This window comes from Electrophorus electricus, chromosome 26 (genome assembly GCF_013358815.1).
Source record: "Electrophorus electricus isolate fEleEle1 chromosome 26, fEleEle1.pri, whole genome shotgun sequence".
Classification (NCBI taxonomy): Eukaryota; Metazoa; Chordata; class Actinopteri; order Gymnotiformes; family Gymnotidae; genus Electrophorus; species Electrophorus electricus.
Genome location: NC_049560.1, coordinates 3,351,601 through 3,490,382, shown reverse-complemented (window position 1 = coordinate 3,490,382; position 138,782 = coordinate 3,351,601). Strand labels below are relative to the sequence as shown.

The window sequence follows — 138,782 nt, the reverse complement described above, 5'->3', positions numbered from 1 at the left end:
TGTCAGCACCCTGCAGAGGTCACGCTCAGGTAAACCACAGCGTAAACGTTCCAAACAAACCCGTCTTTCATTTTCTAATTCAACCCCATTTTCTACCTCAAGGTTCGCAGGTTCCCACCAGTTCTCCAGCAAACAGCCCCATCTGCCTGGGTTATCCACCCAGGACATTTCACGATAGGCAGGAAACGATCTTTTCACTGACACTGCCCCAACACAAAAATAATGATTTTAGCCACTACGTATTACGAATGACAAAAATACTTTAATCTAGGGCACATACGCAGCACACAACTTCCTATATAGCGCCCCTCAGGGAAACCTTTCCAACAATAGTTCCACTCTAGACCACGGCTTGGCTGGTTTAAGTTGAATGGTAATGCCCATAAGTGCAGCACTTTAGCCCCTGTCAGCTATGACACCCCCCCCCCCCGCCCCATCACACACACACCCCTCGCTCCCAGCAGCCTGGAGCTCATTTCACTATCTTTCCCCCACAGCTCATTTGAATGAGCTGTAGAGGGGAACGGCGGAATGGTCAGGAGTAGTGGACGAACGCCTGTCAAGCTGCGGGCTCGCGCCCGGCTGGAGGCTCGTGCCCGGGCCCACCTCCCGATCTGCACGAGAGCCTGGGACAGGGGTAAGCGGCACGAGGAGAGGAGCCAGGTTTACAGGAGCGGCAGACGCCCAGGGAAGGGACGTCAGGAGACGAGCTCCTGCGCTCGGGCTGGCAGGTGACGCCCGTGTCCCAGAATAAACCCGGGCTAGGCTGACAGAGAGGAAACACCGCAAACAAACCTGATCCTCACACCTTCTCATGGCTCCAAACATTCCTCATCACTAATTCATGGCTGCCGGTGAAGGGGGCGGGGCCTGGCGTCTCTCCGGCTGGGGCCGCGGCCGCTCGCACGCATTCGTGGCTGTGACGCTGCTTTGCAAGGCAAAGCGCCGCATGCTCCGATCGTCCATCCCTCCCACCTCAGCTGAGCCTGCCTGTCCCGGCTGAAGCAGAGCGAGATTACCGGGGCTTCCTAGCCTAGTTCTCTTCCCAACCAGTCCTCGACACCGAGTTTCGGACTATCCGTATATGTTTTTGAGAGGCTTACTGAAAGTAAAACTCGTTGAAAGTAAACACTCTTAATTACTTACCTGTAACTATATACCCGAGTACTCATATGATAGTTACTGTACAAAATGTTTTGTTTCAGCAAACAATGTAATACCTTCTTAAATTATGCTTAATTACTATAAAGGAGGAGGTGTATATTCATCTAACCTTGTGCAACACCAGACATCGCACTGTTGTTACAAACGAACCTGTCCGAATAGTGTAAGCAACCCTTCCAGAGATAACTAAGTGCAGCGCTAGCTTCTGTGAAGGGAAAAAAGGCAACGTCTTTTGAACGTGTTAAAGGAGTAGGTTCCTCTTCACCTCAAATGACTCTGAAACGAGCACAGTTCAGCATGGCATGCGAACTGGATTGGATCATAAATTTCTATCAAGTGTAAATGGACACCTCAAATTGAAACATCTTAGCTGAGCACATGCCACACATTCCAGAAACACACACAGAGTTATGACACAAACCAAAACAATCCGAGGTGTTTTTCAGCGCAAAGCACACCAGTATTTTATATTAGGGTGTGTTTTAACCCACCACGCCCACCATGATTGCCCCCATTATCTCAGTGTACCTTGCCCCAGTCACATTTTATGGTGAATTTACTGATGAGATCAAAACACAGCATTCATCTGCCATGCACGAGGATTCCCATGCTGGAAGATTACTCCCACGCACACGAGCTGACACACTCCGCGTGCCGTAGGTCCAGTACCTTGGCGGAGGGCAGAGAAAAGTGGAGTGGACAAGCTCCCCCCGACCTCCATGTCCACTCAGTGTGTGTGTGATTAGTGGCGTTGCCTCGGAGACAGAGAGGGAGGGGAATTCACAGCCTGCAGGTCGGCAGGGTTCAAGGTCAGAGCCGAGAGGATATTAGCGGATAATCGGAAACACTACGGAGAGGGGGGTGTCTCATTCCAAGAAGAACAGGATTTTGAGCAAGGCCTTGGATATGAGTCACTCCTGCCAGCCGTGGTTAGAGAAGCCTGATTGGCCACACGAGTGCAAGCAGGAAGTGGGCGAATGACTGATAAAACTGGAGTTGTGGGGTTGGGCCATTTCGCTGGAGATATGTCAGTAGCCTGCCAAAAATCCAGGCTTGTGTTCACAATGCCCCCTGAAAGGTAGTGGGCGAGGCCACTTACCAACCAACGTACACAACACACGAGTTGACTCAAGTCTGTCTCAGCCATGTCAGAGGCTGTTCGCTTTCTCTAGAAGTACAAAACCAGCATCCGACCCCACATAACCCCGGGCTTGTGCTCCACCGGACAGTTAATGCAACTTATGTCGTCTGGCTCAATAAATGTTTTAGTGCAAGGAACTTGCGTTGTTTTTGTGGAGAAGTCTCAAAGTTCCAGCAGAGCCTTTCCGTCAGAACGGAATAAAACGTCCAGAGGCTTCCGAATGAGCGGTGGCGTGCCGGCATTCCCCCCCCCGGATCAGACGGGAGGTTAGACCTGAGTGCGAAAATGTCCTGCGGCCCCCTCATAGTTTGACCAAAGTTTTCCAGGCCCGATTCCCTGCATCTGGCAGTGGGCTGGCCGCAGCTCCGGCGAGGCTGCGGGACACTGCGGCCGAGCTTACAGGAAACCCGTGGGGAAGAGAGAGACCGCCCGACACGAGCCCCTCCCCCGGAAAACCGTGGCCGCGGCGGCTCTCGCGTTTCCAGTGCCCTTGCGTCGGGCCTGTGGCTCCTCTCTCTCTCTCCCTCTCTCTCTCTGTCTGTCTCTCTGTCTGTCTCTCTATCTGTCTGTCTCTCTCTCTCTTTCGTGCTCCCTCTCCCTCAGTCTCTGCTGCAGAGGGCCTGGCAGGATGGACGGAAGATGACTTCCTGCGTGAATCCGGCGGCGGTGTAACAGAACCTGCTCTGTTATCAGATGTCCAGCTCCCCCAGATGCTACGCCGTGACCCTTTCTGCTGCTGCTCCCACTTCCTCCTGCGCGCCTTCGCCGAAGAGGTGAACAGGCTCCTCACGTGTCCCCGCCTCACCCAACGCGCCCTCCTCCCCCACCACCTTGTCTCGCCCATGTCTCTCGACGACGGCGTGTAGGTAAGTGTGTCAAGGACTCCTCTGCATGCTGGGGGCCACAGCGCCGTCACAGTGAGCGGAGTTGATCGAGGGAATGACCTTCCAGGTAAGTAAGGCAAGCAGGGGCCCCGGGCCCCGGGCCCCCAACCTCCCCGCGCACAAGGCCAATAAGTGGACAGAGGCCCTTTAAAGAGCGCAATGAGAGCATAATGAGATGAGCTCTCTGATTACCGATAGGAAGGTCGGCATGCTGATGTCCAGCTCCCAGTGTTCGGGCCTTTCGTTCGACCATTTTAAAAAGTGCTTCACAAAAACCCACTCAAGCTGTCGCCCTGCTCAGCTGCCCGCGACTACAGCTCCATGTCCAGAAGCGTTCGCCACCAGTCTGACAGCTCCTCCAAGGTGCGTCGGTTTAAAAACACACCAACACACCCAGCTGCCCCGAGTGATGTTTTATGTATACAGTAGTCTGAACTTTCTGAATATGAAAGAATGGTAAATCTTAACAAGAAACATATGTTTAGTTTTAACTTCCAATCAAAGGAGAGGGATCTCATGGCACATGTAACTCAGTACATTCAAAGTAACAAGCGTGAAGTATTAAATCTACACAACAGCACTGAGGGTGTGTGTATAGTGACTATGCATAAAAATTGCTGCGTGAAAAGGAATTATGCACAGTCAAAACAAAAACAAATCTCCATCTGCAAATCTAGTCTAGTGACAGGTGACACTTTCTTTTTACATACATGAATATTTTAGTGAGAAATTAGTCCTGCCAATTTTGGTTTTACGTTAAGGAAGACCGACGTTAGTGTTTACTGCATGGGTGGTGCTTCTGAAGCGCTCTCACACACACATACACACACACACACACACACACACACACACACACACACACACACACCAAGGTTCTCTGGTGGCCTCATAACATTCCTACGTAGGTGTCGCGACCCAAAGCGACCCCGCGGTAGATTTACCAGTATACAAAGTCCAATCAAGTGGGCATAGATATGTGTGTCATTCATGCAACAAGTAAGAGACAATGAAGATTGGCCTCACCCCTGACAAGACAAGGAGCCAGTTCTGTGTATTGTTCAGACACAGGGCGTCATCTGCGAATAAAAATACCCCTCGCGCCCTCCCTGTACCCGCACCAGTGAAAACGAGTCGAGCAAGTATGGGTTGGAAATCATCCGCATACATCCTTGAATAAAAAAAAAAAGAGAGAGAAAGAGACGAGAGAGAGAGAGAGAGAGAGAGAGAAAGAGAGAATGTGTGTGTGTGTGTGTGTGTGTGCGCGCATGTTTCCAGCCTTGGCTCCATATGCAGGACACCCATGCAGTGTTGCTCTGACTGAAGTCATGAGACACTACCGAAGCCCCTCAGTTAGAGAACAGTGAGGGGGATGTGCACCGAGACTGAACTATATAAAGTATGAGGAAGGGGTTAGAAACACACCAACCACATCTGCCAGCGGAAGGGACTGAACGCCTGCAGGTCCAGGGTTCGGTGATTTCGCTTTGTGGCATAAATAAACGGCACTTTTTCATCACACGTTAGCAGTGAGCTTGAGGTGAGCACAGTTCTTCTACACACAGCAGATGTGTCAAAACTCAAGGACCAGCAAAGTCACGAAATGCCGTCCAACTCTGCGATTCAGACTTCTTTTTTTTTTTTCTTTTTTTTTTTTTTTAAAGAACTTGCCTACAGCCAGCTTGTGCCTACCGGTTAAAGTAATATTTATGAACAATGAAGCACATTTTTAATGGGTCACATTCTAGACTTATTGGCAGCACATTAGAAAAAGTCATTCCCCCAAAAGTTAAAGTTAGCGGGACGTGACCTCTCCGGGCCGTACCTTAGAGCTGCGAGCCCCTGTCTCCCATCTCCGCCTGCAACTGGGTCAAGCACTCTGCTCAGCCAAGCCTAGTGCCTCTCTCCCTCTGTCCTCTCACTAGTCCTCCACTCGCCTGTCTTCTCCACTCCGGGCAGTGGAGAGAGAGAGAGAGAGGGAGAGAGAGAGAGAGAGAGAGAGAGAGAGAGAGAGAGAGAGAGAGTGTGGTGGGAGTGCTTACCGGCCAGGCAGAAATGTGTCTCTTTCCGTGGGCCGGCAGTCTGCCCTGCCTGCCTCCGTGTCTGGGCAGGAACCTGCTCTGGAGCAACTGCAGACGGGAAACTTCCAAGTGGCCCGATCCACAGGCAAGCCCTTGCCTGATCCCACACAGGCAGACACCTACTAACTCTCCCTTGTGCTCCCCACCCCTCTATTTTCAGCCCACTGCTCTGGCTTCACTTCCCCCTCTGCGATTGGCCTGACAGCTGCTTACTCACCACACCTCCCCACAGGGATAGGCTGCTGGCTGTTCCCTTTCCTGTATGGCCAAAGGCAAGGTACTCTGGGATGTGGAGTTCTTGAAAGCTACTTCATCTGTTTCTGGGCCACTGCTGTGAACTACAAGTCCCAAGAAGTCCACTCTCATCAACCCCCACACCTCGGAGCCCTGGTTCAACGTAAGCACTCAAAGCTGAATTATACACTACGGTGTGTTGCCAGCAGGATGCCAGGTATTAAGAGTACGGACCAGCCATCAAGCAGGGACAGGACACGGGACAAAATGAAAAACTCCCAGCACTCCCAGTCAAAACCACGCAACACAATGCTAACATGTCGCTAGCCTGAATAAATAACGTAAGCACTCTTGACCTAAATAAGACTTTTAAGCCAGCCTGACATTTCCCAAAACAGCAGGAAAAGGACAGCAAAAATAAAAATAAAAGTCCAGGAGATACGGGGCGCTGAAAGCTCCGACACCAGGTGTTTGTTGCAGCCGGTTCTCTGCGACGACAACAAACCCAAAAGCGAAGGCTGTGACACACCACTTTACCTTGTCCCGTGGTGTTAATGTTGGTTCGTCCTTCCTCGCATACTGCCTCACTCCTTTACTTTCAACTCCAACTCCCCCGCCACGCTGAAGTGCTAATACCCCGAAGTTCAGCAAAGCAATACCTACACATGCAAGGTGAGTCGAATGAGTTAGGCTGCACACAGACGAGGAACTCAACTACTCAACACTTAGCAGCCCCCTCCCAACCCCCCTTGCTCTCTCGCTCTCTCTCTCTCTCTCCCTCTTTCTCTCCGTTCCCCTCCCTCACTCCTTGCTCCCTCTGGTCGACGGGCCCTGGCCAGACAGTAGGGTGACGGGTGGGAGGTGTTGGGCTGAGCTCACCTGCGATGGCCGTGGTGCTGCTTGTTGTGGCTCCTCTCCTCTCCTCCTCTGTGGAGCGCTCTCTCTCTCTCTCTCTCTCTCTCCCTCTCTCCCCCTCACACACACACACACACACAGTCTCTCTCTTTAGCTGTCCCTGCTCCTCAGAGCTCCGTATGCGCTAAACAGGCAGCAGCAGATCAACTCAATTCCCTTCCTGGTTTCTGGAGGGCAAAGAGGTCCCTCCCTTTCTCTGTCTCTCTCTCTCTCTCTCCCTCTCTCTCTCCCTCTCTCTCTCCCTCTCCCTCTCTTAAAGAAACAGCATTCTCCTCACCGGTCTCCTCCACACCTCTCTGGGGAATACAGTAAAATTATATTACCATGTGACAGTGTTAACAATCTTTTGTCATAAAAGCAGGTTGCAGAGTGCAAGCGAGGTTTCCCATAAGCTCTGGCTGTGTTTTCACAAAGTTATTCAGCCAGGCATGACATTTACAGTGAGCGAGAGTGTGTGCTAAAATTATGATTGTAACCGTCCTTTTCTTTCTGAAGTGGCTCTGTGGAACAGAGTCACACCCACCCATCCCACAGCCTGAGGTCATGGAGTCCCACCCCAGAAACAAGCCTTGGCACATTCCGAAACACTCAGGGTCTGCCAGCAACACCCCCCACCACACACACACACACACACACACACACACAATGCTGTCTCACTTACGCGGCTCAATGCACTGCCTCTCAAGGGTCTTCAGTGTGAGGTGCCACTCCTCCCATTTATACCTCAGGCACAAATTTTAAACTATTTTCCAGATTAACAATTCGACACATTGCTTACTTTGAAAGTGATTCATAAAGATGTGCAAACAAGATTCCAACAATTTGCACTGTGACCACGCCAACCCTCTGAATGCCTACCTGGACAGAGGGTGACCTCTCCCACCACCGCTCGCCCACAATCTGAGCAAGAAATCAGACAATCGGGGGCACAGCATTTTACCGCACCTTCTTAATCTTACGCAGATTAGGCATAACACGGACTCCACCTTTAAGAAGCTTTGAGGCAGAGTACTGCTCGTGTCCTTGGGGAAGGGGACCCCAAAATGCAAACTCACACACTGCCCACAGAGGGAGCTGTGCACAGGTCAGCGACATGGCAGACGCACGGTAACAATAACGTTAATGACCATCCAGACGGAGCCTTTGGAATAGAGGACTTCTTTTATTTGCTTTTACATTTCTTTCAAATGTTAGAATTTTAAAACACTATTCAGATAAAGTGGCATTAATATTAATGTCAAACGGTGGAACTGGCTAAAGCTGTGCTTCATTTAGTTTCTGATTTGAAAAAAAAAAAAAAAAAAAATGCGTGATAGTAGTACATTTCAAATGATGTAAAATATCCCTGGAAAGTTTTATGTTTAGCAACTGAAATAGATGAAGGCAGACATGTGAACTGTAAAGTCACCCTTGTATTGGGTATAAAATATATTTTCCTGGTTCCTAAAAACCCACAAGTCTAGCTGTGGCTTCTCTGGGGTATAATGTGGTTTTGAACCAAGTAACACAGAGAAGGAAATAAACGCTCAAAATCAAGGTTGGCCAACTCCAGTTATGGAGGCCTGGAGATTTTCTTGCTCTGTCACCATGGTCATTACCTGGTCATTACCTAATGAGCTGAATCAGGTAGGTGTGTGTGTGTGTGTGTGTGTGTGTGTGTGTGTGCGCGCGTGCGTGCGCAGGGATACTACCAGGCTGCGCCGTGTGCTGGACTGTGGGTCTCATTGACTGCCCCTGCTGAAAACAGTCAGGGTTTCCTAACCCATTCCTGAAGGAGTCCCAGCCAGTGCACGTTTGTGTTACTCCATCAGGTTGGGATTACTCCATCAGGAGTTTTCCTGATGCTGAACTGGAACAATCATGTGGATGGGCTGTAAAACTTCCTTTACACAGTACACTCTCATAAATGAATTATGACACAATGCCGTAACAAAAAAAAAAACATTTGTTTTTAAAAAGCAGCTAAAATGTCAACTGACTATAATCATAACAAGAATCAGGAGTGAAACTATGTAAACTTTCATTCACAAATAAGTTTTATTCTTCTATGAGAACTGTATTCAGCACATTTCAAATGATAAAATGACTTCCTTTTTTCTCTATACCTCTCAACAAACAAACAAAAACAAACAAACAAACAAAAACAGAAGAAAGCTATTTTTAAGACCGCAAAACAGTACCAGAGGTACTGTACAAAAAAATTCACACACACGTCTGGCAATGGATTCATTTTGGTCAGTGATGAATGCCAGTGTGTAGTAGCAATACATTGTTGTTTTTCAAAAGCATCACGCGGGATTTAAGATCATCGCGGCTACAGTTAAGACAGTTCAGAAGGATACTGGACCACTTGGGGATGCTCTTTGCTCTCAGAATTTTTTGGAGAAACCCTGAACATTGAAGAAGAAGCAGAAGAAAAAACAACCAGCCAAGCACCGTCTCCGGTCTGAGCCCCAGAGGCATACAGCGAACTGCTACACCCGCTTTACCACACCCACCCACTGGCTTGGGCCAAGTCTACATCCTCCTTTACTCCAGCCATCACGCCTTGCAAGTACATGTCACTTCTGAAAGAACTTGGTAAGTTATGTACTCTGCAAATGGCTTATTAGTTCATATTAAACAGAACTTACGGTTCATATTCCAATGCAAAGGACAGCTGTAACGTAGAGTGCAATTCTGGTTTGACTTCAGTCTTTATGTGGGGTCAGAAAATAAAACTACATCAAAGCACAAAACAAAAAACAAAAAAAACCCAAAACCTTCATTCTAAAACAACAATAGTTACAGCGTGAAAAGAGAACTTTCAGATGATGAACATAACTCAAGCAGCAGACACAGCTGTGAATAAAACACCTTAATTAAAAAAAAAAAAAAAATGTAATGGCCTTCTGAAGAAAGTACACCATGCCTGACTAGCATTAGTGTTACAGCTCTTGCTGCAGATTTAAGAACCAGTTCCTTCCTTCAGCTGATGAAAGGTTAATACACCAGGAAGTTCATCCATATTTCATTACTGATATTCAAATCAAATTGCTTTTTTTCTGAAGGAAGGGTTCATTACCACGCTTTACGGCAGAGGGCACAGGAAGCTGTGAATGCTTAACGAATGCTTAATGAACGCTTAATGAACGCTTAACGAAGGCTTAACGAACGCCACGTGACATAACGTAGAACAGAGCCATCGTCTGGCAATGTCTCGGGTTGGGGATTAGCTGAAGATCTGTGCACATGCAGCAGAGAGCAAGCATGCTGACGTCATGGACTCACTCTGCTCTGCTCATGGACACTTCCAACTCTGCCCAAACTCCAGGATGAAGCGTAGTGTGATCCACAGTAACCCTCTTTGGTCTAGACCATTCAGACGCAAATGAGACCAGAATAGGCGTACATCTTCTGAAATGGAACGTTCCCTATTTGACCAAACTGACGTTTTGGTTTTACAGCGCAAGAGTTTTCACCACGTAGCAGATATAGTCGTGAATTATCAAAGGACTTCATGGATGTATCTGAAAATTTGAGTGGAAATATGCATTTTACAGTATACACCCATGTGCTGTACGCCACACCTGAAACTCCCCCAAGAACTTAGGTGACCCGCTGTAGCGAAGCGTAAAGTGTTTAAAGTAAAATTCGGATGGACAGGCAAACCAACAACAGAGAGGAAAAACACACCACCCATAATCCAGTGCCTGCAGTATGTACTGAGGCACGGAGAGAGAGCGGAATGGAGAGGAGAGGAGTGGAGGGGAGAGGAGAAGGGAGGAGTGGAGGGGAGTGGAGAGGGGAGTGGAGAGGAGGGGAGAGGAGAGAAGAGGAGAGGAGGGGAGAGGAGATGAGAGGAGAGGAGTGAAGAGGAGAGGAGGGGAGAGGAGAAGGGAGGAGTGGAGGGGAGTGGAGAGGGGAGTGGAGAGGAGGGGAGAGGAGAGAAGAGGAGTGGAGAGGAGAGGAGGGGAGAGGAGATGAGAGGAGAGGAGTGAAGAGGAGAGGGGAGGAGAGGAGCGGGGGGGGGGGGGGGGGAGCGGCTCCGCCTTTACTCGGCGTTGCGCGTGGGGGTGCTCGGCTGGTTCAGACCCATGGTTCTGCACAGCCACCCGGCAAAGTCCACATCCTCCAGCTCCGCACGCTTGATAAATGTGTGAGCCTGGAACAGAGGAGGAGTGGCTTAGAAACACCGCACGCACGTTTAAAACGGAGTCCTACCGTTACTAACCCAACAGTGTTCGCTATATGGATGGCAATGGGTTGGGCTATAAATGAAGATTGTAAGCGTGTTTGCTACAGTCACAAGAGAAGGACAATAAATAACAAGTACCATCAACATCTTCAGGTCAGCTCTGTCCGCAGGGTTCTTGATGAGGCTGTGGGGGGAAACAAAAAAAAACAAGAAAAAACAAAACAAAGAGCTAAAAACAAAGTCAACCTGAAAATCCCGTTGGACAGTGAGGAACGTGACCCCAAACCTACATCCTTTTATCATTTAAAGCAGGTGACACATAATAACGTCTTTTTTTTTAATACAAGTATGAGTTTTCAGGCCAACATGCGACATTAAGACAATACGAAAAGGGAAAAGAAAACACTTCTGGCTCTAGCAGCTAGCCGACCTGTGCAACATCGTCTGTGGAGAGCGGCCGCCATGCGAGATGAAGCTATAAGAATATGGGACTCACCATTTGGTCACAAAGTCCTGGAAGTCTGGGGTAAACAAACCATGCGGCAACTTGGGTGGGGGCTGTGAAAAATGGAGGGACAGAGGAGAGAAAAAAAAAACAAAACAAAAAACTAGGGGTGAGATCGAGGAGCCTTTGAGAGAGAGAAAAAAATATTAAAATATGAGACAAAGTTGTGTACTAAGCAGTTTCTCTGACCTCATTGACAATGTAGTCCAGTAGCTCAAATATAGCCATGGCTGGCCTGCTGTCCACACCATGGCCTTTGGGGAAAATAATTTCACATGAGTCAACTAAACCAGCTTATATTTTATAGCCCCAGTCTCTATAACAGTCTCTAAGATAGGAAGGTCTCTGTGGGGTACCCTATAGAGAGCACCACTGGTGTTTTACCTTGAATGAGAAAAGATCGTAATCATGACAATCACAGGGACGCAGCGGACACAAATATGTTCATGCCAAGATCCACTAACCCTACCGCTGAGAGTTTACATTTGTTTCAAATGAATCAGTTTTGCTGTGAAAATGTGAAAGAGGCAGACTAATACACCTGAATGTTGCTTAAATCAAAACGGAATGTTCAATAGTTGATCGAGATTGGAATATTGGCAATCACTAATCACCAATATGGTCACGATAAGACCATTTCTCTGTGATAAATGGACTCAACTTTACACCTAATTCAGTGTGGAAACCAGAGAAGCTATGAAGGACGGCAAGGCGTCCTCACCGCTAATGGGCCGTCCAGGGGGGCGGGGCCTCGGCGACGTGCTGTGGGCCTCCATGCCTGCTCCGTCCAGCACGGGCCGCCCGAAGATGGCCTCCAGCTCCTTAGCGTCCGGCGGGGGGATGGGGTAACGGCCAATGGCCAGCTCCACCAGCGACAGGCCCATGCTCCACACGTCTGACTGCACCGAGTAGTGGGTGCCCTGGAGTCTCTCCGGCTGTCGAGGGAGGGATGGAGGGATGGAGGGAGAAGCCAGCAGAAAGCATGTGAGTGGCCGGGCCTGGGAGGAGCGTCGCGCTCGGCGCAGAGGAGTGGGCAGAGCTGTCGGTGCCCGCCTCCGCGGGCTCAGGGATGGGCAGCGGCAGAGCGGGCGAGGCGAGGGGAGGGCTGACTCACCGACATGTACGAGCGCGTTCCCACGAAGGAGTTGGCCATGGAGTCGATGAGCTGGCCGCTCACGCCGAAGTCACACAGCTTGATCTCGCCGCGCGAGTTCACCAGGATGTTGGAGGGCTTGACGTCTGCAGGGGCCAAGGATCACGAGAGAGACAGAGAGAAAAAAAGAGGGGGGGGGACAGAAAAGAGAAAAGGAGAGGGGGAGGGGGAGAGAGAGAGAGAGAGAGAGAGACCAGGTGAGACAGAGGGATGAAGAGGGATAAGGGAGAGTAAGAGTGCCAGAGCCCAAATCCCACCACCTGGCTCCTTCCTCCAGGCCTGCTCCTCCTTGCCAAGTATTCAAGCAGAAAAACATTTCACAAGAAGCCCTGCGTTCAGCAGCCATGCGCAGCTCCCAGGATGCAGGGCTGCCCGTGATGGCGCACACGCACGCCTGTATTTGCACCTCCCCAGAAAGTGGCAAAGAACCAGAGGAGCTACACAGCTATTGGCCCCAGTACCACAAGTGAAGTGGTAGTGCAGGTATCGGCAGTGCCGATATGATACATAATATATTAATTTCATCTCATGTTGCAGGTATGTTGGAAAGCTTGATTATATAAATGCACAAGAATGATACAAAGCTTACCACTCCCATATGCAAGACCAGTATACAAACTCAGGTTTTGGAATCAGAAGAACCAGTGCGTCCATACAGATACCGTGACCTTGCGCGGTGCTGCACACAACCTGACAACTTTGAAAGGAAGTTCCAGAACGAGCCATCAATTCCAACCAGGAACTCTTTCGGGGCGAAGTTAGCAAAGTCCTTCGCCAGGCTAGAAGCTTCCCGTGAGTTCTGCAACATAAGCTTCTGCTCCCAGCATTGCCTCCCACTGGGAGAGCTAAGAGAAACTGAGTGGGCAAGAGACAATGGGGAAGAGGGAGAGAGAGAGAGAGAGAGAGAGAGAGAGAGAGAGAAGGGGCTGCAGAGAGCGGCTGCCTTATAATCACATCCGAGAGGCCATAATTACCGGCCGCGCTCCGAGGCAGCATGTTCACTGGTTCTCCCTGCCACCGTAGCGCAACTACAGCGCCGAGTCTCCCACAGCACTGAGCCTGGCTCCCTTAGACCGTCACACAGCCTCCATGACATCCAGGCAGCCATTTTGGGCTCGCCCTTAGTTTCATAATGTCCCTGTCGCGGAGGCCAAAATGGCAGCCGAGTGACGACGACGTCAGACCACCCGTTGGACTTCGCATTCGTTTTGTACTTACTGATATTAATTTTCTCTAATGCATGTCCTTTGGAACGCGGTACACATAATAGCTCGACAATAACGTGAGTCACATAATTAGCATTGTTATTTCGCCGCGGTTTGTCTCTAGCAGATGAGTTTACGTATGTTGACTGACAGTACAGGCATGCAGGCTCTGTTACAACGAGACAAGTAACAAAGACTGTGAGGAAGAAGACAAAGTTGTTTCGCCTGGCTCGTTTTAGCGCAGTTTAACTGCTTGCTGAATAAAGGGTATTAAGTGACCGGGCAGGAAGTACAACACACCTTGAAAATTTTAAATGAAATATTGGAAGGCTAAGACGGTGGGCGGGGTGGGGCAGAAGTCAAGAACATGATGTGGAGTTGTGGAGTATGGACACAGCGCACATCAACAACTGGTTGGGAACGAAGGCCGAAGGAATGGTCGTGAACAGGTGAGGATGGATGAAAGTCCAAAAAGGACAAAAGAGGGATAAGTCCAAATCAAGCTGGAAAATGGCTTCCGTTTCTGCTACTTTGCAGTTTAAAAAAAAAAGTTTAAAAATTCAGCAGATTTGGCCTAAGTACAGGCCAGGAATTTCACAATACAAGTCCCTTCGAAATCTTTAACCACAACTGGCAAAAAAAAAACAAAAAAAAAACACAAAAGTAACTACTTTGTTCCTTTAACTGTAGTTCTAAGAGTATATTCAAGTGAGTAATAGTTTGTCTTTGAAGTAAGAGCATTTTTATTCCTGAGTATCACTCTCTTCGCCTGCAGGCAGTACTAACTGTTAGATCATTTACAGATCTAATCTGAAGATGCACTTAGGTATCACTCTTACAGGCAAGTCTTAGACACTGCAACAGCGGAAGAGCTTGGTTAACACCATGACACGTCGTATGTATGTTGACCAAGCTCTCTGTTACCAGGCTCAAAGCTGATACTGCCGCATAGACCTTAAAATTGCCCTGATTTGGACTTTAAGGAATCTTAATAATGGGATTAATGGATTAGAGATGTAAACTATACAAACTGCCATTTGTGTGTACATGTATATACAATGTACTTAGCATGTATGGAGAGGAGTTTTATTGTTAATTGCAAAAATTTATATTTATGTATTTGGCAACTTATTTTTATAGTGTTCCTAAGTGACACTACCATCTGAAAAACTACCAGATGAAAATACAATATTCACACACACACACACACACACACACACACACACACACACACACACACACACACACACACACACACGTTTATGTAGGTAGGGGGAGGGTTGGGGTGTGTGTATAATCAAAACTGCAGTAAAGTACACAAGGTTTAAGCAAGATGTTGCACATCTGATTAAGGACCTCTGTCCGAAACGTCCTGCTTCTCTGGAAACCTGGACATTTTCTCTGGAAAATTTGACTACCTCTACATCTTTTACTACAGTACACTGCAGTTATTCCCCAGAAACTCCTTCATACATTTTAACTCATAGACCATGAAGCATCACTGTTCTATTCTGGATTTCAAAAGCTGTATCAATGTGCCCAGGTCCTGCCCTGCCAATCTGGCAGTAATTTGCACATGCACACACATGCAGCTTCACTGGTTCGGAATGTTGCTCTCAAAATACCTCTGTGCATGATTTGGTGTTTCTCCCGTAGATAAGCAAGCCCACGAAGCACCTGTGGAGAAACACACACATCACCAATGAAATGCCAAAACGAATCACAGTGTCCATTAGTTAGGAATTATTAGTTAATGCATAGTTAACGCATACTGTCTACTGAGAAATTTGATGCCTAAGTGATACAATAGTTTAAATGCTTAGACACTTTTGCCACCAGCAAACGGTCAGACGTGAGGCTATTAATGCTAAGAGAAAAGTGAAAAACACACTGCAGAATGCTTAGGAAGTGCCGTGTGTCACCAGGGCATTTAGGTGACTTCCAAAAACATCTGGCAAGCCACCGACTTCGCTTAAGGCACAACCTTCGGGTGTGGACAAAATCCTTTTTAACGTATGCCAATAAAATGTTCATAGAACGTTCAAATATCATGGACCAAATCAGAGGTTCAAATACAAGAATGGTGCAAAATGCTAGGATACTAGAGACACTACAAGATTATACCATTATTATTGTAATATAATATTACTTTGTTGAGCAAAAATGTTATGTTTCCCTTAACTTTGGCTGGCAAAAGAAATTTACTTAAATTAATTGCACAATAGAAGGCTTGGTCAAATTACGCCTAAGAATTAACCGAAGTAACTGAAGAGAACTGCTTATGTTTTTTTTATAATTGTAGTTGTATGACAATAACAAAGATACAAATAACCTCATAAAACTGTCATACAACTCATATCACTGCTTATTGTGACGAATTACCATCTTAGTGCCAACTTTTCTGTGTTAACCATTTGCTGCATGAACACACTTGTGTTGGTCTGCGCAGTTAAAGATCTATTTGTATCTTTTTCTGCAGCCTTTCACCTCTTTTCCATCATGAACACTATAGCAATAAAAAGAACAAAATTTAAGAACTGTTTTTTTTTCCACTCCATCTACAATCAATATGTATCTGACTGCCTCAAGAGTACGTGAGGAACCAAACAGAACCCCCAACTGACGCAGCGTTTGCTTCTCTGCCAGCCTGTGAAAGGATTATAAAGATGTACTACATGCATTATAAAGAGGGGAGGTCACATACAGCAGACACTGCAGGTGTCAAAGTAACAAAACACTATTGAACAGTATAGCTTTCTTATGATTTTATGCTTCCAGGAATGACTGACAAAAACAGAATACTCACAGCAATACTAACTTTCCCTAGGATTTCCTCTGGAATTCTTCTAGCTTCTTTTAGCACCTGATCTAGGGAGCCTCCATCCTGCAAAAAGGACAAAAAAATGGGAAAACATTTTGGAAAACTTTCAGACAAAGCAGCATTTTAAGGAACATCCTAATGGATATGAATTGCTAATTTTGCAGCACCGTTCAATTGCTAAACTTAGACCGAAACCTGCCATGCATCTAAATATAATAGTACGTTGTAGTCTTTACTTCTCAGATGCATCCCAGATCCAGCAGCATTTTTCCCACTCCAACATCCCTGAATCAAACTATGACGAGTTAAGGATAAGGCTTCAATTGAAACTAATGAGTAGGACCAGATGCGTATCAGCAAAACACTAAACACTAAAGTGCTGAGGCCCTGCACTGCAGGCTGATTTTCAAAAGCCCAAATATCTCTTATATCACTGTATACCTTTCAAAGCCATTTTCACCTTCACTCATCTCCTCTCACTCACCATGTGCTCCATACAAATGCTGATCTCACCATCGCTGTAGAAAGCCCCGTAGAAGCCCACAATGTAGGGCGAGTTGCACTCATGCAGCACCTGAAGCTCCCGAATGATCTGGTTCCTGATGGCTGGTTTGATTTCCAAATGGATTAGCTGCAGCGCAACACGAGCAAAGTGACTCAGCTTCATCCAGAACCTTGTAAACAACTAGAGAGGGCTGAGCGGGTACAGTTAGAACGCTCACCTTTCTAGCCATAACTAGTCTCGAGGGTTTATGTCTCACTTTGTGAACCACCCCACCATTGCCTGCACCCAGTTCGCAGATGGGGTCAAAGTCATCATCCTTCAACTCGCCCACCTGGGCTTTCTGGGTGAGGAAAGCCTCCAGGCGCTTTCTCTGCTGCTCATCCATCTCTAGCTCTCCTAGTTTCTTCTGCAAGGCCTCCAGGTTCGCTCTAATAGCCAGGGGGCAGAACCACACAGTCTGAGAAGCTTGTTTAGAATGACCCAGGTCACGTGGCATGTCGAATACTCACTCTGAAGCTGCATCAATGTTGGTTGACGCTTGTCCCTCTCCCGTGGGCGCAATGTTTAGTGGGCCGGGTCTTCTCTTCGGTGCCATAACTGACCAGTATGGGCGATGGCTATATTTTTAGAGAGAGATGTAACGGCTTAATTGTCGTAACTGTAATTTCTCCTAAAATCACAATCTCTGTGTATTTAAAAAAAATTTAAAATAAAGATAACTGCTTTTATTTTCCGTATTTTTCTAAGGCCTAACTGGAAGAGCCCGTCGTGTCTTTTGAAGCCACATCATGCAGTCTGGCAGGTAGCTAGAAGGCGGATGACAGGAAGACACCAGAACCGCTTCTCACATGCATTTGCTATGCGTAAGCCCTGCTGACTGCAAAGCAGTTTACTTTAAGGTATGTACCAACGTTTCAGGAGAGCACATCGTTGTAACGTTTATCTGAGCAATAGCTGCAAACAACAACAACAACAACAACAACAACAACAACCAAAAACCAAAAAACAATCGTGCCTGACTCGCGCGATGGCCCTGACTCCTCAGTGCTCGAGCAGACATAAGAAGCACCTTCGCGCAAATGACGGCTCGCTGTTCTCGCACAGCCGGTCCCTCTTGTTCATCGAAAGATTGCCACATAAAGCACTTCAGAGTGTCTACTGTCGATGCGAGAGCGTCTTCAAAATTCTGTTAAAACTCCTCATAAATGTAACGGGGGGGGGGGGGAAAAAATCCGGTACAGGAAGCAGCTCTCCAAGCAGGCGGAAGCTTGCTTTCCCTCACGAGATTTCGTGCAAAATACAAATCATCGCGATAAGACGGTCTGCTATAAATGTGAAGCGTGTTAAGTAAAGTCAAGTAAAAACGGAGGCTGTGTACGTTAAGAAATGCACGTCATGTCTGTTCACCAAATTTACTACCCACTGGAAGGTCACGGAATCGTTTCAAAACCAAGAAAATGTTAACTGCATAGGAATAGTTAGTGTGAGTTATAGAGATTCATCGATCTACACATCATTCGTTCCCCTGACTTTCGTGTGCTGTGATATTCAGATCGCAGGCTCTGCCTTTCAGAAGCCGGGGAGTCGGTTTTAGTCTGAATCGTCGATGGAGCGCGGATGGCTTCAAATAGATCAGTACACTGCGTGCACAATTATTAGGCAAGTTGTATTTTTGAGGATTCATTTTATTATTGAACAACTAGAGTGCTCAGTCAATCCAAAATGTTAATAAACCTCAAACCTGAACATTTCAGAAAGTGAAAGTGAGGTTTTGGAGAATATCTGTGTGTGCATAATTATTGGGCAACTATTAGTGTGTCGAATTATTATGCAACTAAATGAAAACGGAAATTTTCCCATCTCAGTTTATTTTCGTCTCTTAAAGTGAGAATAAACAACTCAATTTACAAATAAACATTTGACATTTCCCAAAAAAAAAAAAAGTGACGAATCTAACCACACTTCTTTTCAATAACAGTCATAAGCCTTCCATTCATGGAGTCTGTCAGTTTCTTAATCTGTTGATCATCTTTTTGTGCAGCAGCAACCACAGCCTCCCAGACACTGTTCAGAGGACTATATGGTGTTCCTTCACCATAAAGCTCCCGTTTAAGAAGGGCCCACAAGTTCTCAATAGGGTTTAGGTCAGGGTAGGAAGAGGGCCACGTTGTTATTCTTTCATGTTTAAGGCCATAACTGGCTAGCCACAGAGTGGAGTGCTACGATGCATGCGATGGAGCATTGTCCTGCATAAAAATCATGGTCTTCTTGAAAGATGCAGACTTTTTCCTGTCTTCTAAAAACTGGCAGTAGGTTTGGGAGTTGATTTTGAGTTCATCTTGAACCCGAAAAGGTCCACCTAGCTCATCTTTAATAATACCAGCCCACAGCAGTACCCCACCTCCACCTTGCTGGGGTCTGAGTCGACGTGGAGCTCTGTGCCCGTTCCTGATCCAGCCACGGGCCCGTCCGTCTGTCTGTCAAGAGTCACTCGCATCTCATTAGTCCATAAAACCTTCAGTCTTCAGACATTTCTTGGCCGTCTTGACGTTTCACCTTGTGTGTCTTGTTCAGTGGTGGTGGGGTTTCAGCCTTCCTCACCTTGGCCATGTCTCTGAGTACTAAACACCTTGTACTTTTGTGGTTCTCCATGTAGGTTGCAGGTCTAGAATATGACAGCACTGGAGGATAATGGGTTCCTGGTCACTTCACGTTTGACTCTTCTCAAATCTTTGGCAGTTAATTTGCGTCTTCTTTTTTTTTCTCTCAACACATTTCTTGCGACCCTGTTGACTATTTAAACAAAATATTTGATGGTTCTGTGATCATGCCCCAGTAATCTTAAGAGTGCTGCATCCCCCTGAAAGACTTTTTACCATTTTTGACTTTCCAGAGTCAGTTAAATCTCTTTTTTGGCCCATTTTGCCTGAGGAAAAGAAGCTGCCTAATATTTTTGCACACATTGATATAGGGTGTTGATCTCCTTAGGCCACACCCTCCCTCATTACACAAACACACATCACCCGATATGCTTAAATCCAATAAGCATTCAAGTTTATACAGCTTGGCGTTGGAAAATATGCATAAAAATGATGATATGGTCAAAATACTCTCTGGCCTAATAATTGTGCACACAGTGTATATATGAAGCAGCAAGAATAATGTTGTTAATTGTTATTAATGATAAAATTATACAATTTTAAAACTTCACTGATACTCCATTCTCTTAGAATGCTTACTCTACATTATTAAAGATATAAAGTGATACTAATTTATGTAGTAAGTAGATGTCGTAAAGGAATGAGATTGATAAATGTTTGTTCTTTTTTGTTGCTGCTAAGCTAAAGCTTCCAAACGTAAGCTCTGAATACGCGTAAATGTTCTGCAACTGCGTTAGCATATTCTTGCTCGCTTAAAATCCCCAAAACGACTTGCGTTTTTGTATAGCAGCGACTGCTCACTCAGTGCGACATCTAGTGAAGTAATCAAGAAATTGCCTCGTTAAATTAGTTCAAGCCTCTCCACTATGGCATCTTGTCAAATGAGCTTTTTTTATTTATTTATTTATTTTTATTTGAAGTGGCTAATTATTTAAAAATAAAATCTTAAAAAACACTTGAAAGACAAAAATTATTATTTTTTTTAAATCAGTTTAATTAATTGCACACATAAATGACATGTTAGAGTATGACTTCCTTAGAATGTTTACATTTTCTCAAAACAGGGACAGCTGAATACTTGTTCCTAAGGCCAAGTCCAGTGTTGAGGACATGACAGTGTTTCAGTGATTTATATAACTCTTATGAATGTGGCAATAGCCACCCACTAACATTTCAGTTATCTAATTCCACCCACTTCAGCAATTGGAGGCAATTCAGAATTTGATAAAATATTATTTATTATTTTTTTTATTGGCTTTTAATATGAACATATAAAAAGACACAACAAACAAAACATTTACATCAAGGATTGCAAGCCACTGCCCATGCTGTCATAAGCACTGTAAGAAGGGATGCCACCACTGAAGTTTCCTCCTACCCCAAAGAACCGAGAATCAAACCCTACATTTTTAGCCTCACCTAGCAGGTTACTCAAGCATTCTATACCCCCTGACTGTTGCAAAGCTGAAAGTGTGTTTTGGTGTTACAAAATCATCCACTGGACACATCAGCCTTTTTCTACCCACTTCTCTTAGAATGGATCTGCATATAAGAAGCCTGACGTGAAGGTCCTACATTTTAGCTGCAGAAACGAAGAGAGAGAGAGACCACACAAATGTAGTCCAAACCGAGGCACTAACTACCACAGGGACGTGCAGAGAAAATATGCCATAACCAGTTTCTCTACTAAAACGTGAAGTTGGGAGTATTGTGAAGGCAATACATGGAAGACCATGCTCTCACACACACACACACACACACACACACACACACAATTAAATTTGACTTTATCCATGGCCAAGACATTCCCTTGCACAAATGGAATACAGTACTGAGTGTCTTTTCAAGTCAGATTTAAGGATGATGTGGGGGGGGGGGGGGACAAAAAAAACCAAAAACTAAGGCGGCAAGCATGCCACCCAGAGCAGTGGAAATTATGCAGTGGTTTCAATAAACTTGATTTTTCAAATTAAAAGCATGAAATTTAACTTTTCATTGAAAATGAAAACGCTTTTAAAACAATAAACAAATGATCTCTTTTTGTGCGAATCAAATCAATAACGTACAGAATGCTTAAATCAAGGATCACTACTAATGAATCAAATGACAAAACATGTGAAGGAAGTCTGACTAATGACTTGAGTGTCTTTTCAAGGGGATCACCATCCTGCAGACACGGGCTCACATACTAAATATCATCACAATTAGAGTGCTGTTCAGGGATCTGTTCCTTTCGCCCCCTCTACATAACTGCACTTATTAGCATTTGATAGGAACAAGTGATCCCAGATTCTAACTGAAGTCACGGACACGAGTTCTGAGAACAGGATAAAGTCTCAGTGATATTCCTGCCACTGTCCACATGCGAGCGGAGTACCCAGGCCCCATTAAGTGGCTGAGTACAGTGAAATCTCCCACCTTAAAAACGAACGGATGGGCAACCAGCCAAGAGCCTGTGCAAATAAACAAGCCTGATAAGCACAACATTTCTGTTCCTTATGAGAGAAAAAAACAAAAACAAAACCTCCACTCTTCTTAAATGCCAGGCCATTTTAAAAGGCAAACAATAAAACCAAAAATGAAGTCTCATTTTGATGACAAAAAAAACAACAAACAGAACATTAGAAGAATATTGCATGTTATATGAATTCCAACTTCACATCAGAAAATGTACCCATCTCACGACAAAACATAACATCCCAACAGCACTTCTGATTCACAGGGTTCACAGTGGAAACAAACTCTCCCCATCATTCGGAAATCAAAAATAAAGGTCCCACTGCAAAAAAAAGCATCACACAGAAAAGCTAACCCATAGTCAGGTGCCTACTGTTCATGCTGTCAGTAAAAGTCCAGGAACTGAAGCTGTCTATGGCCACTTGGCTTCTTGGCATTGGGTGGGCGTCTGCACAATCCCCTCTGCCCCCACCACCACCTCTACCCCTGACAAATTAAAAGTCCTCATTTAAAGCAGTCTTACTTGATCTAAATCATTGCTCCCCTTCACAGTCTTAACCGAGTAACCCAATAGAAGTGGGAATCAGAGACCTGCAATCATCAGATAATGCTCTAATACATAATAATTATGCCCTACTGTACAGTATTTACCTGCAGGAACATCAATTCCAAAAAGGATCACTAACTGAAATCCTCGTGTTCCAAATGTTGACCTTTGACGTTTATTTAGTTAATTATGCGCAAACCAGATTGGAAATCCAATGCTTATGGCAAAGTTCAGGGATGTTTTAGTTCAACATGTAAGGGCACTACAAATAATGCAGTGAATGAGTTTTCCCTCCAGTGTTACCGCGCACATGCGCGCGTGCACACACACACACACACACACACAAAAAGAATCTCAAATCAAGTCAGGTTTGCCTTTAGACTGAGGTAGGTTGTCCATTTCTGTGAACAAAGGAGCAATAGAAGGGAAAACAGAAAAATACATGGAGAGAAAAAAAACAAAAACAAAAACAAAACAACAAACACCCCTTAGTTTCCAAATCCGACTGAACCATGCATGATTCCTGGAACATCCCAAAGTCGTTTTGGCTTTTTGTTGATGGCAACTGTATAATATATCAAAGCCTAATGACAATGCCTCCATATTTAGTTGTGGGTGGTACAGTCAGAGGGAAACAAAAAACAAAAAAAATAAAATTAAATGAAATCGGTACGGCTTTTGATCTAGTGATATTGCCAATATTTGGAGAAGAGCAGTATCTTTTATAAGCATCTCCTCGCACAGCTGAACAATGGTAAAAGCTAAAAATGCCTGATTGTGAGCTTAAGTGGTTTGGGACAAAAAAGACAGTGAAAGTGAATGAGAAAGGAATGCGGGTGTTTGTAACTCCTCCGTAGTAATTTAAAGGGAGAATACGGTATTCGGATGCTGAGGAGGAGAGAGAGAGAGCGAGAGAGAGAGAGGATGGCTTTTAGTGGGCATCTGTGGGTTTCCAGTGGTGTCATGGGGATGCCCATCTGCTCCAGAGGTCAACAGCTTAGGTTTGTGCATGTGTTCATGTGTCTGCAAGTGTTTCGGGGCAAACATGTTTTAGGAGAGGAATAAACAGGGGGCGAGGGGCTGGGGGTGGGTGGGGATGACTTCTGAAATTCCAGGGCTCAGATCTGACCCGTGCCCCCCCCCCCGCCCTCAATCCCTCTCAGTCTGCAACTTCATCCTGCCTCAGTACGCAGTGACCAGGTCTTTGTCATAATCGTATCGGCCCCTCTTAGGAGGTGGACTGTCCTGGCTGTCTTCCGTGTCCTCGCTGTCCCCGGCCCCCCCTCCCCCCTCCTCGTCTGACGAGTCGTCCAGAGTAAGGTCCACCACGGCCCCACCTCCCGAGGTACTGCCCGTCCCGGCCGAGCCCACTGCCGGCCCGCCCGGCGCCGACTTCCCCGTCTGGCTCGTGCTGCTGTGCGCTGGGGAGTGGCCGTTTGCCTCAGGGACGCCTGCCGTGAAAAGACGACATGCAAGACAGATTAACAGGGGCTCCAAGAAATCAGACTTCTTATATACCAAAATAAACAGCTCAAATAGAATTACGCAATCCCTCTTTTATTTAGAGGTCTGGCAAACACGAGAATCTTTTTTTTATTTTAAGAACACAAGAACATCTTACATATATCCACCAGAGGGTAGTCTGGAGTGTGGCTTCTTTCCCGCTCCCTCTCCTTGTCTTTCTCATCCCTAATGGGCCTCCACGAGCCATCAGTCAAGTACTCGATCTCCTCCACGTCCTCCGTTTCCTTCAAGATCTCCGACAGCAAGCTGAAGGTGAGGGGGAAAAAAAAAACAAAACAGGCAGCTTGTAGTCGACGGCATCTCCGCTGGCATCAGGGCACACGGCGTCACCCTCGACTCACCCATCAATGGTGAGCAGCTCGTACGGAGCAGGCTTGTCACACACGGGACAGGTCCACGTGGGCTTCTTTTCGTTCATTTGCAGGAAGAAGACGGCGTCGAAACACTGCAGGTGCGCGCAGGTGAGAGCCCGACACGGCACCCCTAGCCGCATCTTCACCAGCTGATGAGAGGCAGAGTCAGGAGTGCATCATTTACAGTTCCCCAGAAATGTCAGTTCATCGATATATATGTCTTCAAACGCAGCTCACTAGTCGTTTTTAATATCAGGGAGGAAAGACGTTCCATCTTTAGCCATCCCTTTTGTTGCAAGGATATACCTGGCCATACAAAGCTTGTCAAACAATAACCTGATTTTTTTTACTTCAGCTCCAAAACAGAAGTTGAAAGGGCCAAAATGCTCAAGTATCTCTTTAAAGTCAAAGACTTAATGCTTGTTGTGCTACTATTAGATTTTTTTTTACCACTGCTGTTAAAAAGGTAACTCATGTCACACATGGGAGATGAAATGGAAAAGTATAAAAGGCAAAAAAACATACTGGGCAGATGAGAGACACTCGTAGTCCTGTAGTAGCTATCTCGCTCTCAGGATCAAAACGCAACTTGTCCTGAACTGCAAGCAAGCACACACAGCAACGACTCGCACAAGTTCACCTTAAATCCATCTAACATTCGCAGAGAGACGGTCATAGAAGAAAGTACCACGAAAAACACTATAATGGCTGCCATAATGCTGTGGCCTCACAAGCGCACGTGCCAAATGTAGGGGCAGGGGTGGGGTTTTAAAGACAGCGACTCACTGCGCTCGCGGCATCGCTCTGCACTCTCCACTGAGCAGTGTTTGAGCTGGTTGAAGAGCTCGGCAGACGTGAAGACCCTCACCAGGTACACAGCCACGGAGTATCTCTGCAAACGTGATGAGAAGCCATGCCCACTTAGTGACCACAGCGCTCACGTTCTTTGAGCATAACGGCAATTTGCAGACCTGCTTCCCTTATCACCAAGCTAATTTGGTTCATGGTGGGTTAAAAATAAATAAATTAATTTTTGTTAATAATGAGGTCATGCTACAATAGCCTGAGGAGCCAAGTAAAGGACAAGGGTTTGATTTCTCTCTGCCATTGTTTTCTTCTGTGGAGGCAAAGCCCATAAAACAATGACAAGGTTCTTTGCATCTGCCCAACATTCTAATACAGTAACCAACTCAACAGCTTAATCAAGTTGTTTAGGTGTCATCTGATGTGTCCATTTTAAATGATAACACAAATAAAACATGATTCTTAGCAGCATTTTAATACAAATATTATTTGTATGAATCCCTTAGACACACACCATTATCTTGAGAAAGAATATGAAATTATATATATAAAAATATATAAAAACAACTCAAATCTAGATTTTAAAGCTTTTGTCCACTTTTGGATGCAAATGTCCACAGTAGCCTCCTGAGAAGACTTGAAATAAAAATACACTAGACTGATCTGTTCAAGCGCTAGTCTTCGGAATATCTTTTAGCAGACTACCTTTCCAAAGTTGCCCCATGTGATGGTGACCCGGTTGGTGGCTGTGGAGAGATGGAGCCAAGGGGTGATATTAATTGGACGACAGGGTCGACGAGGTTCCACACCTGGTTTATTGGACGGGTAGTAGCCCTGGAGATGACAAGTGACAAAAGAAATGGCAAGAAAAAATTCAAAAAGATTAGGAGAAGCAGATCAAGTAGGCCTTATTAAAAATAAAAATGTTAAATGTCCTTGTATTGTGTTTAAATTAACTTGACCTTAAGGGTCCTATTTATTCCAAATAAAAAGACCCTAACCACTTCCCCTACTCTTAAAGAAAGATTATAAGTTAACTTTAAAATATAGATAGAAACAAAAAGACCTCAACCTCAATTAAAAAGTAGCTACATCATTTAGGGACAGTTTCTCAGACCCAGATTAAGCCTAAACCTGCATTAAAAAGAATTTCTAATGATTCATCATTTGCACCGCAGGTGTAATCCAGGTACAGGAAAACAGCCCTTACAATAATCATTTACTTGCACCAAATGATCCCATGCAAGCAGAAGTAGCTAGGGAGAGTGAGGAAGGTGAACTAACATGTCCTTTCAGGCCAGATTCATACGTCACTTGTATTCACCAAATGAATTGCCCCTGTCATGCCATGAAAGTAACCAAAACCCAAGGTTCATGAAACCCAGATAGACCTCCTTACCGGAACATGACAGTAGGACTGATTCACTTTGACAGCGATATTTGGAGGGTATTGATCCTCCTGGACACCAATAGAGTCTGTATAACAGATTCTGAAAAAGATCATTAAGACAAAGAATTTCAGAGCCATTTTTCATATCATATCTGATATTCAACAATAACAACAACATGGTTTAGAAAGGAAGCTTGGATGAACAAATGGCAGATGTTCTGATAGACTTGCCTAAGAACCACCTGGACTGATTTCACTCCTGGGCGAAGTTCACTAAGAACAAAAAGGACAGAAAATAAAGTTTATACTTTTACCATTTCATTTTGCCTTATCATCATTTACATTGTAAATGTGTAAACATACAGGCAAATGAAACACTATAAAAACACACTGCACAGAGGAGACCCATATCTTTTTTATTCCTTTCACTGCTATTTCTCACCTGGAGTTTCGGATCTGGTCCACCTGGCTCTGTGTTAATTCAAAAACACACTGACTATCCTGTAGTTTCTCACTGTTTTGAGCAACTGCAAAGCATGGCAAGATTGGATCAAAAATCAGATTTGTAACACGGCAACAAACAGAGTGACAATGAGGACCCGTCACACTTTCTTAAGCAACGTGACGTACTTAGCTCTGTGGGTGGCAACAGTGTTTCTAAGTTGTGGTAGAAAGGTAAGGGCACTAGTTTAACTTCGGCAGCCGGCGGAGCTGGCAGCTTGGGCATGCCGTTGAGGTAGTCTGTGCCCTGCATCGCGCCTCGGGGGGAGGAACTGAGAGTCGGGTAGGACACCGCCGTCACTCCCTCTGGGCGGCGGGCGGCCAGCCACCCGGAGGCCTTGGGGAAGCGCGTCTCGTAAAGCTGCCGGACGTGCTTCAGGAGCTCGGGGCTGTATTCCGTCTGCACGAGCCTCAGCGCTCTGCCCACCAGGTCCTGCTTTAGCCCACTTTTACTGCGTCCCATTGAGGCCAGCAGAGTCTGTAGGTCAGACACCCGGAAACTCTTCACCATGTTCTGTCCGCGGCATAAGCAGCAAGAGGATGGAGAAAGGAGAACAAAAACAAATGGAACACATGTTAAAAATGTCATCGCACAATCCGTAAGCATCTCAACAACCAGACATATGGTTTATGCATATGTGTCTTGTTCACTTATTTACAACACGCCATGACTGGTACAAAACGATGTATACCTTACTTGCCTTTTTATAAATAATTAAATATAGCTCTTATTTTCTCTTCATAAATTGACTGACAAATGAAGAGAGGGTCATCACGTGAACTGATCCCGTAGGTGCTCATGACTAGCATCATGAACGAAGAAAATATTGCTTAACTCACTTAGCTAAGCATTTAATACGGCTCATGCGAAATTTCAATCTCGCCTGCAAAGAACCAAAGCGTTGGCATTTTATTTAAAGGACAATGCTGCAAATGATGCATCGACTGTCCAAAGTACCCAATATAGCCAGCTGCCTCCAAACCCATGTCTGTTTTCAGCAACATGGTAGGTTAACTTACACTAGGCAACCATGCACTCTCATAAATACAGGCCAACGTTGTGTGCCGTACACTAGCAAAGGGCTAGCCAAGAAGCATGGGTGCTATCATGCAGTGCGAGCACGGGAAGGCACCGGATGAACCGACACAAGTCATTTATTAGTCTCACTTCTTGTTGTCACAACGTCCAACCTGATATGTCAGGAGTGTGTTAAATGACAGCCGCATCTACCTGGTAAATGTTCACATTCGCAAGTAGTTGTGACAGCCAACGGTCGGACCTCGTTGCCTTGGTTTCGCGCCTACATTGTGAGCGACTGTTTTTAACATCATTCATCTCCACCAGCGTTAGCTTAGCTTGGCTCCAGGCAGACAAGTGAGACAGCTAGGCTAGCTAAGATAGCTAAGCTAGTTAGCTAAGCTACGTCCCCTGCCCCGGCACAGGCACAACTGCCAACGCAGTTTAAGGGAGTACCAGTAAAAACAAATTAGGATAACATTACACAGCCTCCGATTCGGTTTTAATTACGTTCAGATGAAAAGCAACCGGTCTCTCTTGGCCTTGTTAGCGCTTTTATTTTCCTCACGAAAAAGATCTCATCTACTTACCATCGCTTCTACCAGTTCAGCCGCCATCTTCACAAAGCAGCCCCGCGAGAGCCTGAAGCGAAAGGCAGCGGCGCGCCAATGAAAAGCGCAGAAGGCATTCGGCTACGCCGCGGAGCGTCCAATCGGCGACCGCGAAGTCATAACATGGGCCGGGTTAAGGGAAAAGGGGCGTGATTGCGAGGGTTTAAAAAGACAGTGCGCTTTTCAAAAAAAGAAAGCTCGCAGCTAGGTCTACCTTACCTGATAGGCCTCTCGTTCTTGTAAAGCTGTCCGGTGCTGTCTGAACCTCGTAGTCTAACTCGCCCACTTTAATAGCCCGGTGTAAGGGCGAAAGCGCGGCGTATTTTTAATTCATACTCAACGTGAGTATGGTGCATTCCGCGTGAAGTGGAAAGGAGCGCATGGCTCCGTCGACTCCATTCCGCACAGAGAAAATCCATTTCATGAGTTGTAGGAATCCAAACACCGAGGAATATATGCTTTGTTTAATTTTTACGTTCAGTTATTTTGAGCCCCCATTTAAACAACAATGCAGAGATTCATCAATAGGTTACGATCCTAACACATCGTAGAATACTCTAAGATACATCAGAGCTCTTTACCTGCGACGACAATGAAGAAAATGGCTTAGGAGAATGGACAAATCTGTTTTACACATTCCTCACCCAACTCCATCTCATGTTTTACTTGCCCACTGCAAGTGGTGGGGGAGGGGAAGAATGTTGAGAACACTGGTGTGAAAGAATCAGGGCTATGAATTGTCAGTACTGGTCTGATAAGGGAAAACCTCCTGGATTTAATTTGCACAAGGAGGCCAACAACAAAGTCATTTTCACCAACTAAGTGACAACAGTAATATATTATATAAAGATGCTTGTACTAATATATATTTAAGTGGTTTTGTGATCAAAGATCATGCATCGTTTGAGGAAAATCAGTACATTTAAATTTTAAATCTGTATTAAATCTGTAATTGATCTCAGCACAAGGCTGTCTCTGGGAAAGCAATAACCCAAGCTGTGACCTTATGCAAATATTATATATATATATATATATATATATATATATATATATATATATATATATATATATATATATATATGATGCAGATTAATTAAGACTTTATCCCAGAACAAGTTTTTCTTCATGGGAACTGTTATCCATTTTTCTACTACTTATGTGATGTTGCATGGTCTGCCAGGTTGGTAGCTTTTAGGAACACTCACCAGCACATTAGTATTTCTTAACGATACACCCCACGGTTCGTCTCGGCACACCTAATGCTTTGGCTGTGGGCTTGCTTTGCTCAGATTTTTCAGCCATGTGATGGTCTACCTCTCTGGCATCCTCACTTGACATGGACACGCCACATTTAGAATCATCTCTGGACCTTTTTGTATAGCTCTCTCGTGCACGAAGTAATGATGCAATGACACTTCTGGCTAAGAAACCACTGAGCAGATGGGGAGACGATGCATAAAACAGTCTGCAATTCCCAGATGGTTCTTTCGGTACAGCTGTATGTACCCTTGAAATAAAGCCTCTGCACTTTAATCTCAGAGACATTGTTTACTATCCAATTTATTGGAGTACAAAACTCCATTACTGTCCCTTCACTTGGGGACTGCACTGTGAATAACCTCTGATCTGTTTTGGATTCCTGCATTTTAATAGTTTTGTCTTACAAACAATTGTTCATGTATCATTCTTACACTAGCAGTATGAGAATGTTTGTTTGTATCTTCATTTTTATAATATAAATATAACCAAGGTGTCACAAGGTATTTTATTTTGTTGGCTCAGCCCCACCTGAAGTCACACATATATTAGATGTGTTGGTGTAATTGAGGAGATTAAATTCGATGGTGTGGACAGAAGTTGATTTTGAAATGATCCAGCTGTTATACTCATTGTTATCAACAGACTTCACTGGAGCCTTTGGCACCATCACTAGATAGTAACGCTGCAACAGAGCCTGTTTCTTAATAAATTATCTGAAGTAACCACATACTCAGTTTCAGCTGAAATCATTAAAAAAATTTTTTTTACATTTTAAAATTAAGTCAGCATCTGGTGATTGATTAAGAAGCCAACCAAGTCAAAACATTATTGATGCTAACAGATTAATAACAAAAGCACTGAGTCTGAAAAGGAATGTTTTATTAAAGTAAAACAGTAACACCTTTCTGGTGAATTTAGAGTCTTATCAAATATATTCAGTCAATTGATGTCTCACAGATCAAGTGTAGAGATGAAATGCATTTAATGAAAAAAAGTCTCAATTTCGAGAGCCCACAAACGTAGTGTTAAATTAGCTGAAACACTGGCTAAAGGAACGCATGTTTCAACAGCATGGCACTAACATTAAAAGCAGCGGATGTCCAGGAGATAAGAACAGCATTGAGCAAAGTGATAATACTGAGCAATAGAAATTGCAAGCATTAAGCAAAATAGTACTTATGATCCTGCATAGTTGCACAAGACCATATCCCCATGCGGAACTGCAGCGCTTCAGCCACTTTCAAGATCTTTAAGACATGCGAGCACGAGAAGGCATTTTCAGGTACATCTCCATTTTGAAGATCAGGTACACATTCTGAACAGTTTCATGAGAGAAAAAAGGAATTACAGCTGGCACATTAAAAAACAGGCAAGTCATATACTCATCTCCAATGTAAAAAAAAAAAGTTCCCAGTAACTGAATCGTGTCAGTTTCGGATGAATGTCAAATATCTCTTAAAACACCCGCAAGATACACCTTTACATTTTGTATGAAAATCTAGATAATTCCAACAAAACAAAAATATGAATTCATGGCTTCTGTTCTGGAACACAAAGGGTGCAGTTCTGCAAGGTGTCTTACATAGTGTTACAAAGCAGTGTAAATAAAATGCTTGGCAAAGTGCCACTATTATAGTGTGAGTAGCATCGCATCAAGATGACTCATCCAGTAAGATCATTTCTATTCCTGCAGATATGACTGTACTGTATGCGATGCAACATGTTTCTGCGATGCAGCTTGTAAACAAAAGTACACCGGACTCCATCAAACAACTGTTCTGTCTTCTCGTTGTAGGTTTGTCATTATTGTACATTTTGTCGTGCCTTTACGTGTTGAGAAATGAGTTACCCATTTGGGGCAGTGGAAAAAGTACACTCCGGCTCCATCTACAATTTGCTGACAGGGGCGGGGGTCCCCCTCTTTTACCACGGGCTGTTTTCTGGATAACTGGGCACAGCGGCTGGGTACTGTGGAAGACTGGGACCACTCTCCGCAACGGCTTTAAAGCCAGCTTCTCTAGCAGGAGCACTCTTCCACACACCAGTGCTCCACTCATCCTGGGCACGCTGCAGGCTGCCTCCCCCACCACGGTACAGCCGGTGAACCTGAAATGACACATACAAAAGTGTCACCTTCGCCACACTGTTTAACTTATTGTTCTGCACAGCCATCATCTAACATTAAACGACTCTGCACAGCACGAATCCAACGATGACAATGCTACCACAAAGTGGCGCTCCCCACTGCAGTGTATTTAGACAGCGGAAAGAATGTATTACGTCTACAAACTGGTCGTTCAGTACAGGACCACGCGTGACGTCAGGCCTAAAGTGTTTCATGCGTCAGACTCACCCTGATGAGCGCCAACACCATAAGTGCCGAGACACCCGTGAAAAGCAGAGCCGCGAAGAGCATAATCACTCCGGAGCCCACGTTAGTGCTGAAAAACGTCACTGTTGCTATCCAGCCACTAGAGGGAGGTATAAGGCAGGGACAGGAAGACAGAGGCTGTGCTCAAAATGACCTACTAAACACTACTCACATACTGACTGGGCCCCAAATCAGTATTCAGTATGCAACCGACATGTTTTTCCAGTACACAAAAGACACGCGGATGATCTACTACTCCAGCCAAATGTTCCAGTATGCGACCAGCACCATCTTTGTGGTCTACAATATGCTGTCATGTAACAGTGGCAGAAAATCTTTCACTAGAAGGCGGGCACCTTTATACGTTCACGTGATCTCATGGTATAGTTTGGGTCCGTTTCATAACGTATACTGTACTGTATACTACTATGGAGACTAGTACGCAGTACACAGTAGGCAATTACAAACATAGCCAGGGTTAGTCATTACCTTGCCTTTTATCATTGCCCTAACATTTACACAAATCATGTGATGATGACTATTAGAATTCATAAATCTCCCAGGTTGAACTAAACCTTGGGAATACCAACAACCTGAAAAAACTGTGGGGATTAAGCTCTATTGATAAGAATTCACAGAAGGGCTATTTTCTCATGAGCCCATTTTAAAAATCATCAAAAATACACTAGTGCAAGAAAATAAGAGTCAAAACCGCTGACATTATGAAAATTTCCCTTGGGTTGTTTACCTGTAATAAACACTCATAGCTTTCGTCATATGAAAAATTGCACGCTGCATCCCTAATGTGTTTGGCCCATACTCACCTTGCACCCCAGCCATTAAATCCTAAAGTCTGTATTAAGGCAAGAACACACTGAAGGAAGAAAATAAAGAAGAATGCCATGAAGTTACATGAACTGTCAGCCCTGCAGAAAGAGAAAAATCAACGAGTTTGAAATGCTGTTTATTTAGACACATTGGCTATATACCTCTGCTCCCATTTCCTCTGCGGTTACCTGAATGCCTTGTAAAGGGCCCTGAACCAACAGATGTAACTGCAGGGGCTGAACAGCAGTAGCCAGAGAAGCGCAAATCCAAAGTTAGCCACACCGCCCCCGCCAGCCCACCAGGCTATGCAAGACACCACGTTCACGCACAGCGTAACCGAGTACACTGGGAAGAAAGCAGCACGAAGCAACAGCATTTTTAATGAGAGTTCACGGAGACTCGGCTAATAAGGCTGCAAAGTCACAGATTATCGCGGTCTCAGTATAAGTTTCCGCCGCTTACACATCCAAAGGTAGTAAACTCTGCGAACGATCTGGCGATGAACTTCGGGAATTTCCTCGTCGAAGTTTTGGTAGAAGCATGGCTTAATGCGCAAAAATCCAGGAAGAGGTGGAAAGTTGTTGACCCGTTCTGAGAGGACAAAAAGGAAATCTCATCTAGACAGGTGCTGGACTCAATGAAGTTACGAACGAGTACTTGTCTAGTCTTAGAAATATACAAAGTTGATCAGTTTCCGCCACACCAGGCTACTCACCCGTCATTGTGATATTACTGCAGTTATCGTGTAAAACAAATACATAAAGGAAAGAAAAAGATAAATCAATATAATCACAGTGAAATCGCCAAAGTACTATTAACGTCAAGTAACTGTTTTCTGAAATATAACATCATCTGAATTGTTAAACGTGCACGACCCACTATCTTAAGTTGCTTGCACATCGCCTTCTTCTATATATTAGTGAGTGGTTAAGTATTAGTAAATCATAGGACTCATGTCAGCTAGATAGTTTCAAAAGGAAAAACGAAAAGTGAAAACTACTAACCAGATTGCACAATAAAACTTAGCCTGCGGCTTTGCTTCATGAGTAGCTAGACTAGCCAACTCGCACGCATGCAACGATAGAGGGAGCTAAACAAATCTCTTTCAGACAGCATAAGGAAGGTATGTAATAAATACCTGATATATTATGAAAGAATCATTCTCACTGCAATTATATAGCCTATGTAACGCTAACACCTACCTGTTAGGACGCTGAGGCTAACGTCGAGGATGCACCTCGGTCGCTCGGTTCCGTAAAAAACGGGAAATCGGTTCATTCCACTTGTAGGAAATGTAGTCCAAAGAGCCGTGCAATAGCTTTCTTCAGCTCGCCCAAAAATGCGTGAAACTACAGATCCCATACCAGGATTTTTAAAACTCGGGACTGCTTGAAAAAGCGCTATTGGTCGATTTGCATTTTAGGCTTCCTTTTGCATTTTAGGTTGCATGCGAATAAACGTTTTCGTGTGCCGCCTCAGTGCCTTGTTAGTAGCCCAGTGTTCAGTCCTCATAATAACAACCATTTCACCAACAGCACGAAAGATTTAGTGAAAACGTTGTGTTTCTCATTCTGATTTTTTTGTTCCTATTTAGTGCATGAGAGCTTTTCAGTGCAGTTGTCCAAAACGGCCCCCAAGAGTATTTTATCAATCGAAACGCCATCAAATTTCCTTTGGATTCCGTCAAAACGATTGAATTAAAGTAGTGGTCATTCCTTCTGGGGTAAATATGTTCAGCACAGTTGGACCAAAACTGGCCTAGCTGTAGCAGCCAATGTTAGAACCGGGCCATCTTTCGTCTGCTATCTGGGTATGACATAACAGTGCTGTAGGAAATAACATAGTTCTTTGCCAAAGTGTCATTTGGCTGAAATTTTATGGGGTTTATGCCCAGAGAATGCTATAAAAAGTAATAAATAGCATTATCAACGGAAATGTTTTAGAGAGATGTCAGAGATAATTTTAGCTTGAATTGCTTCGGCGTTGTAGGGGTTATAGACGTGTGGATCACTGCTTGCCTTCCTCATATTGGATTGAACGCAGTCTTCATCTTGCTTCACCTAACACAAAGTGGAGCTACATAAATCATTTTGTGTGCATTCTGCAGAATCTAAGATATTGGAAAGTGCGTCATGGCAAGAAACAGTTCCACCCAGGAAAATAATGTCACAACATCTTCCCCAAGCTGCTAAACTGCATCACTCAGACAGTATTCCAAGTAACAGTTGGTCCCCTGAGCCACAACAAAAAACATTAGTCATACTTTATTCACATTCACATTCAGAAGGAACTTGGCACTATGATATCTTTTTTCTTAATCCATAAATTATTCTTGGTTGGTTTTTGTGGTTAGTTACACTCCATCTGGGTTGCTCCAGACACCCTGGACACATATTTTTAAGAAGTATGCTTTGGTTAAAGAACGGCTCCAGGAGTATGGGACAAATGTTCAGGTTTAAAGATAAAACCTCCCGTCTTTTTTTTCCTAATTGTTAGTAATGCTATGACAATGTTTTGGGAATTGTACCCTTCAGATGGATGTGGAAATATAGAGAGTTATTTTTAAAAAATGAAAGGTTCCATCATGTTTTCCTGATGTAAGCAATGCAATGAACAAAGTAAAAATAATTTTAAAATGGAAATTATTTATAAATGGTATTTTATTGTTGTAAGATGAAATGTAGCAGTGACATTTTACTTATTTCTGTTTTAATATCAAAATATTACATATACTGTTGGAGAAAGTTATCCAAAATACTAAAAGTGGTGCATTAAAGCTATTGAAGAAATTGCAACAGTTTGTCATATAGCCCATGTTAGGTTGTAAATAAAACAAAGACATAATACTTAAAGTAGTTTAGATTGGCAATTGAAGTTTATGTAGCATATTTCATACATTTGGCAAGTACAAATAATAGAGAATAGGACAAGTGATTTAGTAAGACAAAGCATATTTTTTAATTGAAAAAATGTGTAGAGTACAAAAAATGTCTAGATAGAGTACATAAAATGTGCAGATAAAATACATAAAATGTGTAGAGTATATAAAATCAAATAAAAACTAGAGGATAATAATAAAAGGCAAGACAACAGTGCAGTTGCTGAGAGCTAAAACTGGGATCTCAAAGATCCAGGGAACCTTTTCAGATGGTTAATCTTGCTCTTATTGCCACAAGAGTAAGATTGTAATGACCATCTAACTACAAAGTGTGTTCTGGGAGTATTGTTCCAAAGTTCAGTAAATGAACAATTTATTTAGCAAGAATGTATTCCCTTATATTCCCTTATTTATTGCCTAGGTGGAAGTTCTTGGGAAAGAGAACGCTACATGGTGAAATATGTTTGGTGACTTCAGCAGTGATGTGAACTGGAGTGGCGACGTATAGTTGCGGCAGTCAGTACGGTTGGTGTTGTGAGTTATTCCAGTCAGGTTTTCAGACTCATTGTTAAGAAAAAAAAAGCACATCTTAACATTCTCAACAATCCTATCGCGAAACAAGAGCAGCCTAACTTATTTACACTCACTTTGTGCGGACTTATTTTTATTAGAAATGGGATTTTTTTTTTTAAGAAAAGAAAATAACCCACCTCAAAAATGTAATGAAAAAGAAAGATATAACCATTTTTGATGATGATTATACAGAGAAAAAATTATTATATGGAAAAAAAAAATACCACAAAGGAATCTATATTATTTTTTTCAGACTGGAGAGAAGCTCTCTCTCTCTCTCTCTCTCTCTCTCTCTCTCTCTCTCATATATATGTGTGTGTGTATATATATATATATATATAGCAGTTGTTTTAACATGGTACATTGTAATAAACAAGACTGTGTTATCGCCTTGCATTTATTCCTACTTGTCTCCCAACTTCTTACTTCTAATATTACTAGTAATTCAGATGGAGTAACAAATTAACTGTGCAGCTCTCTCTTTGGAGGTAAATAAGATGTTGGTAAAGAAACTTGACAGTATGCTCTTTGTATGAAACTTTTGTAAAATTTGTATGATAAAAGAAAACAAATCAGTGTGGGGAATTAAATGTTCTGGATTTCACAAACCTAAATAATGTATTTAAAATATTTTTCAATCATAAATAAATCAAGAACATTGAGGAATTTTATTCAAAATTATGTTTTTTCTAAAATGATCTTGTTTTTTTATATTATTTTGAAAATTATGATGTCAATAAACTACTAGCCAAACGATCAAATTTCCATAAACAGCTACTGGCCTAACTTTTGTCTATGCAGTTGCTACATCTGGAAAAATAACACATTCTCTACAAAACAAGTTATTACTCTACAAACTGGTTGAGAAACTTAATTTAGCTTTTCACTATATAACAGAGACTTTCACTTAGGAAGGATAAATGGGTGCTTTGGCTGCTACTGCAGGGAGCTGTCTCTGTGGTCTGGTGGTCAGAGTTCAAGTTTACCTCCTATCAGACCCAGGTTTGAGTCTTGGGTAGAGTGGCTGTTTTCAGCTTTTTTCACAGACTCAAATGGCAAGCCATATTGTTACCAAGATTTTTTGCAAAAAAATAAATTCCTATGTCAGATATGGAATATGCAGATGGACTGGACATTATTCTAGATGGTGCGAACATACCTCTGGGGTGTTCTGACTTTCAGTAATTATTTGAACAGTCCCCTGATCTTTTATGTACTTTTATTGGTGGTGTGACTTTCTGCAGAGCAGGAAAGTAAAATTCCAGAAAGATATTTTAATTGCTTATATTGCCATACTGGGATTGTATTGTGGAGAATATACCATGGCATAATCCTTACCACTCAAGTATTTGCTTAACCACAAAGCCAGAGATGTTATGCTCTGATTAATCCCCAGATTCTACATGGCAAAAGCTTTACTGAAAATGTTCAAGCCTCACATAGATACAGCATAGATACAGTGCTTTTTGTAAAAATGCTGTGAAAATTCTTACTCCTCTGTTTTGACAATGTGAACATACAACCCAGTTGTCTGTTCTCTTGTTTGATGAAGCTAATCTCGTTGCTTTTTCATTTTGTTATAAAGATGTCTTCTTTTGTATGTTTAATTATAAGAGATAATATAAATAAGTATTTTATAATAAAAGTCCATATCAGTAAATATAAATTCAGTGGTGCCAAACCTTTGTCCCTTACTTTCGAGAATGAACGTAATGAATGCATGGCGACGGAACAGTTTCGAAAAACTTCAAAACAATGAAGACCGTGCTTCTGTATTTAACGTTTAAAGGTTTTTAAGACCCCCAATGGCAATATTTTATGAATTGTTATATGTGGTTGAGTAGCGTAATTGCTGATGTAATCTGTATTTACCAATAGTGAAGCGTAAAAAATAAATAAATAAAAAAGAATAGGAAAAAAACAGAAAAAAACAGAAAACCCTCCACCATAATGACCAATCGCTTGATGATTCGTCTTCGCCGACGAATGGGCCCAATACCCAATCAGCAGCGGTGACGCAGGCTCGCGACAAGCTCCCGCCAATTCTGAGTAGAGCGCGAGGGAGTCCGTGGGGTGGCGAGCGGAGAGCCGTTGACCAGTTAAAGAGGGAGACCAGAAAGCATCGCGGAGAGGATTCGCCGAGACGCCGTTGAACGTTTTGCCTTCTTCGGGGATTGCAGAACCCACGAGAAACTGAGCTTTCGTTGGAACTGAAAAGTCTCATTAGATTCTTATTTTTTGTTCTTTTTTTTAAAGTCGTTTCACGTAAAGTTTACTTGCGGATTCAGGCCGGCTAGCAAAGTGCTAACCTACGGATGGTGGTGGTGATGCTTGCGGCCGAAGACCCATCTGCGGACGGGCCTTTAGCCTCCACGCCACGAAGAGGTCTGAGCGGGAGACACTTGTTCATGATTTTGTAAAAGTCTTATTCTATCTAGCTAGTCTTTAACTTTAGTTATCTAGCTAGCGTTACGTTTTTAGTCGAGATAGCTAGCGTTCGCTGGGTTAGCTAAGTAATGTCTCCATATAATCGCAGGTTTTTGTTTTGTAGACCAGTGCATTATTTAGCAAGTTAGCTAGCTAGTTACTGTAAACAATTTACTCATAATGACATGTTGGCTAATTGGGCACCAAGCTAGCTACATTAGTATTTATGATGGCAGCCACAAAACCGACGCTTTTTGATGGTTTGTGTCTAGTTGGATAGTAAATCAATGCTAATGTCACTTTACGTGGCGAATTTGTTAGGCCTTCGATTCGTCGGCAGCAGCAGCTATCTAATCCAGCTAACGCTAGCTCTGAATTTAGTGTGTACTCGCTTATGGACTGCACAAACCTATCTTATGCTAACTAGCTAGGCAAGTTTACATTAGGTAATCAAAGTTTTGTATCTTTCCAGAGTAAGTGCCATGAGGAGCTGGCTATCTGTGTTTACCAATTAGGAAACACATTTTACAACAAATAAAGGCTAGATAGCTATAATGTTCTTTATGTTTCGGGGGAGTTGCTAGCTGGCTTTTACATCAAGTCTGGCCTACTAGCCAGTACTATTAGACTCGGATTCATTTGCTGAATGGCGGGAGAGCAAAAGCAAACATTTTACTAAAGGTTGTCCTAGTCACAGTCTGTCGACGTGTTATTGTAAAATTAGTAAAGTTTGGTATGTTGAAATTTTGTTGGATGCGATGAAACCATATTTTTGTGGAAAAAGCTCGTTTGAAAGCAACTTTTAAAAGTTGCATTTATCTTGGTTAGACTGGTTAGCTTTAGTTAGCTTGCTGGCTAACGCGTAAACAGTCTTCCTTGTTGACCAGCTAACTAGAACTACTGTCAGTAGTAGTGGCGTGATTCATGAACGCTAAATGGTAGCATGTGTCTTTGTTTTACATAGACAAACTGTCGAGTAATCGAGACCTACCGTTTATTATTGGCAATAGTTTAGATCGAACGTTTTATTACTTGATTTCTATCACTAATTAGGTGAGATTTTTTTTAATCTTAACGTATATCATTTAACATTTTAACCTAAGGTAATGCTAATCCTGGTAGTTAATTCAAAATCTTTTTGCGGTACAGGTATGGATAGCGTGGACAAAGCAAATACTGCCACCAAGAAGCTTATTCAAGGTAAAAATAACATGAAAGATTGATTATACCTACGCATTTATCGTGTTGTATGCCATTTTTAAAAAAAAAAACGTAAATGTATTACTTGGATTTAGTACCAACAGCAGAACGTGTATGTTTTGAAGTGAAATTTGGTGTATACTATTAACTACATTCAACATTTGAAAGCTATTTTTATTTATGAAAGTTTGGAATCGGAGTAAGGTTCTCTCTTAACTACCTTTCCTATATAACCAATGGATTTTGAAAGGCCTATGTGGAATTTAAAAGCAGGATTTTTTTTAAAGTCCTGTACTTGGTTACACTGTCAGCTGTGTAAATGGTATGTTCTGGAAACATAATGGGACTCACTGTAACATTACATAGCCATTGATGAGTATAGAGTCTGAAACCTGATGGGAGTCGTAGCATTACATGGTCATTAATCAGCATAGAGTCTGAAACCTAATGCGACTCGCATTACATGGTCATTAATCAGCATAGAGTCTGAAACCTAATGCGACTCGCATTACATAGCCATTAATCAATATAGTCTGAAACCTAATGGGACTCGCTGTAGCATTACATGGCCATTAATCAATATAGAGTACCGTTTTTGTGTACTTTTTTGTATCTATAATGACTTATTGAACTTGGTCTCATTTTCTTTGAGACATTTTAATGATTTTATGTTTTCGTTCCAGCCCGTCTTCCTTTCAAACGTCTTAACACAGAAACCAAGCAAACCAGGGAGACCAAAAGAACCAGACCAGGGTCTTCTGGTCCACCTACTCATGAGCTCAGTGCTTCTGATAGGGAGAATGAAGTAGACGCGACCTCCCTCCTCCTGCCATCTAGATCTGGTTTGATAAATGGCCGCGGACCCCTCGATGGTTTTATGAAACGGGCCAAGTGTCCTCCGGTAAGCACCATTCCTCCTATGATTGACCTAACAGAGGACTCTAATTCCACTGATGCTGCCAAACAGCCTCCTGCTCTTGGAGATGCCTCGTGCCCCCTTATGGGCGATGCCACAAAATCTACCCAGGCTGCCGCGCAGGCGAAAGAAGCCGAAACGTCTCCCATCATCCTCTCACCATCAGAAGTGAGTAAGGAAATGGCCAAGGCAGAGGATAGCATCGCTCTCCTGCAGATGGACAACACTCTAGATTCTGAACCTGAGACTGAACAGCAGCAGGAGACTGACATGAGTCAGGAAAATGGATCATTGGTCTCCCCCATGTCTACCAGTTCTGCGTCATTGGTCGAGAGCTCGCCAGAGCCCGTCAAGAGCACACCGACCACACCTGTCTCAGTGAGTACAATTATAAGGCATCTCTGCAACATCCATGGAGCTTTCCAAAATATTTCAGCTGATTGGAGATTTAATGACAAGTGTTTGTCCCAGGGCTGGGTTTATGCACGTGACTGCGTGCTCTTGAATATGAAGTGTGGGAAAGTGGGAGGTGGAGCTAGGGCAGAGCTATTCAATTCAGTTGTTTGCCAACCTTCCATTACCTGGGAGACAAGTGTGACAACACATTGCCGATCAGTTACCATTGTAATCAAATGATTAAAAAATCCAGGACCAGATTTGGATCCTTTTGTATGCCACTGGAAAATTGACGTTAAAATACATGCACAGAATAATGCTTTATGGTGGCATGCAGTATCACCTTCGCTTCCCAGTCAAGCTGCTAACCAAACCTGTGCTGAGGTGATTGAATGATCATCACAGTGCAGACTTGTATGTCTTCTAGGGAATTAAATCTTTGGATTATGAATATCACTCATGTAACTCTTTAAAAAGTAAATTGCTACTGATTTAATATGGGTGACTTGGAAGCCTGCTGTTTGTTTCTAAATGATTGATAATCAACATTTAAAATTTAGTTATATTAGGAGTACAGTCAGTATAAGTCAATTATATTAGGAGTACAGTCAATATAATGTAGCAAGCTAATACATTTCCTTTGTAATAGGATGAATGAAGTATAACTAGCTTGTTTTTAAATATTTCTCACACAGGTACCAGGGACGGACGCAGAGCAGAAAAAGGTGAAAAGACGGTCATTCAAGGTAAGATTCATGCTGAATTTCTTTGGGGCATTGAAATTATTCGTTTTCCATAGTTGCTTTTGGAAAACTGTCATCAGTGCGCGTTCTTTACTTTTACCATTGTTTATCAAACCCTTATAAAGTTGTGCATTTATGGTGACGACGCAAACTTTTTTTTTTCTGTGTGCGTCAGAGTCCCCAGGAGGTGGGAGAGAGGCAGCGGCAACGGGAGGAGAAGGAACGACAGAAGCAGGAGGCTCGAGCAGCCAAGGAGAAGCAGAGAGAGGAGGCCCGCAGGCTGAAGGAGGACATGAAGCGGGAGCGGAAGGAGAAGAGAGATAAAGAGGAGCAGGAGAGGCGGGAGAGGAAAGAAAAGGATTGTAAAGAGAAGGCAGAGAGACTGCGGGCAAAAGAAGAGCAGCGCAAAGTGAAGATACAGTGAGCAGTGCTCTTATTGTGCATCTGATTGCCCTGATTTCATCACTATTTTTCTGTTTGGTAAAGAGGATACATTTTTATTGCTGTGACAATTTTTTTAGGGCTAAACTTGAAGAGAAGAGAAAGAAAGAAGAAGAAAAACGGTTGAAAGAAGAGAAAGAGGTGTGTTCCCGGTTTTCAAACTGAGTACAGTCACTTTTGAGCTTCCAAGTAAAGTTTGAGCCATTGGTGTTCATTTACTCAGGCTCAGCCAGCAGTAGGATAGTCGCTACCTGTTTAATGTATACATCATCTCTTAGGGTTATTAGAATCACAAGTTTCTTTGAATTGAGGCTTATTTGTTTTTTCAAATGTTGCATTTCTATAATGCATTCTGTATTCTGTCTAGCGAATCAAAGCTGAGAAAGCTGAGATTACCCGATTCCTGCAGAAATCCAAGACTCAGTTAGCACCAAAGGTGAGCTACCAACTGTACATGGTGGACCTTATGGGCTTGTTCATTGGCCATGCATATACATATTGATCTATATGTTTTAAAAGTCGCTTTATTAATATAAAATGAATTTTTGTTTTTCTTTATGAAATGTGTTATTGGTGTTAATTTGTATATTGTATGGTCGTTTATTCACCAGATGAGTTGAAGTTCCGCTCTGTGTTTCAGACCCTGGCGTCTGTCTGTGGGAAGTTCGCACCCTTTGAGATCAAAGAACACATGATGCTGGCTCCTCTGAACCGAGTGCTGTGTGCAGACGTGCTTCTGGAGGCGCTGGATCGGCACCTGGCTGAACCAGATAGCACTCTGGACGGTCTAAGGGACTGGACGGCACACAAGCCCCGCAAGTCAGGCGCAACCAAACCAAGACGCAGGGACTCCACGAGGTCAGACCATAGGTAGACGTTATGGAACAAAATGTGAGCTGCTAAGTTTAAAAATGGACAAGTTGCTTAACAAAAATGTGTATTTCGGCTAGGCAAAAGTTGTCCTTCAGAGAAGTGTAGCTGGCTACATGACAAGCTTCAAGGCAAAAAGTTTAGCTGTATTAAAACTGCATCAGTTATGTAACATTTTCTGCTAATTACAAAAGGACAAATGAAGCTGTCTGGACACCGTTTGTTCCGTAAACAGTTTGGTCTCATTAGCAGTAACCTGGGTTATTTGTTCTTTTTGTAATAAGTAGCTGCTGCACAACTTGATGTATATATCGGATATATATTAGGAAGTAGGAAGTTAAGAAGTGTACCATTTTATTACTGTTAGTCTACTGTTTTATTAATTAAACTGTAACAAGCTACGTGATGCCATCTCAGTACTAAAAACTATTAGCTTGGTCCAAAATGTAAGTGTCCAACACAGAAAATATCATGGTCTTTAGAATCTATGGGCTGTTGCCTAAATAGAAGCTGCTGTTGAATGCTTGTGCTGCTGGTAGTATCTCAGTAATACCCGTGCATCCCTGAGACGTTGAAAGGTCTCCTCACCTCTTAAGGTTGCTCTGCTTCATCATCAGGGACTGTATAGTGGTTACTGATGGTCCAAAACCAGATGAAGTTCCTTACCGCAAACGCTATGGACGCATGAAGCTTCTGCAGTTTCACGAAAACTATCGTCCTGCATACTGGGGCACCTGGAGCAAAAAGACTACGTCCATCTCTCCTCGCTGCCCATTCCGACAGGACAAGGTGAACACCTCAGTACACAACATTGATGCATTGCCAGTCTGTGGTTATATGGGCATGACTAACTTAGAGTGAAAACAGTGTAATATTTTTGGTTTAAAAATAGCACGGGGGCCCACTTATCCATAAATATATTTTATGTATATATAGCATATTTCTTAGTCATTTCCTTTCTGATTTCTCTCTGGAGTCATTGTTGGGTGCTATAACTCCAGATACATTTTTACTATGTTGACCTGATTCTGTTTACTCATTAACAATATGTATGATCTTTGTTCTTTAAAATGTCAGCTAGTTAGACAATTATCATATGATAAAATTTGATCTATACTGTTTCATTCAAGTGATGACAGGTTGTGTAAATGTATTGCAGTAAAAAGTAAGAGTTCTTGGTGTATAATGTAGAGTAAAACTGTACTCTCCCAAAATAGGAATAAATCCAGTAATGTATAAATGCTTCAACATTGTAATTGAGTACAGTAATGACGCTGATGTACGGTGTTACTGTGCACCGTTGCTGCTTGGTGTACTGTCCTGTACGTGCACACAAAAAATGAGTACACTGAAGTGTTTTGTAACAGAGATTGTGTTTATTAGGACCTGCTGGACTATGAGGTGGACAGTGATGAGGAATGGGAGGAGGAAGAGCCAGGAGAGTCTCTGTCCCACAGTGAGGGGGTGAGGCACATATTCCTGTGTGCGGTGTAAATCTTCCAGCGTACTACAAGAATGCCAAGACAATGTGATGATTCAAAGGGTTTGATTTTGTTTTTAAAAGATGGATATGTTTTTAGGAGAATAGAAATTGAGCAATATTTATCTGCAATTGGTTTATTACTGGATAAATCCTTAAATCATTTTTGACTGACAACCTGGAAAGTTGTTGTTGCTGCTCTCCACAGTTTGGCCTCAGCCCATCTCGGCTGTGGCACTCTTGGTGTACTCGTGTACTCATCAATCATTGCTTTTGTTGGTTGCATGGGTGTAGTACTAATGTGTAGTGATCTGTATGATGCTATCATAACCCTTATGTGTTGTGCCAGGATGAAGACGATGAAGGAGGGGATGATGATGACGAAGATGATGGATTCTTTGTACCACACGGCTATCTGTCAGATGGGGAAGGAGCACTTGAAGATGAGGTATGATTAGTAAAATGTCTGAAAAAAACTGGTGAAGCTTAAGTTTTATGCATGTTTTAGTTCAGATGTATGTATTTTAACTCAGATATACTTTTTTAAAAATAATTGGTTAGGCTTGGGTTAAGTTTATACTTGATTTAAAAAAACAAACAAACAAAAAAAACAAACAAACCACTGGTTTGGTTTGAGAGGTCACTGAGGTGTGGCTCCGTGTGGGGGTGGGTCCGTGTAGGAGGGCGGAGATCCTGAGAAACAGAAGGTGCGACAGCGTCTGAAGGCTCGAGAGTGGGATGAGCTGATGGCTGAAAGGAAGCTGAATGTGCTGGTGCCGGTGGTGGTGGGCTGTGCGTGGCAGGGAGAGGAACCTCCACCAGACCTGTTGCTGCAATATGCAGTATGCATGCTGGAGCCCCTCCCTGGGGAGGAGCCTAGCACACCCGAGGAAGAAGCATCAAGTCAACAGAGAAAAGAGCAGTGTGAGTTTGTTAGAAATGCCCACTTGAGGGAGTAATGGGAATATTTGTCACTGCTACAAGGTACACTGTATGTACCTTGCCTGGAATCATTGTTTTTAAGTAATTGATTGAAGTCTGGTTTCAGGTTACAGGTTTTAAAACCACTTCTGAATAGTGTCCTGGTGCTGTGAATTTTAAGATGTGCTTGTTGTAGTTGCACACAGACAACTCACTTCATTCATTGACTTCAACTATATAACAGCAACCAACTAAAACTCCATTATTGTAGATGAACACACTCAGTTGGAAACACCCTCCATAGCTCAGTCAAGTGAAGCAAGTTATATCTGCCAAATATATTGACCTGATTTATTCATTTCATGCTTTGTCATTGACCCTTGTTCACAAATTAAAATAGCATTTCTCCTACCCATGGAGCACAATGGTGTAGTTTGTCACTAGGCAGTTACTTGCTATGTAAATAGATGATCTGTATTGTCTAACATCACTCTTTATCATAATTGTGTTCTCAATTAGTGATGTGCACAGAGCTGGATTTCCAAAGTGCTTCCTGACATTTCAAATGATGTGTTCTCCCAATGTTTCCCTGCTTGGCTCTCAGTGCTGTCTCAGCTGCTGCCTTTACTCCATGGGAATGTGAACAGCAGTAAGGTCATCATCACAGAGTTCCAGGAGTTCTATCGTCAGCGGTCACCCTCGCTGAACAGCAGCCCTCAGGGCTCTGACACTGTCCCTCCCCGGTGGGTCATTGCACAATACATTTATAGAGAAAGAAATGTCCCTGTTTTACAGTGCAAGTTTTAAATAAAATATTTGAGAGGGTTTTTAAAGCTGAAAGCTCTGTCTTCCTCAACATAACATTCCTCAACTCAACATAGGCTGAAATGGTTTCTCTGAGAAAAGGAAAAATTCTCATGGGTGCTGGAATGGGCAGCAAAATGTTTGCAGTCTAGCAGTTCTAACCAATGCAGGAAAAACTCACCCACCCACACTAAGCTTACATGTGTTTGCAGAGGGCCTTTGTAGAAAGGCCTTGACTGAGGGCATAGGACTGAACGGAGGAGGGCACCAAGCCTGGCAAGTTAGCAAGAAGTCAAAATAGATAATGGTGGCTTTAAGACCTGGACTGTCTTTCTCTTTGGCCATGTGGAATTCTTCAAGCCATCTTTACAATTATGCATGATTCAAGGGAAATGTTAGCAGCTCTCCTTTTTAGATACAGAGCACCTCATCGACCTGGCTTGTGACTCTCACCCATGTTTAGAGTAAAAATAAAATTGTCTACATGGGTGCTGTTAGCATTGAAATAGCTTTGGTGCTTTGCGTCAATGACACTGTTCTGTTCGTGTTAGTTTATTTATTTACAGTGACTCAGTAGTGTCACTGGAAGAGCTTTTAACACCGAACTATTCCTGTGTTTTTAATTCTCACTCAGGATTCACGTGAAGCGAATCATAAAGGAGAACGCGGTGTACGAAAAGCGCTCGGCCTACAGGCGCTGCTGCTGGTACGTGCGTGCTGATGTGCTAGCGCGCTTCAGCCAGGAGGCCCTGCCCGTACCCTGCAGGTGGACCTACCTCACTCCTGGGGCCAGTGTCGCCCGTGACGAGCCCACAGGACAGCTGCCATGCTCACAGGGCACCTCGCCCACCACACCACAATCTGCCTCCACTACACCCTCCAACAAGAGGAAGAGCGTCAGAAACCACTCCATCACCAAGTACATGAAGAGATGTGGTGACGCTGAACAGGTGGAGACTTGGTTTTTTTAGTGCCGTGGAGGTCATTTGTTGTGCCTCCATGTATGGATAGATTTCAGTGTGCATATGCAGATGTCAGTGTTGCATAGATCTTAGCTATTTTAATACTGGTATGGCATTATAATAGGATTAACAACAAAAAAAAATTTATGCTCTGAGGTCTGCTGTGCGCCCCTTAGGCTGAGGCGATGGAAACTGACGGTTTTCAAGCAGACACTGAGGATGATGATGATGACTGCCTTATTTTGAGTGAACAACCTGGTAAGTGCAGAACTTCAAAGCAAAAGGTTGGCTTTGCAGACCAATATTGGTTCTAATCCTAGGCTAATGGGTCCAGTCAGTGGAATCGCCATGGACATTTTGACTTGGTCTACAGCTAGGCTTAATCCATGACCAGGAATCCAAATCTAAACGTACAGAATATCCACTACACAAAGGAAAGATAAACGGTGGCTTGCTTTCGCTCTTTGTCTAGGACCTTTCAAACAAGATGGCTCAACCCCCCCAACAGAAGCCAAGAGTACAGTGCCAATGGATGCAAACACTTGTGATGCTGCTCTTACCGTCCCCTGCCTCACACCAGCTACAGCCTGAAACCCAACACTCCTGTTCGGTGTGTGCCGGGAGCGGGGGAGGTTAAAGATTGTAGTCGAGAGTCACAGATAATACACAGTATTAAAGGCCCCTCAAATGAGCGGTTATGCCATTAAAATGTTAAATTAAGCTTTAGATGGTCCATTGTAATGTGAGCAGTGGACAGTTTTAAGCTCTAACGAGGCTCTTTTGAAGAGGCAGCTGTGATGTAAATTCTTGGTCCCACTGATGACTGGTGGTAAGGCTTCTGAACAGACCTGAAGATTCTTCAGGTATACAGTGGTGAAGGGTTTAAACAAGTCTTTAAATATCACAACCCTGTCTGACCAAGAGTAGTAGCTGTCTGCTGGACTTCTAGCTAGTTCACTTTCAGCCTTTTAAAAAGTACATTTTAAAAAGAAAAAAAAGAAAAGAAAAAATATACATACATACATACACACACACACACAAATATATATATATATATAAATATATATATTTTTATATATATTTATATATATATTTATATATATATATTATTGTGTTTTCCCAGAATACTTGAACTGGTTTATTTCATTAAAAAAAGATTCTTTAAAATGTATCGCACTTTTATATGCCTTTATTCTAATCTTCATCTTGGCTTGTGTATGCTTGCTTGTTTCTCCTTTTAGTTTCTTAGGGCTTTTGTAAAAAGAAAACAGTACACGTGCTGTTCTCCAAGCTGCTAAAAGTGGTGTAAATTTATAGTTAAGACATCGAAGTGTAACACTTGAAGATTTGTTAGAAATAGATAATGGGGGTGGGGGGAAGAGAGGTTGTGAACTTTGGGGAAAACTAATTTTCTAGGATAATGTGCAGCATAGTTTACAGTTGATTGGTGTATTATAATACTTGTTTAAATAAAGCATTATTAAATCAAGCCAAAAAAATCCCCTTCACGCTTGCCAAAGGGTGATGAGACATGGTATACTAGTGATTGAGATTTGCTTGTGTTTTTATAGTAAAATTGGAAGTTTTCATGTATATCTGCAGTTTTACTGTGCAGTTTCACAACAAATATGTTGGTGCATCCTTTATTACATACATTAAATTAGTTTAAGCAATAAAGTAACAGTGGTATTACAGACAGCATATTTAGCTGTGCTTTGCATACATTTCAGAAGTTCTCAAAGCATTGTCAAAGCAAACCAATACCTCTTAGCAAGCAAGTTAATTTTGCTCCGCTATGTCTGCTGGGTACCGGTTACAGATGCATACTGTAATACTTGGGTAAATTTCTTAGTGATTTCTCTCTTAAAGGAGTGAACATTTTAGTGTTTTGTAAGGAGGTAGTTTATCTTGCTTTAGGCAGAGAGCAATGTGATGCTTTACAAAGCCTGCCCTGACATGGGCCCAATTAATTTTCAAAGTTCTTAAAATTATTAGGTGTGTTTGAAATGGCAAGTAAGAAAATGACCCATGGAAAACTGGTTATACATCTCTTTAAAAAGAAATCCATATGTGCTGCCACTGTCCATAGAAAAGGAACGTGTAGGTTTCACATTAAGTTTTTTGTCAAAGTAGCCTCAAAGTGCTTTAATGTGTTCCATGGTTAAAGGAATCATTTAAAAAAAAAAAAAAACTGGAACAGCCATTACATTCTGTGGTAAAATGCAACTGAAGATACAGGGACTAGTTTTACTGCAGCATCACAGTGCAGTAGATATTATTTTATTCTCTAGTACATGTATAATAAACTGAATACTTGCGCACAACGGTTCTCTTTTAAAGAGGCAAAACACCCCTGGATGCTTGGGTAACGGTGTGACCGTGCTTTTACTTAGTTGTAAAAGTGGCAGCATCTGTGCAAAGGAGCTGTCACTAAGCTGCTTAATCAAACCATTAAACCCACCCATGTTTCTTGCTTTGCCCTATCAGCACGTTTAGTGATGTACTCTGGCAGCTCAGGGTGACGTGGGGTCCGGTGAGGAAAGGTGTGGCTGCTATTAGAAGAGTGGAAAAAAAGGGCCAAGCCCTGAAGAGCAGGGTGTTCAGCTGAGGGTCTTTATGTTCTCCAGCAGTTCGGGCTTCAGCACCGAACGGCCATGTCCACCAGCAGCAGTGATGTCTGCCTGGACGGCAGCGTCCCACGCAAAGTTCAACAGCGCAGCAGGGGCCTGGGGGAATGAAGAGGAGCACGAGAATCCATGCAGGTTCAGTAATTCACAAGTCAGCCACTCGTCCTTTGCCTGGTTAAGAATGAGGAAAAGAAATGTATCTGGCCTGTTGCATCAAGGTTTACTGGTGACTACGTACAAGGTTGCATTCGTTCAGTGCCACGTCCTCTTCCTCCTTCAGTTTCTGGCCACCAGGAGCAAAGAGCTCAAAGGGCTGCCAGCCGTTCTCCAACGAGTCGCGTACAAACTGATATGACGCTGCCACTTTGTCCCATGCCAGGAATGTCCCTGTGTGAGTGGGTACAGTGCTAAAACCATCCTTGAATAAAAGTTATTACTACAAATAGCACAGCTCAAAAAAGTGTCAAACTTCGATTACTCTCAAATATACTTTATAAAATTAAGTATGAAAGCTCTGAAAGTACTATGCACATGAAAGTAAATTTACAGCATTTAGCTGACAATATCCAAAATGACTTAGAATTATAACTGAATTCAACTCAAGCAATGTTAAGGGCTTTGATCAGGGGCCCAACAGTTGCAACTTGGCAGTGGTGGGGCTTGAACTGGCAACCTTTTGATTAGTTGAGTACCTTAACCACTGAGCTACCACATGCACCTGAGTAAATACTGTATAGTTGGTACCCACCTTTGGTGGTAAGATAGTAAAGTGATTCATAAGATCTACAAAAGTGGTGTTAAAAAGCGAAATTGAGACATTTCAGAATACCTACCTGGAATTAATATGGCCAGTATTTTAGCTGTGAAATGTATGTGATTTTGAAGAATGTTTCTATAAACAGGACCATAGTTCATACCCTGTAGTAGATTGCCATCAGGTAAGCGGATTCTCAGCAGGGCGTAGTTGTATTTCCTTCTCTCCCTCTGCTCATCTTTTTCCCGCATGGCTTTTGTTCTTAGCATGCTGTTTCTCTCAGTTATATCGCTTCTGAAATAAAGAATGTGTTGGAGAAAGTCACATGGATAGGTGAGAAGTTTTCATTGAGTAGTTCATCTTCTGAGCGCCATAATCCGATTCAGAGGTACAGGGTCCGGAGCCCATCATGGCAGCTCAGCAGAAGGTGGGGCCCGACCCAGGACTGGGTGACAGTCCCTCACAGGGCATGACAAGTCTTCAGTAGGATACAATTATATCTTAATGGATACTAATAAACTATAGTTTTATGCAACTATAAATAGCCATCAGAGAATTATATAGCAAAGCTGGGGTCAATAAATTAGAGAAATATGTAAATTAATTAAGGGAATAATTACTATAAAGATGTGGCCTGAAAGGATCAAATTTGGGTACCAAACAACTTGCTGAATTTCTTAACTGGGAATGAACCAAGATTGCAGATGTGTGATACTGAAATGATTTTCACTGAGCTCAATGCAATCTTAGGGCATTCCTAGTCAATCCACATGTTTATTGTATTCCATCTACTAACACCTCTTAAGCAGGTAATTAATAAATCTGCATCCCTTGATTAAGTTGGTCAGGCGGATGAGGATCTGGAACAGAAAAACCTTGTCCTAATCGGGGCTCCATAAGAACTGATTTTAAAAACTCGGCTACTGAGCGTGAACCTCTGTTTGCTTTCATACTTGAGCCGCTGCTCTCTCTTCAGCTCTTCTGCTGTCAGGTTATAGAAGTCTGGGGGCAGCTCGAAGCGTGAAGCATGCTGGGAAGGTCTGAAGGCTTGTGCCTGGCGGTCCAGCTTGGCTCGGACAGGCTCTCCATTCTGCAACTTCTCCTTTTTCTCCTTCATCTCTTCCAGAGCGCCAGGCTCCTGTTCTGCCAGCACCAAGAACTCTTCAGCGCCCTCTGGAGAACAACGTGAGAAACAACAAATGCACTGTATTCAACAGGGCCACATTTATAACCTGTTAAAGTTCTACTGAAGTGCTTTTTGCCTATGGACCTAAATATGTAATGGAAAAATAACAAGGTTATCGTTTACTAGCAGGACCAATATATATAAACTGTTAACCATAAATCTTAAATGCACCTGGCTAAAGCAAGGACAATAAACTGTCAACAAGTACAGACTTATGATGCTCTGTTCACAAGACAAATTAAAATGTGGTGTTTCATTACATCTGTGCAATACTGTATCTCTGCATAAAAAGATAATTGCTTATGCAATGACAAATGTTAGCCCCATCACAACGGCTTCCAGTTACCGTAATGTGTTTTTTGTTTACCTTCGCCCTCCACTGGCAGCATGGTGCTCTCAAATCCCAGAGCCTGCAAGTACTCTCGACTCCCCTCGATCCCGCTGACCTTCTCCTGAAGGATGTGACATGAAATGAAGGATCAGTGAAATAAGTCAGTCAAAGTACTGCTTCTGTTTCTGCTTTGCACACTTGCTTACCTGAAAGACCTTGTTGCTCACTTTAATCTTCCTGTATTTCTCTTCTGTTGGATGCTTACAGATGTTGTCGATGTACCTGTAATGTGGTAACGAGAGCAGTGTGACATGAGATGCAGGGTTTGGCCAAGCACAGAAGCATGAGCTCGTTCCATCTGGGGCTCACTTGCTGATGATTTCCACGGCCGCCTTCACCTTCTCCCTGTCCTTGTTGAACGTATGGATCATCATAACAGATGCCTCCACCGGCTTCTCCAAAGACCTCTACAAGAAAGGTCAACGTTGTGAGTTTCTTCAACAGTGAGTCAGAGCGCTCCCGGAGTCGTGTAGACACTGTAAATAAACCCACCAGAAGAATAGCCTCTTTGATGTGAACTTCTCTCTCGCTCTTTTTCAAAGTTTTCCCTGTCAGAGGGCAGATGAAATACACTCCTGATACAGAGAAACACGCAGCGTCCTTCGATGCAACTTTGGAACCCTGGACAAGGACATAACGGATAACTGATCAGATTAAATAAGCAAGGTATGAGGGAGAAGCGTGTAAAGAATGACTTCTTGCCTCAGCCTCTGTGTGTGGATGTCCAACTGCAGTAGCTACAGCCTCTGCCTCAAATTCCCTCCTCACTGAAACCAAAAAGCTTATTTACTAAATCTGGCCCAGGCACATAAATACGTTGGTGCTTTTATTGTCTGGCTTCAGTTACAGTTGCCTATCTGGTATCCATCCTACAACCAATATCTTTCACAGTAAACATATTTATTGCTCATCGTTATTCTGCAGAAGGAAAGGTGGCTTGCACTGACGCCTGATATTAACATCATAGTATCGCTCACCCTGGCTCCTAATCGTATCCTGGGACGTTTGTGGTCGAGGTCGATGCTGCTGCTCGATTCGTGCCAGGGCAGCTGCCCCGGCCCTCTGCGCGCTTTCGTTGGGCGCCTGGCGGGGCTTCCCGTGGCTAGCTTGTTGCACTGGAGGCTTAGCGTCAGTGCTGAAAACGTCAACATCAACAGAGCTCTTTGCTGTGGGTATACTGTTATGCCTAATAACATAACTTGCTTTGGAACAAGTTGTTACAATACAATAGACGTTGCAAGCAATCTGAGCCAAATGCCGAGATAATCGCCTGTAAGGCGAGGAAAACATGTCTGAAAGAATTCGAGTGAAGTAGGTTAGCAATATTTTTTCTTGACTTTGCTTAACGCGGTTATTGATATTAGACGAAGATAAACGTGACAAAATGCATCAAAACCTATAAAGGTTTAGATAAATGTGATCTGATCACGTATAGTGAGATAATTTTAAGTGTACTAAGAGGCTAAGTGATGTAGCTAGGTAGCCTAAATAAATTGGTATACATTGCGACTATCTGTCAAAGCTGGCCGACTGCCCTTAATATCATTTTTACCTAGTTTCATCCGTAAGTTTCTTCCCGGGCCCCGCTGATTTGAATTTTATATCCTTCTTGATATCTTCGAAAAACTTCTTCATTTTTATTCTGGTAATACGAAGAAAAAAAAAAAGACAAACGTTTTCTTAGTCGTACAAAACGTGAAGCAATATGTTTACATCAATGGGAAGGAGTACCTTCTAGGCAGGAAATTAAGCCTTCCGTGACAGAAAATAGCTTCCAGCGACCTCTAGCGGAATGGCTGTACAAGTACAACTGAACACGATTGTTTAGTCTAATGTTCAGAAACCCCGTCCTAGGGATCCCATGTTCTGTACAGGTAGGTCGCGCTCCTCCGCCAACATATTTTACTCAGATAAAATAGCTTGACAGTGAGCTCATAACCTTGAATCAGTTGTGTTAAGTGAGGACACTACTAAACTGTAGTGGGTATCCCAGATTTGGAACCGAGAGCTACTGTTTCAGTCCAGCAAACGCCACAGAACTCAACTGTATTAACCATCGTATACGGCTGCTTGCTGATCCAAACTGACCTCGGACAGATTTTTATATTTATTAGATGTAGTGTCGGTCTGATATTACTTGACACATTATATTTTTATAACAATTTAAAACGTTCTCCTTAAAAGTTCTTAGATTTGTCCACTGATCTCGTTTAGTAATTTTTTTGAATGTCGTTGCTTGGGAATGTTTTCACTTAATTATGATAATAAACCGAGCTCGTCCATGGCGTATACACACTGTAATTTCTCATTGGTTTAGAGCGAGTATTGGCAGACAATCTCACCTATTAGTGATGATCAGTAGGCAGGACATCCGTTCTTCCAGTCAATTAGCGGAAGTTGGTGCTGGAACCAACCGCCTAACCTCGCGTTGTAGAGGTCCTATGTCGGACTGAAAACGGATTGCGCGGAGACAAACAGCACCAAATACTAAGAAAGAAAATAAAGACGGTGCGCAAAGAAACGAGGAAATGCCACATAATTTCCGGCCCGGGGATCTCGTCTTCGCCAAAATGAAGGGGTACCCCCACTGGCCGGCCCGGGTAAGCCAGCAGAAGCGGGTTTGTGCTCGCTGTGCATCCCTGGCGATAGCATGTCCCGCACACCCCCTCAGGTTGGCTGTAGCTACCAGACCACGTATGCTCAGAGAGTGTCTGCAGGGTGCGCCTTCGTGATCGTCTAAGCACGAATATTCTTATTTTGACTCGGGAGCATTTTGCTGTTTACGTCCTCAGGTGGGGTGGCTGGTTAGCTAGCGTCACTGTAATGAGCTCAAAAGCTAGCTAACTAGCTGGTTTACCTAGGCTGGCTAGCTAACAACATTGCCAGGTTACAGTGCAAGTAAACTTGGTTGTAAATTAGATACCCAGGTTGTTTAGCTATTTAAGAAACGTTCAACGTTCACTTGAAATATACTTTACTTTAGCTTACTGTCTTGGGTAATATTAGCATGGTTACATTTTTGTTTTTGGACAGTCTGACGGGAGATTCACCCAAGCTGGCTATGACGAAGTTTTATTTGTTTTCATTTCATGTAGGTTACACTGTAGGTAAACTCTGACGTGTAAGCTTTTTCTCTTTTACTTACTTTCTTAATGACCCTCTTTTTCAAGGTGAACTTTTTTGTGACTGAGTCTATTGTAGAATCCACCATAGAAGCGACCCTTGGTTTACTTTTATTACATTGCTATAAGCTTTGTATTTGCATGCATTTTTTAAAAATTTGTGAATTGCCATGCTGTTACCAATGGTCATCTTTGATTCTCTTATTACAAGTTTTTTTTTTTCCTTTGATCACCCCCCACCCCCCGATTAGTTAACTAATCGAATAATTGGTTTTGGTCTTTCTGACATTTCTAGATTGAAGATGTTGCTGAAGGTGCTGTGAAACCGCCACCAAATAAAATCCCAATTTTTTTCTTTGGGACTCACGAAACGTAAGTGCTCTTATTTTACCACTAACACGTTTAATGCTCATAAATTATCTGCATAATGAATGTCAATTTTGCTATTGGGAGTAGGAAATTTTTAATTGACTAATTAGCAGTTTATTTTAGTTTTCTCTTGCTGTTGCTTAATTGAATGTGGTGCCCAGTTTTGGAAAAGTTGTCTTGTGTCAAACTGCAGTTATTTTCACCAGTAACTGCATACAAAATGGTAGCTGGGGCTATTCCTTTTGCTTCTAAGAGCCAATAGATGGCACTACAAAAACTTCTTTTTAAATTTTTCTTTTTTTGCTTCTCTCAATGTAGAGCTTTCCTTGCACCAAAAGACCTCTTTGCCTATGAGAAGTACCAGGACCGGTATGGGAAGCCCAACAAAAGGAAAGGATTTAATGAAGGATTGTGGGAAATTCAAAATAATCCACATGCTTCTTACAGTGCCCCTGCGGTAAATGTTCCTCAATTTTGCTATTTGATAATCAGCCTTTGCATGTGTTTATTAAAAAAAAAAAAAGTACGTGGAAATAATTCACATTTACGGCATTAGCTGCCACTTTTATCCAGAGTGACTTAGAGCTATGACGGAGTACAGCTTGAGCAATTGAGGGTTAAGGGTCTTGCTAAGGGGACCAACAGTGGCAACTTGGCAGTGGTAGGGTTTGAACTGGCAACCTTCTGATTGCTAGTCAATTACCTGAACCACCAAACTAATGAGTTTATGTAACTTGTATTAGTTCAGTTATTTAGCTAGTAATTTAGGGAATTTTGGGGACATCTTTTTTTAAAGTATACTTAAAATGTCCATAACTAATTTCCGGAGTAAATATATAATCTGTAGCGGTAAAATTTCTATCAAAATTTCCTTCTTGATAAACTACGAAATGTTTAGCCTGCAAGCTCATCTGAGAGTGAAGACAATGAAGGTGCAGCAGGAAGTGATGCACAAGATGAGGAGGAAGTAGTGGTACCAAGCAAGGCAGAAACAGGAAGTGACGACTCTGACTCTGGGAGTGAAGCTCAAAGGAGAGGACCGGTGAAAAGGAAAGCTCCAGCAGCAAAGGTAGCTGCTAGAGGACATGTCCGTCAAGATCCAGCAGTTCTTGGGCTGGGTCATATTAAAAATTGATACAGTTAATGATTATGGAAATGCTGATGTATTTACTTGATATGATTTGAAGAGATTTTATTCTTGTGAAACCTTGTGATGTATTGGAGCTCTTCACCCCCCCCCCCGACTTTCTTGGGTTCTTCCTCTGTAGCGGCCCCCAGCAAAGAGAGGGCGAGCGTCATCCAGTGACCGGGATGAAGAGGAGAGTGGATCTCCCTCTGAGCCGGAGCCTTCACCCAGCTCTGACTCTGACTCAGGCAAAAACAGTGACCAGGTATTTGTGTAATCTTAGAATTTGTTGACTGGGCTGTTCTAGTTCCATACAGTGCAGCAAAGTATATGCTGTCCCAGGTCTGACACACCTTGATCAGATTAAGTCCATGGTCAGACTTCAGATAATTCCACTGGCATATAGATGCAAAGTAGATTGGGTGTACTCTGTATACACATTGGGAAGTTCATGTTTTCACCACGCTCAGCTACATGGTTTCTCTCGTGTCTCAAAATGTATTGTGGTTATATCAACGATCAATATCAAAGCAAAATTGCTTCCCTGGGCATATCAACTATGAGTTAGCCAATTCCATGTGATTTTTAAAGGTGACGGGAGCATGAATTGTATCCAATTGTTGCATTTTGCAATGTAGTAATTTTTTTCTACCATCACAGCTTATGTTTCATAATTTGTGTCTTTCTCAGGACTTCACACCACAGAAAGAGTCAGGAGGTCGAGGTGGCAGGAAACCTGCAGCCAGAGGGAGGCGGAAGGTTAGGACAAGATGATCATCATGTGCAAAGTTTATGGTTATATTGATGGTAGCATGCATTATTATGGTGGGTTTTGTGGGTCATTTCAGAAAGCGTCCACAGAGTCCGATTCAGAATCAGGTTCCCATTCTGATCGAAAGGGAAACCGGAGCGATTCGGAGGATGTGAAGCCACGGCCAGCCCTTTCAGGATCCGAGTCTCAGTCTGGGTCCAAGTCAGACTCTGACTCTGAGCCTCCACCCCGGAAGGGTCCACAGGCACGGAAGAAAGGTGTGGTCAGCAGACTTTACATAACTGACTTCATGGCTCGATAACATTCAGAGGGTTTACCTTTATTTGATAAACATTTGGCTGTCTAATGACTGATTCAGGATTAACAAAACAGCATGCAGTTTGATTATTGCCTTGTTTTGCTTTCAGAGAAACCACCGCCAAAGCCACGTGCAAGGAAACCCAAACCAGCACCAGAAAGAGCTGCATCCTCGTCCTCAGACAGTGACAGGTACGCTGAGCTCCAGTGATGACTGATGCACTTTACGTGTTGTAGCTGACAACAGGAAAGGGGTTTGGGAAGGAAGGCATAAAATAATTGTAGTAACAGAAGCATGATTTTGAAAACAGGAGTTCCCTGACAGGGAAGTGTTTAAATGCTCACATTTTGATAGAATCAACTCTTCGACCATGATACCATTAAGGCAGTTGAACACCTGTTTACTTAATATAAGTAGTATGGTTAAGCCCTGTCTTAAAATGTACTGTAGCATTGCTTTAGTATAGAAATAACGAGCACCGAATGCCTGTTGAGTGATGCACGGAAAACCGGGCCCGGCTTGTTGCAGCGACAGTGAGCCAGACCGCATCAGTGAGTGGAAGAAGCGGGATGAGCAACGTCGGCGGGAGCTGGAGGAGCGCAGGAAGAAGGAGGAGGCGGAGGAGCTGCGGAAGCTGAGGGAGAGGGAGAAAGAGGAGGACGAGAAGAGGAAGAGGGAGAAGGAGAACAAAGGGCGGCACGGGCACCGCAGCAGCGCTGGCAGTAGCAGCTCGGACGAGGGCACGGACGAACATCCGCTCAGGAAGTCTAAGAAGCCGCCGCCGCCGCCCATCCCTGCACCTTCAGACTCCGACTCGCCCGCTGAGGCAAGACTGGCTCTAGGATGTACCCTGTTGTTTTAGACTACATCATGTTCTCCAGATTTTAAGTCTTTATTTATTTATTTAGGTGAAAAAGTCAGCAAAACGTCAAGATGGCCAGAAAGGCAGACAGAAGAAAGAGCAGGAGAAAAAAGATAGGGAGAGAAAGGAGAAGAGGACGCAGAGGTCCGAAGAGAAACACAGGCCAAGGTGTCAACTTGGGCTAAATACTTGGCCTCTCTTTCTGTCTCGACTAAGCACAGAATTTTGCTGTTGGAGTTTGCTGTCATTTTGATAAACTTCTTGTTCTCCTTCTTCAGGTCCAAGCATGAGAAGCTGAGACGAAGACCTGAGCGTCCCCCCGAGAAGAAGGTAGAGAAGAAGAAAGGTAAATGCACAGAACTCCATCAGGCTGGGGTTGTAATGCCTTATTAATACCTGCACCTGCTTATGAAGTGTACTTGGACTCTTATTCTGATTAGTCTTTGCCTTGCTTGTTTTCTGTCTCCTCAGAGCCATCTCCAGAAGAGAAACTTCAGAAGCTTCACACAGACATCAAGTTTGCACTGAAGGTGGACAACCCAGTGAGTGGATGCTATTTCATGTTAAATATACCTAACTTCTCCTAACTGGTGGCATTCAGTAGGACTAAGTGGGTGTGTCTTGTTTACCTTCAAATCCGATGGACCTGCTCTTGCCTAAACTTCATTGCATCTTCTGTTCTGTGTTGTCATGAGAAATGTTTGAAGCACTTTGTACCTGTGACTTAGTCTCTGCTTTTTAACTCTCAGGACATTGAGAAATGTTTACAGGCCTTGGAGGAGCTGGGCTCTGTACAGGTCACCAGTCAAATCCTACAAAAGAACTCTGATGTCATCACCACACTCAAGAAGGTCAATTCCCCATTTGAAATCTATTACCAGTTATATAGTATTTATAAGTATTTTGTGAAATGAACATATTGTGAAATGAAAACTTAAAATAAATGCTTCAAAATGCACTATAGGCTATTAAAGAATATTGATTGATTCATAGACAGAAATATTGTACAAAACATTTGATTGTAGTATATTTATAAAATGTGCTGATATAGCTTTTAACTCTAAGTACAGAATGTGTTAATGATTTAGACCAAGGTAAGTTGTACTGTAGACTTTATTTGGTCAGAAGTGTCCAACATTATCTTATCTCAGCCTTTGCTTTTCATTCAGATCCGTCGGTACAAGGCCAGTAATGCAGTCATGGAGAAAGCTACAGAGATCTACAACAAATTAAAACTTCAATTTGTTGGCAAGTTGGAGACAAATAAGACAAAACCAGAGGAAAAGGTCCAGGGGGATAAAATAGACACACCAATCACAGGTAAACCTTCAGCATAAGTCCTGAATAATTCTTGCATGATTGCTTGATTATTTTTTATTTTTTCCTGTTCTACACAGACCACTTTCATTTAGATCCACTATGTGACATTAGTTCAGGGTCCTTTCTGGTGACTCATTGAACTATAACTCAGTGTGTTTTAGGTTGGGATGACTTTCAGTTATGCAATTTCCACTGTTACATTTACATTTATGGCATTTAGCTGACGCTTTTATCCAAAGCAACTTACAATTATGACTGAGTACAACTTGAGCCATTGCGAGTTAAGGGCCTTGCTCAGGGGCCCAACAGTGGCAACTTGGTAGTGGTGGGGCTTGAACCAGCAACCTTCCGATTACAAGTCAAGTACCGTAATCACTGACCTACACTGTTAAGCCCAAGTGTATATCTTAGTTGTCCTTACTGTTTTATTATTTTCTGCTACATTTGGTCTGTAAACTCCACTCTAATTTTAAACTTGCTTCCTGCTAAATTTCAGAGAAAGTCTATAAACAGATGTAATAATGAACAACACAACTGGTATTTTGTTCTCTTGACTGACAGTTTAACTGCAGACAATCTGATTTCAAAGCAGTCTGATCAGAATCCACACACTGCTTAGGTTCTCTTTGGATTCACATGACTGTTTGATTTTCTCATTAGATTCCAAACCAGTGAATGGAGAGTCCGAAGGTGAGAAAAGGGATATAGTTTCTGAATCTGAATGTAATCCAAAATCTACAGAGCAAGATGAACTAGAGGACCACAAGTCCCAGAACACTGACAGGTAAATTTTTATTTCATGACTGCTTTGCACACATGGAAGCACAGTAATATTGGTGTTGGACTGGTATTGGTGATTGCTTAATATCACATCAGTTTTAGACCTTGTGCTCTAAGACACATTTAACCCCCTATAGCAAACCTTCTGAGCCCGTTTTGTGATCACAATTTTCCTGAAACGGTCAACAGTGGAAATTTCACCTGATCCATATGTGTTGGTTTTTTTTTCTTCTATAATGTTCTTTTGTTGCAGTTTATTAAATATGTTACAAAAGTTGCCTTTTGTGATTTGAATGGACAGAAGCCATAAGCCATACACTGTCCCAATTAGAATGTTAGGGGGTGGGAGTGGGGGTCCATGTTTTGCTATCCTATCAAGATACATCAGTGTTGGTAGCTATCCAACAGCCCAGGGTCTCTTCCCACATGAAGGGAATTTTTAAAAATTTATGTCTAATTTCAAAACCCATATAAATGCCAAGATTTGGAATGTGAATATTAAATGAAGCTCTCCATCACTAGATATGTATGTGATGTCAACTATTACCACATCACAAACTTTCAGAAGAGTGTATCCATGTGGTGTTATGATTGAGATGAGATGTGCATTATCGCAGGCTTGGACCAGACAGCCCCGAAGAACAACCCGCACACACGCCTGATGCAACAGATCGCACTTCAACAGCAGAGACGGAGCAGCCAGCACAGAGCTAAAGATCGGAACCACAGTTGTCTTTTCCCAGCTGAATGGAGAACTTTTGTCATAGATACCTGTATTCTGTGCAGATGTTGTCCTTAAACTAGACTGCATCCCTTTTACACGTGTACACACACACACACAGACTCTTATTACATTTGTGTTGGTTTTGTCCACCATTTATGAACACCATTTTGTATATAAAAAGATATGGAAATTATTCATGTTTTAAACATGAAGTGACATAATGAGGTCAGCAAGCGCCTTGTACATGTTCAGTGTGGCAGTGATTTTGCAGAAAAACGATATTTGGTCACTGTAAAGGAGTCGGCATTATTTAAAAAGAACACTGATATTTAAAGCCAATGCCAAGGCCCTGATATGTGAAAACTGTGTGGTTGGTACTAACTAAATAGGCCACCTTTTGTTAGCAAGACTCCTTGAATTTTCTTCTCCCTTTTTGTATAAAACATAAAATAGAAAAAAAAGACCATGTTTTTTTTCATTAATCAAAGCCCTATGTAAATTGAACTCTACAACAGGGACTAATGAAATATTTTCATACAGTAATACACCTGGATTTTAATCTGTCAAATATGATTTAAAGTGTCATAATATGGGCTTAATGCTAGATGCTGTAGAGGAATTCTGTACCTGTTGTCAGATTTCCCGTTCCTAATTCACACTGAGTAGGATGAATTTCATCGTGTACAAGCTTAATAGTATACAAACAATATTCTGTTGGAGCTAATTAAACATTTGCTTGTCTTGCATATTATAGCCATGTTTTAGCGCTATGTAAATTGGTCAAATCATTTTTTATCATTAATGGAAAATTAAATAAACGTCAGCATGGTGGCCCAAACTTATTCTTTAGATAATAACGGTGGAGTATGTCTAAGGGACTTCGCGTCTCTATTCTTGAGTTAACTATAAAAGGTAAACTAATTGCGTTATTTTAAAAGTTATACTATTCCACATTAACCTACGTCTGGTCAATTGTCAATACCCTAAACCCCCACAATTGACCCTTCTTATCCTAAAATTCCTCAAACAGAACCGTAATGTAGTTAGTCAGCTGACGCGGGCGCCATCTTGTCAGCCATTTTCTAGACGGGTACGCGGCCAGTGAGTGTGCAGTCGCAGGAGGACTGGCCTCGCCTTCAGGCTTGGATCCGCACACGGTATCGCACGGCTGCAGGGACGGTCCTCGGTTGGATGAAAGCCTGTCTAGCGGGCCTGTCAGTTCAGCGAACACCGCGCTTGCCGCTTGCTTTCCCTGGACAGGAGCGACGGAAGGCACGCCGGCAGCCATGGCTTTAAAGATTGTTAAAGGGAGCATCGATCGGATGTTCGATAAAAACCTGCAAGACTTAGTACGTGGCATTAGGAATCACAAGGAAGATGAGGTAAAACGACTTCGGTGTGGAAAAACGATGCGATCTTCATCGCGAATTCACTGCCGTCTGGGCTAATGCGTGTGGGCCGTGTCACCGGCTTAAACGGCTAGTTACCCACCGCTAACTAGCGAGGCTAGCATGTCGATTGTTCGAACTATGCGCGCTAGCTGGCTCGCGACCGAGCTACCTGGGTAACTGACCGGGCTCGCGGAGCTGCTACCTAACGAACTGGCCGGGCTCGCGGACCTGCTACCTAGGTAACTGAGCTTTCCCCCAGTCGAGCGACTTACGGGCTCGCTAGGACGGATGCCTACCTGGCTAGCCGGCTTTCGGTGACGGCTCTTCCCAGGTGACTTGGATGGCGAGGTCGCCATCCTTGCTACTCCGTTACTTAACCTTGGTAAACAAGCATTCGCGAAAAATATTAGCTAGCTACAGCCCACTTTGCCTCGTAAGGGCCAGGCATCTGTTCCAACTTGACTTAGCTGGGGCTAGCTAGCTACATTGGCCTCCTCTCTCGTGGTTGTTTGGTTATTACCGATGAATTTGCTCTGCATTAATGACAATTCCGATAAAGTGACAGTTTGCGTGTTGGCAGCTAGTTGCCACGTTGAAAGTAGATATTGAACTGATGCCATTTCCCTGTAGGCTATATAGGTTAGCTAGCTAGGATATTTAGTTAGCAGTCAATACCCATTTATATCAGGCCTAACGCTACTAACGCACGTATGTAATTATCTTAAAGGTTCTTTAAGAAGTCAGCTAACTAATTAGCTATCTTGCAAAATTAGCGACATGCTTTTTATGTAAACAACTAAATCCAGCTAATCCCAACGTCTGCAGATGGACTCTCAGCATATGTCAAATGAAACATGCCCGCTAGCCTGGTAGGCAGGCAGGTAGGTAGCTGGATTAGCTAATACTGCCCTTACCTGTGTCTGTGTCGTACAAAAGAAGCCTGTGCTGGGTGAACCTGGCTAGGTAGCAGGTAACGCCTGTCAGTTCGCGTTCAGCGTCAGCTTTGTGACAGCCAAGCCACGGAGTTTTCACGGGTTTCACTAAATCAAGAGATCACTGCGGGGTTAGGCCTCATCTTAAATGATAACTAACCTACTTGTTCTGTTGACAAAAGAATTTCAGGAAGTATCAGAGTACAGTGGATTTTTATTTTTAATAACACCGTTCCCTTTTGAGTGGAAGGCGATTAAATCGTCAGTTTGTTCCCTCTTCTAGCGAGAATGAAATTGACTATAAATAGCTACAGATGGATGTCCGGTATTGAGTGCTAGGCAGTTCAACGCAGATGTCGTATTCCGTGTTAAACTACCAGTGCTATATCTGGATTTGGTTGTGTTTTATGTCTGTGTGACAATAAATGTGGACCAGGTTGCTCTGTAATTGTATCAGCCATCTTAGGTGTGTGTGTGTGTGTGTGTGTGTGTGTGTAGTGCTTCATTGGTCCCTGTCCATGTTCAGCTGTGGTTTTTATTGTAAGGACTTTGTTCCCATAGGGGACCCTAAGGATCTGATGTGGTCACACACGGCAACATATTTACCCCTTGGCTTAGAGAGCAGCCACAGTAGATTGCAGGAAGTGTTTCAACTGGGAAAATAGTTTGAGTGGCTCGGTATATGCTCTCCTTTACATAATATATCTGTAGGAGTCTAATAACACTAATGAATTCTTTTCTTTCTTTTTTTTTTTAAGTCTCGGTCTGCAACAAAATGGAGAGAATTTCAGTTACTTTCTATGAGAGCTTTCAGTGTCTGTTTGCTCAGATGGCATCTAAGTGCTGCTCGTTTTTCACCACACTGGTTTTGTTTGAAATCCTGATAGAAGAAAATCCAAATGACTATTTGGATTTCTGTCAGTCAAAACTGTTTAAGCAGGCCTAGAGCCACAATGCTGCAACTCTGATCATCCTCTCTCATAACATTACCTGCTTGGTTGCTGAATAGCACCACCAGCTTGGTAACTTGTACAAGCTAAGCTTTACTACATTGTTGCTGGGGAAACTTGCACTCCATAAACCACTGCAATAGTGATGCTTATAAATAAGTTCAGGGTCAGCATGCTTTGACAAGTAGTGTTCAAAGACCATGTAAGCCAAAACTGAAATATTATAGAATCAGACATTTACTCTCATTCCCTGCGTTAATGTGCAGTTTGGAGTAGGTGTGCAACACACTTGCATTACATTTGTTAACATTTTTCCCACTGACGCATGAAGCTTGGCATGGTAAATGCTTGCATTTTATTCTACAGTGATTGAGTCGATCAAAGCCTGTGGATTTGTAGACCTGTAATTGATCATTCAGGACCCAGCTAGGTCGGATCCGTGGCTGTTTGCTTATGGCCTTTGCCAACTTTATTTGCCTACAGTTGGCCTTCCACTAAACCATGTTACAGGTCGCCAAGTTATGGGTGCTTTTCATTTTATCAGTATTTCTGAATCTAGTGTGGAATTGTCTTCAAAACTATTTTGATGTCTCTTCACTCTTTGTGTTCTTAATGCTCTGTTTGATCCAGAGACATTTGGAGTCAGGTGTCACAAAAGGCTCCCTCCGGGTAACCTGTACCAGCTCACCTAGATATAGTGTCTGTTACCTGGCCAACAGTGGACAGAGCTCTGAAAAATTCATGTTGTCCTAAATGAGCTGTCAGACCGTGCGCGCAACTGAGGGTGGGTGTCATCTTTTCCCTGCAGTTTTCTCGAAGCCATGTCTGTTTGTTTTCTCCAAGAAGCATGTGTGTTTCTACCCAGAGTGCTACGTTCCTCACTCGTGTGATCCCTGGCTTTGGCCTGAAGGGTCAAGGTGTGCAGGGCTGAGTGTGACGTGGTCTAAAAGTCTCACCTGCCCAGGTTGTTTGTGCAGTGACTAAGACAGAGGCTTGACATTTTAACTTGAGTGCCTTTTACTGTGCACCGTTGTGCCTGAATAGGAGATTGAATGTTTTTTCCATAGATTACAGGGCGACTGCTAAACCAGTCAGATTTCAGGCTGAATGACAAATGCTGCAGTCATGCAGATGGGCTAAAATTGCGTCTACTGCCTGTTGAATGAGAAAGCTGTGAGCTGTGTCTAGAGCTAGAGAGCAGCTGCTGTGAACTCTTCGGCCTCCTCGTTTGCTAATGCGATTGCTCTCTTCCTCTCTCCTTCACTCTTCCCTCCCCTCCTGTCTCTGTGCTGTCTTATGACTGGAAACACATGACCAGCACCGCTTCATTAATCGTGTGTGTGTGTGTGTGTGTGAGATGAGGAGACTGTTGTGTTCAAGGTCTTCTCTGTAAGTGCTGATGGAAGGTATCTTTCCAGTGTCTTATTTTGTAATGTTCCCAGCTATAAAGCCACTGACCTTGATCATGTTATGCGGTAGCCAGCTAACTGTTCCGCTGTATTATCCAAATTTTGTGATGAATTTTACTGAGTAAAATGGCAAGCTTTGCTAAGTAAAATGACAAGTGAATGGGTGATGTATCCAGTTGTTAATCCTATAAATTAAAGCAAAGATTTACTAATTTTCTTTGAGTTTTGTTTATTTACTTTCCTTGAGCCTAGTTAAAGGTTAAGGGGTAAGGATATTCCTGGAGCCTTAAAATAATAATTTTAGTAAGGTAATGTAATGCAAGTGTGTTAGGCCTCACTGCATTTCCATTATAAGACTAATAAGCCCAAGCCTCAGGAGGCAAAGCTTATTAATGATTATGGTTCCTATCAATTATGTAGTTCTGGGATCATCTTGGGTAATAATGTAAAACTAATAAAGCTTTTCTTTAATTGTGCTAATTATGTGAACATATGCTAAGGGTGTCAAGTTCTTCCTTATTGCAGTGTTCAGATCTGAGGTATGTACTTTTTCTCAGTAACGGAACAATGTGGCGTACATGCGCCGTCATTAAAGGTGTGTCTGTTGAAAAGCCTGCTAATTCAAGTTCATGAATCTCAAAAGTGATTTCCACAGTCTAATGGCATGCTGTAATCCTGAAGCCATTAAGAGGAAATGAAGAAGCTACTCCCTCAATATTGCAAAATCAGTTAACCAGTCCTTTCTCTGCTGGTTTTCTTTACGCAGTGTGTGTTCATTGTCTCTCCACAGGCAAAATACATCTCCACGTGTATTGATGAGATCAAGCAAGAGCTCAAGCAGGATAACATCGCTGTCAAAGCAAATGCAGTCTGCAAGCTCACCTACGTAAGGCCTTTTATTGGACTTCAGATACACAGATGTTATCAGACTGAAGAACTGCAGTTACTTTATGTCTTCGTCTAGGGGTGGGTGATATGGTTAACAAAATATTGCAATAACTGAGAACTTTCATGATGTATGGATCATGACACCTTTTTTAAGGTCTGCTACGTTTTCATAGACACTGCACCAGCAAAACAATGCCACATTTTAAAGAAAAACAGGCAGTTGGTCAGTGTTTTAAGTACTGACTGCCTCAGTATGCGCAGAAAAGTGCATAATTTATATTACCCCTAGTTTATTCCTCTGTTTGTTTCTTTTGTAAATACACTGTTTTCTGCTTCTCCTTCTACGTGTTCACAGTTGCAGATGCTGGGCTATGATATCAGCTGGGCCGCATTCAACATTGTGGAGGTGATGAGCAGCTCCAAGTTTACGTACAAGGTGAGAGGCCAGGAAAAAAGTATATTGCCTCACTTTGAGGCCTGATGTTTGTCAGAAAAAATATCCATGCAACATTTGCATCTCCTGGTCTTTTTCTCTCAGCGAATTGGCTACCTGGCTGCTTCACAGTGCTTTCATGAAGGCACAGATGTCATTATGCTGACAACCAATCAGATTCGAAAGGCAAGTTGGACTGTTTATTGACACATTTTTCACAGTCTTGTGTGTATGTGGGGGGTAGCTCTACTGCTTGGAGCCCAGTCTAAGTCCCAGGGGTGCCGTTCACCATCTGTGTCCTCGGTACCACTGGGGCACAGTAAAGCCTGCTCTCATTAGCTGGGAGGAGCGGTCTGTTGGCCAATTGGGGCATGTGTTCGCATCTTCACTGTGCACCCATTAGGTCTGCATAAGTTATGTGAAAGGTGCTGGTTGCCTTAGTATGATTGAGGCAGACCTAAACTGGCTATTATCGCCACACAAAAAGGAGGCAGGGTCAGGTGCCTTGTTGCTGCTTTATCTGCCTTTTTCCACTGTTTTTTTTTTTTCTCTCTCTCTCTCTCTCTCTCTCCCCCTCCCCCTCACCAGGATCTCAGTAGTCCAAATCAGTATGACACAGGTGTAGCTCTAACTGGCCTTTCCTGTTTTGTGACCCCTGACCTGGCCCGTGATTTGGCCAATGACATAATGACTTTGGTGAGTCTCATAATCGTGTGAACTATGAACTGAACAAGCACTCATGTATAGCTTCATAATCTTGATCTGTGGTGAATTAATTGTAAGACCTCTGTATGACAGGTTATTTCCCCCCTCCCCATTTGTCTGTTCACCCCCCCCCCCCAGATGTCCCACACTAAGCCGTACATCAGGAAGAAGGCTGTGCTGATCATGTATAAAGTGTTCCTGAAGTACCCCGAGTCCCTGAGACCTGCTTTTCCCCGCCTGAAAGAGAAACTGGAGGACCCTGACCCAGGTCAGTGCTGCCATGACTACTGTTAAGTGGAGACTTGAATTTGCTGAATGGACAGTGGATCACCAACACACAACCCTTGGTTTTTTAAATTTATATATATATATATATATATATATATATATATATATATATATATATATATATATATATTATATAAAATTTAAATTTTAAGTAGTTTAGGTAGTACACTTCTTAATGTATGAGGACCATTCTCATTGCATGCCTATATACGTGTGTGTGTGTATATAAAGACAAGCAAGTCAAGTGCAACGCAAGACCCCATTGATCTGAACTCCCCCTTCTTTGTGTACCAGGGGTGCAGTCAGCAGCAGTTAATGTCATCTGTGAGTTGGCCAGAAGGAACCCCAAGAACTACCTGTCCCTGGCACCCCTCTTCTTTAAGCTCATGACCTCCTCCACCAACAACTGGGTCCTTATCAAGATCATCAAGCTGGTAGGAGCAGGACTGCTACTGTGTGTGTGTGTTTCTGACTGAGATGTATAACTGTGTGTGTGTGTGTGTGTGTTTCAGTTTGGAGCCCTCACTCCACTGGAGCCTCGTCTAGGGAAGAAACTGATTGAGCCTTTAACGAACCTCATCCACAGGTAGCACCATCAGCTAACCTAAATCCTTTGCCTTCACACATGCTGTTCTGTAGAATGGAGTTGCTGGTGTAGTAGGTACACTTATTCTGTAGCTGTGCCTCTAGGCTAATAGTCCTTTTCCAGTCAGGTTTGTGTACTCAATAGTAAACTGAATGAGGGTAACCCGTTCTCTCTACAATTGTCATGTTTGCAGTAGCCTCTTTTGTGAATGAGTGGACAGGTGAAGTCTGCTTTTTTTTTTATATATTACACCTTCTTCTCATTCTGGCTAAAACTGCAAAACTAGGACACTCATGAAGGAGGTCATTAAAGGTGTAGTACTCAAGTACTGTCTGTCCACGGACTGCACTATAGAATAGTGGTGCCAGGAGTGTTGGTCTGTTTATTGTTGAGTGCATGCCGTCCTGTTAGGCACTGTTGTACAGTGGGTTTAAGTTACCAAGTGGCCACTCAGTAGAGATTAAAGATTGAATGGGCTTCTCCTTGTCTGTCTTATCTTTCAGTACCTCAGCTATGTCGCTCCTGTACGAATGTGTGAACACAGTGATAGCAGGTTGGTGATCACTCTGCATCGGGCTTCAGTGGAAAAGAATGTGTGCCTAATTGGACTTGTTTTGCCTATTGTGTGTGTGTGTGTGTGTGTGTCCAATGCAGTGTTGATTTCCCTGTCCTCCGGGATGCCCAACCATAGCGCCAGCATTCAGGTGGGTCTCTCGGCGTGGCCTTCCTTGGCCACTGTGCCTCTCTGTTTATGATGACAGCAGCTTTTGTCACTGCTTACAGCAATCCTTCAATTTCTCCAATGGAGTTATTCTCAGTGGCACAATGTGTATCAAGCACCTCCGAGTGTGTTTGCTCAGCTGGCAAATGACATGACAGGTTGCCCCTGGATCAGATCTCATACCCTGAGAAGGTTGATAAATGCAGGACAAAATCAGTAGGCAGTGGGTATTTGTCTGACACTGGAATTAAAATGAAAGTACTGAGCTGTACTGTGGAAACAATGACTGACACTTTCTCTCTCCCTTCCTCCTGTCCTTGTTTTCTCTATCTCTTTCGCATTTTTTTTTTGCTTATTTATTTATTTATTTATTTATTTATTTATTTATTTATTTATTTATTTATTTATTTTTGGCTTTCCTGCTGTTCACAGCTGTGTGTGCAGAAACTGCGAATCCTGATCGAAGACTCGGACCAGAACTGTGAGCCTTCTGTCAATGCCTGCAGTGTGTCATCCTCTCATTGTCTGCGTGTTTGTGTGTTAGTCCACAGCCCCCTCACAGATGGACGTCACCTGGTGACCTCCATCCTGGATAACTCGAAGTTGCCTCAGTTGTTCAGTCTATGCATAAATGACCTTTTTAAAAAGCCCAGGCTCCAGTCAGAGTTTTAAATCAGAAATTCTAATGATGAAATACATTCTTGGATATATTGGGGCAAAATGTTTTATGAATGGCATGTTGCTGTGTAAGCACAGCCCTACTGTGTCTGTAGTTCATGTAATGCCACCTCTGATTCCTGTGCTTGGTGCTTTAACGTTTCGAGTTATCAGCCTCCCTGTGTGTAGTGCAGTATGTAGAGGACCTTTTTGCAGTACATGCAGTGGTATGTGTGGTTTATTTGCCGGTTATTTGCAGAACCTAACATGCAGCCTCATGTTAGTTTCTGTAGCTAGATGACTGTACACTTTTGAGAATGAATTTGTTTGGATTTGTTGGTCATACTTGAAAAATTTCCATGTTCAGTTGTCCACTTTGGCAAAATAGTCAGTAACCAAAATGAGGCCATGAGAGGAAAACTGTGTGGTTAAGCCACTGCAATAGAGCCCCATCACTGTGAAACACCAAATATAGTGTATAGGTCTCTTGCAAGCTGTGGACTCTGCATGGTCGACATTTTAAATCACATCGGAGTTGAGATTAGTCACGTGTCCGATCATTTGGCCAGACCAGCATTAGAAAGCCTTGTGTTCCACATTGTGACTCAGCTGTGCTAATAGTCTCGCCAGCAGTCCAACAGCACAGAATCACTTTGCTCAGTTCCTCATGGGTTTTGAGTCTGCATGTGGCTGTAAGTGTTTGTGTGTGTCTGTGTGCAACCCACCCCCAATTCATGTTTGTTTGTTCTTTTTTGTGGTGTAGGACAACTTATGTAGACTTCATGTATTGAAATGCAGTCAGTACATATAAAGTGACTGGCAAATAAATAAATAACAGTCTTTGAGCCTGGGTACATGGACTATACATCATTGTATTAACTGTAGAAGTGTTACATTTTTGAATCTGAATACATCTGTGCCAATTTACCAGTAGGTATTGAGCATGTCCACCAAGAGTTAGACCTCTAGAGCTGTGAGCCACAAAGTAATGTAGCATTCTAACATTTTGCATGTGCTGTAATCAGAGGCAAGTTAGTCTGCAGCCTTGGCCGGCCAGGCTGTTGCAAGACTGTCCCTCATTGCCTGTATGTCTCATTGGTTACAGTGAAGTACTTGGGTCTGCTGGCCATGTCCAAGATCCTAAAGACGCACCCAAAGTCTGTGCAGTCACACAAAGACCTCATCCTGCAGTGTTTGGATGACAAGGATGAGTCCATCCGCTTGAGGGCGCTGGACCTGCTCTACGGCATGGTACACTCTCACTCTCTCTCACACACACACACACACACACTTTACCTGCTACTAATCAGTGACCCAGTCTGAGAGTTTACGTTTGGACAGTTTACTGGATAAAATGCATATTTTGAATCTCATTAATTTTATTGATGATATAAACCTGCATAGTTAATTGAAAGAAAACCTTCCAGTCTGGCACAATTAGTAATCAGATGGAGCACTGGGAAATTTATTTTTTTTCCAATTTGAAATCTTGATAGTCTGCAGCACTCCTCTTTAGGAAAGCAAGCTGACTTCTGTTGCAAAGCACTGACCTTTTAAGAGCTGGTGACCTTTTAGAATTTAGCTGCTTTGTCCTTCAGAGACCAGTAGGAGAAATGACAGTTTGCTTTTTCTCCGTGTGTGTGTGTAGGTCTCCAAGAAGAACCTGATGGAAATTGTGAAGAAGCTGATGCTGCATGTGGACAAGGCTGAAGGCACCACGTACAGGGACGAGCTCCTCACCAAAATCATCGACATCTGCAGCCAGAGCAATTACCAGTACATCACCAACTTTGAGTGGTAAGGGCACATACACACAGCTCTGCGTTTGCATCAGATGATTTGTACTCACCACATTTTAGCTTAGTAATGGAAATAATATTTTAAATCCCTTTCAAGGTTAAACTAGTTCAGTTCAGTATCTTTTGGCTCTGATTTTGATTTGAGCTTCTGTCAATTAAGGTCCATCAATCCATTCCCCCCCCCCCCCCCCTTTCCTACCTATCCCCGTCCTGTGACGTGTCCTCAGGTACATCAGCATCCTGGTGGAGCTGACGCGGCTGGAGGGTACCCGGCACGGCCACCTGATCGCCTCTCAGATGCTGGACGTGGCCATCCGCGTGAAGGCCATCCGCGGCTTCGCCGTGGCTCAGATGGCCATGCTGCTGGATAGCGGGCACCTGCTCACCGGCAACATGCAGCGCAACGGCATCTGCGAGGTCCTCTACGCTGCAGCCTGGATCTGCGGCGAGTTCTCCGAGTACGTGCAACGGTTCCCCTAGTACGGGAGCTGGCTGGGAAGGAAAGCTTCAGGGTTGTGGGCTAGGCCTCAGTGGTCTTTAGTGGCACTTCGTACCTCATTAGAATGTCCTTCACGTTGCTGGGCTGTGGCTTTCTCAGGCACCTGGACGACCCCATGCAGACGCTGGAGGCCATGCTGAGGCCCAAGGTGGCCAGCCTGCCCGGACACATCCAGGCCGTGTATGTGCAGAACGCCGCAAAGCTCTTCGCTACGGTCCTGCAGAAGCACGAAGGCGCCACGGACAGCCAGGCAGCGCAGGACACTAGCCAGCTCCTCATAGAGAGACTGCCGCTGTTCGTCCAGAGTGCCAACCTGGAAGTGCAGGAGAGGGTGAGCGCTGAAACACACCCACGTGCGCCATCTCCGTCGTACTGTTTGCGTACGCTCACTAATCTAAACATGCTTCATTGCTTGCTGCCCCCTGCAGGCGTCCTGTATCCTGCAGCTGGTGAAGTACATCCAGAAGCTGCAGCAGAAGGATGTGGAGGTGGCTGAGGAGGTGTCTGCGCTGTTTGCAGGCGAGCTCAACCCCGTGGCCCCTAAAGCCCAGAAGAAAGTACCTGTGCCTGAAGGGTGAGTCTGCTGACAGAATGCCAGTACATTCTTAAAGAAGCAGTCCACCCAAATCCATTGTCCATTAATTCAGTTAAAGGTTTGTTGGCATTCATTTAAACATTTTAACCCTGTCATCTGTTTGCTGTATTCACAGCATTTGTTTTGCCTATACAAAGGTCACAAAGGCACCAACTCCGTGTGCTGTTTGTTTTGCAGTCTGGACCTGGATGCCTGGATCAATGAGCCTCCGTCCGAGAGCGAGTCTGAAGACGAGAAGCCCAAAGCTGTGTTTGCTAAAGAAGAACCCAAACAGTCTCGAGCTCGCCATATTGAAGTGGATGAGAAGGAGCTGGCACGGGTGTGTATATAGCGCGCGTGTATGTGTGTGTGTATAGCGCGTAGCGTGCGTATACACACAGGTTTACTGCCCTGTATCGTTTTATGTCTTCCATGCTCTTGGTTAAGAGAACTGATTCAGCTTTTTAAAGCCCTGCTACTGGATCTCCTGGACTGGCATTTGGTGCACAACTCCAGCGCACACACACTCGCTAGCCCATTCATAAACATGAGCCCCCGTTTTTGGCAGTCTCTGTGGTTATTGTCTAGCCATAATCCTCTGCACGCACACTGGGTCTCCTGCTAATCCCCCCCCCCCCCCCCCCCCTGTTTTCATCCCAAATAGAGGAGGGAAGCCAGGAAGCAGGAACAAGCAAACAACCCCTTCTACATCAAATCCTCCCCGTCCTCCCAGAAGGTACGCTGCAGCGGAGAAAGCTCAGACACCCTGTGTGCTGGGGAACACCTGGAAAGTGCTTTCACCTTTTGTTCTTGTGAAGAAAGGTTTGTGTGCACGTGTTCACGCAGGTGTATCAGGATGCACCAGGTGTAGAGCACATTCCAGTGGTACAGATAGACCTCAGTGTGCCTCTTAAAGTCCCAGGTGAGCGTGCGTGCGTGCATGCCTGTCTGCCTGTGAATGGAATTACAGCTGGCTTTCTACAGTCTTCCTTAGGAATTATTATTATTATTATTATTATTATAATAGTTTTTTCCATTTCTAGATTTAACCCCCCCCCAAAGGTTTTTATTTTTTTTTACTGCAATTTTAGTTTTAATAACAAGGTTTCCTTATTTTCAGTTTAAGTTTATTCCTGTACGATATACATTTCTTTCCTTCACGCAGGGATGCCCATGTCCGAGCAGTACCTCAAGCTCGAGGAGGAGCGGCGGCAGAAGGAGAGGGCGGACAAGAAGAAGAAGGACAAGAAGAAGAAGAAGAGGGAGAAGCGCGGGAAAGGCAAGCGGGATGACTCGGGCCCCGAGAGTGAAGAGGACATCACGCCTGCTCACCAGGTGGACATAGTCACGGAAGAGATGCCGGAGGTAACACCCGCAGAGCACCTCGCTTGGACTGCTCTGCTCAGACGCGTGCCCTTCAGAGGGAAGGAAGACTTCTGCGTTTAACATGTTTCCTTTTCTCAGAATGCCTTACCCAGTGACGATGACGACAAAGACCCCAATGATCCACACAAAGCCCTGGACATAGACCTGGACAAGTATGTGCCGTCAGCCGAGAACACGCTTCATAAAGTCACTGTTTGTATGCTTCATGCCGAAAAGCAGGGTGATCTGTCTATCACACGTCACTTCCTTGTGTGAAGTTTTGCAAGGATTCATAGGCAAGAAGGGTGTAGGTGTTGCATTTTCATTCATTTATTAATTAAAGCAGCGCGTGCACTTTTTCATTTTTTTTAAATCATTGATATGTTCCACTCATGGGATTGGGGACACCGGTGAAGTCCTCAGCCAGCTCCCTCTCACATTTTCATCTACCTCTTTGTTTCTCTCTTGCATCTGTCTCCCTGCCAGTCTGTTATTGGGTAATGACTACAGGTGAGTGCTCGTCTCATGAGCCAGTGAGATGGGCCACTCAATTACCAGTCCCTGGTACTCCCTCTCTCTGCTTGACTGTGTAGGTACTTGACCTGACAGGTGTCGGTGTATGTTTCGCTTATAGGAAATCACTCATTCAGGATGTTTTAATAAGTTGTGTTCAGTAACCATCGTGATGTCGTCTGTAAATGTTTAATCCCTCTGCTAAAAGAGTGCCATGCATTCTCAGGCCTGGATTTAAATACTACTACTACTACTAATAATAATAATAATAATAATGTAGCAAAACAGAAAATGCAAGAGTAAGTTACAATCATTAAAGTAAAAGTGAGTAAAACAGACTAGATACATAGACTATAAAAACAGTAAAGTAATAAAATATAACGAGTAAAAAAAAAAAAAAAAGTAGACTAGGCCTAGTCTAAGTTGGCACGCCATAGAACATGCTTTGAATGAGTGCTTAGTAGCTGACTCATGCAGAAAGCTTTTGTTTCCAATTTAAGATTGTGCCAGCATCCTGGCCCCTTTACCTTATTTTTATCAAGGCTTACCCTTTTGGTTTTGCTCTGGCTTCTTCGTGAACCTGCAGTCTGTCGTATCTTCCCTTCCTAAGCTTGGCCTTGGTAATCCCCCCCCCCCCACGAGGAGGGCGCTCGGGCCGAATGCAGGGGAGTGAAGGGTGCGTGTGTGCTTGTTCCTCCAGGCCCCTGGCAGACAGCGAGAAGCTGCCGGTGAGAACGCACCGCCGCGAGGTCCTGAAGAGCCCAGAGGAGGACGGAGACCAGGACGGCATCACGCAGGAGGCCAAGAGGAGGAGCAGCAAGGAGAAGAAGGAGAAGGACAGGAAGGTGCGCGGGCTGGGAGGCGGGGAGGAGACGGAATGTAGGAAAGGGGGGAAGCACTACTTCACCAACAGAATGTGGTGTTTGCTTCCTGTTTTTGTTTTTTTCCTCCCGCACATCAGCGATCGCAGTAACCGTCATCTTAACTGGGTGATCACGGCCCAGTGCTTTGGTGTTATGGGTGATGTGCTTTCTTGTCATTGCCGCAGAAGAGTAAAGAGGAAGAGAAGAAAAAGAAGAAGAAAAAACACAAACACGTTGTGGAGGAGGAGCCACCGGAACCCCTGTCAGAGGAACCGGTCCAATCAGAAGAGAGCGCTGAGGTGGCGGCCCCACCTACCTCTACATCTGCCGAGGTATGTCATTACGAGGCCTCTTTGAACAAAAACTGCTCAGGAATGGGTGGGTAATTGGCTAATCAGCGGAATTATGTATGTTGCATAATAAATGGGTCATGTACAGGAACTCGCAACTTTGCACTGATGGGATATTCCAGTACTGGAGTCAAAATGCACAACAGGATAATCAAGGAAAGGTTTAAAGTGCCAAAGAAGTCAGTTATTTACTTGATCTCTTATAATAGTGTATTGTAACCTCAGTTTTTGTATTACATTCTTTTATGCTTTTTGGATATTTACAGGCAGCAGTGTCCATTTTTAGAACTTTCTTTTGATCTCGTTTGGCATAATCATAACACCAAAAGCACTTGACATCAGACAGATGGACATGGCCAATTTCTTACTAATATTGTGTATTGCTCTGTACTAACACAGGTGCTGGTATTTCTACCACCACGTGAAGCCGCTCTGGAGTGTTCTCTTATGTTGAATTTGAGTAAATGTTGACATTGCCCAAACCAACAACATAAGAAAGGGATAAACGCCCCAGGTGTTGTTTTAGGGTTTCCACATATTGTTGGACTCCCCCCCTCCCCTCCCTTCCCCAGCTACTGCTACGTTGTCAGGTCAGACCAAGTGTGCCAGAGTCACACGCACAAAGCATTGCATCAAACGTAGTTCAAAACTTTCAATCTTTCACACATGGGTTATACAGGTGGGCTTATATACCACAGTGATGGAAGTGGAGGAAAGGTGTTCAGATGGCAGTAAACTAAGTCTATGTAGTGTGTTTGTTTGTTTGTTTTTTTAGCTTTTCTTTCATGTTTTAAACTTTGAAGTGTGGTGCAGTGTGATGTCCATAACGGGGACCGTTTTGCCTGGACTCATCGGCCCTGCCTTGCGCTCTCTTCTAGGCCTCCGATCTGGATTTCTGGCTGTCTAGTGCTCCTGTTCCCCCACCCATCAAGGTCCGGTTCTTTTCCCTCTCCCCATCCTCCTCCTCCTCCTCCTTACATGGTGATGTCTGTTCTGTATTCTCTTAACACATTCTCTTCCTCCCTTCCTTCCTTCTCTCCCATGCACCACTCTCGTTCTGTCACACGTTACACCTGACAGGATTCATGATTTTTAATTTGTTTCTGGCTGCTAGGTCAGTTGCTGGCATTTTGTGTTTCTGTCTGTGTCTGACATTGTTGAATAACCAATCGTGTTTGTGTTGCTTTGCTTCGAGTGGTGTTTTTGTAGTCACAAACAAAATGGAATCTTGCTGACAGTTCCAGTTGATCAAGGCTTCCCCTCTGTCCCTCACACAAATGTACACAAATCCCAGTGATGGTGCTTTATGCTCCTTCTGACAGGCCACCCACATGCTAATCATTTTTAATGGGAAAGCTTTTAGATTTTGCCAAATTGTTATATGCACTAGTCACCACTTGTATGCAAGGATAGGAAAATAAGACCTGTTGTTCCCCTCACTCTCGAAGTCTCGCCTCTTTCTGCAGTGTCTTTCGTTTCAGGTTGATTTGCTGCTGCTGTTGCTTTCCTTTCAGTATGTTCTTCCAGAGCACTGAACAAGTCAGTCAGCTAGACAGGAACACTGCTGCAAAATCACTCACTTCCACATTTTTTGTTTGTTTTTTTGTTTTAATCCTGTGTGCATGATCTGTTGCCATGTCAGATTCGTACATAGCGGTGTACGATGTAAAAACCCGTTTCTGAAGTCATGTGTGCTGAGCTGGAGGTTTTTTTGTTTTTTGTTTTTTTTCTCCCGTCTTCTTTCTTTCAGGAGGCCCTGGCCCCGAAGACGAGCGTAGCAGCGGCCCCGGACTCTGAACCAGATGTGCCCAAAGATGCCGAGCCTGATGAAGAGGTGGGTCATGGGAAGCCTCAGGGGAACAGTTCTGTGGCTTCTGTGTACGAGCCTTACTGTGTTCTTTATTTGGACGCTGTGACCATGTCGAAGGGTACATGACTGTAAGTGGTTTCTCATATAGCACATTCTGCCATGAGGTTTTATATGCATCCATTGGTTTCAACCAAACAGACTACATCTAGTTGAAGCAGGTCATTTTAAATAGGTTTTCCTGGTCCCACTTCTCGTTCAGAAATCCTTAAAAAACAAGAAGAAGAAGCAGAAAAAAGAGAAGGACGAGAAGAAGAAGAAGAAGCGTCATCACCACCACCATCACCATGGCGATGGAGGAGGTGGAGATTCTGTACAGAACGGCACTGTGGAGGAGGAGGAGGAGGAGGAACCTCTGCCAGTAAGTCGTTTTCTGCCAATCACAGAACAGAAGAATACTGCGCTAAGCATAACTTAACTGTACCCGTTAGGAATTGGAAAAGTGTATTATTTTAAATCTTTGGTCTTGCAGTATGTAAAATGAATGAATGAAAGAATTCTCATTTTGGAGTGGTCTAAGCTGCTCTGTTCTGTTTAAACCTGGCAATGTGCCAGTGACTACAAATTCCAGGCAGGCAGATTTGTAATCAGATCAGTTGCTGGTCTGTAGGTACTTGGTGATTTATGTACCCAGTAGCAACCTGGGTACAGTGAAACTGACTCAAACCACGCTTACAGTTTGAAAGAGCTTTATACATATGTGCAACACTTAATTGTCATGTATTCTTTTACATGCAAGTTGTGTGCTCACTAGGCGTATACCTCTATCTTTACAGCCCATGTCAAACTACTGTCTGCTAGCTGAAAACTCCTACATCAAGATGGTAAGTGTGACACGGACTCAAATTCAGTTGATCTGAAGGATTAATAATTTGTGTCCCTCTGCTGTGATGTAAATACAGTCCTGCTAATGGAACATTACCTTTTAGTCATTCAATATTGGCCACGTTCCCCACATTTGGTTAAAATGTTCCCGTAACTATTTGTTTTGCTCCAATCATCACATCTGGCAGGAGCGCATATTGAACTTTCATGACTCACTAATGTTAGTCAGCCTCCTTGCTAACAGCTGCTAGGGAGTTTTGGTGTCTAAATGTTGCCCTGTTCCCTTTTCTTTTTGTGCATGTTAAAGATGATGGAGGATGCTGATCAGGTAATGGCTGGCAGACAATTTAGCTTCTGTGAAGGACTTGTCTCTTCTTTGCTGTGGATTGATTCTGAATAGTGTTTGTTTGTGCTTAAAACCTGAAATGCGTACACTGTGAGTTCCAAAAGACTTTATGGTATAAAAAAGCCCAGCAGTTTGTGCCCCAAAACGTTCTTTTGATGCTCACTATCGCTGCTGTCACTATTCCTTAGATCTAGCATAGATTATTAATTATTAACTCTTGTTTTGGATGACACATGCCCACTTTGATCTTTTTGTATTCCAGACTCTTCCTGCTCTCTAAGTAACTGAGGTTGAAATTCCAGCGTTATGCATGCAGAGGACTGTGGCTCCTCGTCTTAAACTAGTAACGGAGCTGCTGTCATTCTTTCCTTCCAGGTATATGATATTCAGGGCAACCTGCAGGACGGCAGCCAGGTGGTGGTGTCTGTCATCTTTGAAAACAAAAGCAACAGCTTCCTCAAGTCCATGGAGTTCAATGTGCTGGACTCCCTCAACTCTAAACTGCAGCGACCAGAGGGAGCCAGCCCCCACGATGGCCTCGTTGTGCCCTTCCAGCTACCACCAGGTACAAGATGGCCACCAAAGATTAGAAACTTGTAGGCACCATGCAGTCCTAGAGAAAGTGAGAGGGAACAGGAACCTGCAGTTCTAACTTGGTTCATTTTCTTTGAACTTCAGAAGCAACTGGAATAGATGATTGTGCAACATCTTCACCAATGTATATACAACAGCTGTATGTTTTGTGTGGACCCTTGGTGTTATACGGATCTATCAAACATCAATTATGTATACATAATGAATAGATGGTTGCAAGTATAAAATGAGGTTTCCTGATTGCACTGATTGTTCGGGAAGAGCGCATTTGTCATGCCTCAGAAGGTCAAAAGATTATTTTGCAGGTTTGTTTCCACCCCCCGCCATAGGCTTATATTGGGCTTCATGGTTCTTAATGTGGTGTTCTGCAGGGGTGTCCAATGAGGCTCGCTTCGTTTTCTCAGTGCAGAGTATCGTCATGCCTCAGAAACTGAAAGGAACTCTCACCTTTATCGTCAAGGTGAGGCCTTCTAAACATGTGCATTATACACACAACGGTTTGTGTGGCTAAAAGGTGACTGAAGTGTTGTGTTACAGTCAGAAGATTCTTCAACTCATGAGAAACTGGACTTTAAACTGCACTTTACCTGCACGTCCTACCTAATCACCACTCCCTGCTACAGGTCAGGAGCCAGACTTCTGAGTAAAATTCCGTAATTACACCTCATAGCCTTTAGAGCTCAGAGCACACAGCCTGCATTCACTGGTGAATTGCACTGCTTGTGATTGTGTGAACAGTGATGCTTATGCCAAGCTGCTGGAGTCTGGGGACCTGAAGAGCAGCTCTCTGAAGCTGGAGGGGCTCAACATGCCTTTCCACCACCTCCTGGCCAGGATCTGCTTCCATCACCACTTCTCTGGTACGTGTCGGGGAAGCCATTGGCCAACGAGCGCTATTTGCTTTCTGCTCTTCTCACTGTTAAACAGTGTATACAAGTAGATTAATTAAGAATGACTGACTAAAAGAGCCAGAGCTAGCAAGAGTTTATTGGAAGTGTTGGGATCATGTCGCCCTGTGTGCTTCTGTCTCTCTCCCCTTGATTATAACACACTCTCTCTCTGGCAGTTGTGGAGAGGATCGATTCCTGTGCCTCCATGTACAGCAGGTCAATCCAGGGTCACCATGTTTGTTTGCTGGTCAAAACTGTAAGTTCTTGATCTTTTTTGGGGGGGAGGTGCTGTGTAGTCATGTAAAATGCATCTGTGCAGCCTGCCATTAACTGACTCTTCTCGAGTACTATAGGCAGGCTAAGCTTATCCTGCTCATGTTAACTTCAGCGCTCTAACTTCAGCTCTCTGACACTTTCTCCCAGGCTAATCAGACAGTCTCTATTGACGCTAAGTGTGACGAGCCATCACTGCTGGCCAACGTGCTGGATGAGATAAAGCAGACCTTCTCACAGTGTTGATCACGCCTGAGAGACCAATGGTGCCCTTGCCCCTCCCCCCCATGCCCTACAGCTGAATCCAACACTCAGAATCATACCACACACGCTGAGGCTGGCTTCCCCTCTTCTCCACCTCCCTTGTATTTATTCAATCTCCTGTTCATTTGTGTTTTTTCCTTTTTTGGAGAACACAAATCCAATGTATTTAGGCTGTGTTAATCTATACTGCTCTGCACATTCCTTTTGGGTCCTCTCTCTCCCCTCTCTCTCTCTTCAACCCTCTTTTCCCTGGATATCTGCTTGTCTGTGACTGCTTCAGTCTCAATGACCTCTCTATCCTCATTGGGCTCTCCTGGTGTCTTAATTGTCTGACATCCATTTAATTAACTGGATTTATTTGTTGTTGTGAATGTTGTTGGTTGTTGTTTTTTTGTAATGTTTTGCGTTTGGTTTGCTGCTTTCTTTCATTTTTGAATTCTTTCTGCATCTTTTCCCTCTTTGCATTAAACATGTTTGTTTACTGTTATTTCCTGGTGTGCGTGCGCACGTGTTTGCGTAGCACGCTCTTACTTTCTACCTTTTTGTAAAGAGTTTCAAAACGTCCTATCTCGAATTTATGCAAAAAAGCCTTGTCCCAGCCTCCAGGTGACCTAAGATTTCCCTCAAACATGGTTCGTTTAACCTAGTGCACTTCTGGACTTTGTGAAAAGGATAAAAGACCCCTGGGTTGCATGTCTGTCCATGTGTCCTTACTCTGAAGCAGTGTAAGGAAGCAGGCGTAACACCATTACTCAGTTGTCCATTGGCCTTTTTCACATGAATGTAAAGCACACTGCTTTACAGGTTTATTGCACACTAAAAGACTTGAAGGAATTATGTAATGAACAGTAAGACTAACACATAGTTGAAGTAATTCTGTCAAGGTCATTACTCTATAATTCTGTTGTCTCTCCAGGTGGTATAGCTTAATTAACATTTCCGGGAACCCAGAAAATTGTGTCCCTGTTGAAAGCTGACGGTTTTCTTATTATATGAAAATTATTGACCAAACCAAAAGCAGGGGTTAAATTTCCCTCTGTCAGTATTGTAAGTGGTTCTGTCTTTTTTTTTTGTTTTTGCGCTTGCAGTTTATGGGAAACAATATCCTGAGATTTGCACTCCATCCCATCTTTCTCTGTGTCACTTTTCACCTACTACCTGTAATCTGGACCGAGAGCAGACTCTTGTCTGTGCGTGTCTGCTCTTCTAGCTGCTGTCTTGTTTATTTGGCAACTGTGGTAAATTGGATAATTTTGTTAACCCCCCCCAAATACCCTTACCATACCCACACTACTGTACATGTGCTGAAGAATTGAGGAACTTGCTTAAATGTAATTCCTAATTTTGTATGCCTGGTCCAGCACGCTGTAGCACTCTGTTATAACCTCCAATGGAAATAGTAGTCCTCTCTCCTTTTAAAAATCTCAAATTACAGTTTTTCAATCAAAAAAAACATTATTCAACATGTGACTAGTCTATATGGTTTAAAACGTGGTTTCCAATACAACAGTGAATGTTGAACCATGGTGATAGGCTGGTCATTTAAGACCAAGGATCTGTTCATACAGATTAATCACCATACAGCATTGTTCAAATTTTCAAGTGAGGTCCATATAAAAGCATAAGGTGCCCGTTTTATTTATCAATGAGCATGTGAATGCAACTTTCATTGGACATCTTGTTCATGGATGACGGTGGGTCATCTATATGAACACAGTACACCCCAGGATACAGAGGGGAGCAAATGTAATTATTATTTTAAAAAACCCTGAAGATTGATATTTTCTGTGTAAAGTTGATTTGAAATTTATACCCTGCATGAGTAGAAATGTATACTTTTTGTTACTTTTGTCTTAAATAGACACATGCATAAACCTCCCAATCATTCCTTTGTTACACTTTCTAGTTTTCTTTTATATAAAAACATACAGTACATTTAAGTAAAAGTTAGCTTCATTCATGCTACACCTTTGATGGTATAATGTATTTTTATCTGGTGAAAGAGCAACCAATTAAAAAAAAAAAGTCCTGGAATGATTTTAAAAATGACATTTTGTGTTAAATGATATAGATGAAAGGACAGGTTTTGTTGGTGTCAGAGATGCTGAGACAGGCATGTCCAAATGGATGAGTAAGCAGCTGTTAAACACAGCTCGAGAGAAGCTGCCCACGTCCTAAAGGTTTTCCTCCTGGCAAAGTGTAGTCCAGATTTGGCTGGTTTTTGCTTATATCATACAATATGCTCTCAATGCTCTTCGTTTGAAGGTACTGTCTGGCTCCTTCACTATGTATTTTCTGACTGTATGATGTATAATAATGTTTCAAGAATAAATGACCGAAGAGAATGACCAATAATTTGCTGTGTTTCCTTTAATTGAGGTTCGTGCTATAGAATTATGAAAAACGTATGCACAGGTGGTGGTGTGTGTGTGTGAAGTTGATGTATTGAATTCATACTTCATGCATTTCCTTTTTGTTTTATTCTGTACATTTACAAGCATGTGTTAAATGTAATTTATGCAGTCGGTTATTTTATATTACAACTATTTTAGACATGAAATGTTCGTTTAGATACGACGCTGCCCATCAAGAACAAATCAGCGTGGTAATGGGAGTAGTGATTCTTGATCATGTCAGGATCACATGCAATGCCAGATTAAATCCTGTGGCGGTCCCTTGGCAGTCGTAATCTTGCAGACCCCTGCAAATCATCTTCGTACGTTTGGTTTTTGTTCCGGGCCCACAGTCCGCTGCCTACTCGACCTGTTTGGTAACACGTGGCAGGAACACATGAAAGTAATTCAGGTGTTTTTTTTTTGTAGTTTGTTGGGTTTCAAAAGCACCATTAAAAGGTTATCTTTGGACATCATTTAGGATGGACTTTGATGAGACAGAGATTTAAGAATCAAATTCAGAGCAGTGATATTTATAGCCAGAATTCTGAAAGTTGAGGGGGGTTAATATATAATGTATGTGGCGAGTTAGCAGAATTATTGGCTTTTCATTGGTCTTCACTGAGAAGGGGAAGGCAGCTTCTGTGCAGGAGTCTACTTGAGCGTGTTGTTGGGTGGCTCCTGCGCCAGTCGCTCCACTGGTTCATTTGTCGACTTCGTTGACTTTTTGCGATATATAAGAGCCGAACGGCGCGTTCAGTTTTACGGTAGCAGCGTGACTGATTCACGGCGGAACAAAGTCGCTCAAATGACCTGCGCCAGCGACAAACCCTCCAGAGGAACTGTTAGCTGTTACTAGGCTCGGGAGTGTAAGTGTTCACGGGGTGACTGAGCTGGGTAGTCGGCCTGGTCCGGTTTGTGTCGGAGCACTGGAGAGAGGAGCGACTACTGAAAACGCGCAACCGCAGGCCGAATACGCCGCATTTCACCAAAGTTGAAGGGCGAGATTATAATCGTTTCGCTTAAGAAAGGGGGGGAAAAAAGAGAAAAAGACGAGTGTACACTGTGCAGGTTTATCCAGCCTGGTTGCCTGGAATATGGCTCACCATGGACAACATCATGTTGCGAGTTCACAAAAGGCTTTGATGTTGGAGATGAAAGGTCTACAAGATGAACCCGTCGAAGGGTTCAGAATAACTTTAGTGGATGAGTCAGACCTGTACAACTGGGAAGTGGCGATTTTTGGACCCCCTAATACCCATTACGAGGGCGGTTATTTTAAGGTGAGTCCACAGATGAGAGCATGGCTTACTTTACTTTACCTGTGGTTAAGTTCTTCGAAATGTTGCTCACGTTTGTCCATGCTGGGCACAACCATGTTCTGAGTAGGTTAGCTTGAAAGAACAACTCTGTTTCGTAACCCTTGCTTGTGTCGTAGATTTGTCCCATCACTTCCATTCAGTCTCTGCCGTCAAAGCCGCACTAGAACACTGTTAAGACGTTTCCTCAGCAGTCTTTAGCTGCCCGGATTGCTTGCGACGTTAACTGGACGTTTCAGCTGGAACTTGAGCATCTTTGCTTGGTTAGAGAAGACCTGGCCTGCTGCCTTCACCCCACTCCGCGTTTTCTCGTTATTGTTCTGTGCCTGTTGTCTCTAATGGATAGCCGTTTTGTGATAGAATTACACATTTCAGTTGCAAAAAAAGACGAACATTAAGCCCACGTTGTTGTATATTGGGCCTGATAATCGCAATCCGATGAAAAATAAAGAAAATGCGGAAGTGTCATTTTATTCGATTGTTGGTATTAAACTCCGCACGCTTCAAACAATGGACCTTAATGCTGCTAGTGTTTTGATTACTTAAACACATCCCATTCATTCGCCTAGTGTTAAGGCACTGATCTCATTAATCATCCCTGACTAGATGTTATTGATTTTCTTTCAAGGCAAGTGAATTATTTTATAGTTTCTATTTTTTATGTCTGTTTTCATCATTTGGAGCTAGACTAAATCTTAATTCATTGGGGGCACGCAACCATTTTTTTTTTTTTTTTTTAACTTTTCTCAAAGCTGTTTCTTGATTACAGTGCAATAAGTTTTGGGCAGTTTGTTAATGCATAGTTTATTGTGGTTGGATAAGTAGCCAGGTGCACAAGGTGTTACTTTGTCAAATAGTTATTAGAATTATTGCCACTCTAATGAAAAGAAACAATACCTTAAAAGATGGCAGGAAGCACCTGGTACAGAACCTTGTGTTCATTACGTTTCTAGCCTGTTTTGTCCTCTGTTTATAGAGATAGAGTACTGAAGTGTAATGTTAGCTGCCCCTTGTGGCTTTCTGAATCCATGTAATGAGGTTTCATAGTGTATGTCAGGGTGTCTTTTCAATAAAATGGCTTCTAGGATTGTTAACCTATTGGCATTGTGTAGACAGCAAATCCAGAAATAGCTGGTGTGCCATTGTGTACCTGTACTAGTACTTCTGACAGCATGGTAATGTAATTCCAGCACTGTCAGGAGGAATGGCAAATGAAGAGATGCGCGGACATAATCTGCGCCTTCAAGAGTATTGCAGTGTGGAGCCCCCAAGATCCTGTAGCCTGTACAGTGGCGCCTATCGTACGTATAGACTTTTAAGAAAAGAACACTTCTGATAATCTCACTACATGCAATCAAATTGGGGAAGAATGTGATCTGAATACTTTTGACCGTGGCACGGTTGTTGGTGCCAGACAGGCTGGCTTGAATATTTCAGAAACTGCTGATCTCCTGGGTGTAGCATGCACAGACACAGTAGCGTGGATACCAAAAACATCCACTGAGCGTCAATTAAAAATCTGGGCTTTTTTGCAACAAGAGATTTGTGTTTGTTACAAGTGGCAGTCAAGTCAGCTAACATGGTCTGGTGCTGAGTACCTGCTGGGGTCCTGGGAGCACGCGTGCACGCCATCCCCTAGTGGGAGATGTGAGCTGGACTAGTTAGCCAGGCAGCTCGACTCATGTTTCCTCCTCTGGGGCAGATGGGGTGGTGTTGGGGAAACCTGAGCCAGGGCAGAGAGTGGGAATGGGAGAGACTCTGTCTGCCTGCATTCAGAGTGGAGAGCCATGTGTCGGCGGTTGTGCGTGCTACCCTCCTCTCGGCCGCTCCTTCGGGTTTCGGTGCGACTGCAGCGCAGCGTTGATGTCGTGCTTGTGCCTGCCTGTGCAGCTGAGATGTTGAAACCACAGCAAGTGTCTCCCTTGCTCACAGCCAGCTTGCTCTAAATATGCTCTAAATATCAGGTTTCTGCTACCTTTTGCCCAGCAATGGAAATCTTTCTCTTTTTATTTTTATTTTTTAGTTTTTGTTTGTATACCAGTTGGCTTAAGGCATGTTAAGTGGACTCTGTTGTGGACACAATTCTGGCTATATCTCATCCTTTTTCCTGAAGATCCAAACATATTTGGCGAAACTGATTACAGTCAGAAATTAGTAAAACTCATTGCAAGTGTAAAACCCTTGCATTTTACTTTTACATCCATCTTCACAAACTAGCTCTGTGCCCATGAAGAGCATGACAAATTTGCATGTTTTCTTTAATATGTGGTCATGTCTACCCCTGTTGAATTCCTCCGAGGCAAAAACATACAATTTTTAGCGGGAGGGCACAAAAGCAGAGAAGGATCTCTGTTTGTTTGGTTGGAGCTTACAGTCGCTTTAATTGAAAATGTGTTGATGAGTTTAAAGACCTTTTTAACCACCTTTTCTAATTTCATTTCTGGTTTCAGATGTCAGGGAGTTCAAAACAAAAGCTCACCAGTAAGCTCTGAGTGAGTGAGTTCCAGGAGAATGGTAGTTTGTTCCAGGAAACTGCTTTACCTGTTCTCTCCCCTTTCCCTTACACTTACTCATTCTTTGATGTCTTTTTTTTTTTTTTTTTTTTGCAGCAGAGAGTTGTTAGGTGTGATGTGTGTTAACATAACAGTGTCTCAAGACTGAGGAAAATTTGTGGACTTTCAAAGGCATAACTGATTAATAATTTCCAGGCATCTCCCTGTTGCTTGCCTTTATGGTTCAGGCCTGGTTCACCCAACACACCCCTACACCAAGGGCAGCATTTAAACAGATGGTTGTTTTCTTTTAGCCAATTAGGGCCATGTTTTTCGTATGAGGAGATCCAGCAAAACAGCCCGAAGCGTGCAGTATGTGGAGAATGCTGAATGAAGGACATGCTTTCTTAATTGAAGCCCGTGGAGGCCGGGCCTGCCTTCTTCAAAAAAATGTTTAGAAAGAGGGCTGAAAGTTTAATGTACCATTTGCTGCAATTAAGAAGCAAGTGATGAACTTGCCAAGGAAAGAGCCCAAGCGAGGACGTCTGTAAGGCAGCCAAAAAAGGAGGCGTGGCTGGCTGACGCACCGGGGCAGCCAAAACGGGGCTTGGCACGGCCGTGAGGCATGCGGAGCTTCTGTGCTGGCCTCTATCACATCAGAAGAAGCACTGGGGGGTTGTGGGTGGTGGGATTTGGACTTGTTTTGCTGCAGTGGTCCTCTCATTAACATCAGTGGTGTCATGAATGCTGCCGGGTAACTAGCCAAATTCACTCATGATTTGCACCTCGGTGTCTTTAAACATTTAAAGGCGAAGGCCGAGTTCTGGCATGCTCAGCGAAGGCCGAGCCAGGTCCAGGGAGAGGTTGGCAGGACCGGGCAGGAGCGCAGGCCTTGTCATCCGAATGCGTTTGTTATAGACACGCAGGATTTGGGGTTTCGTTTTCTGCCTTTACAAAGGGTGTCGGTAACTCTGGACACGTCTGGGTAGTTTTCAAGAGCGGCTGTAGTTTGCAGCTGGTTTTGCCTGTGCTCGGTCGCTGAGCTTTCCACTGCTCTTCTGTTCCTGTTGTGTCATGGAATTTGGTGTCCTGTTTTGAGGGTGGTGTTGCTGCAGCCTGTTCACAAGATCACATTCAGTCGTGTGTCGTCTCCCACACCCACCATGCCAAAATGTTTGGTTCTGCACCTAGCCGTGACTTTCCAGTGCCGAGTGCTGGGTGTTGCATGCAACTGCAGTTCGAGGAGAGGTCGGCACTGATGTTTTTCCTGCTCTCCAAGATCCTGCTCTCACTGGTGTGGTTTACCTTATTTCACGAGCCTTTGGGAATTGCACTGTTCTGAATTTCCCGATGGGCTATGATGCAGAGGAGGCTGGTAAATTGGGAGCCCAAAGCTGTTGTCTTCGTACAGAGGGATCACTGCTTCAGCTTGCACGAGCTTCCTGGCCTGGTTGTTGCACGGCCCTGGTCAGTTTACAGGAGTCAAATAACTGTTAAGCGTGTGTCTGCCTGTCTGTGTGTGTGTGCGCGTGCGCGCTTTATTGAAGGATATGATGCTCAGCACATGCATGTGTCGGTGCCAGCCTGGCTGTAATGGCTTTGGCCTTGCAATAGTGAAAGAGGAATACACCCCAAAACGGATCTCAATCCCCATACTGTGCGAACACTACACGGCTATGGGTGTTGGTGGGAGGTGTTTCGTACTATCTGTTGAGTACATTTAATAAATGGTTGAGGTTCTAATTTCACCAATATTGACCCTCTATGACCGCTTGCGTTTAAGCAAACAGAATGGATCAAAGCCACATGGCTGAAGTGCATTCTCTTGTGTTGTATGTAGCAGAGAAGCACAGTCTCCTACCCCTCTACAATTTAACCTTACTAAAGAAGTTCTGGTTGAATGCATGCAATAGCTTTGTTCAGGAAATTACTTTGTTCAGGGAGTTTTGTTTTCCATTGGTATTTCCTTGCAAGGACACCCATGTGGTTGTACCGGGTGCCTGTAGTGTTTTTAAGAGACTGAATGTTGTTGCAGAACATATGGAAGCTTGATTGACTGAACTTGGGTGTCTTAAGGAGCTCTTGACCGCTCACGTTTTTGTTTTGGAAGCTTTTCTGGTTTACTTGTGCAAAAATAAATGGCATGCATGGCCAAGGGCATGAAGTTTCTTTAGCTAAGGTTTTAATTTTCATCTCATTTGTGTTTGAGATAATGACACGCATGCTGTGGCGTTCACACCGTCCTTTAAATGAATAGCCACTGCTAACTGTTACGCCTCCGTTGGTTTATTTTTACCCTAAATTCTGTCGAGGCAGTTCGAACAGAGTTCTCACCAAGCTCACATACTGTTACTACAACAGTTGTGTTCCAGGAAGGCAGCCTGTCCTGCCCTACCCGTTGGCATGTGGGCTCACTGTGGGTCCTTCATTAACGAGTCTGTTCTCTTTTCTCTTTTCAGGCTCGTATCAAATTCCCTATTGATTACCCTTACTCTCCTCCAACCTTCAGGTTCCTCACCAAGATGTGGCACCCCAATATCTACGAGGTAAAGCCCTTCCCTGGCTGCTTTGTCAGGACACCAAGGCCGTGTTCATGCTTGTATTTCGGTTCTATTGGTCCAGACCACACAAGAAAATGTATACATTTACATTTATAGTCCTGGTTTTACGAATTTACAGTTGAGCAAAAATTAAGCTTTAAAATGAATAAATAAGTAAATAAAAAGATGTGATGCGCGATGCACGTATGATGCAGTCTGTGGAATTAATACCACCACGCAAATGAAACTGCAAATTCCTCCGCTGCACATACCATAGAAGGTAGGAGAGAAGACCACGTTTCCGATGCCTGTACCAAACTGTAATGGAAAATGTTTTTTTGTTTCCAATGCACTTTGTTCTGTCGCGTCTCGTTTATTGTCGCATCTCATGACGTCACGTCCTGTGTTTCGTTCGTTTAGATGCCTTTGGCTCACATTGCGTTCGCACTTCAAATGAACCGCACCCGAATTTGTTTAGATTTGGACCGAGATCCACCTGTTCAGATGGTCTCGGTTCACGTACTTTGCGTGCAACGGGGTTTGAAAGGACTCGTTCACACTTACTCTAATGAACCAAACAAACGGAGCAATCGTACCAGGGTACGTTTTAATCAAACCAAAGCTACCAAGTCTGAACAAACCCTAACGCAACATTCACATGGTGGGGGCACTAATGTGCCATCGGCTCGGCCAGTCCAGCCTCAGTACCAATACCTCCTTACTATTTGAACACTTTTGCTAACTTCCCTACTGAAGAAAGGTCTCTTTACAGGACGTAATGCTTTGAATGTTGGAGCATGTGTAATGGAACTGCATGTATGTGTGCACGCGTGTGTTTGTGTGCTTTGCAGAATGGCGATGTGTGTATTTCTATCCTGCACCCCCCAGTAGATGACCCCCAGAGTGGAGAGCTGCCGTCTGAGAGGTGGAACCCCACACAAAATGTCAGGTAACGCACGTTCCTAAACTCTCCTGTCTGCCCAACTTCATGGACTGTTCTAGTGACAATTCCTTCAGTAATGTCTTGTCTGAAATATGAAGGATTACAGTTGCATATACATTTGTTACCGTTGTTCCAGGGCTTCATCTTTTTTCTACTTTTTACCCAATGCTATTATTTTCTGGTTGACTAATACTTATTCCCACAGTACGTTATAATTCTGTTTATTTCAAATCAGCAATGCTGCCTCCCAAGTTCCCCCTTGCTGAAGTCTTTATCTCGCAAAGAATAGCTTGCGAAACGTTTCATTCAGCACTGCTCTGCTCCGTTTTGTCCTGAGGGGGGGCGATGTGATGGGTAAACTGGGCCTTCCCCTTTGCAGGACCATCCTGCTCAGTGTGATCTCTCTGCTGAATGAGCCCAACACGTTCTCCCCGGCCAACGTGGACGCCTCCGTCATGTACCGCAAGTGGAGGGACAGTAAGGGCAGGGACCGCCAGTACGCCGACATCATCAGGTTTGGCACGAGAGCCGCACCCGCTCTCCCACTGCTCGACCCGAAGAACTGGTCGATTAAAAAGTACTTCTCTCTCTTGGTCTCTCTTGCTCTCTCTCGCGTGCGTGTAGGAAACAAGTTCTAGCCACCAAAGCTGATGCCGAGCGTGATGGGGTGAAGGTGCCCACCACTCTAGCCGAGTACTGCATCCGCACCCGTGCCACGCCCCCTGACGAGGGCTCCACCCTCTTCTACGAATACTATGACGACGACGAATTGGAAGGGGAGGACGATGAGGCGGAGGACTGCTGCTATGACGATGATGACTCTGGGGCCGAGGACTCGTGACCCTGGCGCACGACCAAACTGAACTAAAGAACGCTGCTTCCTCCCTCGCTTTTAAACCCGTTCGGATAAACAAAGCACAACTCGGTTTGTTTGGATTTTTTTTTTCCCCCCTAGTACTTTTACCCTAACATTTTTGTCTTATTTTGTGACACAAGATCATTACTCGTCAGTCACCGTGCTTGGCGAGCTTGTGTTTTAGTTTTGTTGACTCATGGTTTTGGGTTTTGGGTTAAAGGTCACTGTCGAACCATTCTTGTGCACCTGTCATTGAGACATCACCTCTGTGCGTTGTCTCCGTTCAAGCACAACGTTTTATTGTCACTCTTCGCCAATGAAAAGCTGCTCAGTCAGATTTACATCTCGTGACCTAAAGAGTGCAGGTCTGTAGAACGTAACTTGGCCTCATGCGGAGTGTTTTTATAGCTGGCTTTCCAATCGCATGTACGCGCTCCTCAGCAACGTCAGTGGCGCTGCCTCGGACGTCTTGGACGTCTGACGCAGTAGCATAGACTCAGGGCTTCTCTTTCTAATAACAAAATAAATATCAGCTTGGCATATGTGTGGACGCTGCTGTGTCTGTATGTATTTGAGTGAATGCGAGGAAGTACACTGTAAATCCCCGAAGAAGGCTTTTTCAACCTGAAGTGCCGAACCTGTGAACTTGCTCAACAGCTAAAAGCCAGGGGAATCTTAGAAGTACGTTGCAAACCTGCTTAGCTTTTGAGCTGAAATTATTGAAGGGAATCAGATGTCCTGATTCACTTAAGTTCAGTCAGTACCTTTTCAGATCAGTTGCTTGGGCTCATGGCCTGGTTTTACTCTGGGTTTCAGTAGTTAGTAAACCCTACATAGTTGCATCAGGCACTTAAAAACCCTATAGCATTCTTTACTGGGACTGACTGGGGCTTTATTTACACAACACATTGTTTATGATCTTTATGGTTTTAATGGTTTTGCTTGCTGAACAAGTTTATTTTAAAGTCAAACTAAAACACACACCACCCCCATCACTTTAGTACGAGCTTGATATTTGGAAGCCAAAGATCCAATAAAAACCTGTAAAAGCCAGAATAATCAGACGTCAGGCCATCATGCTGTTAACAGATCCTAACACTGTATGGCTCTCATGCAAACAAAATGCTCCAAGTCCTAAATTTAGCCTGTCGTCAGTCGTAGCTGCAACCACTACCGTGCAACAGGAAGCAGCCTGCGGACGGGAGGACGATCACTCGCTCTGCGCCTGTGTAGCCGTCTCTATAAGCCGCCCTGTATGCAACGTGTCCAGGCATTTCTACACACTATGATGGTTGGTTGTTTTTGTTTTTTTTTTCCCCGGGGGGAGAATAGCATTCACTTTTCTTCTGTTTTGAGAACGTGTTCATACACACGGATTGTTGTTACCATGAACTTTGTACCTTTTTTTATTTCTTCTTTTTTTCCTTATGTAAATCTATTTAAAATCTGAATAAAGATCTTTATTGCAGTTGGTTAGCATTACTGATGTGAATGCCTCGGTGGTTTTGAAAATTCTGTTTACCTCAATTTGCTGTTTTAAAAATACCCTGGACTGGTTGACAGCTTTTCCAACAGTGCTCCATCAGCTGAAAAATTAGACGGCTCACGTGGCTTGAAAGGTCGCCTGCTGTGTGAGGGAGGGCAATGCATGAAACGATAGACCCCAGGTGTGCTCTAGTCAGATATGCTGTATGTATTTATTTAAATTTTTTGGACCATTTAATTGCCAGTACATGTGGGCAATCATGGAAAGGAAGGGGCTTACTTTAGCTGACGTTTATGCGGAGTTGTTTGGGTGCAATGATGAGCTGGAAGCAGAGTGTGGAATGAGACGGGGTGCATTTACGCATGCAGTCAATGCGTAAGTGTAAATTAATGTTTGTACATAAGAAAATGCATGCTATATATTACCAGTATTACAGCATTTACAATATTTTCCTAGTATAATCTTTTAGCCTATTAAACAATCAAACTAATATGGCTTAGCAGGTTGTCGAGCGTTACCCAGCGTGCGGTGTATAATATAGCATGTGATGTCTTGGCAAAAAAAAAAAAAATTGAATTGAATTAGAATCCTGATTACTCATTGTGTATATGTACAACTTCCGTTAACTAGTGTTCAAGTGTAGAACCGTTTAAAATTAACTTAAAAGTAGAAGTGTACATGGGTGGTTAATAGATGGATACTGCGACACCTAGTGACGCTTCAGGGAGGTTCTAGTTTCGAGATCAATGCACCATGCTTCCCAATGACGTTTTATCCATTTCAGCTCGCTTTTTGTGTGTGTGTCACATCTCTTATCGAGTAATTTCCTCAAATATGTACTGCACTTTGAAAAATACATTCGAGACCAGCTAAATTTGCATCTGTACATGTATGACAGTCATTCTTTTCAACTCTTTATTGAATTCCAACACAGGCACACTTAATATTATGTTAGGTATTGATTAGTCAAGTCACATTTATTATATAGCACGTTTTACACCCATTGTCACAATGCAGCTTTATACATGTCTGAGTCCAAGGGTGACCGTGGCAAGGAAAACCTCCCTAGAGAATGAAGAAGAAACCTTGAGAGGATGCAAGACTGAAAATGGGGGACGTCGCATCCTCCTCTGGCTGACCATGGATTAGGTGATCACCCGAACCTAATCTTATTTAATGAGGAAAAGTATAAAAACTACTGCTGTGGTCATCACAATTGTTTTGCAGTAGTACCATGTGGATGGTAAAAAACAGTAATAGTAGTACTTCAAAAGCAATTGGAATGGAAAATAACCATCAGCCATGTCCAAAGTGTTCAAAAGAGAGGTTTTAAGTGCAGGGAAAAGGGTTCAATCCTGGCTTTACTACCAGAGGCTCCATAGATAGTGACAATTCCCCTGCTACCTAAACCAGGGAAAGAACGAGATTGCAGGTTTAGCGGTTAGGGTTAGGTTTCGAGAACGTATAATGACCTCCCTCATTGCTGTCCATCAGACGGCATGGTTGAGTGGGAAGGTCAAAGGTCGTGCACGGGCCGATGCTTGCTAAGCATTGCCACTGGGCTTTTGGTTTCTCATATTAGACTCAACCTGAGTCGGTTTGGTGTTAGGGTGCCTCATCAGACTGTCAGAAGTTAAGGGCTGGGGTGACTCATCGTATGATTTCAGGGTGGCATTCAGGTTTGCAGAAGAAGGGGCGCCGTCGGGTTTGGCCACTCATGCCTGTCTGGGCACTTTCTGCTCACTTGCCCATCTTTCTTACCTTAAATTGAGAAGCCAGAAGGTGGGCAGGTGTAGAGTTGTGGGTGCATCATTAAGGGAAATTGTCTGCTGATTTGAGGGTGGCATTTGGGTTTGTAGACAGAAGGTGCATCGCTGGGTTTGGCGGGACACCACTGTTAGACACTGGAGCCTTTCTGTCCTCAGACACCCAACGCAGCGTCTCTGCTTATCAGCCATGACGTAACTGCTTGACCATGGGCTGCTCGCCTGAGGTCATCCACTCCCTCTTCTTGCGTACTTTACGCTTCCGTTTGTCTTTCTCTCTCTCCCTGTCCCTCTCTACGCACGGGAGCAGCTCATGGATCGGTCATGTGGAGAGCATCCTAACCTTTACTAAGCTGGCTTCTCTCTTTTCTTTGTAGACCCATAGATTAAACCGTAGAACATACGTCACCCTCTCTCCGTCATCCTGTAGATTTAGATAGTAGATATAGGGCACATATATACTCTGTGCTGTCTCTTCTTGAGTCACTACCCTGGTGTCAGTGTCTCTTGACTTCCCCAGATCGATCTGGCTACAGAGGACAGAGGGCAGAGGGTAACTTACAAGAGATCAAACCTGAAGTTCTGGTCACTTTAGACCAGACATGGGATACTGTGCAAGTAAGGGACACCCCATTTAATGTGTCTTCTTCTCTGCTCAGTATCTCTGTGCATAAATTTAGTTTGAATTCCATTTAGGAGCGTTTTTGTCTCTGATAAGGCGGAAGAAGTCTCATATGTTGGCACAAGCTGTATTCTGTGTACACTGTGTAATGTTGTTTTAGTACTGAACATACTTGTTCTCCTGCCTGAGACATACTGAAACGCAATTTATTGTTTTAGTGAACCCCCCTTCCTCTGTACTTTTTTAGGAGCTCTTTGTATAATTGTATACTTGTGAATTTTGCTGGGTGACCCATAGGGTCTGCTGTTAATTATGTAATACCCAAAAAGGGGGAGACCCCAAAGTATTGGATGTTCCGGTGTAGTCTGAGCTCACGTTGTGATCCGTACATTGATTGTCTGGCTGGTTGGGCTGAATGTGCTGGGTTTAGACACTATCCACGTACAGGCTCGTTTGAAAGGGAGTTTACAGTGCTTAGTGCTATGTTTGTTTATGAGGGGTATGGGGACCCTAGCTGGGATTTTCAATATATGAAGAATTCATGGCAGACCTGGAATAAGGCCAAGCCAGTGTGGGAAAAGGCGCACGGTGTAAAACCCAATAAGACGCCTGGGCCTGAAATAGCTGTTACTGCTGTTACACAGCTGAAAGGATCCCCTCCTCTACTTGTGATGCGTGCACTGATAAGACAAGCTCTTGCTCAGGCAGATGTTTCTGTGTCGAAGGCCACAGACACATCTGAGCTGAATCAGGAAGCTGAGAGGGGGGCTTCTGGAATAGGAGTGGACGGCACGCCCGCACCCGCCCTCTATCCTAACCTCGCAGGGTGAGACTTCGGAGCATGGCTCCAGCCCCCCCGTGAGTATTTCTGCTCCATTCCTGATGCCAGGTGAGGAACTGTGTAGAGTTATGCCTCCTAACATGACTGATATTAAAAATATTTGTGACAGTTTACCTGATCCGACTAATGTTCATGCATTTGTGGATGCTTTAAAGGGATGCACCAAATATGCTCAATTAACAGGACCTGATTTCAGGACCATCCTGATGCGTTGTTTAAAGTACAGGTTTACTGAGTAGGAGCTGATTAATAGCGTTAAGACACTATCATTTAGCAACGACACCCTCCCAAATTCAAATAACGATGCAGCCCATGCTTATTACTGGGCCCAGCATACTAATGTTGACACCTTTTATCAGGAATTGGGGGAATTCCTACTTAAACTACAGGCCTCTCGGAGAGACATATATGTAGCAACCAACTGCAAACATGGCCCTGATGAGCTGTGCTCAGTGTTTGTTTCCTGTTTTACTAAGGCCTGGATTGAGCAGGCTGGCCTTGGATCCACCTCTGAGTCAGACAGGAACCTGTTCGTATCAACTTGCCTGCAAAATATGAATTCCCAACACGCACAAACTCTGCGGTGTAACACGGAGAACCTCTGTAGTAAGTCCCCAACTAAGTTTGCTGCCAGCGCGCGCAAATTAGAGGCTGCGGGCGCCCTTCCCGTTACAACAGAGCATTTGGCTACAACTGAGAAACAGGTCCCTGCCATGGTTGGGATCCAGTCTAAGAAGGATTTGGAGTGCCATTATTGTCACAAAAAGGGTCATTTTGCTCGCGACTGCCGTAAGAAACCGTGGGATGAGTCAGGGTCAAAGAATGACAACCGGAAGGGTCATCAGCCCAAGGGCGGATACCAGTATCCCGGTAAATGGCAGTCTATGCCTGTCCTCCCATCAGCACCGCCTGTCTGGGCACTGTCTGCTCGCCTACACATGCTCCTTACTTTCATTTAGCAGGCTGGAAGTTGGGTGTGTGTGGAGCATGCAGGAGTTAAGGGATGTAGTTGGGATGTTAAAGTGATCTATTTTATGATGTCATGGGGTTGTGTGGCTGGTTGGTGTCAGGGGTCAGGTCTTAGGTTTAGGGCCTAGACAAAGAGCTGGTTATCCATTTGAGGGCTTTAGAGTGGTGCATTATGGGAAGATAAAATAATTGTTTTGCCCCGTACGGGCCTTTTATCTTCCTCCCCCATTATTAGTGATTAAGGGGTTTGGCCGGTGTGTCTCTCTCCATGTGCCTGTGCTTGGCTTAATGGGAGGTAGAGAATTGTGTTTTAGGGGGTTACATTATTGTGCTTAGGAGTTTGGATCAAGGGGGCATTTTAGCTAATGTATGGGGAATTTGGACGCATCATCAGTAGGACACCTCAGAATCAGCTGATGTTTCGGCCTTTTAAACACTAGAAAGAAAAATTGCTTTGGACCCCACAGCCATGTACACCAATGGCTCCAGAAGAGCCAGGCTTCTACCATTGGCGCTCCTTCCACCTCTCTGTTAGCTATGGGGAGTCTATTTTATTTATACATTTTCCATTCTCTGTGACCTCCCTCTGTTCTCTATGGGAGCAATTATTGTAGAGGAGATTGCAAACTTTCTAATGCAAAAAACACTTGATTATAGGTGCTACCATTCCTGAGATATTACCTTTCAAAGTCGAAAACAACAGATTATGTCAATTCAATAGGCACTTAACCAGTAAAACTTTCTAAAATTCACTTGGGTCTCTAACGTTTAATTTACTACTATTTTTAGGGGGTCACCATCCAACTGTTGTATAAACCAAGATTGTTTTTCCTGGACTAGGGCTCAGAAGTTGGGGTTAGTGGGGTTATATAATTTATCCAGAATTTGTCCGTTAATATATACGTGGTCGTTGGTAGCAGAGAAGCGGGACTGGTGACGTTCGAAAGCCGAGGATCTGAACTTCGAGGGAATACAGTTTCAGGGGAATTGGATGTAGCATGGCCGAAGAATAAGCATTTAAAGTCGAATTACCCTTTACCCTTATATCGCTGTGTGTGTGTGTGTGTGTGTGTGTGTGTGTGTGACGCGCTATAGATCCGCTTCTTCGTGTGCAAAGGGAGGGCACGTCTCTTGGCACAAAATGGTTTTATCCTTTAGTATCTCCAGGGTCCCTGGGAGGAGACACGCGTGGTTGGGCTCGTTGAAAAGGTCTGAACCTAAACACGTAGCTTGTAGAGCGATTTTCCCGATGCCATTTTTTAAAAGCGGCGGCGGGGAAATTGCACGCCTAATTCTTAATTTCTCAGCGGTCCTTGAGATACGCCAATGTTCGCGTTTTGACGGGCTCAGTCCAAAGGGAATTACTTGTCCGAGATCCGAGCGCCAAAGTTCGGGTAGTTTTGACATGGTCCCCGTTCTTGGTCCCCGTTGTGGGGAAACATTTGTGGCTGGTCCCTTTGGACACTTCCATGAGGGAAGCATATTCACTAAAAAGATTGGTGTTTCCGAAGCCGGGCAATTAATTTTAATGTGTCCCGGTATTTGTCCCTTAATATTTTTGGAAAACTGGGCTTTGGAAAACTGGGCACATGATCTTTAAGTCTGTGCAGTTTCAGGGGAACTCGATTTTCGGTGGCTAAGACATAAGCGTTCAAAGTCGGATAGCCCTTTAACGTTATCGCTGCATTGTTTACGCGTGTCCACCAGGCGGCGCTCCAGCCATAGGAATCAATAGAATTTGCTCCGCTAACGAGCCAGTGGTCAAAGCCAAATCAAATGTATTTATATAACTCTGTTTACAACAGATGTCACAAAGCAGCTTTACAAATGTCTAAGTCCAAGCCCTCAGTGAGCAAGCCAGGGGTGACAGTGGCAAAGAAAAACTCCCTAAAGCATGAGGAAGAAACCTTGAGAGGAACCAAGACTCAACAGGGGGTCTGATCCTCCTCTGGCTGACAACGGTCACCACAATAGTACGAATTTTAAGAGTGAGTCTTTTCCTGCTATTGCTCAAATGTAAGTGGAGGTCACACTAAATACTTGCCACTGTAGCCCAAACAATGTCTATTTTCTGATTTATTTCTGTTTTTTAATGCTGCATACAAATTTCCTGTGTTTTCTGGTTGTATTCTAATAAAGAGACTGAGAAATAATATATATGGTCATTATACTGTTACTAAAACAACAAATCTAATGCTGGCCTAAGACGTTTGCACAGTACACAGTGCAGATTATATATATAATTTAAATCATGTGAGCAGATCCATGATCTAAAGAAACCCCTAGTTGAGAAATGGCAACAAAATAAATCCTGACTTAATCTGTCAAGCGCAATACTGATTTCTATACTCCTGACTCTTGGTACTCAAGGATTAAGAACTTTTCAAAGGAAAAGACCAACCTGTTTATCCCAAATTATGAGTCCTGCAAACTCATTGCACACTCTCCATTGAACTGGATTCCCTTTAACCAGAGAGAGGTGTCTTTTTTGTCTTCAGTGAAATATTTATTAGAGTTATTAATGCAAAGTCTTGCATGCAAAAGAGCACATATAGCCCTGGAAGTTCAAGTGCCCCAAGGATCTTAGTTTTCAGTAAAATTATTTTTAAATAAAAACACTGCTAATCTAAGAGTGAATGTAATCCATAGAATTTCATACATCACATTAAGTAATTTTTACTGATATTTGGTATTGCATATTAGAATGTTATCTGGATTCCTATGAACCTAGAATATTAAAAACAGAATCTGAATGTTTTGTGCCTTGTGCTCCAATCAAAGAGGTAGCTAAATTATCCGAATTTTCATTCTAAACACTTCAAAGAACTACAAAGCAAACTCAAGTAATCTCTAAGGGTGTGACCTGATTAAGGCAGATCAGGTTTGTATTCAGGTCTGGAAGGTACAATGTGAACAGACATAAATTTAATAGAATTACCATGTAGGTGCCTAAACTTGTTCACTACCTTATTTCTTGTATTGTCTTGTGGTAATTGATTTAAGGGCCACTCGTGTGCTTGCTGAATGATTGATTCCAGCTCGTTTTTGACATGTACAGCAGAGCACTTTAGTGGAGTGTCAAATGTAGGGCTCCAAGTATTACATGACTACTTAAATATGATAATTTGTGCATGTTATCAAATAACAGTCCATATTTGGTACAAGTCTAATCATTACTATTCCAGAGCAGGCATGCTGTGAGTACATCATTATGCATTCAAAACAGGAAGGCAGCAACAACACCCTAGAGGAAACATTTGCATGGCAACGCTTTAAAAGCTGCTCTGCCACTGTAGAGAAGCACTCTCATCTTCCTCGGTCGGGTTCTTATGATGACTTTACTCTGCTTCTCTGACTCTTTCACACATCATCAAGAGCTTCGTACAGCAAACACTAGTCCTCATGCACATTGGAGGAATAAGGTAGAAAAGACTCGCCCAACATTTACATTTATGGTATTTGGCAGACGCTCTTATCCAGAGCGACATACAAAAGTGCTTTTGTGTTTGCTGGTTGTTTGGCTTGTTATTGCAATTTTGTATAACCTCGTGTATGACCTTGTTTTCCCCATTTTAGACTTCGTCTTTGGCTTCGCCCCTCCTGCTTTGGTAGCTGTTTTATATATATATATATATATATATATATATATATATATATATATATATATATATATATATATATATATATAGACATATAGAGATTGTATACAGAGTGTAAATATTGTTTGTTTGGTACTTTGGTGTTGGACACTGGTGGTAGGGAGTGACTGCCATTTTTGTTGGGTGTGGGTTTTGCCTCTGTTTATGTGTTAGGAAGGTTTGTTGTATGTTTCTTTTGTTTGTTAGGTTTATTTACGGTGCTTTTTTTTCCCATTAGTGTGAGTTTTGTTTATTGTTTTGGCCTGGGTCACTCCTGAAGAAATTGCACCAGTAAGTTTGTTCGTAAATAATATCCTCTGTAAAATATACCTAAAAAGAGACTTCCATTTGTGCTTTTGTTCTGTTAATATTTGCTTTTCACCACTCACATTCTGTTAGCCATTCACATTTCTTTTTCCTTGTAAGGACCTCATAGCCTAGATGGGGTCGTAACAATTGGGGGCTTGTCCTTGTTTCCCCTCTGGTTTTGTTTGCCTGTTAATTAATTAATTTATTTTTTGTGTTGGTTGTTTGGTTCTGGCTGGTGATTTTTTTTTTTTTTTGGGTGGGGTGTGTTTGTGCTGTTTGTACTGGCTATTGTGTGCTATGGCTGCCACATTTGATTTGTCTACTTTTTCTACTTGTCCGTCTTTGGAGCAGTTAGACCGTTGTCGACAGGCTGATCTTTTGTTGGTAGCTGCTTTTTATAACGTGGTTGTGTCTCGCTCTGCGAATAAGAGGGAGATTAAAGGAATAGTCGAGTCTTCCCTTGTTGCCCCTGGAGTTCTGCCAGAACGGGAGCTCTCTCTGGGTGTTGATGTTGGCCCAGCTTGGGTTGTGGACACGCCAGAAGCTGTGGACGACCCTGTAGTCAGGCCACACGTGGATCCCAAGTTTTCTCCCAAGGTATCTTCCAGGGTTGACCCCATACTAGAAATGAAATTGAAGGAGTTGGAGCTGGAAATTTAAAAAAAAGCAGGAACGAGAGGCTGAGCTGCTACGTCTTCGGGCTCTACAGGTAGAGGCAGAAAGGGAGGTGACACTTAAACGTTTGAGAATGGGCTTGGGAAAACCCATACCTCTTCCTCGGAACGCTGTCTCTCCAGCACCAGTAAGCCCCGTTCTCCTAGGGTTGCCGTTACCCCAGCTCCCTCTGACTCTGCCACTGGACATTTTGATATCAGTCGACAGATTGCCTTGGTCCCTACCTTTAGGGAACATGAAGTTGATGCATATTTCCCAGTGTTGGAGCGCATAGATTGACTTTAGATTGGTCCAAGGAAGTATCGTCTATCTTACTGCAGTGTAAGTTAGTTGGTAAGGCCCAAGATGTGTGTTCCTCCCTAACGCTTGAGCAGAGCCTAGATTACGACATTGTGAAAACAACTGTTCTCTGAATATATGAACTAGATATGAACATTTCTGACGCTTAAAAAAAAACAGCCAGACATTTGTGAAATTTGCTAGGGAAAAGAATGTTTTATTAGAGAAGTGGTGTACTTCTTGTAACATTAACACAATTGATCAATTTAAAGAGCTCATACTGGTTGAAGAACTGGTTGAGCTGTCTTCCTGAGAACATTGTAATGTATTTAAATGAACAGAGAGTGTGTAACCTATCTGCTGCTTCTACAATTGCTGATGAATTTGTGCTGACTCTCAGAACTGTTTTTAATGCACCTGTTTCCCATAGTGAAGCTCTGAGTCGTGCAACTCGCTCAAGGATTCCTGTGAACTCCCCGAATTCATGAACTGCCATGAACATGGACACGTTCTAGCTAATTGTCCTGCGCTTAAGCACAAGAATGCCCACTCACAAAAAAAAAAAAAAGTGGTAAGTGCTGTAAGCATTGTATACACCTATAAGTCTGCGCTTCATCCACCAGATGCTGTTTCAGCCTTTTCTTTTTGAGCGATATGTTTCTTTTTTCAAGGCAGATGAACACAAACAGCCCGTCACATGTTTGTGATACGGGTGCTGTTGTGTCTCTTATGTTGGATACTGTGTTGACTTTTTCAACTCAGTCGTATTGTGGTAGTGATGTGTTAGTGCAAGGTGTTGAACTAGGAGTACTCCGGCTCCCACTGCATAACATGTACCTTAGAACTGAGAGAGTCACAGGCATGGTTAAAGTAGCTGTTAGTTCAGCTTTGCCCATGAATGGGGTGCCTTTTATATCAGGAAATTACATTGCTGATGGAACTGTATTCCCCTTACCTGAAGTAGTTTCAAGCCCTATTTATGACTGTCTTATTGCTGTTGAACAGGTAGTATTCCTTGCTCGTGTGTTAACACGTGCTCAAGCTCGCAAATTTGAAAATACTGTGTCATTGGCAGACACGTTTATGAGGGATCACTCTGTCTTTAAGCCTGCTATCTCAGCATCTGACAACGTGTGTACTGCTATTCATAAGCCTATTCTGTCTGGCCCCATTTCAACAGAGCCACTAGATCGAGCTGTGTTGAGGTCTGCACAAAGCGCAGCCCAATCCCTTATGTGCTGTTTTGAGTTGGCTGAGAGAAAAACAGGCACCCCCTCTCAGCAACGGCGTTACTCTATTCAAGATGGTGTATTAATGAGAACCTGGTCTTCGTCTACTGTAAGTGAAGGGTGGAGGCTGTCCACCAAATAGTTGTCCCGACGCCATTTAGGTCTCATGTTTTGTATTTGGCTCATAAGCACCCACTTTCTGGACATCTAGGGGTTAGGAAAACTCTACAGCACATTTTGTCACATTTCTTTTGACCTTATGAAAATAGCGACGTAGTTCATTACTGTCCTTCCTGTCACACTTGTCAAATGGTTGGAAAACTTAACCAAGTGATCCCTTCTGCTCCACTTTGCCCCATACCAGTTGTCAGTGAGCCTTTCGAGAGATTGTTAGTAGATTGTGTTGGTCCCTTGCCCAAGACCTGCACTGGAAATGGGTATCTCCTTACGCTTATGGGTGCTGTTACCAGGTTCCCTGAGGCCATTCCCCTGCATCCCCTTAAATTTAATGCTATAGTAAAAGCATTAATCAAGTTCTGCACCACATTTGGTTTACCTAAATGCATACAGACAGATCAAGGTTCTAATTTCATGTTGACCCTGTTTGCACAAGTAGTTTGCAAATTGAAGATTCAGCTTCAGGTGTCTAGCGCCTACCATCCAGAGACCTAAGAAACCCTAGAAAGATTCCACCAGACATTCAAAAAAATGTTAAAAACATACTGTCATGATTTTGATAAAGATTGGGATGAAGGAGTGCCCTTGTTGTTGTTTGCCATTCGAGATACAGTGCAGGAAACTACTGGCTTTAGTCCAAACACCCTGCCTTTGGGCCGATCAGTGTGAGGTCCCCTTAAGATACTGTACGAACAGTGGTTGTCTGTTCCTCCCTTGGTTTTGAGTTCACCTGCAAGTGACTTTGTTGATAAACTTCGAAAGAGGTTATACGCCATTCGTGATTTGGTTAGCAAAAACCTATGTTCAGCCAAAGCAGCTATGAAATCTCGGTGTGATCAGAAAACGGTCTCGTGTTCTTTTGAAATAGGAGATCGTGTGCTGGTCCTTTTGCCGATTTCAGGCTCTCTTAATACACAATTTTCTGGCCTGCATGTTGTGAAATCAAAGATTTATCCCAATAATTATGTATTAGCTACCCCAGACCGTCTGCCATATAAACCTCTTAAAACCATATCTAGACCGCCAACAGTCACATAACTCGGATCATTTTGCTACCATACCTTCTCCTGTATCTGTTCCAGTAGTTACCAGCACAGTGACCAGTGAATATTCACCTGAGCGAGATGACCTGCATCTTGGCCCGAATTGCTTACCTGTGCCCATCTCCCCAATTCCCTTGCTTTGTAAGCCCTTCCGCAAAAGTTGTCTGGCCTTCCCCTCGCAGCTCAGGCTGACTTAACTGCTCTTATAGATAAATTCCCCTCTTTGTTTTCTGATGTCCCCATTTGCACTTCTTATAATGCAGAAAGAAACAGAATATGTTTTAGAACATAGTCTTGCTCTCCCTAGTTGTAGTCCTTGGTGTTCTCCATGTCTGCTGGTGCCAAAACCTGATGGTACTTTTTATCTCTGTACAGATTACTGTAAGGTTAATGCTGATACCGTCACGGACCCGTTTCCAATGCCTAGAATGGAAGATTGGGTTGGCTGATTTTGTTAGTAAACTTAACCAATTGAAAGGTTATTGGCAGGTGCCACTCACCCCTCGTGCATCAGCTATATCTGCTTTTGCCACACCTGATTCATTTCTTCAATATACTGTCATGCCTTTTGGTCTCCGAAATGCTCTGTCCACCTTTCTGCAGCTAATGACTTAAAAAAGAAACTGCAAGAAGCTTCTCTTGTTCTAAATTTGTAAAAATGTGAGTTTGGTAAAGGTGAGATCACCTATATTGGAAAAGTTGTTGGTCATGGTATGGTGCGCCCTCTAAATGCCAAAGTGCAAGCCATATGTTCCTTTCCTCCTCCCCTAACGAAAAGGCAACTTAGATGGGTTTTTTTTATTTTTATGTATGGCAGGCTACTACTGCTGTTTCTGTAAGAACCTTTCTGATATTGTCACCCCTTACAAATTTGCAAATTTGTCAGGCCCCACAGGCCTGACAGGGACTTTCAGGAGTTTGCTGTTGAGCCCCATCAAGTAGTGATGCATTTAACATAAAAGAAAACCGTATGCTGCATCACTCACTAAACTGTTCCAAACTGGAAGCAATAACTATGTGTCAGGAGCTTCATGAAATGGCTTTCCGTGGATATTTTGATGTCAGTTATTCATGCTTCTTTAAGATGTCCATAGTGTCAAAACCTATATATCATAATGCGCTCCAAATACAATCCAGACTCAGTTTCTTAGATTAACACATAACGGTCAACCTTGAAAAAAGTAGAAGTCTTGTCAAGTTTCAACACACTTTCTCTTCAGACAGGATGGAAGCCAAGGAAAAGTGGTCACAGTGCTGCAGGTTGAGCAGGAGAAGAGAAGAGTACGACTGCATCTGGAGGAGGAGAGGCAGTCAGCTAGTAGAGTGCCTTTGGTTCAGTATGGAGTCTGACCTACAGCAAAATCAGTGATGAATACTGCACACAAGTTTTTATCCTGCTTAGGATATACTCAAGAATGCAGAACCCAGATATTTCTCCTTGAAACCCAGTGACAGTTACACCAAGAGCAAGAACAGTTAATCAGTCACGAGGGTCAGAGCTGCAGCTTCCATTTTAACGTGACCAACTTTAGCTAGCTATCTAGTTAGGTACATTAGAATATTGGGCTAAAGTGTTGTTTTTGTGCTCCAGTGGCGCAATCGGTCAGCGCGCGGTACTTATATAGCAGTACGACTGAAGCCATGCCGAGGTTGTGAGTTCGACCCTCACCTGGAGCAGAGCTTTTAAAACTCAGTTACATGAACGTGGCCGCAATTGTGTGAATTATGGATCAGAGAACACATGCTATATGGCCAACAGTGTGTGAACACCCTCCAAGTGGTTGAGTTCAAATGTTTTAGACACCCTTTCTTAAGAGGAGTAAGCGCTCAAGAACATCACAATACAATCCCCATCAATGCCTACATACAAATGTGGGTAAATAAGGACATGGTTTCAGGTGTTTGTTGTTGGGCACCAGCGAGTAGTGAAGCATTTAACATAAAAAACCTGCTGCATCACTCACTAAACTGTTCCAAACTGGAAGCAATATGAGCACAAGAACTATGCATCAGAAGCTTCATGAAATGGCTTTCCGTGGATATTTTGATGTCAGTTATTCATGCTTCTTTAAGCTGTCCATAGTGTCAAAACCTATATATCACAATGCGCTCCAAATACAATCCAGAATCAGTTTCTTAGATTAAAACATAACGGTCAACCTTGAAAAAAGTAGAAGTCTTGTCAAGTTTCAACACACTTTCTCTTCAGACAGGATCGAAGCCAAGGAAAAGTGGTCACAGTGCTGCAGGTTGAGCAGAGTACGACTGCATCTGGAGGAGGAGAGGCAGTCAGCTAGTAGAGTGCCTTTGGTTCAGTATGGAGTCTGACCTACAGCAAAATCAGTGATGAATACTACACACAAGTTTTTATTCTGCTTAGGATATACTCAAGAATGCTGAACCCACATATTTCTCCTTGAAACCCAGTGAGAGGTACACCGAGAGCAAGAACAGTTAATCAGTCACGAGGTTCAGAGCTGCAGCTTCCATTTTAATGTGACCAACTTTAGCTAGCTATCTAGTTAGGTACATTAGAATATTGGGCTAAAGTGTTGTTTTTGTGCTCCAGTGGCGCAATCGGTCAGCGCGCGGTACTTATATAGCAGTACGACTGAAGCCATGCCGAGGTTGTGAGTTCGACCCTCACCTGGAGCAGATCTTTTAAAACTCAGTTACATGAACGCGGCCGCAATTGTGTGAATTATAGATCAGAGAACACATGCTATATGGCCAACAGTGTGTGAACACCCTCCAAGTGGTTGAGTTCAAATGTTTTAGACACCCTTTCCTAAGAGGAGTAAGCACTCAAGAACATCACAATACAATCCCCATCAATGCCTACATACAAATCTGTGTAAATAAGGACATGCTTTCAGGTGTTTGTTGTTGGGCACCAGCGAGTAGTGAGCATTTAACATAAAAAATATCTGCAGCATCACTCACTAAACTGTTCCAAACTGGAAGCAATATGAGCACAAGAACTATGCATCAGGAGCTTCATGAAATGGCTTTCCGTGGATATTTTGATGTCAGTTATTCATGCTTCTTTAAGATGTCCATAGTGTCAAAACCTATATATCATAATGCGCTCCAAATACAATCCAGACTCAGTTTCTTAGATTAACACATAACGGTCAACCTTGAAAAAAGTAGAAGTCTTGTCAAGTTTCAACACACTTTCTCTTCAGACAGGATGGAAGCCAAGGAAAAGTGGTCACAGTGCTGCAGGTTGAGCAGGAGAAGAGAAGAGTACGACTGCATCTGGAGGAGGAGAGGCAGTCAGCTAGTAGAGTGCCTTTGGTTCAGTATGGAGTCTGACCTACAGCAAAATCAGTGATGAATACTGCACACAAGTTTTTATCCTGCTTAGGATATACTCAAGAAAGCCGAACCCAGATATTTCTCCTTGAAACCCAGTGACAGTTACACCGAGAGCAAGAACAGTTAATCAGTCACGAGGTTCAGAGCTGCAGCTTCCATTTTAACGTGACCAACTTTAGCTAGCTATCTAGTTAGGTACATTAGAATATTGGGCTAAAGTGTTGTTTTTGTGCTCCAGTGGCGCAATCGGTCAGTGCGGGGTACTTATATAGCAGTACGACTGAAGCCATGCCGAGGTTGTGAGTTCGACCCTCACCTGGAGCAGAGCTTTTAAAACTCAGTTACATGAACGTGGCCGCAATTGTGTGAATTATGGATCAGAGAACACATGCTATATGGCCAACAGTGTGTGAACACCCTCCAAGTGGTTGAGTTCAAATGTTTTAGACACCCTTTCCTAAGAGGAGTAAGCACTGAAGAACATCACAATACAATCCCCATCAATGCCTACATACAAATCTGGGTAAATAAGGACATGCTTTCAGGTGTTTGTTGTTGGGCACCAGCGAGTAGTGAGCATTTAACATAAAAAACCTCTGCTGCATCACTCACTAAACTGTTCCAAACTGGAAGCAATATGAGCACAAGAACTATGCATCAGAAGCTTCATGAAATGGCTTTCCGTGGATATTTTGATGTCAGTTATTCATGCTTCTTTAAGATGTCCATAGTGTAAAAACCTATATATCATAATGCGCTCCAAATACAATCCAGACTCAGTTTCTTAGATTAACACATAACGGTCAACCTTGAAAAAAGTAGAAGTCTTGTCTATTTTCAATACACTTTTTCTTCAGACAGGATGGAAGCCAAGGAAAAGTGGTCACAGTGCTGCAGGTTGAGCAGGAGAAGAGAAGAGTACGCCTGCATCTGGAGGAGGAGAGGCAGTCAGCTAGTAGAGTGCCTTTGGTTCAGTATGGAGTCTGACCTACAGCAAAATCAGTGATGAATACTGCATACAAGTTTTTATCCTGCTTAGGATATACTCAAGAATGCAGAACCCACATATTTCTCCTTGAAACCCAGTGAGAGGTACACCGAGAGCAAGAACAGTTAATCAGTCACGAGGTTCAGAGCTGCAGCTTCCATTTTAACGTGACCAACTTTAGCTAGCTATCTAGTTAGGTACATTAGAATATTGGGCTAAAGTGTTGTTTTTGTGCTCCAGTGGCGCAATCGGTCAGCGCGCGGTACTTATATAGCAGTACGACTGAAGCCATGCCGAGGTTGTGAGTTCGACCCTCACCTGGAGCACAGCTTTTAAAACTCAGTTACATGAACGCGGCCGCAATTGTGTGAATTATGGATCAGAGAACACATGCTATATGGCCAACAGTGTGTGAACACCCTGCAAGTGGTTGAGTTCAAATGTTTTAGACACCCTTTCCTAAGAGGAGTAAGCACTGAAGAACATCACAATACAATCCCCATCAATGCCTACATACAAATCTGGGTAAATAAGGACATGCTTTCAGGTGTTTGTTGTTGGGCACCAGCGAGTAGTGAGCATTTAACATAAAAAACCTCTGCTGCATCACTCACTAAACTGTTCCAAACTGGAAGCAATATGAGCACAAGAACTATGCATCAGAAGCTTCATGAAATGGCTTTCCGTGGATATTTTGATGTCAGTTATTCATGCTTCTTTAAGATGTCCATAGTGTAAAAACCTATATATCATAATGCGCTCCAAATACAATCCAGACTCAGTTTCTTAGATTAACACATAACGGTCAACCTTGAAAAAAGTAGAAGTCTTGTCTATTTTCAATACACTTTTTCTTCAGACAGGATGGAAGCCAAGGAAAAGTGGTCACAGTGCTGCAGGTTGAGCAGGAGAAGAGTACGACTGCATCTGGAGGAGGAGAGGCAGTCAGCTAGTAGAGTGACTTTGGTTCAGTATGGAGTCTGACCTACAGCAAAATCAGTGATGAATACTGCACACAAGTTTTTATCCTGCTTAGGATATACTCAAGAATGCAGAACCCACATATTTCTCCTTGAAACCCAGTGACAGTTACACCAAGAGCAAGAACAGTTAATCAGTCACGAGGGTCAGAGCTGCAGCTTCCATTTTAACGTGACCAACTTTAGCTAGCTATCTAGTTAGGTACATTAGAATATTGGGCTAAAGTGTTGTTTTTGTGCTCCAGTGGCGCAATCGGTCAGCGTGCGGTACTTATATAGCAGTACGACTGAAGCCATGCCGAGGTTGTGAGTTCGACCCTCACCTGGAGCACAGCTTTTAAAACTCAGTTACATGAACGCGGCCGCAATTGTGTGAATTATGGATCAGAGAACACATGCTATATGGCCAACAGTGTGTGAACACCCTCCAAGTGGTTGAGTTCAAATGTTTTAGACACCCTTTCCTAAGAGGAGTAAGCACTGAAGAACATCACAATACAATCCCCATCAATGCCTACATACAAATCTGGGTAAATAAGGACATGCTTTCAGGTGTTTGTTGTTGGGCACCAGCGAGTAGTGAGCATTTAACATAAAAAACCTCTGCTGCATCACTCACTAAACTGTTCCAAACTGGAAGCAATATGAGCACAAGAACTATGCATCAGAAGCTTCATGAAATGGCTTTCCGTGGATATTTTGATGTCAGTTATTCATGCTTCTTTAAGATGTCCATAGTGTAAAAACCTATATATCACAATGCGCTCCAAATACAATCCAGACTCAGTTTCTTAGATTAACACATAACGGTCAACCTTGAAAAAAGTAGAAGTCTTGTCAAGTTTCAACACACTTTCTCTTCAGACAGGATGGAAGCCAAGGAAAAGTGGTCACAGTGCTGCAGGTTGAGCAGGAGAAGAGAATAGTACGACTGCATCTGGAGGAGGAGAGGCAGTCAGCTAGTAGAGTGCCTTTGGTTCAGTATGGAGTCTGACCTACAGCAAAATCAGTGATGAATACTGCACACAAGTTTTTATCCTGCTTAGGATATACTCAAGAAAGCCGAACCCACATATTTCTCCTTGAAACCCAGTGAGAGGTACACCGAGAGCAAGAACAGTTAATCAGTCACGAGGTTCAGAGCTGCAGCTTCCATTTTAACGTGACCAACTTTAGCTAGCTATCTAGTTAGGTACATTAGAATATTGGGCTAAAGCGTTGTTTTTGTGCTCCAGTGGCGCAATCGGTCAGCGCGCGGTACTTATATAGCAGTACGACTGAAGCCATGCCGAGGTTGTGAGTTCGACCCTCACCTGGAGCACAGCTTTTAAAACTCAGTTACATGAACGCGGCCGCAATTGTGTGAATTATGGATCAGAGAACACATGCTATATGGCCAACAGTGTGTGAACACCCTGCAAGTGGTTGAGTTCAAATGTTTTAGACACCCTTTCCTAAGAGGAGTAAGCACTGAAGAACATCACAATACAATCCCCATCAATGCCTACATACAAATCTGGGTAAATAAGGACATGCTTTCAGGTGTTTGTTGTTGGGCACCAGCGAGTAGTGAGCATTTAACATAAAAAACCTCTGCTGCATCACTCACTAAACTGTTCCAAACTGGAAGCAATATGAGCACAAGAACTATGCATCAGAAGCTTCATGAAATGGCTTTCCGTGGATATTTTGATGTCAGTTATTCATGCTTCTTTAAGATGTCCATAGTGTAAAAACCTATATATCATAATGCGCTCCAAATACAATCCAGACTCAGTTTCTTAGATTAACACATAACGGTCAACCTTGAAAAAAGTAGAAGTCTTGTCTATTTTCAATACACTTTTTCTTCAGACAGGATGGAAGCCAAGGAAAAGTGGTCACAGTGCTGCAGGTTGAGCAGGAGAAGAGTACGACTGCATCTGGAGGAGGAGAGGCAGTCAGCTAGTAGAGTGATTTTGGTTCAGTATGGAGTCTGACCTACAGCAAAATCAGTGATGAATACTGCACACAAGTTTTTATCCTGCTTAGGATATACTCAAGAATGCAGAACCCACATATTTCTCCTTGAAACCCAGTGACAGTTACACCAAGAGCAAGAACAGTTAATCAGTCACGAGGGTCAGAGCTGCAGCTTCCATTTTAACGTGACCAACTTTAGCTAGCTATCTAGTTAGGTACATTAGAATATTGGGCTAAAGTGTTGTTTTTGTGCTCCAGTGGCGCAATCGGTCAGCGTGCGGTACTTATATAGCAGTACGACTGAAGCCATGCCGAGGTTGTGAGTTCGACTCTCACCTGGAGCACAGCTTTTAAAACTCAGTTACATGAACGCGGCCGCAATTGTGTGAATTATGGATCAGAGAACACATGCTATATGGCCAACAGTGTGTGAACACCCTCCAAGTGGTTGAGTTCAAATGTTTTAGACACCCTTTCCTAAGAGGAGTAAGCACTGAAGAACATCACAATACAATCCCCATCAATGCCTACATACAAATCTGGGTAAATAAGGACATGCTTTCAGGTGTTTGTTGTTGGGCACCAGCGAGTAGTGAGCATTTAACATAAAAAACCTCTGCTGCATCACTCACTAAACTGTTCCAAACTGGAAGCAATATGAGCACAAGAACTATGCATCAGAAGCTTCATGAAATGGCTTTCCGTGGATATTTTGATGTCAGTTATTCATGCTTCTTTAAGATGTCCATAGTGTAAAAACCTATATATCACAATGCGCTCCAAATACAATCCAGACTCAGTTTCTTAGATTAACACATAACGGTCAACCTTGAAAAAAGTAGAAGTCTTGTCAAGTTTCAACACACTTTCTCTTTAGACAGGATGGAAGCCAAGGAAAAGTGGTCACAGTGCTGCAGGTTGAGCAGGAGAAGAGAATAGTACGACTGCATCTGGAGGAGGAGAGGCAGTCAGCTAGTAGAGTGCCTTTGGTTCAGTATGGAGTCTGACCTACAGCAAAATCAGTGATGAATACTGCACACAAGTTTTTATCCTGCTTAGGATATACTCAAGAAAGCCGAACCCACATATTTCTCCTTGAAACCCAGTGACAGTTACACCAAGAGCAAGAACAGTTAATCAGTCACGAGGGTCAGAGCTGCAGCTTCCATTTTAACGTGACCAACTTTAGCTAGCTATCTAGTTAGGTACATTAGAATATTGGGCTAAAGTGTTGTTTTTGTGCTCCAGTGGCGCAATCGGTCAGCGTGCGGTACTTATATAGCAGTACGACTGAAGCCATGCCGAGGTTGTGAGTTCGACCCTCACCTGGAGCACAGCTTTTAAAACTCAGTTACATGAACGCGGCCGCAATTGTGTGAATTATGGATCAGAGAACACATGCTATATGGCCAACAGTGTGTGAACACCCTCCAAGTGGTTGAGTTCAAATGTTTTAGACACCCTTTCCTAAGAGGAGGAAGCACTGAAGAACATCACAATACAATCCCCATCAATGCCTACATACAAATCTGGGTAAATAAGGACATGCTTTCAGGTGTTTGTTGTTGGGCACCAGCGAGTAGTGAGCATTTAACATAAAAAACCTCTGCTGCATCACTCACTAAACTGTTCCAAACTGGAAGCAATATGAGCACAAGAACTATGCATCAGAAGCTTCATGAAATGGCTTTCCGTGGATATTTTGATGTCAGTTATTCATGCTTCTTTAAGATGTCCATAGTGTAAAAACCTATATATCACAATGCGCTCCAAATACAATCCAGACTCAGTTTCTTAGATTAACACATAACGGTCAACCTTGAAAAAAGTAGAAGTCTTGTCAAGTTTCAACACACTTTCTCTTTAGACAGGATGGAAGCCAAGGAAAAGTGGTCACAGTGCTGCAGGTTGAGCAGGAGAAGAGAATAGTACGACTGCATCTGGAGGAGGAGAGGCAGTCAGCTAGTAGAGTGCCTTTGGTTCAGTATGGAGTCTGACCTACAGCAAAATCAGTGATGAATACTGCACACAAGTTTTTATCCTGCTTAGGATATACTCAAGAAAGCCGAACCCACATATTTCTCCTTGAAACCCAGTGACAGTTACACCAAGAGCAAGAACAGTTAATCAGTCACGAGGGTCAGAGCTGCAGCTTCCATTTTAACGTGACCAACTTTAGCTAGCTATCTAGTTAGGTACATTAGAATATTGGGCTAAAGTGTTGTTTTTGTGCTCCAGTGGCGCAATCGGTCAGCGTGCGGTACTTATATAGCAGTACGACTGAAGCCATGCCGAGGTTGTGAGTTCGACCCTCACCTGGAGCACAGCTTTTAAAACTCAGTTACATGAACGCGGCCGCAATTGTGTGAATTATGGATCAGAGAACACATGCTATATGGCCAACAGTGTGTGAACACCCTCCAAGTGGTTGAGTTCAAATGTTTTAGACACCCTTTCCTAAGAGGAGTAAGCACTGAAGAACATCACAATACAATCCCCATCAATGCCTACATACAAATCTGGGTAAATAAGGACATGCTTTCAGGTGTTTGTTGTTGGGCACCAGCGAGTAGTGAGCATTTAACATAAAAAACCTCTGCTGCATCACTCACTAAACTGTTCCAAACTGGAAGCAATATGAGCACAAGAACTATGCATCAGAAGCTTCATGAAATGGCTTTCCGTGGATATTTTGATGTCAGTTATTCATGCTTCTTTAAGATGTCCATAGTGTAAAAACCTATATATCACAATGCGCTCCAAATACAATCCAGACTCAGTTTCTTAGATTAACACATAACGGTCAACCTTGAAAAAAGTAGAAGTCTTGTCAAGTTTCAACACACTTTCTCTTTAGACAGGATGGAAGCCAAGGAAAAGTGGTCACAGTGCTGCAGGTTGAGCAGGAGAAGAGAATAGTACGACTGCATCTGGAGGAGGAGAGGCAGTCAGCTAGTAGAGTGCCTTTGGTTCAGTATGGAGTCTGACCTACAGCAAAATCAGTGATGAATACTGCACACAAGTTTTTATCCTGCTTAGGATATACTCAAGAAAGCCGAACCCACATATTTCTCCTTGAAACCCAGTGACAGTTACACCAAGAGCAAGAACAGTTAATCAGTCACGAGGGTCAGAGCTGCAGCTTCCATTTTAACGTGACCAACTTTAGCTAGCTATCTAGTTAGGTACATTAGAATATTGGGCTAAAGTGTTGTTTTTGTGCTCCAGTGGCGCAATCGGTCAGCGTGCGGTACTTATATAGCAGTACGACTGAAGCCATGCCGAGGTTGTGAGTTCGACCCTCACCTGGAGCACAGCTTTTAAAACTCAGTTACATGAACGCGGCCGCAATTGTGTGAATTATGGATCAGAGAACACATGCTATATGGCCAACAGTGTGTGAACACCCTCCAAGTGGTTGAGTTCAAATGTTTTAGACACCCTTTCCTAAGAGGAGTAAGCACTGAAGAACATCACAATACAATCCCCATCAATGCCTACATACAAATCTGGGTAAATAAGGACATGCTTTCAGGTGTTTGTTGTTGGGCACCAGCGAGTAGTGAGCATTTAACATAAAAAACCTCTGCTGCATCACTCACTAAACTGTTCCAAACTGGAAGCAATATGAGCACAAGAACTATGCATCAGAAGCTTCATGAAATGGCTTTCCGTGGATATTTTGATGTCAGTTATTCATGCTTCTTTAAGATGTCCATAGTGTAAAAACCTATATATCACAATGCGCTCCAAATACAATCCAGACTCAGTTTCTTAGATTAACACATAACGGTCAACCTTGAAAAAAGTAGAAGTCTTGTCAAGTTTCAACACACTTTCTCTTTAGACAGGATGGAAGCCAAGGAAAAGTGGTCACAGTGCTGCAGGTTGAGCAGGAGAAGAGAATAGTACGACTGCATCTGGAGGAGGAGAGGCAGTCAGCTAGTAGAGTGCCTTTGGTTCAGTATGGAGTCTGACCTACAGCAAAATCAGTGATGAATACTGCACACAAGTTTTTATCCTGCTTAGGATATACTCAAGAAAGCCGAACCCACATATTTCTCCTTGAAACCCAGTGACAGTTACACCAAGAGCAAGAACAGTTAATCAGTCACGAGGGTCAGAGCTGCAGCTTCCATTTTAACGTGACCAACTTTAGCTAGCTATCTAGTTAGGTACATTAGAATATTGGGCTAAAGTGTTGTTTTTGTGCTCCAGTGGCGCAATCGGTCAGCGCGCGGTACTTATATAGCAGTACGACTGAAGCCATGCCGAGGTTGTGAGTTCGACCCTCACCTGGAGCAGAGCTTTTAAAACTCAGTTACATGAACGCGGCCGCAATTGTGTGAATTATGGATCAGAGAACACATGCTATATGGCCAACAGTGTGTGAACACCCTCCAAGTGGTTGAGTTCAAATGTTTTAGACACCCTTTCTTAAGAGGAGTTTGCACTCAAGAACATCACAATACAATCCCCATCAATGCCTACATACAAATCTGGGTAAATAAGGACATGGTTTCAGGTGTTTGTTGTTGGGCACCAGCGAGTAGTGAAGCATTTAACATAAAAAACCTCTGCTGCATCACTCACTAAACTGTTCCAAACTGGAAGCAATATGAGCACAAGAACTATGCATCAGAAGCTTCATGAAATGGCTTTCCGTGGATATTTTGATGTCAGTTATTCATGCTTCTTTAAGATGTCCATAGTGTAAAAACCTATATATCATAATGCGCTCCAAATACAATCCAGACTCAGTTTCTTAGATTAACACATAACGGTCAACCTTGAAAAAAGTAGAAGTCTTGTCAAGTTTCAACACACTTTCTCTTCAGACAGGATCGAAGCCAAGGAAAAGTGGTCACAGTGCTGCAGGTTGAGCAGGAGAAGAGAAGAGTACGCCTGCATCTGGAGGAGGAGAGGCAGTCAGCTAGTAGAGTGCCTTTGGTTCAGTATGGAGTCTGACCTACAGCAAAATCAGTGATGAATACTGCACACAAGTTTTTATCCTGCTTAGGATATACTCAAGAAAGCCGAACCCAGATATTTCTCCTTGAAACCCAGTGAGAGGTACACCAAGAGCAAGAACAGTTAATCAGTCACGAGGTTCAGAGCTGCAGCTTCCATTTTAATGTGACCAACTTTAGCTAGCTATCTAGTTAGGTACATTAGAATATTGGGCTAAAATGTTGTTTTTGTGCTCCAGTGGCACAATCGGTCAGCGCGCGGTACTTATATAGCAGTACGACTGAAGCCATGCCGAGCTTGTGAGTTTGACCCTCACCTGGAGCAGAGCTTTTAAAACTCAGTTACATGAACGCGGCCGCAATTGTGTGAATTATGGATCAGAGAACACATGCTATATGGCCAACAGTGTGTGAACACCCTCCAAGTGGTTGAGTTCAAATGTTTTAGACACCCTTTCCTAAGAGGAGTCAGCACTCAAGAACATCACAATACAATCCCCATCAGTGCCTACATACAAATCTGGGTAAATAAGGACATGGTTTCAGGTGTTTGTTGTTGGGCACCAGCGAGTAGTGAGCATTTAACATAAAAAACCTCTGCTGCATCACTCACTAAACTGTTCCAAACTGGAAGCAAGATGAGCACAAGAACTATGCATCAGAAGCTTCATGAAATGGCTTTCCGTGGATATTTTGATGTCAGTTATTCATGCTTCTTTAAGATGTCCATAGTGTAAAAACCTATATATCATAATGCGCTCCAATTACAATCCAGACTCAGTTTCTTAGATTAATAAATAAAGGTGAACCTTTAAATGAGAATAGAATTCCCACCAGGTTTCAAAACACTTTCTCTTCAAACAGGATCCAAGCCAAGGACCATCACTGGTGAAGAACTATGCGTCAGGAGCTTCATGAAATGAGTTTCCGTGGCCATGCACCTCCACAGAATCCTAAGATTACTATGCGCAATACCAAACCTCAGGTCAAGCCGTAGAGAGCATGCCACCATTAAACTGTGGAGCACTGGAAACGTGTTCTCAAGAGCGATGAATGGGAATTCACCATCAAGCAGTCTGTTGTACATGTCTGGCTTTGGCACAAGACCTATGGACATTAGCTATGCAAATGCATAATGCCAAGAGTAGGGATGTTTTACAGGGTTTGGGCTGTGCCCCTTAGTTCCAGTGAAAGCTATTAATACTGCAGCCAAAACATTTTAGACAATTATATACGTTACAAAATTCTTTGGCAAAGGTTTGGGTAAGACCCTTCCCTGTTCCAGCATTACTGGTGGAGGAGGAGAGAAGGGCTTTCTGGGACGAAGTGTGAGGACAAAAGGATTGAGAAAAAGGCAAAAACTATACTGTACCAAAAAAATTAGAAGAGCTGTGGACTTCCTGGTCCGCCAGAAAGGGTCAAAGAAGCAAATGCCCTCCACTACTGTTGAAATTGGGAGGAGCAAAGGCCCTGCAATGCATGAGAGAATGAGAGTAAATGTCTACTCACACCCCTACACCACACACATACACACACACACACACACTCAAGGGTCACCCTTTCCCCACTAGCAGACTTTGATGACTGGCTGGCATGTGGGAGGCTTTTCTAGATAGAAGAAGTGTGTGTGTTCAGCCAACACCAAAATTTGCAAGTATGGCATTTGTAAAGAACGCAAGCTGCATAATTCTTTGACAACAGGTCTAGCATTTATATACCCAATCACAGATATTTAATTTAATTTACATTTGTTTTCAGTTGTATCATTTTAGGTTGAACCATGATTTTACTAGAAATGATCAATTTGTAGACTTTATATTTAAATAATATTATATTTGCTGCCTATACCTATAAATAAACGCCATCAACAATAATTAAACTCCCATGTTAAAACTGGATCTGGGTAGCGTATGCAAGCAAACGCTGGGAAGCATCTGAATGAGGTCATAACATCCTACATTATGGGCGTGGCTTTAAACGTTTAAACTTGTCTTAAACTCTGATAGGCTATATTTTGTTTTTCTCTCAGTGATTGGACTGTTAATTGACATCCTATAATATAAATAGTGAACCATTTGGTTCTTAAATTGAAAATATAGCAGTGGTTTTACAGTTGGCCTGTGTGGACAGAACGCTAAAAGAGGATTTTAACAGAGCAGGCAGACAGCTGTGTTCACTTTACTATCAGTGTTTCTTTTGGATTGTGTATTGCGATGATCAGTTTTAAAAAATAAACTAGAAAATGGCGCAGTTTCTTGGATCTGAGTCCACCACTTAATCCCCCATTTTGTGCAAGCGATGATAAAACGAACATAGAAAACAATGTTCCAGTTCTCGGTTTGATTGAGTTTTCAAGGTCTCCTTTTGTGTGTTTTGGGACGATAAAGTTAGGTTCGTCAAAATCTTTACCTTTACGGATTCAAAACTCAACCAAGGACGCAACAACGACAGTAATTGTGGATAAAATACCATCCTCCAAAGGCTTCTCTGTTGACCAGACATCTTTCACCATCCAAGTGAGTATGCAGTCACTAACGTGGCTATCCAGTCATGTCCAAAACATACATTTAATTAACCGTAGCCCTGTTTTACTCTTGTTTCCTCTGATCTAGCCTTTTTAGCTAGCTGTTCAGAAGAATTCTCCAATTGTTCTGTTGCTGCCTGTTGACAAATTTATTGGTGCTACAGAGAAATCTTCTGCACCACTATGTAAAACTGATTTTAAAGAAATCAGGGTGTTAACTAAGACAATCTCCCCAATTAGTGCCCCAGAGAGGTTTTCCAGACCCTTAACATCCTGCTTTCAAAGTCCACTTCCTGTTATTGGTAAAACAAGCAAGGGTGAAGGTCAAGAGCCAGGAATGACAGTGTTGTCAATAAAGGATGCGTTGGCTGTTATTGAATCCGATCTAACTCATGCTGTAAGCCCTCTGCATGCATGCTCAAGCTTCAACTTTTCTGATTCCCTAGAGTGTGAAAAGTCAAGCGCAGACTGTGAATCTGGAGTAGCTGTGTGTGCTGCCGAGGCCTCTGCTCAGATCGATGTTGGTCTGCCAAGGCTAACTTTCTTTATCAAATCAAACAAAGTATCAGATGACAAGGCAATTACTGCTTTTTCCTCTCCCACAGTTACCAAGTCTTACAATAGAGCAGGTAATGTATTGGATGAGGAAGGTGTTCAACCCAAGAAGGTGCTTTTTAACCCTTCAACAGTCTCCAAAAGCAAAACGGAGGCAGTAGTGGCAGACTCAGGGTCTCAAAATGTATCCTACAAACAACCATTCCGAGGCATCCACTGCCATTTGCTGCCAAGAACATGTTTTATGATGAGCGCTGGATTGAGAAACAGGAAAGAGGGTTCACATTATGGATAAATTATATTCTCACTCCTGATGACTTTAAAGTTTTCCCCCCCCATTCTGTTTTTTTTAACGTATTAAGATACATTTCACAAGAAGTTACGTTGCATTGAATGCCTGATCCCTAACCATGGGAGATGAGAAGTTCAACATACCCAAAACGTCAACCAAAGAGAGGTCCTTCAAAATGTACACGGCCCGATGGCACTTGAACTATCCTTGCAGGGCGGCTTGCCAGCTGCTCACTTCCGAGGGCATGTTGAAGGCCATCCAGTGTTCTAAAATTCATAAACACAGTCAGAGCACACAAAGGATGTAAAGCAGAATAAGACAAAATACCTGAAAGGGAAAGATGATTTTCCACAGAAGATTAAGGGTCTTCTGTGTCCATCTACTATGTCTCTGGCATCGGTGACTGTCCCTAAAATGGTTCCAACATTTTATTGTTACGAGTGCATGGTTCATCTAGAAGCAGTGATGCATGTACAGGGCCCATGGATGATCTTGAGTGTTCTAGTACCGTGCTCATCAGACAGGGCTACCCCTCTCTCTCGGAGCACGGGCAGCGCGAGGTCAACATTGTGTACTTTCTGCAGACGGCTGACAGCCGGCCTCCTCAGCTTGCTCAACAGGGATCAGTCCTGAGTGAAGAGCTCCATAATGCGTCTGGAACACATTCCCCCAACCGCCATCAACACGTATACAAAACCAAAGCACTCAAACGTGTGTCCCTTCCACTAAAGGTCAAGTCTGACATAGAATTATTAAGGCATGTTGTATGGTAATCTACCAAAGAACAACCTCGGACCAAATAAACATATAATGAACGATTAGAAGACGAACTGAAGCTCCTTTTAAACCTACACTAAGCAAATGCCACATCTCAGGTCAATGGTGAGGTTCTGCACGTGAAGCTGAACTCAGCCAGGGAGGTGTGGAGCACTTAGACCCAGAAGATTGAGGTGGCACGGGAGATTGTACTCAGCACTGAGAAAGCCCAGCAAGAACGCGAGCAGGATATCTTTACAGGGGGCAACTTTCAGAGGGCCCTGTGTATGTGATAATATAGCAGCGATGCACAAAGCTGCCACCGTCATTCAGGCTGCAGGAGCGTTGGAGGAGGTGGGTTGTGCTGCTGTCTCTCTGCAGGCCTTCTGCTGTGGCAGGCTCACGAGGCGAAGCGTAAGTAATCCGCAGGCGACTTTCAGTATCTATGAACATTTGATGCATTGGGGAGGGGAACCTTTGTTGAGAAGCATCACTTTGTTGGAAAGCTGGTCAACGTTGTATGTTTCTAGAACAATTTAATAAATTATTTTATTCTGAGACATCTCTGGCCAGATTAAATGTGTAAATGTGAAATGTGCATTTCTACCCGTTTTTTGTAGTGTGGCATTGATGATGGGCAGTGCACCATCTGTGCCTGATATTGCCACTGCAGCCTGTTTTTGACCAACATCCTAGGGAGAACAAGCTTCTAAAAAGAGGGTGGTGACGATTCAAAATGTCAGTCACATAAAAAAACCATGGCGTGTTGTCATCTTTAACACTAACCCCAAAAGCCCTTGAGCCTGTCCTCAACTGAGCTTTGTTTATTTGGGTAACAGACTCCCTGACGTCCACTGTTATAAATATTCAGGTAGTACATCATTCAGTGCAATCACAATTGCAACTGGACTGCATGAATTTCAGTGGCTGAAAATGCACTTTCAGCTCTAACTTTGCATCACCTCATCACCTCCGTCTCCAGGCAAAGGAAGCTGCACGCGTTGTGGGGCTCCGGCGTTTCTGTGCTGCTGCGTATCATCATCTGTGTGCGGTGAGGATCCAGAGGGCCCTGCGAGCTCACTGGGCACTGACAGCAGCCCAGAGGCAAATCTCCTCCATCCTGTACATCCAGGTACAGAACTCTTTCCATACTCGGGCGATTCTAATGCTAAGGCTTTGGCAGTGTTCAACTGTGATGAAATGTACATGTCCACCAGAAAACGAGCATGCCCAAGTGCACCGATGTCCTGTCCTAACAGCAGTATAGACTCAAACAGCAGTGTTCAAACATCTGAGCTTTATTTAACGACTATGCACCTGCTAACTAGGTATTCTTTACCTTTTCTTGGATGGTGTAGTAGGGGGGGCTAGTAGTTTGGCCATGGATGTGCCTTCTGAGGAAAAAGTATACTATTTTCAATTTAAGCATGTATGTATACTCAAACATGAGTGAGCAGGAGCCTGCCTTTTGAGATTGGATAACCTGACTCAAGTCTGATACAACCAATATATCTCACAAGCTATTTTACAGATATTGTGTTGATTTACAGCTAACAAGTAAGCCAAACATAAAGACCTGACATGCTACTATGGTTTCACCACTGCAGTCAAGCTGCCACTGTTATCCAGCACATGGCCAGAAGATTTGTTCTGAGATGCAGGAAAGAAAAGTTGTGATGTAGAATTATAAAGGTGCAGGCAGGGAAAGAACTTTCTTGAATATTTGTTTTGTGCTTTTTAAAAATTTTTTTTTTAAAGTTTTATTTGGTGACTGTGTCTGGATGCTTTAAATTACATAGTTTGCAGATGCTCATTGTGTCAATTACCTTGGAAACATCACAGTAAATTTTGGCAACATGTGAGTTAATGAAGAAGAAAGTTTATTTATAGATACACTTGGCCAACAGAGCACATGATGATGCATTGCATCATTCTCTGGTGAGCTGTTAGCTGGCCAAACTCTTTATACAGTTCTAGGTGATGGTGTTATAGACTTGAGAAATGGGGATAGATAGTCTAGATAGTTGAAGGTGAACAATCAAAAACAGTGTCTCCTGCCAAATGGTGGGCTTGCAGTGAGATGTCCTGCTTGAATGTCAATAGAACAGGAGAAAACACAGAATCTAACAATATGCTGTTGTAAGAAGCTGTAATATCATGCAGCAATGACTTTTATGGCATCACTAGGCCCTTTAGTGAGGTCGTAGTTCAAGAAAATTCAATGATGCCTCCAAGGTCATTTCCATCCGACATTGCCTCAGGAAAGTCAACAGGGAAGCCAAAGGAGACAAGCTGTGTCACAAGACCAAGACTGCCCTGAGTTACTTTCTGGAATATCGCAATTATGCTGACATTTTTATGGCCTTAAAGAACTCGGGTAAGAGAATCATGCGCAGAATACAAAAACATGACTGTCGTTTCAAGGTGAGAGATGTTTGATGCTTTGTTGTGATGGGTTGCAGTATCTTTAATTACAGACTTTCACCAGAGTGTTGTGAGTGCCTTGTGAACAGTGATCTCCTTCCTTGAGATCACCTTGGCAATCCAAGCTCCTCTTAATTTATCAAAGTTACATGGTCAAGTCCAAATACAGAGTATTCATCTGCAGCATCTTGCATTGTTACCAGCAAAGATCTGCATTTTATATACTTTTTTTCTGCTGTTCAGTTTTCTGCTTTGTCCTTGCATGCTATGCTTAATGTTGCTGTACAGTTTGATGCATAGATCATTGATTAATTTACAAATGCAATCATTTGTATTTTGTGTGGTCAGAAGAGTTCTGTTTCTCAAGTCTCTTGTCTGACTGGTTTGCTGTACTACAACAAAACCATAGATACGGTTTATGAGGTGGAAGACTCTGTGGACACACTCTTGGACCTGCTCCAGATCTACAGAGAGAAAGCTGGGGACAAGGTGGCTGACAAAGGAGGCAGCATCTTTACCAAAGCATGTTTCCTTTTGGTGATTTTGGTACAGGATGAAGGACATGCAATGGTGGGTATTTCCAGGATGTCATTAGTACACGGAGTAATTCAAGCCTTGATGCGGGTGTGTGTACTTAATTTGGTGTTTTGCCCCCACTAGGGGGTAAGAACACTTCCCAGGGCCTCAGACCGCATATGCAGCATTTACCGCCTTCCAATGCGAAAGTACAAAATGGACACCCAGAGAACAAGTCAATGGCAGGTTATGTTTGAGAAGTCTTTACAGGTAGCTAGCCAGCCAAGCTGTGTAACTGGCTTTATAACTTCCCTATAACTCTCTGCTCTAATGTTGGAGAGTAAGACTAAAGAGAACTTACTTTCATTTCATGAATTATTTCTTTTGTCTCATTTCTTTGTTTTGATTGTTCTTAACGCAGATTTGTACCAGACTGGGTTCTTCAACAAGTGCAGCAGAAGGATATCGTAGACCCTCTTGGAGCCATCCAGATGCTGCTCAATGCGCTGGCCCTCATGCCTTGAAAATGCAGTTGTTACATACCGTGTGATACATTTTTATCTCTTATTTTTCCACATAAAGTGGTTAAAATTATGTACAAGATCAATGCTTTTTCTATTCTTATCTAACCTTTCAGAAACATTTTAGCTGTATTTGTAGATTCCTTTTACATTTTATATACGTTGTTTCTGCATAATTTGGTGGCTCATTGCCAGTTCAGAGACGTTATAAAACAGATGCTAAACCATTGATTTAAAAAAAAGGTGCGTCTCTGCTGTGCACTTCATTTTTTGTTTCCACACACTTAAATGATGGTGAAAAACTGGATGATTTACTATGACAATTGAGGTCATTATAGAGTCAGTATTGCTATGCAAAATACTTTGGATTGTAATACCAGACTAGCCCAAAAATCTTCATCATTTTTGGACATCCTATGATTTCTATTATATAAATGTTCCATGACTTATGAGGCATCAGCCAATTTACATTACTCACAACTGAAGTGTTTTTGTAACATTGTCAGTTGTGGGGTGAAATAGAAATAGAATTATGTATTAATTTATAACTGAGGCCTCTGAGGGTAAGAGAAGTAATGATTGGTGTTTTTTTTGTTTTTTTCCTGTTTGAGTTGTGGGGGTTTCCCTCCCCCGCTGATTGTTTCTGGAGGCACTGAACTAACTTAGATTGAGCTAACATACAGTTACTAAGATGTGGTCCCCCTAAATTATCATTTCATTAGGACACCTTTAGGGAGGAGTTACATTTTTGGAGGCACCGTCGGGATCTATTGATTGATTTATTTTCTTTTCTCGTTCTTCTGTTTACCAAGATTACTTGTTGATGCATAGAGTTAGCAGTTCGGATATGAGTCAAGCTGTTGAGTGGAGTAGGCAAGAGAATATTATCCTTGCCAATGCCATTGAGCTGGGCAAGGTTCCCATTGATGTAGCAAATGATGTTATTGAAAGTGTGTTGGGTACAGTCAAAGTGTTTTGGCACTGAAGGAGAGGTGGGTCCCTGGCCTGTGCATCTAGCGAGTAGTCTAGTAGGGAATTCCAGCTCTGGAGATCCAAACTGTCTATGCTGCTACAGCAGGATGCAAATTTATGCAAGATGTCCTGGCCATGGCTAGAGCTAATCAACCCCCTAAAGCCAAACTTAGCGTAGCTCTAGTGTATGCCATTGGCAAACTGGTTAACAGGTGTGGCCATGTGCCAGTCGCAGAGCTTAGTTACTGTAAATTAAGGGTGTTTTCAGAGGTTAGACCAGTTCCCTCAGGAGAGGAGGAGTAGGATGCCTGGATGGAACAAGCTACTCAAATGATCAGTGAGTGGCAGTGTAGTGTGGAGAGTCTAAGGGGACCAGCTGCTGATATCAGACTGTTTGGTGGCCCTAGATACTGCATATGGCACTACTGAGAGTGGGGCAGATTTATTGGCAAAGTTTAGAAACACCTACCAAGATAAGGGTGAGAAGCTCTCTGCCCTTCCTATACGGGTTGGATAAACTGCATCGAGCACTTCTGAATAAAGCCCATATGGATGTTGGTGAAAGGTGCCCGTACCAGTGATATGGTGGATCTGAATGACCCGTACCCTACAAGATTCCATTTCTTTTTCACAGCTGATTAAGAAAATTAGAGAAGAAGAGGAATGGCTCAAGGCCTTACGGGGAGTGAGAGCGGAAGTTGCTACTGCTGCTGTATCTCAACTTGCTATAATGCCTGAATTAGACAGTTTAAAGAAAGAGGTAAAAGAACGGTCAACTAAAGTTGCTAAACTGTTGAATGTGGCTACTGTGAGGTTGGCACTTTGCGGGCTAGCGAAAGAAGCTAGGACTGCAGGTCAAATGATACATGATGATGTATCAGAGAAAACAAAATCCAGACCCAATACAGCAGGTATTTTCTGTTACCGGTGAACGGAAGATGGACACACCAGGAGAGAATGTAAGACTCCTGAAGACTTGAGAAAGGGTAATCAGAAGCTGATTAACATGACCCGGCAGAAGGGAAACTTCATGGGAGCTCTGTGAAGGAATGACATAGAGCTCCAATTGAGGCACATTTCACCAAATGTTCATCTACAGTGGTAAGCACCACAAAGCTACCTGAGGGTTTAGTGGGGCCCACATCAGATGTACCAGTTCAGATAGAAGGGATTTATACTACGGCACTTTTAGATAGTTCGCAGGTCACTACTTTGTACAGGAACTTTTATGAAGCACATTTGAAACATTTGCCAATAGAGTCAGTTGAGGACTTGGAAATATGGGGGTTGAGTTCTCATAAGCATCTTTATGGTGGGTATCTGTTAATTAAGCTTGAGTTTACTGGGGGAAGTGCAGAAGTGCAGGAAACCATAGACACGTTGGCATTAGTGTGTCCCGATCCTGTTTCTTAGTTCTGTGTAGCCCTGTTAGTGGGAACAAACACTCAGATAGTGCGGAAACTGTTTAATTCCTGCCGAACTCAAGATGGCGCACGATTTTTAAAAACTCTTACTATACACCCCATGATCTGGAAAGCTTATGAGACTCTGAAAGCGACCGGAGCTCCCTTAGAAGAATCAAGTCAATTTCCCTGTTAAACTTACCAACTCACTGTTACTGGTAGATCAGCATCAAGAGGTATATTCCTCAGAGGAAGCACAGGTGAGAGATGAAGTTCACTTAGCGTCTGTCTTGGCCAAGAAGAATGTTACTGTCACTGTGAGAAATGTCTCCAGCAATCCTGTTGTTCTGAAAGGGGAAATGCCGCTTGATAATATCTTTCCTGTCACTATGGTTCCACAGCTGGAGGCATGTCCTAACCCTTAGATGACAAATACACTAATGCGTATGATTTGGAGACTTTCCAATGCCCGAGGAGGCCAAGCAATGTCTCTGCGAGAAGACGATGGAGAGAGGGGAAGTATTTTCTCGCCATGAGTGGGATGTTGGATGTTCTAAAAGTACTATGCATGAGATCAGGTTCACGGCGTCAAACCCCTTCAGAGAAAGATCTCGTCGCCTAGCTCCAGCAGATATAGAGGGTGTGCGCAAACATCTCCATGAACTTCAAGAGAATGGGATCATTTCTGGGTCAAGAAGTCCCTATGCATCTCGAAAGTGGTTGTGCGTAAGAAGAGTTTCTAAACATTGAGTTGAGTCTGTCTGATTTTGTCTATTACAGACAATTGTGCTGATTTCTTGACCCAGCGATTTATTGTCATGTTGGATTGTTTCATTCCAGAGAATTTCAGTGGGTTTTTTGCAGCAAATGCACATAATGGTAAGAATTATTAAAGGGGCACCACCGTAAAATGTAGGGAAAATAAGTCAACAAGTATTTGTGAAGTACCGAAGGTTTATTAACGTTATATCAGTCTAATTTCCAAATTAGGTCATATTTTGTGCAGTGACTGAATACCATTGCTTCAAATAAATTTGCCACGATGACCAACTTGGTGAATAATTGTGAAGGTCATTGATTAATGAATAAACAAATTATTGACGTTGTGAGACAGGTGTTATAAGCTACAATGTTGGACTTGGCTCAGGCATACAGACCAAACGAATGACAACTGAGGGAGAAAAGAAAGGTTACTGAGGAGATGAATAAAATAAATCAAATAATAATAATAATAATAATAATAAGCAAAACACCAAAGGGGAGAACTGGGATCAGAGAGGAGAACTTTTGCACAAGCCAGAGAACTGTTTAGCTATGGTGCCAACTCATCTAAGGCTAGCCTAACCAAAAAAAGCTAACGGAGCTAGAAGTTAACGTCACTACTGGTGGGTTGACTGAAGGGGAGGAGATTCCTATTTCTATTATTATATAGACTAACAAGGGTAGGAAATATTGACCTGGACAGAATTATCTCTAGAAAGTGAAACTCTATATAGGCACCCTGAGATAGAATATCAGTGGAAAATATCTTGCATTAATTTCAAGGGACAATTCTCATTTGTCCGGTCCATTCATGCAAGGGGGTCACTAAAGTTTATGTGTGGCCATGGTCGGCTGGAAATAACACCTGATCCTGAATCTTCTCTGGGCCGCCGATGACCCCACACCAAAGATTATCACGAACTGGCGAGCCTGAGCTTCACTGAGAACTCAGAGCTGAGATGGATTGTTCCTTGACTCTGCAGGTGTCAATGCGAGAGTGTATCCTAGACTTAGCTTTGTAGAAATCTAAGGTTGCCTATTTAGCACTAATTTCTGTTGGCCAGATAGGATTAATTCTAACTTTACCAAAGATGCAAATTTAGTCCAAATATGTATAGATAGATTGAAGACGTTCTTATAAGCAATATAAAGCCCACAATTATATATAGGAAAGCAGTTACATTTAATCAAGAATCACATGACTTCGAGACACGTAGGAAGATAGAAGAGTATAGAAAAGAGCGATAAAGAAAGATACAGAGTATGATTATTACACACGTATTGTACTATTATTAATCATTCAAATAATGTTCCTCTGTCTGTTATACTTGAGATGAAGATGTAGTCACTAAGTAATACATGTATAAAAATATGCAAACATTACAAAAATAGGGTTAAGACATGGATGTAATAATTTTATGAATGAAATAACAAGACATAAGAAAAGTTAACATAAATTTAGAGAGAGTGGATTTCATAACAGTTCAGTGATGATAGCTATTTAGATTTCACTCAGAATTGAGCATGCTGAGACTGTTATGTATATATCAGTGCACTTTTGGCCATATGTGCTTAATAAATCCAGATGGAGGAGTCTGATATTGTCTCCGAGGGGAGTTGTGGATTCATAGTTCATGCAATCAAAGAAATCCTATTACATATAAAAAAAAGAGATTATGAATATGGTTTTGGCCTCACTGCAATGCTCGCGAGAAGGCCTTTCAGAGGGGAAAGGTCAAATTCCCTAATCCTTCAAGAATATGTGCTTTATAAGTTTTTCTTACTATTGATCTTATAAGTATTCCAGGTTGTGAACTCATCCCTAAATTCAAAGCAGGGTACATTATGGCCTTTCCTCAGTCAAGATCTGGGGTCGTAAAGTCTTGGGCCATGTGTCCTGTCGGAGTAATAACCCTTCTTTACAGATTGGTTTTGGAGACCTGATAAGGGAAAGGAGTGCCCTTTTAGCAGAGACAAAAGAATTCTGGTGTTGTAAAGAGGCCTCCCAGAGTGGGTGTTACCAGTGGGTTGAAGGTCTGGTCAGTCAGTAGGGCAGAGACTGGTATTCCAGAGCATCTTGATAAGAAGGCCTTATGCAAGGGGTGTTGGGGTACCTCAGGTACCAGCAGGGGCTGCTGCTTCCACTACAGTGTCTTGGTCAAGAATAATGGGTGATGATTCAACCATGAAAACAATGAAATATACAACAAAACAAAATAGATTAGATATGTCAAGTAACAACCAATAACAGAATAGGCTGATAAACAGTGTTCTTTTTTCAAATATGTAGAATACAAATTTAATGAAAAATAATAAAATAGCATATTAAACTCTATAGAAAAAAAAAGAAAGAAAAACCAAATATTTTAATAACTTCCTCCCCTTCACAGCAACTGTAGACTGCAGTCAAAAATGCAGCATTGGTTTTTATCAATGTATTTTTTGCCTGGCCCGTTAGGGCAACCAGTTAGAGAATCATTTAGTATGTGGTGCTATTATCAGATCTTTTAAGTTCACGATTAAAGCTGCGTAACATGGCTGTGAACCTTTGTTAGAAAATTAATTCAGCATTACTGTCTGTTTGTATAGGTAACAAAAATGGTCTTGATTAGTAGTCATTTACATGTTAGCCTCCCCACACATTTCCCTCACGTACTGTCACTACTTTTTACTAATAATTTAGCATAATAATTTAAATTTGAGTTCAAATGAATGCTGTGAACAAATCAGATACTCTTCGTTGAAGTATCAGAGTAAATTATATTAATATGAAAGTTTAATATGAAACTTTTTTCCCTCAGAAACAACAAATACATAATTTCCTCTGATATCATAATGATATAAAATAATAAGAACTTGACAACACTATGCTGACTTGAGCACGTTGCGTCCCTGCCATCATGAATGACATCCCAAGTTTTAAGGAGATGACACGGTTAAACTGGAATTAATTAAACCCCTGAGTATTATATGAATAATGATCGTCAAGCAGAAATTAGCATGCAAATTCAAATGTATGCTGTGCTATGTCACACAGGAAATACTGTCACATCACATCACATCATATATATATATATATATATATATATATATATATATATATATATATATATATATATATATATATATATAAGGTAAGGGTGGAGTTAATTATGACTCATTACATATAAGTCTACAGTTACATTTATTGAGTTATACCATAAATGTCAGTTCTATGACTGTTATTATTAACTATTTCCTTCTGCTATTATGATATTATTCCAACTCCTGTTTTCATTACAATGCATTTTCAGCATATTTAAAAACATTTTTTGTGTTTAATGCTATCATGAAAATATAAGATTTTTAGACCATGTCTATGGTCTGAGTCCAGCATTTCTTGATATAAATCAAATGAATAAAACTCACATGGTCTTTAGATTGGCCTTTGAAAAATGAAGCATCTCTGTGTAAAGAGAGCCTAAAACCTATAGTTGCAATTCACACTATATACTATATAAGTGACAAGTTACATAACATCTGTCAAGTTATATTTCTCAATAAGTAGCCAAACAGGTCTTGCAGAGAACAGTCAGTGTAATACTTATACACATACAGAGCAGAGGTAAGTTTTGAGCTTTTTTTTTTTTTTTTTTTTTTGTAATATCATCATAACTGATCCAAACACCATTACTATATACGGTTTAAGAATTGGACGAGTCTGATAACCATCTAGCACTCTCTATCCTCGATGTAGACTATTATGGGAACAAGATGAATGCTGTTCAAGAAGGGCCTATATCAAAGGCAGCTTTTCAACAGATTTGTTTAGAGTAAATGATTAGATTTGATTAGAGTAAAGAATATTAGAAGCATTTTTGTGCGCAATATTCACTTCAGTGTAGGGATGGAAATTGCACCACATTTCATAATAAAAGCTGGAGAATATGAGACTTCTTGTTGCCTTTGACACTGTAATTTGGCATGAATACTTTTCATGGCTATGAAATGCAAAACCGTGGCAGAGAATGGTTAACAAATGCAGTAGTTCTTGATTGGGATATCAGTAAGTAATCATACAATTCAATAAAACACGATTTTGCAACTTCAAAGTGGCCACAACTGTATATTTTTGAGGTTATATTTAACATGCTGTGATTTAAATCCATTATATTGATATCAAACTGCCTATTTCACACTTAACAATAAACAGAGTGCTGCACAGAGCACCTCCTAAATGTTCAGCACACTCTGAACTCCTGAAAATTTATCATACACCTTGTGAAGTTTGAGCTCCAAGAACATGTCGGATCTCAAAACTTGCTTTCTTCTGTCTCCCTGGATACAGTTACTAATACTTTCCTTTCTATGCTCCCCTCATTAATGATTCTTCTGTGCTCTGCATTACCACAGGAGAAAACTCCAAAATGTCATTACAATTCAAGTTTTCAATCATATTTATTGAAAAAGACTGCATAGAGACAGTGGGAAAAAAAACCCTCTCCTGGATTCAGACCTCAGCTCATACCAGTACTCACTGGAAGTACCATCTGCAAAGTCATGCTGCTACAGAAGAACATTTTAATCATAAGCATCTGATCCATACGAGCTCTTCAGTGTTTTTTCTTCGGTCCTTAACCCTCCCCCTCCACCCTCATCTTTCACTCCCGAGGATTTCATCACCTGCTTTCAGGAGAAGGTTGCGGCAATCTTCCAGTTCTTTTCCTCTGTTCCCACTCTTCCAAAAAGTGTTCATACCCCCACATCCAAGTGTCTGGCTTCTTTTTCTCTTCTGTTCAGACAAAATCCTTCAACTTCTGACTTCCAGCAATCTGACTACATGGCCACTTGATCCCAAACCGGCACATTCACCATAAACAGCCTGCATAACAGCGACAGAGAAACTTCATGCTGCCAAAGCTGCCAAAATATCATCTATCTTGATTCCTCTGGACATTTCTGCAGTCTTTGACACAGTAAACCACAACATCCTCTTCTCTGTTCTTTCCAGCCTCAGTGTGATTGGCTCTGCATAGAAATGGTTCCAGTCCTATCTGGAGGGACTGTCCTATCAGGTAACATGGACAGGATCCACTTAGTGTTAGGCCTTCTTCTCTTTGTATACTCGTTCACTTGGGGATTTAATATCTTCTCATGGCTTCTACTACCATTGTTATGCTGATGACACCCAATTAGTTCTTTTCTTCTGACACTCAGGTGTCCAGGTGTATCTCAGCATGTTTGACTGACATTGCATCATGGATGACAGCCCAGCACTCGTTGCTCAACTCCTCTAAAACCAAGCTTCTGTACATCCGAGAAAGTCCCAACCCTTACCATGACCTCACAGTTTCCTTTGAGAACTCCCTGGTATCACCATCTGAAGCTGCTCATAGGTTGGGCATAATCTTGGACAAACAGTTTTTGTTCTCAATTCATGTTTCAAATCTGACCCAGACTTGCAGATTTCTCCCTTATAACATATGACCCTTTCTCATTTTAGACCTTTCTCACACAGGAAGCAACCCAGGTGCTTATGCAGTCTCTTGTCATGACAAAGCTAGACTACTGCAACTTGCTACTTGCTCATCTTCCTCTGTGGGCCATCAGACCTATACAACTGATCCAGAATGCAGCAGCACAACTAGTCTTCAATTTTCTGAAAGTCACTGCTGTGTTTCAGTTTTATTGGCTTCCAGTAGCTGCTCGCATCAGATTTAAAACCTTGATGCTCGCCTACAAAGCCAAAAATGGGCCAGCCCCTTCATACATGATGACAATGGTCAAGGTTCAAAGTACACCTTGAGTACACTGAACCTCAAATAAGGTTTGGCTTAAAACCCTATGCTTCAGGTCTTATGGAAGACTTGATTATTCTTTGTCTTGGCTCCCAGATGATGGAATGAACTTTCACAGACTGTCTACACAGCAGAGTCCCTTGCAGTCTTCAAACACAAACTGAACACTTATCTATTTGTGGAATTTTTTAAATGACCATTGATCCTGCACTTGTTGGGTAACCGAAGCACATATAGTTTGATATTGTTTGTTAGTGTACTTATCATTGTCTGATATAGAGCTTCTACTTGTTTTGCACTTCAAAGTATCATTCCCTGTATTTAAAGAATATTCTAATTCAATGGTATCTTCTAACCTATTGTACTGTCTGGGATCCATTCTATGAGTAAATGACAAAGCACTTTTATAAGTCATGCTGAATAAGAGCATCTGCTAAATGTCAAAAAGGTAAATGTAGTTAGCCAGCCAGCTGGCTAACTAGGTAACTGTTCTAGGTTATGTTTCATCAACATTTGATCTGTAAAAACCATTTAGATGGGTGGTTTGAGGTAATAAAAAGAGTGTTTACATGGAAAAGAGGTTTAACATTGAATTAGACATATTAGTAACATAAAACATAAGGGAGTAGCGAGAGGCCTATAGTTCCAGCTGGTATCCTAATTAACCCCAATCCCATCACCTGTGTGACTCAAGCCAACTTCAAAGACCTTGTTCATCCATTTGGCTATTATTCCTGAAGACCTTCATCTATATGACCAACAACTCTGGTAACTAAAACAATGCTGGATTGTGGTGAGGATTGTCTAGTTAAACCATCAAGCACTGCCTTGACATGTGCAGAGACTGGTTTCAGGGACAGAGACTCTTTTATGTATTTTGTGCATAATAGATGGGTGTGGGTGTGTAATGTATTTCTGCATTTGTATGTTTTATAACCCCTTCTATAATAACACTTTTGGCCAAAATGGGCCAGGAAGGGTTACAAATCATTAACAATTATTTTGTTTTGCATTAAGTGTACAAGCACTGTTTCCTTCAACCCACTTTGTGAAGGACAAACTGACTGATGAGTTCAGGAAATGGCCTCTTTGATTTCATTATGGTCTACACTGCAGCATTCAATATGTAGTCTAAGCGCTAATGTTTGTCCAGTAGCTTGTGATGCTACACCACCTCGTAGTCTGTGTATCCATCTTACTATTGTAGTAATATAATCACATCGGTCAAATTTGCACAATGTTGTATTTTACAACATAGTCACCATGTCCAATGACAATCATCTTTGTATTTAAATTAACCCATTTTACACATTTTAGTATAGCATGGCCAAGTCCAAACTTCTTTAAAGGAAGTAGTTCAGCTGGACAAGCTGTCAAGTCACTTATAAACGATACATAAATGATAAATCACTAATAAACGAGAATAATGGTATCTTTCAAAAAGGGTCTAAAAATGGACCAGTGTCAGATCTGACCACACCCTCTTAGCCCGGATATGCTCGTGATACACTGTGTCAGGTTTGGTGGTCCTGGCAACCTGGTTGGCTTTGGCAGGCCAGAGACCCTAATGGGACACGTAAGTAATAGGCTGACTGCATAGATAATATCAGCCTTTAAAACAGGACTAAAAATCGACTAATGTCCAATCTGACCAGTCAGTCTTGATCAGGACGTCCTCATGACCCTCTGTGTCAGATTTGATGGACCTGGCAACCTCTTTAGCTTTGGCAGGCCTGAAACCCTAATGGGCCTCTTAGGTAATAGGCGGACCACAGAGGTAATTTCAGCTTTTTACAAAGGGCCTAAAGGTGGATCAGTGTCAGGTGGATAACTGTACAGACTTGTTCTGTTCATTATGCCTTTTTTTTTTCCTTTTTTGCATTTTTCATTTTCTTACTTACATAATAAAACTTACATAATCGTAAGAAAGCTCCTCTGACAGCAAAAATGCATGATAGAAATGACATCAACATAATTGAAAATTATTTAATATTTCTACAACAAACAAATAACAATTACATATTTCTTCTGTTTTTAAAAGTAATATTTTTATTTTTCTTGTAGTATGTTGTCCTTAGAGATAATATAGATATTTTTTTCTGTACACTTTTATATATGCTGTCATAACTTTTATAGTATCAATCTATCCTAACATAAAATTTGCGTATTTTTTGTATATACTGTCATAACATTTACAGACTCTTTCTATGTCCTTATAAAGAATTGTACATATATAAAAATACATTTATTTATTTTCTATATTCTGTAACCCTGACTCTAATCCTAGTATCCAACATACTGGGTGGATCCAGACCTGCCCCACTGGAGACCCGTGGAGCTCACATAAAGACCAGACTTGAATTACAGACATTTTACAGAATCTCTGTAGGTCCTAGAGAATTTACATATGATTTCTATATTCCGTGACCCAAACTCTTGTGGGCAGCACTCAGATGGTCTGATGTGCCCCAATGTCAACTTCTGGAGATCAAATTTGTATTTCAGAAAGTTTACAGAATCTTTCTGAGTTCTAGAGAATTTACATTTTTTTATATATAATCTGAATTTCTACAGAATATTTATTTGTCTTTAAAGAGAATACACAAATGTTTTATATGATGTGTAACCATTGTAATTTTTCTCATAAACTCATGTTCATATTGAATCATCATAAAGGGTTTGTAAGTTTAATGAAATTTACAACATTTAAACATTAAACCATATACAATTTTGTGCAATTTCTCTCTTTTTTTTCAGAGTGGATTTAGAATATTTTGAGGTACTGTGTAAATAGTTGTATAGTGAATTAATCACACGATATCACAGATATCTAATGTGCAGGGACAGATTGTGGAACAAAATGACAAAGTACAATTATACAGAATATTCAAGGGGTTTTTGTCAAACATTCCATGTCTCACAACCAAATGTCTTTGAGCACTATACATCATCGTCTTCAATGTTGAAGGTCACAGACTTTCTTTTTGGAGGCAAGGCATCCTCCAAAATGCCATTGCCCATATCTTGGGTGCTATTTTTGTTCCTTTTGTGGCAACAGTAGAATTATAGCCCTGCCAGCAGAATTAAGGCCAAGGATCCTGCAACAGCACATGGTAACACGATGTTTGAAATGTTCTTGGCTTGTGTAACATGTAATTTAAGAGTGCATATATGCTTGCCTGCTAAGTTCTTAACTGTGCATATGTATGTTCCTGCATCAGTTTGTTTTGCTGAGATGAAGTGCAAGCTGCCATCTCCATGGTCCACACTGATAGAAACCAGCATTTGCTGTCCATTGATTTTGTTCCAGTAGTAGAAAATCGGTTTTGGTCCATTTGATTGACACTTAAGAAATGCATCTGACCCTATATATGTTGTCCCCTCGACAGTGCAGCTTGGCAAACATGGAGCCACCATGAGATGAAGATATTGTCTCCAGTGTTCAGTGCCTGGAACCTTCTTCATCTGATACTGGTAGGTCCCTGCATCTGACCTCTTGATCCCCTCAATGATAACCGATTTATCTGCTTGACTTGGATCCAAAAAGTTAAAGTAAACTCTGTCCAACAAGGAAAAATAGAAGTTAGAATATAATTTATCAGAGGTATAAAGAAGGATGGTAGGATCTTCCTTATGAAGGTCAAATTTAAGTGTCCATTCTACCTCCAGAGGTCCGTGATCCATATCTTCCCAGGTAAAATGGCATCCAAGAATAACCCTGCTCCCAATTGCCTTATGAACAGTTGTGGGATCACTTGGAAAGATCTTCACTGCTACTGTTGACAGCAGCATAAGGAGCACCACCATCACCAGTAGCAGCCCAGTAGCCGCCCATGCCTGAGGAATCGGAAAAAGAACTAGGGATTTTTTTGGAAAAAGAAATTTAACAGTTAAAGGTCCGGGTTAGAAATATTTTTTTTTTTTACATTTACAGAATCTTTCTAAGGAGTTGTATGTCATTTACATTTTTTTTCTTATACACTGAATCTTTTACAGAATCTTTTTATGTCCTTGTAGATAAAATACATATTATTTTTCTGTACACTGGCAGACCTTTTACAGAATATTTCTATTTCCTTACAGATAAAATATGTATGTTTTCTATATTCTGTAACCCGAACCCTAGTATCCAATACACAGGGAGGATCCAGATAGCCTGATTGCCCCACTGGAGATCTCTGGAGTTCAGGTAAAGAACAGACTTGTATTACAGAAACTTTACAGAATCTTTCTAAGCAGTTCTAGAGAATTTACATATTTTTCTGTTCACTGACAGAACTTTTACAGAATCTTTTTCCTAATCGATGCATAGCTTTTCCTGTATCCTGTAGGAATAATCTGTAATTGGTGACACAGAAGCTCAGGTAATAACTAGACTTTGCACAAATGTTTATAGAAACTTTACTTCCTTATAGAGAATTAGTGATATGATTATTCTAACCCTAATGTCTT

General features: G+C 42.8%; 8 protein-coding genes, 1 long non-coding RNA gene and 10 other non-coding genes across 26 annotated transcripts; 15 read left to right on the top strand and 4 right to left on the bottom strand.

Moving 5' to 3' along the window:
• Positions 1–10,428: 10,428 nt before the first annotated feature.
• Positions 10,429–18,006, bottom strand: map2k2a (mitogen-activated protein kinase kinase 2a). Of its 2 annotated transcripts, none has more exons than XM_035523383.1 (12): positions 17,798–18,006; positions 17,292–17,399; positions 17,000–17,210; positions 16,762–16,908; positions 16,263–16,340; positions 15,082–15,133; positions 12,213–12,337; positions 11,820–12,033; positions 11,288–11,352; positions 11,090–11,151; positions 10,732–10,777; positions 10,429–10,560 (listed from the first exon to the last, which is right to left on the bottom strand). In XM_035523383.1, exons 2-12 carry the CDS (start codon positions 17,375–17,377, stop codon positions 10,450–10,452), a joined length of 1,197 nt encoding a protein of 398 aa, XP_035379276.1. In that variant the 5' UTR covers positions 17,378–17,399; positions 17,798–18,006; the 3' UTR covers positions 10,429–10,449. The 2 variants fall into 2 exon arrangements, with proteins under 2 accessions (XP_035379276.1, XP_035379275.1); XM_035523382.1 differs by having other exon boundaries at positions 17,852–18,006.
• Positions 18,007–23,580: 5,574 nt separating this feature from the next.
• pias4a (protein inhibitor of activated STAT, 4a) lies at positions 23,581–28,678 on the bottom strand. Its single transcript, XM_027028362.2, has 11 exons — positions 28,627–28,678; positions 27,148–27,532; positions 26,960–27,044; positions 26,749–26,790; positions 26,527–26,617; positions 25,833–25,961; positions 25,110–25,215; positions 24,849–24,922; positions 24,312–24,472; positions 24,068–24,216; positions 23,581–23,897 (listed from the first exon to the last, which is right to left on the bottom strand). Exons 1-11 carry the CDS (start codon positions 28,651–28,653, stop codon positions 23,629–23,631), a joined length of 1,518 nt encoding a protein of 505 aa, XP_026884163.1. The 5' UTR covers positions 28,654–28,678; the 3' UTR covers positions 23,581–23,628.
• A 2,091-nt stretch (positions 28,679–30,769) lies between these two features.
• Positions 30,770–34,566, bottom strand: scamp4 (secretory carrier membrane protein 4). Of its 2 annotated transcripts, XM_027028363.2 has the most exons (7): positions 34,309–34,551; positions 33,822–33,838; positions 33,569–33,697; positions 33,295–33,451; positions 33,103–33,204; positions 32,261–32,378; positions 30,770–32,013 (listed from the first exon to the last, which is right to left on the bottom strand). In XM_027028363.2, exons 2-7 carry the CDS (start codon positions 33,826–33,828, stop codon positions 31,831–31,833), a joined length of 696 nt encoding a protein of 231 aa, XP_026884164.2. In that variant the 5' UTR covers positions 33,829–33,838; positions 34,309–34,551; the 3' UTR covers positions 30,770–31,830. The 2 variants fall into 2 exon arrangements, with proteins under 2 accessions (XP_026884164.2, XP_026884165.2); XM_027028364.2 differs by lacking the exon at positions 33,103–33,204 and having other exon boundaries at positions 34,309–34,566.
• Positions 34,567–38,643: 4,077 nt separating this feature from the next.
• chaf1a (chromatin assembly factor 1, subunit A (p150)) lies at positions 38,644–48,741 on the top strand. Its single transcript, XM_027028334.2, has 16 exons — positions 38,644–38,942; positions 40,134–40,184; positions 40,868–41,478; positions 42,192–42,242; positions 42,415–42,659; positions 42,761–42,821; positions 43,048–43,116; positions 43,321–43,538; positions 44,168–44,339; positions 44,934–45,014; positions 45,380–45,478; positions 45,711–45,954; positions 46,556–46,694; positions 47,390–47,705; positions 47,894–47,975; positions 48,190–48,741. The coding sequence occupies exons 1-16, from the start codon at positions 38,873–38,875 to the stop codon at positions 48,306–48,308; spliced, it is 2,628 nt and encodes an 875-aa protein (XP_026884135.2). The 5' UTR covers positions 38,644–38,872; the 3' UTR covers positions 48,309–48,741.
• Positions 48,742–49,344: 603 nt separating this feature from the next.
• ubxn6 (UBX domain protein 6) lies at positions 49,345–54,416 on the bottom strand. Its single transcript, XM_027028361.2, has 11 exons — positions 54,228–54,416; positions 53,653–53,810; positions 53,378–53,442; positions 53,168–53,296; positions 52,985–53,082; positions 52,822–52,897; positions 52,652–52,736; positions 52,052–52,271; positions 51,262–51,392; positions 50,583–50,731; positions 49,345–50,443 (listed from the first exon to the last, which is right to left on the bottom strand). The coding sequence occupies exons 1-11, from the start codon at positions 54,308–54,310 to the stop codon at positions 50,318–50,320; spliced, it is 1,320 nt and encodes a 439-aa protein (XP_026884162.2). The 5' UTR covers positions 54,311–54,416; the 3' UTR covers positions 49,345–50,317.
• Positions 54,417–54,503: 87 nt separating this feature from the next.
• Positions 54,504–62,879, top strand: hdgfl2 (HDGF like 2). 2 transcript variants are annotated; one of them, XM_027028333.2, is made up of 16 exons: positions 54,504–54,549; positions 56,093–56,169; positions 56,485–56,623; positions 57,065–57,235; positions 57,435–57,557; positions 57,983–58,051; positions 58,141–58,321; positions 58,472–58,553; positions 58,891–59,188; positions 59,271–59,392; positions 59,503–59,570; positions 59,696–59,766; positions 59,974–60,075; positions 60,394–60,544; positions 61,205–61,328; positions 61,942–62,879. In XM_027028333.2, the coding sequence occupies exons 1-16, from the start codon at positions 54,508–54,510 to the stop codon at positions 62,036–62,038; spliced, it is 1,917 nt and encodes a 638-aa protein (XP_026884134.2). In that variant the 5' UTR covers positions 54,504–54,507; the 3' UTR covers positions 62,039–62,879. The 2 variants fall into 2 exon arrangements, with proteins under 2 accessions (XP_026884134.2, XP_026884133.2); XM_027028332.2 differs by lacking the exon at positions 54,504–54,549 and adding an exon at positions 55,073–55,275.
• Positions 62,880–63,131: 252 nt separating this feature from the next.
• On the top strand, positions 63,132–84,379 carry ap3d1 (adaptor related protein complex 3 subunit delta 1). Of its 5 annotated transcripts, none has more exons than XM_035523356.1 (34): positions 63,132–63,430; positions 67,521–67,616; positions 67,974–68,054; positions 68,157–68,237; positions 68,640–68,747; positions 68,895–69,024; positions 69,339–69,478; positions 69,557–69,630; positions 70,134–70,183; positions 70,285–70,334; positions 70,784–70,832; positions 72,114–72,259; positions 72,657–72,805; positions 73,035–73,265; positions 73,406–73,637; positions 73,735–73,880; positions 74,079–74,220; positions 74,545–74,616; positions 74,727–74,802; positions 75,046–75,245; positions 75,345–75,418; positions 75,732–75,755; positions 76,459–76,603; positions 76,810–76,953; positions 77,850–77,903; positions 78,722–78,805; positions 79,041–79,199; positions 79,615–79,662; positions 80,385–80,574; positions 80,975–81,063; positions 81,141–81,226; positions 81,342–81,463; positions 81,670–81,749; positions 81,917–84,379. In XM_035523356.1, exons 1-34 carry the CDS (start codon positions 63,335–63,337, stop codon positions 82,010–82,012), a joined length of 3,744 nt encoding a protein of 1,247 aa, XP_035379249.1. In that variant the 5' UTR covers positions 63,132–63,334; the 3' UTR covers positions 82,013–84,379. The 5 variants fall into 5 exon arrangements, with proteins under 5 accessions (XP_035379249.1, XP_035379248.1, XP_035379252.1 ...); XM_035523355.1 differs by having other exon boundaries at positions 76,807–76,953; XM_035523359.1 differs by lacking the exon at positions 75,732–75,755.
• Positions 84,380–85,082: 703 nt separating this feature from the next.
• Positions 85,083–94,055, top strand: cdc34a (cell division cycle 34 homolog (S. cerevisiae) a). Its single transcript, XM_027028331.2, has 5 exons — positions 85,083–85,706; positions 90,694–90,780; positions 91,626–91,723; positions 92,097–92,231; positions 92,342–94,055. Exons 1-5 carry the CDS (start codon positions 85,521–85,523, stop codon positions 92,556–92,558), a joined length of 723 nt encoding a protein of 240 aa, XP_026884132.1. The 5' UTR covers positions 85,083–85,520; the 3' UTR covers positions 92,559–94,055.
• Positions 94,056–107,191: 13,136 nt separating this feature from the next.
• Positions 107,192–107,284, top strand: trnai-uau. Its single transcript is given in 2 exon segments — positions 107,192–107,229; positions 107,249–107,284. It is a non-coding gene; the product is annotated as a tRNA-Ile (tRNA).
• Positions 107,285–107,562: 278 nt separating this feature from the next.
• On the top strand, positions 107,563–116,184 carry LOC118240841. The gene is made up of 2 exons (XR_004775680.1): positions 107,563–107,856; positions 108,836–116,184. It is a non-coding gene; the product is annotated as an uncharacterized LOC118240841 (long non-coding RNA).
• On the top strand, positions 108,170–108,262 carry trnai-uau. The gene is given in 2 exon segments: positions 108,170–108,207; positions 108,227–108,262. It is a non-coding gene; the product is annotated as a tRNA-Ile (tRNA).
• Positions 110,150–110,242, top strand: trnai-uau. The gene is given in 2 exon segments: positions 110,150–110,187; positions 110,207–110,242. It is a non-coding gene; the product is annotated as a tRNA-Ile (tRNA).
• Positions 111,135–111,227, top strand: trnai-uau. Its single transcript is given in 2 exon segments — positions 111,135–111,172; positions 111,192–111,227. It is a non-coding gene; the product is annotated as a tRNA-Ile (tRNA).
• On the top strand, positions 112,125–112,217 carry trnai-uau. The gene is given in 2 exon segments: positions 112,125–112,162; positions 112,182–112,217. It is a non-coding gene; the product is annotated as a tRNA-Ile (tRNA).
• Positions 113,110–113,202, top strand: trnai-uau. The gene is given in 2 exon segments: positions 113,110–113,147; positions 113,167–113,202. It is a non-coding gene; the product is annotated as a tRNA-Ile (tRNA).
• On the top strand, positions 114,100–114,192 carry trnai-uau. Its single transcript is given in 2 exon segments — positions 114,100–114,137; positions 114,157–114,192. It is a non-coding gene; the product is annotated as a tRNA-Ile (tRNA).
• trnai-uau lies at positions 115,090–115,182 on the top strand. The gene is given in 2 exon segments: positions 115,090–115,127; positions 115,147–115,182. It is a non-coding gene; the product is annotated as a tRNA-Ile (tRNA).
• On the top strand, positions 116,080–116,172 carry trnai-uau. Its single transcript is given in 2 exon segments — positions 116,080–116,117; positions 116,137–116,172. It is a non-coding gene; the product is annotated as a tRNA-Ile (tRNA).
• Positions 116,185–117,069: 885 nt separating the features above from the next.
• On the top strand, positions 117,070–117,162 carry trnai-uau. Its single transcript is given in 2 exon segments — positions 117,070–117,107; positions 117,127–117,162. It is a non-coding gene; the product is annotated as a tRNA-Ile (tRNA).
• The last annotated feature ends 21,620 nt before the right edge of the window (positions 117,163–138,782 follow it).

What these genes read in the sequence shown, in the direction of transcription:
- scamp4 (XM_027028363.2), bottom strand. An exon ending in AGTTTACTACCTTTGGATGT is followed by an intron (nt 33,452 to 33,568) that starts GTAAGCGGCGGA and finishes CTTTCTTCCCAG; the next exon opens with TGTACTCGGTTACGCTGTGC. An exon ending in TTTAATGGCTGGGGTGCAAG is followed by an intron (nt 32,379 to 33,102) that starts GTGAGTATGGGC and finishes ACCTCCCTCTAG; the next exon opens with TGGCTGGATAGCAACAGTGA.
- pias4a (XM_027028362.2), bottom strand. Translation starts at nt 28,653, where the DNA reads ATGGCGGCTGAACTGGTAGAAGCGATG. An exon ending in CTGAACTGGTAGAAGCGATG is followed by an intron (nt 27,533 to 28,626) that starts GTAAGTAGATGA and finishes TGCCGCGGACAG; the next exon opens with AACATGGTGAAGAGTTTCCG. An exon ending in GTTGCCACCCACAGAGCTAA is followed by an intron (nt 27,045 to 27,147) that starts GTACGTCACGTT and finishes CATGCTTTGCAG; the next exon opens with TTGCTCAAAACAGTGAGAAA.
- ubxn6 (XM_027028361.2), bottom strand. Translation starts at nt 54,310, where the DNA reads ATGAAGAAGTTTTTCGAAGATATCAAGAAGGATATAAAATTCAAATCA. An exon ending in GGATACGATTAGGAGCCAGG is followed by an intron (nt 53,443 to 53,652) that starts GTGAGCGATACT and finishes TTTTGGTTTCAG; the next exon opens with TGAGGAGGGAATTTGAGGCA. An exon ending in TGAGCAACAAGGTCTTTCAG is followed by an intron (nt 52,737 to 52,821) that starts GTAAGCAAGTGT and finishes CACATCCTTCAG; the next exon opens with GAGAAGGTCAGCGGGATCGA.
- map2k2a (XM_035523382.1), bottom strand. Translation starts at nt 17,904, where the DNA reads ATGAACAAGAGGGACCGGCTGTGCGAGAACAGCGAGCCGTCATTTGCG. An exon ending in GAACGCGCTCGTACATGTCG is followed by an intron (nt 12,034 to 12,212) that starts GTGAGTCAGCCC and finishes CTCCCTCGACAG; the next exon opens with CCGGAGAGACTCCAGGGCAC. An exon ending in CCCTGGACGGCCCATTAGCG is followed by an intron (nt 11,353 to 11,819) that starts GTGAGGACGCCT and finishes TTTTCCCCAAAG; the next exon opens with GCCATGGTGTGGACAGCAGG.
- chaf1a (XM_027028334.2), top strand. Translation starts at nt 38,873, where the DNA reads ATGGTGGTGGTGATGCTTGCGGCCGAAGACCCATCTGCGGACGGGCCT. An exon ending in TGAAAAGACGGTCATTCAAG is followed by an intron (nt 42,243 to 42,414) that starts GTAAGATTCATG and finishes TGTGTGCGTCAG; the next exon opens with AGTCCCCAGGAGGTGGGAGA. An exon ending in AGACGCAGGGACTCCACGAG is followed by an intron (nt 43,539 to 44,167) that starts GTCAGACCATAG and finishes CTTCATCATCAG; the next exon opens with GGACTGTATAGTGGTTACTG.
- hdgfl2 (XM_027028332.2), top strand. Translation starts at nt 55,204, where the DNA reads ATGCCACATAATTTCCGGCCCGGGGATCTCGTCTTCGCCAAAATGAAG. An exon ending in ACCCCCACTGGCCGGCCCGG is followed by an intron (nt 55,276 to 56,092) that starts GTAAGCCAGCAG and finishes TGACATTTCTAG; the next exon opens with ATTGAAGATGTTGCTGAAGG. An exon ending in GAAGGTAGAGAAGAAGAAAG is followed by an intron (nt 59,571 to 59,695) that starts GTAAATGCACAG and finishes CTGTCTCCTCAG; the next exon opens with AGCCATCTCCAGAAGAGAAA.
- cdc34a (XM_027028331.2), top strand. Translation starts at nt 85,521, where the DNA reads ATGGCTCACCATGGACAACATCATGTTGCGAGTTCACAAAAGGCTTTG. An exon ending in AACCCCACACAAAATGTCAG is followed by an intron (nt 91,724 to 92,096) that starts GTAACGCACGTT and finishes TCCCCTTTGCAG; the next exon opens with GACCATCCTGCTCAGTGTGA. An exon ending in CAGTACGCCGACATCATCAG is followed by an intron (nt 92,232 to 92,341) that starts GTTTGGCACGAG and finishes GCGTGCGTGTAG; the next exon opens with GAAACAAGTTCTAGCCACCA.
- ap3d1 (XM_035523355.1), top strand. Translation starts at nt 63,335, where the DNA reads ATGGCTTTAAAGATTGTTAAAGGGAGCATCGATCGGATGTTCGATAAA. An exon ending in AGGAGGAGGAACCTCTGCCA is followed by an intron (nt 79,200 to 79,614) that starts GTAAGTCGTTTT and finishes CTATCTTTACAG; the next exon opens with CCCATGTCAAACTACTGTCT. An exon ending in AAAACTCCTACATCAAGATG is followed by an intron (nt 79,663 to 80,384) that starts GTAAGTGTGACA and finishes CTTTCCTTCCAG; the next exon opens with GTATATGATATTCAGGGCAA.